The 144,179-nt window shown below is 35.2% G+C and overlaps 2 protein-coding genes across 3 annotated transcripts in view; one reads left to right on the top strand and one right to left on the bottom strand.

Moving 5' to 3' along the window:
* LOC145268105 (uncharacterized) overlaps window positions 1–28,840 on the bottom strand; it is a 79,963-nt gene extending 51,123 nt beyond the window's left edge. For both annotated transcript variants that reach the window (XM_080123351.1, XM_080123353.1), the window contains exons 1-4: window positions 28,384–28,840; window positions 14,121–14,285; window positions 9,879–10,127; window positions 3,814–4,064 (exon numbers count right to left, since the gene is read on the bottom strand). In XM_080123351.1, the coding sequence (XP_079979477.1) occupies window positions 3,814–4,064; window positions 9,879–10,127; window positions 14,121–14,285; window positions 28,384–28,691 (973 nt within the window). In that variant the 5' untranslated portion in view covers window positions 28,692–28,840. The remainder of the gene's footprint in view (window positions 1–3,813; window positions 4,065–9,878; window positions 10,128–14,120; window positions 14,286–28,383) is intronic.
* A 31,701-nt stretch (window positions 28,841–60,541) lies between these two features.
* Window positions 60,542–133,539, top strand: LOC145268089 (zinc finger MYND domain-containing protein 15-like). Its single transcript, XM_080123350.1, has 11 exons — window positions 60,542–60,679; window positions 64,052–64,184; window positions 71,462–71,657; window positions 73,830–73,982; window positions 88,967–89,136; window positions 92,086–92,208; window positions 111,244–111,453; window positions 114,746–114,822; window positions 118,768–118,936; window positions 125,968–126,026; window positions 130,532–133,539. Exons 2-11 carry the CDS (start codon window positions 64,070–64,072, stop codon window positions 130,781–130,783), a joined length of 1,524 nt encoding a protein of 507 aa, XP_079979476.1. The 5' UTR covers window positions 60,542–60,679; window positions 64,052–64,069; the 3' UTR covers window positions 130,784–133,539.
* The last annotated feature ends 10,640 nt before the right edge of the window (window positions 133,540–144,179 follow it).

Here is a 144,179-nt window from a genome sequence, read left to right as displayed (position 1 = left end):
ATGTCTTCGACATATCAAGCATAATGGCTCTACTCTTTTCTGAATTGTCCACAGGGAAATCATCCATAAATTTATCATGGTAATAACAATATGCAGAAAATAAATTTTAGTTTAAAGCGACAAAAACTTTTCATTAACTTGATACATTTGTGTGAATATGAGAAAAAGTAATAAGATAAAGAATATTTTGGTACCAAATATTTTCGCCAAAAGCAATAAAAGAAACGACCAGAAAGGGAGATAACTCATCAAATTATTGATAATCAAACGATCTAACATTGTAAAATATAGGAACATCTACATCAACGATTAATTATTAGGGATTTGTATTAATATTTGCGGCAATAGTGTGAAAATACAGAGAAATAAGTATTGACGGTTAGCATGTGAACGCTGCAAGGAAACAGTGGTATGCGAACCTAGAACCATTTAGATATATGAAGCGAGAGCGATTATGCAAACCTAAACACAGCTTGGAGTTTGAAATAGCAGAATAAAATAGACAGATTTTTTGTTAAAAAAACTTTCGTTTTTCTGTTGTTTGTTGTTGTTGTTTTGTTTTGTTTTACCGTGTTTTTAAGTGTTTTTGTTTGGTTGTTTGTTTGTTTGTTTGTTTGTTTGTTTGACGCCACATCGTTCAAGTGTGTTGTTGGCGAAAAAAAAATAAGAAAGAAGGCCGCTGCTGATGCTTATGAAAAGAGCGAACGCCTTCGTCATTAGTGAAGAGAACAAAATAATCCGGCTCAAGTGAGTGTTCTTTCAAATCCAGAGACAATTTATGTGATTGAAATAGGAATTAATCTCCTAAATACATTTTCCAATCGTAAATTATACAAAATATCTTTTAAGTGATTAATGAGGTAAATAGGATGCGGCGATCAACAGAGTGCGAACGGTTAACCCTTTCGGGTAGTCGCCTAGCTTAGGAATGATAACTTCTGACGTGGCTTGAGATGATGGAGTAAGTCAGTATGAAATGAACGCCGCAAGTGGGGCATATTTGAGATGCCTTTGAACAACGTGAAGCTCTTGTGCTACCTTCTTTTTGCAAAAAAATCTTCTTGTTATACAGAAAATACCCGACAGAACAAACTCACCGGCGACAAGCGACTTCCGGTTTGGAAAATCCTCGGAGTGTAAACGGTGTTACTTAACTTGAAACCCCCGCTATAATAATGTTCCTATACTTAATCTATTACGATCTTTTCATTTTGTCTAATTTATTCATCTGTGAAAAATTCATTTTTATGTAAGCATTTGTTCATTTTCTTTTCTAGTTAATGACTTTATTTTAATTTATTATATTAAAATACTAGCAGGGAGATCCGACGTTGTCCGGGATTGAATGAGGATCAACAAATGTTCCACCCACCACCATCTTTTAATTGTCATCGAAATCGGTGAAATCGCCCATTTTTTAATTAAATCGATTGATTACCTGCTGTAGTTAGGGCCCCTTCCTCGCAGTGAGGAAGCTTCCAATGCTTCCTTAAAATTAGTGGGTCAGATTGCTGAAACAATATTTCACTTGGTACTTGTTTCACTAAGAGAAAAATTCTTATGGAATATTGAGATAACCTGCCCCACAAAGTGACTTTGTCCATAACACATTGTAGTCTACATTGCACTGTAGAGAATCAATTGTTGATTTTATAAAATTATCTATAAATAATGACTTCACCTAAAGTTTTAAATACAAAAGTGAAGTATCATGGTTCAGTTGTGTTCCAAACAAAAACATTCATTTCGAACGCGCCCCTGTCTCATTCAAGAACCAATTGTGGATTTTATGGAATTTTTACATAATCACTTGAATTAAAGTTAAACGTACAAAAGTCAAGTATCGTGGTTCAATTTTGCTCTAAAAAGAAACATTCATTTGGAATGCGCCCCTGTCTTATAAAAGAATCTACAGTTTATTTTATAATCTGGGCTTTTCTGCTTGTGTAGTGATAAAACTTCTCAAATGCATTTGTGATGTTAAGTTGTATAAAAATATTAACTTTGGTCAAAATCGGACGTCTTTCTTTAATGGGATATTTTTCGATTTTATCGATTTTCGATACTTATCGGACACATTCCAATATAAAACCTACGTGAGAACACTACCAAACACATCAAATACTATCATGTGAATTTTTTTAAAAAATCAGCCTAGTCGTTTCCGAGTCCTTAGAGACTAAAGTCTCTCTCGCACGCACGCACGCACGCACGCACACACACACACACACATACAAAATCCTTTTATATAATAGTAGAATAGAAGTAAATAGATAGATAGATAGATAGATAGATAGATAGATAGATAGATAGATAGATGGATATTACTTTCAGTATTAATTTACTTCTGCAAATATGTTTTCTATAAGTAAACATGTTTATTTAAAAAAATAAATAAATAAAAAGGAAACATATGTAGATAAACATATTTATCTAAAAGAAAAACAGTTTACGGATATTCTCTTATTTTGACCTACATTTTCGTTGAGGTCTATAGATTAAGTAATATCGTTTATTTCCGAGGAGTTTCAAAACCGGAAGTCGCTTGTATCGGTAACTATGCTAGATCATCAACTCATCTTCTTCCATCTTTTCAGTGTACTCTCGATTAATAAACAGATGCATCATCTTTGCGGTTGGCATGCCGACGTTTAATTTCAGATGGGGGTTGTTCATCATCGGGTTAGATCTCTACAAGACATGTGATCATCAAGACGACGAAGGAGAGCAAGTATGGTTTTAAATTATAATTATTTTAACTGCTGGTTGCTTAGTTACCAAGAATGTAGGTATCGAATCCCCCTCTGGACTCGTTATAGTTCGATTGGTTTAATTTTTTTTTTTTTTTTTTTTTTTTTTACGGCATACCAGCCATTTCCGGGTTATTTAATTTAGGATAAAAGCGGTGTTATGCTTCAAATTCTTTATATCTTCAAATATTTATTTATAGTGTTTGGTTTGGTTGTTTTGTAGAGTAAAATTGTTGTTTTTCTTTTTGACTTTGCAAAAAGACAGAAAAAACACAATCACATCAATGTTTGGAGCATTTAAGGTCAGGAAACCGCTGGAGAAATGATTGGATCGCTCCATCGCTCAAGTAGGTATCTCACTGCTGATGCAATCTTCTATCTGCATTAGAGCCAGTCATACCCTAAAATGGAGTACAGTTGCCACATCTGGGCAGGAGCTGCTCGACGCGCCCTATCCAGCCTTGATAAAGTTCAAAACCGGCTTTGAAATCTAGTAGATAATGCATTTTTCTCTTCCCCAACATGATAGCCTTCAAGTCCAATGTAAACAAGTTCTTGTTGAGTCGTCCTCATAAATAATCAAATTATACCCAACTTACACCATTAATGATTACTACACTACCATTTACATTCATTAACTCTTATCCTTGAGTGGCTTTGGGCCTTGATAAGTAGTGACTCCCAAGTAAAAAAAAAAAAAATTTTTCAGACAACTTAATCTGGTAGCACTATTTCGTTATTATAAAGTGTAGAACCTTGGTATACAGCATTAATCTGTTCTGGGGTTGGGATCGTAAGGTGAAATCGCCATATGGCAGAGCCTAAGAAAATGTTTTATAGTACATATTAAAAATTTGTAACGAAATACAGTACAGTATATAATACACATGTATATAATTAAATAACATTATAAATAACACTGTAAGGCAGGACAAATACCATAATCAAGGGCCGGAAAACCATTGCATTCCACAGCGTAACCTAAAATAAATGTATACTAGGGCCACCGTATTCCGGGGTTCTACTGTATAATATAATTTACACTTCAAAAACAACAACTTACCCCTGTAAAATCCTTTCTTCCAAGCGAGGGCATACTGAGAGTAACTCAATGTGACCGGAATTTTAGGCCGACGATACTTCCACGAAGGTTTTGTGATGTAATTTCGAGGAACGAACAGATTCTTGAAATGCTGAAAGTCCAAAATTTCCGTTCCATTTATTCTTCCTTTATTCAATAAAAACTTCAGCCATTTGGCCATATCGATCGCGTTACTGAAAATTGAACTAGAACCTCCAATTTGGGCCCATTTCCTTTTAAAAGAAAGAAATAATAAAATAAATAAAATAAATTAGAATGTGTTATATTATAGTGTACCAAAAAAGGCACCAAAACGGTGTATGTCGTATAATCGTCTAAATGTTGATGTGTGTACTTGGGACGAAGGGTTTATCCTGATGTGTATACGTTTCACTAAATGTCTGTCGTTGCTTCTTCACTATTTGAACCCTAGAATTGTTGCGTTGTAGTCTATGTTATCTATATATCTATAAAAGTGAACGTGTCTGTCTGTCTGTCTGTGTGTCTGTGTGTCTGTGTACATTTCCCTACGCAATAACTCTGTCAATTTTTAGTCTATAGACTCGAAATTTGAAATACCGGGTAATGAGATTTGGGAAAATCGATGTGACGGGTATCAGCCAGAAATTTGGCTGTTAAGGGGTCAAATTTCAACGATTTGACCTTTAAGAACTCTACCAAACTCCTCCGACAATTTTGGGTCTAGACACTTGAAATTTTAGATATAGGTTCCTTGAACATGGATCTAACTTAATAAAGTGATTTGAGCCCGAAACAATAAATTTTAAGGGGTCATAATAGGAGTCAAAGTTTTAAAAAATTAACCATTTTTTTGTTTTTTTTGCTTTTTTTGCACAGCATACACCTCCAAACACCCGAGCAAGGGGTCAAAGTTCAACGATTTGACCTTTGAGAATTCTACCAAACTCCTCCGCCAATTGTGGGTCTAAACACTTGGAATTTTAGATATAGGTTCCTTGGACATGGATATAACTTAATAACTTGATTTGAGTCCGAAACAATAAATGTTAAGGGGACATAATAGGGGTCAAAGTTTAAAAAAATTGACCACTTTTTCTTTTTCTTTTTTTTTTCTCAACATACACCTCCAAACACCCGGGCAACGCCGGGCTGAAATGCTAGTATTTATATATAATTGTTCATATGCAGAGGGGGGAGATACCTGTATTTTGGACATCTTGTTCTTGGAGGGGAGGCTGGAACCTGTTCGGAAGAATATTCATTCACTCCCAAGAACACTGGTTGGTTTTATATAGTTTTTATTCACTTTCCAGGTGTCGATCGCAGAAGAATGGGAAGTGAATATCTTTGCCTGCGTGATTAATTCTAAGTCGCCATTCTGAAACATGTCAGCCCTCTCCCCAGCCGAAAGGGGGGACGACTTGTTAAACCACCCTCTCTGCTCAACGTCCAAACTCCAACTCTCAATGATCTCCAGCTAACCTGATCTACATAACATACACGTAGATCCGATCAGCTGACCAGACCTTCCGGTAAACGTGTCTATGATGTGATTTTACCATATTTTGACAGATTTTATAAATATTCTTCACATTTATCTCCTATCCATTTCTCCAGTTAGATAGATAGATCGACACTTTCTTGTGTTCGACCTTCTACATAACAAATGTTCGTATTACTTAAATTTTTTAGACTACTGTTCTCATATTGAGTGTCACTTTCACAACGTTTTGGTTGGTGTAAACTTCGACCTTCTTCAGGTGTATATTGTCAAATTTGGGATCTTCCTGTTAAACTCGGAAATCTGCAAGGAATTTCGAATGAAACCCTTCATTTAATCCATGGGGGTAGTATGCTCTCGTTCCATCAGTCATGACTGGATAGAAATCTTAAGTTTTTTTTTAGTTTTTTTTTTATACAAAGGAGTCACCACTTAGCAAGGCATGGAAGCCACTCAAGGATAAGGGTTAATGAGGATACAGTGGTCAAGGGGAATATGTCGTAGTAATCGTTAATAGTTGAAATGTGGTAAATTGAATTACATAAGGGGATGGCTCATCAAGAATTTGTTCACATTAGACTTGAAGGCTACCATATTGTAGTCAGTTGGAAAGCAGCATGATATGGAATGGAGTTCCACAGGCGTGCAGTTCTAAGAAAGAAGCTTTGTTCATGGAATCTGCGTTTAGGTTTAGGCAAGGATAAAGAGTGGGGGAAATTATTGATAGTGGTTTCAGCTAGATAGCACTTGCCATGAAAATAATGATAAAACAAAGACAGGCTCGCAACATCTCTTCTTTGGGAAAGAGGTTGCAGAGAAGAGAAAAGGGCATCTCCCACTAAGCTACAAAGCCTATTTTGAATTGTCAAGGCAGGATAAGCTGCACCTAGCAGCTCCTGCCCAAATGTGGCAGCAGTACTGCATCCCTCGATATATTTGGCTCCTATATAAGTAGAGAATTGCATCAGCAGTGAGATATCTACTGAAGCAGTAGAACGATCCCACCATTTTTCTAGCAAACTTGGCAGTGAATTTGATGTACGTGTTCCATCTCAGATTAGGAGTAAAGGTCAGATCTAGAAGCTTGTCGAAACATGGAGCCTCCCCAAGATGAGAGCCATTCATTTCGATTGATGCCAGACGGGAATCAGAGCATTGATGATATAAAGATAGAAGCTTGGTTTTAGATGCATTAAAAGTAACCATCCACCTCTTTCCCCATTGCTCTACGTGATCAAGGTCAGAGGAGAGAGAATCAGAAAGAACTTGGTCGTTTATAGCCTTTGGAGTGTTGTCATAGATGGTAGTGTTGTCAGCATAAATGCCGACGAATGATCTTAGGGTGTGATTTGGGAGGTTATTTATGTAGATCAGGAAAAGAGTTGAGCCCAGGATCGACCCCTGAGGGACTCCAGCATTAATACTGTCGACTTCTGATATCTGCCCATCAACCACTACTCTTATGAACCTATCAAAGAGAAATGATTTAATAATTGAAAAGACATTTCCAGCTATAACGTAGCTGGAAATTTTGTGGAGTAGACTTTTTTGCCATACCCTATCAAAGGCTTTTGATATGTCAAGGGCCTACATTAAGAGATTCACTAATCCTATGATCTATAACTGTTAGCATATCTGCTGTAGATCTAGCAGAACAGAAATCATATTGTATGTCACTGAGGAGGTTATTTTTGCTGAGGTCATTGAATACGTCTCTATTTAACAGATTCCAGCAACTTACTCATGACTAGGGCCATGACAATAAAGTATTCTTTTCATTGTTTTGACTCTCGATACAAACACAGTTAATCGACCGAGAATCACATCACTCTATATAAAAGCATATAATATATCAACAGATACACGCTCGAGAGTCAAAACAATGGAAAGAATATGCTGTTGTTATAGCCCTATTTATCAATCTGTTTATTTTTTATTGATGTAAATCATGACACCCCGGAGACTGATTCGCCTGTATTGAGACGGGGATGACCGATCACATGAATTTTTAAATACGGGACATACTGATGAGGTTTTCTAGGGTGTTGGGAAATAATTCTCCATAAAATGATGCTTAAATAGCTTTGTAAGTATGGGAGCTAGTTCAGGTTGAAGCATTTTCAACACTATAATAGAAATGCCGTCAGGGCTAGTTACTTTACTGGAATCAAGGTTTTTGATTAGCTTGGCAACATCACACACAGATATTTGTATGTCGCATAGCATGTTTTCAGACACAGGAGGAAATATGGGGGGTTGACAGCCCTGATCGCATAGGGTAAAATTAGCTGCAAAGTTTTTTGGCAAAGAGTTTGGCTTTGTCTGATGCAGACGAGATTACCTCAGGTCTATTAATGATGATTGGGATAGAACATACATTTTTATTCAGGGCCCTATTTCTTATTTGCCAAAATTGGTAGGAACCAAGCTGCTGCTCAGCTACTTTGACTTTGAACTTGACGACCATAGCATGCAACCCTCTTGGGTTTTTATTACTCTTTTACAGTGGTTGCTGGCAGTCTAGCAGGTGGCTTTAGTCTCAGTATACCTATTACATCGGAAGCAATGGAAATAGTGATTTCTGTGTGCAATGGAAGCAGCATATTCTGGAGAAAACCATGGCTGACTGTTAGGTTTTTGCTGGAATTTTTTGGAGGGTATGAAGCGGTCTATACCTACAATTAACCATTCCGTCGAGTCTGAGTGTTATTTCCACAGCGTTTTAGTGAATGTAACCTCGTAAGTAATTCGCAATTGTATTTTGAGTGCCGCCCGCACTGAGAATTAAACTTTCAACCTCAAGAAGTTTAACTTTTACAACTTTATCCACTGTGTCACGGATCCTTGTGAACAATTCTAATATGAATTTCTGGAGCTTCAAACCTATTTTGTTTCAAGATGAACAATTTCACTACTTATCATTATATATCACTAGTTATTGCCGCGCGCACGCGCGTATATATATATGTCACGCATGCCTTCCCCGTTTGGGGATATGGAGGGCGCACACGTGACAAGGGTAAAAAAAAAAAAAAAGAAAGGGGATATGAAAACAAAAAAGAAAAAATAAAGGAGAGAGGGATTCTTTTAAAAGGGTTTTCTTTTATAAAATATTTATTTCATGCCGACAAGTTCCGCGAAGAGACATGACTCGTGAGGAGGTCCCATTGGATACAGTTTCTTCTCAATATAAAGAGGTTGAAACAAGTAACACGAATCGATTCTTATGAGACAAACGATGGTCAATTCAACGAATGCGAGAGATAACGAAGCGAACACAATTCAAACAATTTAAAATAAATTTATTTACAGATTAGGGAAAGAAAACTCTAACGAAAAGAAAACATTCAAAATGTCGGAGTTTGGGATATTATGAACTGAGCGGAAGTCCTGAAATGAAATAAGAGGTTAATAGTGTAACTGGAAATTATGCGATAACACAGAAGACTTGGTTTTCATTCTTTTATTGAGAGATGAGAATATTTCAATCAGCAACTCACAGTTCTTTTGTTCTTTTTTTTTTCTTTTTTTTTCGATATATCTTATCCATAACATATTCAGTCTGAGTCTTCAGTCTTTTAGAAAGAGACTAGAAAGTTCAAACAATAAATTCACAATTTTCGTTGGTCTTTTTTTTCCTTTTTATCACAAAGTATCTTTCGTTATTTGTTTTTAGTTTCTAACATGTTTTTTCCGCCTCCGTTTCTATGCGTGGAGGCGTGTCCTGCTTGTGCCGAAGCGGCGAAGAGATGATAAATCGTTTCTACTAGAAGTGAGGGAAGGAAGAGGTTTTTGCTCCCTCTTGCCCTGTCCTTTTTTTCTGTCTCAATCTAAAAAAAGATTTTTTTTTTAAATCTTTATTCCTTTTCTATGACTGATGAAATACTTCTAATAGCTGAACCCTTGGCTTTCGAGATCATGTCGCAGTGTAGTATCTGTTCTGATGCTACACTTCACTTCTTCTGGCCAGGGTCAGTGAAGGAGAAATCCTTCATGACTGAGGTAATTTCCACTTTTGTTCACATCCAGGGTGCCCTTCTTTGGGGAGCTGGATTTTCCCCTATCAAAACCGATCCTGTGTTCAACTCTGCCTTCACAGGGAGGAAAGTAAATAGGAAATAGATATGGTTGCACGCTGTCGTCTCTACAGACTCACTTTAGTGGCAGGATTTAAAAAAAGAATGAATTTATGGACTCTTGCTCAGTTTAAACAAATATTAATATTTATTCTATTGCTAACAAATAAGGAGAAAATGTATAATGTCGAGGTGATCGTCTGTAACAATATATATATATATATATATATATATATATATATATATATATATATATATATATATATGACATAGTAAACATTTTAATTTTTATTAAACCTTTTTAATTTAACTTAAAAAAAACGGCAGGAACTTAGCTGTGAATCCAATAGTAAGATGCATGTATATATATATGTGTGTGTGTGTGTGTGTGTGTGTGTGTGTGTGTGTGTGTGTGTGTGTGTGTGTGTGTGTGTGTGTGTGTGTGTGTGACATAGCAAACAATCGATAAGATGCAGTAACGAACTTACTTGATGAAATCCATTGAAATTTTTCTGTAATTGAAATGTGGCTTTGCCAAATTCTTGGTGGTCAAGTTGTCCGCTGTGATAAATTTGGTGTCCTTCATTCCGATTGGCTGCAATAAAAATTCCCTTACTGTATCCTCCCAGGAAACATTCCGCAATACTTCAATGATGTGAGCAATCAAGCCATACAGTTGATTGTTGTAAATGTATCCAGTCCGAAAATCCTTACTCGGAATAAAGTGTTTTAAAAACCTGTTTATAAATGAAAAATACACCATTTAAAGCAACGTCAAATACAATATCCAACTGAATAAGTGTTATGGCTTGCAATAAGCCACAAAGAAAACAGAACAACGGAATAGAGTTTAAACAATGTATTACTGGAACAACAATGTACAAAGGTTACACCTGAAAAGAGTAGTAAACGTCACCGAGAAGGCGAGGGTCGCTCTGGTTTTTAATCCACACCTGGGATCAAAAGGTCTATGGTTTATATAATGGATAGAAGACAAGTATTTATCAAAACTACACTTTTTTTTGTCCATTAAAATTGGGCAAAAGTTATAGGCCGTTGACTTAGAATAAGTGATTCATGCCAAGCTAGCAGTTCAGCCTGGCTGTGCTCGGGCCCTATGTACTGTTCATAACTTTATGTGCATATGTATATATATATATTAAAAAGCGCTCTCTTTCTACAGTTGAGAACAGTTAAAAGGAATTTAATTTCAGAGGTTGTTTTGCGAGACACAAGCAAATGATTTCTGTAAAGAACAGAAAGTGCCGTCTGAACTTCGTCAGATTCAATGAAGATCATGACTCTTCATATTGGTCGAACGTGATTTTTAGCAATGAAAGCAAGTTCAATAGGCAAGGCAGTGGTGGTAGGAAGTATTAACATCGAAAGAAGGACAAATAATTTCATTCTAGGTGCACAATTTCAATGCTGCAAGGCGAACGAGGTTCAATTTTGGTGTGTGGCTTTATTAGTGCCCATGACCCAGGGCATATAGTTCGCTTGCAAGATCGAATTAATTCGACCAAGAGCATTAATATGTTTACTGAGCATTTTCTACCCTACTTTGGCTGCAATTTGGATGATAATCCCATCTTCATGCAGGATAATGCTCTCATTCACACAGCTAGCATTGTTAAGAGGTTCCTTGAAGAACATGATATTCCATGTTTGGATTAGTCTGCACAATGTCCAGATTTCAATCCTATCAAAAATATATGGTATTACATTAAGCAACAGCTACGCAATGATAAAATTTCAAATCTGGAATAAATTTGGACAAAAATTATAGAGAAGTGGAATATTCTTTCACTGGAGTATTGCCACAAACTAATTCAAGGAATTCCCAAAAGATTGCAGACTATCAAATTGCAGAAAGTCTATACTACTAAATATTAACTAGTTCATTATGTTGCTGTTGCATTTGTGTTCTAACATTACATTTAAATAACAATTTTTCATTATGTGGAGTTTCTTTTTGCCTTCTCGATTTGAAGTTAATTATTAAATTGACGTGAACACTAAAATACTTCAATTAAGTCAAATATGAACAGGTAAAATTATAGGGGAATAAAAGGCGAATCAAATGAGGTATAGGTTGTTTAAACAGTTATATTCAATTTAGCTTAAATTTACGGTTTATGAAAAAGCAGACACCCCTTTCCCCTTCCCCACAATAGAACACTAAGCACCTGAAGTGAATTTGGTAAATGAATAGATCGCTGTTCTAAACACACACACACACACACACACACACACACACACATACATACAAAAAAATCATTTTAACAGATTTTTCTTGAGTGATACAAAAAACTAATCATGACTATGAGCACTATAACATTCGATTCAAATATAAAGGAACCTCCATTTGCTCAGAACATTGACTACCTGGAAACCATTCATAAGTGTGCAATCAAGCAAATACTCTCCATCAGACGCTGCCATAATCTGGATGCTTTGTTTTCCTGGTTTGGATTCATTAAAGCTTTAATGCATAACAACTGACTTGGTAAATTATTAACCATCTCGCCAACGGCAACAACAACTCTGAGCATATTTTTTAGACAAGGTATGAAGCTGTGACCCACTCACGTATGGTAGTCGGATTTAACAGTAATAATATTATAATAGAGTTGAGTTACAGTTTTTATTATGTGAACGATCCCGGGTAATTCCCTATTGCCTTGCTGACTCCATTTGTTTGGTTAATGACTCAAACCAAAACACGGAAAAATAACTTCAGTTGAGCAGATTTGAAATTGATAATAATATTTTGATACTAATATTGTTTCACTAATTAAACTATGTAATTCGAGAGAATGGTAGTGAGTTTTGGGTTCACTGAAAGCTGAGGTGACCTTTGAGGTTACGGACCAGAATTGGCTTGGCGTGAGAACTTGTTGTTAGGAAATTGCATGATTATGTAATGTGGCAGTGACCAATCGATGAATTATTATGTACTGATTACTGATCGGTGTGAGAAAAACATCCTGGTTTGCCAGACCCACACTGGTACCCGATGCAAAAAGACTGAGACAAGCAAATTTTGGCAGGGTCTGAACTATCTCCCAGCTGCTAACACCTCCTCCCCTCATGCCGCCCACTAATCCCCACTTTCACTAACTATCAGGTGACGGGAACACTAAGAGAGAGAGAGAGAGAGAGAGAGAGAGAGAGAGAGAGAGAGAGAGACAGAAGCAAATCGTTTGTAGCAGATAGATCTTTTTTTTAACTAATTGTTACATTCAATTGTAAATATTTGCGTTGTTGAAGTTAATATCACTGCATAATACCAAAACATTGTCGTTAGAAGTTTTATTTGATAATATAAAAATGTAAAAACAAGACCTGACGACTGGAGTTTTTATTTATTGTCTACAGGATTTATAACTTCACTATCAAGCTGAACCGTCCGCTGGGGTTATTTTCTTTCAGGAGACAGCGAGCAGAAAGGGTACTTATCCTAGCTCCGAGAACAGGCTGTGACCCACAGATCTAAACAGCTATTTTCTTGGAGACTTTCAAGTGTTTTCTTTTTTTTTTTTACTTGCGAACCACATGGGGAAAAGGAATAACCAGAATTGTATAGACAATCAAGCCAAGCTGCTGAACTTTCTTGGGTGTTCCAAAATTGAAACCATCATTTAGAACTACACTTACATATTGGTGAACCCTCCTTGGAGACTTTGTCGGGTTACATTTGGGTTCTGTTTTGACCAGGATTCGACCCCGGCAACACTTCATCAGTGACAATGCCACATAATGTAAGAAGCTAACAAGAACAAAAGATGATTATCGAAAAGATAGGAAATGTTTATTGACCTTAATCTTAAAAAGACCAAGGTGGTGGGAGGAAAACAGTCAGTAGAAAGAGAAAGCCTGCAGTTCTTGAAAAGGAGCTACTGGAATATGAAAACTGTGTTCAATTAAGTATCAAAACTGAAGCTTGAAGCAGACCATTAAACCTGAGTGGATGGTATTATGATTCACGAACATATATTATCCTAGTAGTCTCCTCCACCTTCCAAAGAAAAGTGTGAGGTAATGCCTGAGGAGATAGTTCCAAAACAGACGCTACACTACTCCCCATCAATAAAGAAAGGAAATGGTAATTACTAGGAGGACGGTATCATTATCACAGAGCAGATGCTGTACTACATCTCCCACTAAAAGAAGGTAACGCCTGGGAAGATAATATTATAATAACAAAACAGACATTAATCTAACACCTTTTCACACACACATAGAAACGAGAAGGTAATTCCTGAGAGTATGGTATCATTACGAAGGAAAATCGGGCTAAGATCACAGTGTAATATCTGTTTTGATACTAAGGCAATTTTTATTTCTGTCTACTTCCAGAGTGCCCCTTTTTAGGGGGCTGGTTTTACTCCACATTATAAATGACCTTGTGTCACATTTTGCTCTCGTGGAGAAGCAAATAAATAGTAATATATTATCATACAGTCTTCTATCCAAAGGAGAACATGGGATTATGATTCCATTACAACTGAACAGATACTTCATTGCCCCCACCCCCTGCATTCAGCATTGAAAGATTGTAAATTAGTGTGAAATAGTATAATGAACTGAAATGGTCATTTAAAAAATAGAGCATTAATAGAAGTGATGGTTTAATTTCAGATTTAGGTAGACAGATACTAAATCTTCATTAATAATACATGAAAATGAAGGATCGTAAAGAAAATAATCAAAGAGATCGGACGCACCTGCTTAGCGTTTCTCTCGTATAGTTGGTATTAAAACGAATGAACCTGTGGTCTCGAATACCGACTCGATGGGCGAGTAAGTCTTCCAGCGTCACATACTTAGTGATTTGCTCGGTGTAAAAGGTTATATTTATGATGTCTTTCACTGGGGTGTCCAGCTGGACGCTGTGAACAAATACAAAAGCATTAATAAAAAAAAAAAAAGAAGGAGAAAAATGAAATAAAAAACATTTTTACAGTAACAAATACGAAGATTCTAGAAAATATGTGATCCGTTGAGTCACTCACTAAGCTAAACTGTTTGAATCAGGAAAAAGTGAGTTCGTAAAACCCGTTAAACATGAAAAATAAAAAGTCCAATATTAGTCTCTTTCTGTTACGGAAGCATGCACACAAAACTTACTGAACAACTTAAAACAAATTTCCTAATGAATCTCAATAAGGACCGTCCACCTAACTTACTAAAAAATGCTAATTTTATTTTGGTGTCATAACCCCCCCCCCCCGCCCTTTTTGATGTTTGCTCCCAAGTTCCTGATGTTCTGTTTAGTCAATATGGCTACCATCGTGATTGCTATCAACGATTCACCAATGAATCTTAATTGATTGTGCACAAAGGAAATCTCTGCAGAGCCATGCATTTCTCGACAACCTCACTGTCCTTCTGATGAGAGCGAAAATATCATCTTTAAGCCAGACCGCATTTGTTTGCAACAAAACAGGTCGAAAAAAGGTGAAGAAACAAAATGTATGGACATATGAAGCTATTAGTAAGTTTGAGTGCGGTGGTGGTGGTGGTGGTGGTGGTGGTGGTGAAAACGTTTTGGCTGCTGCTGAAGCAAAGAAAGACTTTGATCTTCTATGGAGAATAAAAGGTTACGACCTCTATCACAGGACTTGTTAATCTTACATCCAAAACCCAGGGTCCTAGCGCAGCAGTGACGACTTAGCTATGGATCGTTAAGTCCAGATGGAGATGGCACATGCTGATCTATTTTCACGGGTCTGCTGTGTTGTCAGTACGCAGGTACTACAAGAGAATGCTGTCGTAAAACATGAATACCTTATGGAAATTTATGTTGATAGCCTATGCCATACAGATTTTTCAAATCACTTTTATAGAGGAGAAAACTTTAAATCCAAGCTAATCAAACACTATGGATACTGCTTAGCCTTCACACCTTTCAATAATGTACAAGGACATTTTGGCTCTTATCTTGTGTACAGCAAGAACATCGAGACAGGGGATGCTGTAAAATTGACAATACGAAGGAAATAGTTGCACAAATGCGAGCTTCTATATTCCAAACTTTTGAAAATGCTGAAGAGCTCCCTTGGCGTCCAACTGCAAGATTTCTTGAGGGTCTTGAGATTGTAATCCCCCATGATGTCCAGAAGTTTCTCTGTGTGCTTCTGACTGGATAGGACAGTGAAAGTAGTTCTGCTAGGATGTTCAGACTTGTCCAATCTTTTGGACAAGACCTTTGTCGGGCAGCAATGAATCGACAATGGAAGTTGCCGAAGCACATCTTATTGTGCATGTTACTTCGTCACATATTCAAGAGTGCAAAGCTAACCACATTGATCAACAGATTTAGTCAATATGAAAGCTATAGTTTTTCCCTTGAATTGGAAATAGCCCTTGCAAATGCAGTGCAAAACTCATCTGAACTAGTGCCTCCACAAATTGTGAGAAATCCAAACCAACCCTCGACATTTCATTCTAACTTTGACAAAGAATCAGAACATTGTAAGTGGTTCAATGCATACATGTTATGGCATCATGTTGCAGGAGATTGGTCCACTCACAGAAGGACAGAATGACAATGGAGTTGACATGGACAAGTCTGGACATCCTAGCAGAACTACTTGCACTGTCCTTTCCAGTCAGAAGCACACAGAGAAAATTCTGGACATCAGGGAGGATTACAATCTCTTATTAGCAATATAAGATTAAATGACACCCTAATATGCAAATACAGTGTGACCCCCCCCCCTCAAAAAAAAAAAGCTAAATGGAGGCCATCTAGAACATATGCTGTAGAACGGAGAAAAAAAGGTCAAAGACCCTAGTGTTTTGATGTGATGTTTTGAATATAATAAACTAGTTATGACCAAAGTTTCATTTCATTTCAAAACACTGAGAAACGGGGCCTAATTAGAGTTGGGGTCCGTTATTTTTTTCGTCACCTGTACAAGTGCATGAAATAAGCTTTTATTTGATATATAATAGGTCATTCCAGGGTCAGTTAAAATGAGTATAGATAGTAAGGCAAAGGGACAACATTTCATTGATCTTTTTCAAGCGTCGAAGGCAATTTTGACGGTAGGGTAGATTACATGCTAAAAACTAACAATTTTTGAATGTTAACATATTTTTTCTTAATCTAGACGTCCCAAGCTTTCCAACGATACCACTTATGATGGGTTGGGTCGGGGGGGGGGATGGGCACGGTCGACCCCGCTGGCCCATGGACTATTATAAAGAGACGAAAAACTTAACACATGAACTCAAAGTTTTTGTTTTGTTTTGTTTCCATATCTTGTCATGTCGTTCGGTGTATGTTTCTTTGCCGTTATTCGTTTCAGTTTTCGAGATAACTCTTTCGCGATGTTAATTGGCATATTTTTTCGCTCTAGGAAAACAGGTAGCTAAGCTTTATATGGGCCGATATATACGATAAAATCCATTGAAAGCGGGTCGGTGGTTCTATGAGAAAATAAAGCTGTGTTATTTTTCTTCGTTCCTACGCCTGAAGACAAGTCGTGGCTGTTTGAGATCTGCTGAGAAATGAGACTGACTGAATCCTACTAGAAATGGGGAAAGGAAGGGAGTTTCGCCTCCGGCTTTTTTTCTCTGTTTCGCATTTCAATCTAAAAATAGATTTGATGAAATTTTTCTTCCCTTTTTCGTAGCTGATGAAATTCTTCCGATAGCTGAATCCTTGACTTTCGAGACAGGATCACAGTGTAGTACCTGTTCAGATGCTACACTTTGCTTTTTCTATCCTCGGTCAGTGGAGGAGCAATTTCCACTTTTGTTCACATCCACTGTGCCCTTCTCTGGGGAGCTGGATATCCCCGCGTTAAAACCGATCTTGTGTCCAACTCTGCCCTCGTGGGGACACAAATACATAGGAAATAGATATGGTTGCATGCTCTCGTCTCTTCAGACCGACCTTAGTAGCAGGATTAGAAAAGAATGAGTGGACCGTTGCTCAGTTCAAACAAATACTAATATTTATTCGATTGCTGACACAATTACGGAAAAAATATGTCATATCGAGGTGGCCATCTGTGACACTTTTCATGCCTTTGTTACGCTTGGGAAAGCGAATATCACTTGTAATACTAAAGAATGAACATTATTAAACTTTATAAACTCGGCTTGTGCTTTATTTTTTGTTTGTTTGTTTTTTGTTTTGTTTTATTTTGTTTTTTTGTTGTTTTTTTTCTGTTTTTTTTTTTTTTTTGCAGCAGCAGCACCAACAACAATAACTTTGGACCAGCACAACAAGTGGAGATCATGACTAGTGCAGTGAACACATAAGGGTATATTCATATCATTATATTTTTTTATATTATAACGATTATATATCCGTCTTCATTATAATTAAACTTTGGTTTTAATAGAAGGTCCATTTAACCACGACCACAGAGATATAAAAGGCCTCTTAACTGAAACATTCCTGCAGGCAATGTAGGTAAGATTTGTCAAACTATCACTGTCGATACTATATGAGGGCATGTTTAAAAAGATTTAAAACATGTAAAAAAAAGAAAATAAGAGGAACCCAATTCGATTAATAATGAAACTGAACTTTATTCAATATAAAATATAAATATTATTTTTGTAAGATCACGTAATGTTAAAGCAATATACAATCTAATACTGAGAAAACTGAATTATGAATTTAGGGAACAAACAATTAAAGAAACATTGAACACAAATAGTTTTTGGCCTTTGGAACAAGATCACAGTGTAGTATCTGTTTTGATGCTACACTTCACCTTTTCTGCCCTTGGTTGGTGGAGAAGAAATATTTCATGACTGAGAATATTTTTGTTCTTATCCAGAGTGCTCCTTATAGGGAAGCTGGATCCCCCCCCCCCAAGATTATATGTTGAAATATTTAAATAACTATTACTTTAAATACAGAAATTATATTTAAAGTTTTGGTTTTCTGTTCTTTTATGTCCATTTTGTCCCATGTTTTTCATCAAAATGTGAAGCATATTTTCATCAGTTACATGGTTAGGAATCCTATACTTCACTATAGTCTTCATTTTCATATCAGTGGAGAATACATGAATACGGAAATGAAGTTCACATCACTACTAAAAGACAATCATACCATAATGTGAACATTGGTTAAAAGCTAAGAAAATATATAAACATCTACGATATTAAATCAGGGTGGTGGTAAATTTGGGAAGGGACATTATCATTTATTATTATTTCACTCATTAAGAGTTGTCTCACAGGCCATCATCAGTGATCGCTCACTGGCAGTAACGTGGTGCTCCCTGGAGACCGAGTGACAACAAGTCTCCCCATATTTCCAGTGTTTTCCGCCTCTTGACCACTTGTGCAGATGATTGCATGTTATTGCAACAGTCGTTATCATTAATTTCTTGTTGGCATCGGTCATTGGTGTTTCCTGGGGTTTGGGTGACAGAATGCCTCCCCAAGGTACCAGATTTGAACTGCACACTTCTAGTGGAGATTTGGTTAGTACTCTCCCACCTCGGTCTTTCCATCCTCCCTGACCCTTCACAACTAGTTGGTGTGGCGCCAGTCGATGTCATCTACACCATTTTTTAATTATTATTATGATAATAATAAGGGTGCTTGTGCAGTGTACGCACGTGTATTTTAAATATTATTTTCAAGTTAAATTAAATTTTGGGTTTGTATTACTATGCACATTGATTCGAAAAAGTTGTCAAAAAGCAAATATATAACAAATAAATGTTATCAAAGGCAACAAAGGCAAGATAAGTTACTTTTCTACTTAACTGGATATGTTTTTAGTGTTTTTACTTAATGTAACATGTTTATTATTTTGTATAGTTTTTAGAATCTATGTATAGTAAAACAAACCCTAAAAAAGATACCATAAAAATTTAAGGGTTTGTGTTATGAAATAATGTTAGAAACATACTCAATATATGTCAGCCTGTGTCACGGTAACATATATTGAGTGAGTTTCTAACAGTATTTTGTATAGTTTTTTAGTTTGAACTTATTTTCCCAAACTTAACGTATTCAACAGCGAGCTCGCTGACATTTGTCTTTTTCAATATATCGATAAATACTGATTTTCGAACCGAATAAACATTTTACATTAAATAAAAACACTAAAAACTTATCCAGTTAGGTAGAAAAGTAATTTATCTTGCCTTTGATAACATTTATTTGTTATATATTTGTTTTTTGACAACTTTTTCGAATCTATGTGTATAGTAAAACAACCCCCTTTTTTTTTCATTAAATTATTAGGTGAAAGTGTAGAATAGTTAGAAAGACCCCCCCCCCCGTTAAAAATCGCTTTCTAAATAATATTTCAGCACGGTGCAAACAACATCTATTTATAAGATAAAACAAGAAAATATGTTAACTAAAATTTAATGTACTCTTTATTTTTAGTTCATATCAAAACTTTAATTAAAACTGATTAGTTAATGAATTTTGAATTAATTTGTGTTGTTCGTATATCTCGGGAAAGAATAAACAATTTCCTATTTCATTTCTCGTCTCAGTAATGTAAATAATTTACAGTTAAAATGTTATAAAAAACGAAAACTTGAAGTTTTAAATATATTTCAAAGAAATAAATTACACCTGGTGTGAAAATATAGAATTCAGCGATCGTAAAAAAAGAAACTGCCGTGAAAAATGCTAACTTTAAAACATTTGGAAATGCTCAGTGAAAAGTTTTATTTATTATTAAAAGAACGGACTGAAAAATATTATATAAAAATTGTTTGTTTTGCAGTAAAATAAATAAATAAATAAATAAAATGAAAATATTCGACTTTCTCCGATAGAAATAAAAGTTCAAAAACGAGTTCACTTACTGTATTTTGTTAGATTAAAATTATCCTAATGTGCAATTATAATAATTATCCAAATGGAGAATTGTTTTTTCTCTTTAGAAGAACATACATGGACGTTGGGTACCACAGTCATATTTTTTATGTCTATTAGCGTGACCACGTAGTTGAACACAGGAAACTTTATGTACTCTTTACCTACAAGTCAATTTGGCATTGACGTCACGCTGTCATGTTCACTGGCCTTTTTCTCTCGCTCGGTAGCCGTGATTTAACTCCATATTTGAAATAAGTAGACAGCAACAAACAACATTGAAGGTTAACAGAAAATAGCTTTTTATTTTGGCAGAGTTGAAAATGAATTAAAAACAATTAAGAATCACTTCTTTACAAAACGCAGCACTATGCAACCTTATAGATATCATATCACGGCGAGTTGAAAGATCAAACAACAGAACTTTCGATTCGTATGCTTTCTAAGCATACTGGAAAAGCCGCTGACAGCAGTCTAACAAATTGTATTTTTACGCAAAGACATCTGATTCGTCTATGCATCAATTACTCAGTAGTACCTGTCTATTTACATTGAGACAAAATAGTGCATCAAAATAAAAGGAGAGGCAGAAATACCTCCCATATTTTAAACTTTCAACGATATGCTACTAATGAACCTATGCAAGTGTCAATTATATTTTAATTTAGATAATAACTTGCTATTTATTTCAGGTATCTCATCAATCAGTGTGGTTTGGATTGGTTCACATAGTGCTTTTACTGTAGAAATGTTTTTTAAGAATGCTGAATCTGTAACTGCAACGCAGAGAGCTTTTCGTGTTCATTAGAAATTAGGACAACATGCTGTTCCAGATAGATGTGGCAGCAGTACTCCATCCTTGGATGTACATGGCTGTTATATAGATAGAGAATTGCATCAGCAGTGAGATATCTACTGGATCGATAGAAGGATCCCACCATTTTTCCAGCAGCCTTGGCAACGGATTTAATGTATGTGTTCCATTTCAGATCAGGAGTAAAAGTCAAGCCCAGAAACTTGTCAAAACATCAGGCCTCCCCAAGACGAGAGCCATTCATTTCAATTGATGCCAGATGGGGATCAGAGCGTTGACTATATAAAGATAAAATCTTGGTTTTTGATGCATTAAAACTAACAAGCCACCTCTTTCTCCATTGTACCACATGTTCAAGATCAGAGGAGAGAGAATCGGAGAGAACTTGGTCATTTACGATCTTAGATGTGCTACCATAGATAGTAGTGTTATCAGCATAAATGTCTATAAATGATGTAAGGATGTGATTTAGAAGATCATTAATGTAGATCAGGAAGAGAGTTGGACCCAGGATAGACCCCTGAGGCACTCCAGCATTAATACTGATTCTGATTTTTGCTAATCAACTACTACTCTTATGAACCTATCAGAGAGAAATGATTTAATAATTGAGAAGACATTTCCAGCTATACTGTAGCTGGACATCTTGTGTAGTAAACATTTATGCCATACTCTATCAAAGGCCTTTGAATTATCAAGAGTAATTGTCCTAGAAAGGTAGCCTCCGCCAAGAGATTCGCTAATCCTATGAGATATAACTGTAAGCACATCTGCTGTAGATCTAGCAGAACAGAAACCATATTGCGTGTCACTAAGAAGGTTATTTTTGCTGAGATGGTTGATTACTTCTCTATTTAACGCAGATTTCAGCAACTTACTCATGACACACAGGAGACTTATTGGCCTGTACTGAGAGGGGGATGAGCGATCACCTGAATTCTTAAATACAGGGCATACTAATGAGATTTTCCAGGGTGATGGGAAGCTATTCTCCTTAAGACAATGTTCAAACAGTTTTGTAGGTATGGCGCTAGTTCTGGTTGAAGTTTTTTGAGTACTATAATTGGAATACCGTCAGAGCCAGTTGCTTTACTGGAATCAAGGTTTTTTGTATTAGCTTGGCAACATCATGTACAGATATTTGTATATCACATAGCATGTTTTCTGATACAGGAGGAAATATTGGAGGTTGGTGGCCTTCGTCGCACAGGGTAGAATTAGCTGCAAAGTTCTTAGCAAAGAGTTTGGCTTTGTCTGATGCTGACGAGATTCCCTCAGGTCTGTTGATGATAGTTGGGATAGAGCACACGCTTCTGCTCAGGATTCTGTTTGCTATTTGCCAAAAGTGGTGAGAACCAAGCCACTGTTAAGCTACTTGACGGAATGAGTATACAGCTCTCTTGCGTTCTTTATTATTTTTTTTAAATAGTTGCTGGCAGTCCTGAAAGCAGCTTTAGTCTCAGTACACATATATATATATATATATATATATATATATATATATATATATATATATATATATATATATATATATATGGTTAACTTTATTGTCAAAATTGTGACTGTAGAACTCGGGCACCCTGTCTGCTAAAAAATAAATACCTAACCAAAAGCATCATTTATCAGGCCACAATAGTTGCAAAAGAAAACCTGAATAACAGCAAAATATTATGTACGAATAGATTTTAAAAGCAGATATTACAACAACAGAGTACATTCAAAAAAAAAATGCTGAATAAAAAGAGCAAGAGTTAAATAGCAAACATATGCATACACAAAATAAACATAACCTTAAGGTAACAACACAAAAAATACATAAATAATAATATTAAAAACAATAACAAAAAATTATAATTATAATGATAATAATAATAACTAATAAATAAACAAATATAAAATAAAATGTAAGCGAAAAACATTCAAATTAAAACTAGATTAATTCCAAACACAAAGAAAAGGGAAACCCACCCCTGTCAAAACCGAACAAAGAAAAAGGTGAATTTGAGTTCAAATGAACCTCTGCCTGATAAGCACATGCCCATTGGCTACAATAAATAGGTGTGAGATTAACAAAGAATCTAATTGGCTGACTAGCAAAGAATACATAAAATCACGAAGTAACATTGATTTTATGCAGTAGCTTGACGAATCCTCACTAGGATGAATTGCAGAAAATTCTGTGCAGTTTAATTGCTATATATATATTTTCAAAACTTACTACCCAACTGTACTTATGTATTGAGCGCTGTCGAAGTAAATATTGAAAATAGATACATAAAATGTTATATAAATACATAAAATAATAATAATCTATCTACTATTATATAAAAGTCACTTTGTGTGTTTGAGTTGCTTCCTCATAGATTCCGAAACGGGTGAGCCTATCTTTTGCAAATTTCACACAAAGGTAGTTTATATGTCTGGCAGTGTTCTCAAATATGTTTTGTACAGAAATTCATCTGATAAGTATCGAAAATGGAAAAAAATCCGATCTTAAAAATAGTCTTTCTTTCTTAAAGATAAAAAAGAAGAATTTTTATAGGGAAATATTTTACGTTACACCTACCAAGGGAATAATAAAATTTTAGCAAATCATTTATTCGTAAAAAAAAAAAAAAAAAAAAAAAAAAAAAAAAACAGATTTATTATAACCTAGAGATAGATTAGCTGTAGAACATTCGACTACATATCGAATGATCCCTTGTTGAAACCCGGGTTTACCTCACCATTTTATCTTAATTTTTTTTTCTAATTAATGAGTTCAAGTTCCGATAAAAGAAGGGGTACCATTTAAAATCGCTGCAAATCATTTCTTCATTTGCATATTTTAAAACTAAACATTAATCAGAAGTGACTTTTTCATCATCATGCTCAAATATCAGCTGACGTGATATTGTAAACAAACATAGACAGAATTTGACACCCTAACAATTACACCAAATTGGCTTGTGCTTAATATTATGTATACACTCATTTATTTACAAAATCTATGCCTAGAAAATCAATCACTCTACAAACTATTCATATACAACACGTACACTTGCAGTATTAGTAGATATTTGAAGATATGAAGAACTTAAAGCTTACAAACTTTTATCAAAATATCTGGGCTCAGTATTAAAATAATCCGATTAAGAAGAAATTTAAATTCCGGGAATTTGGATTAACTGGTGACTAATAATTATGGATCATATTCAGTGCAAAACTAATGTATTTGAATTTTTTTTTAATGGAAGATTATGCTTATATTGTGCCCCCCCCCCCAAAAAAAAAACCTTTTTAAATCCCCCCCGCCCAAATAAAATCACCCTGAAATTTTTTAGAGTATTTATCAATTGATATCTAATAACTTTATTAATTTAGATAGTTTCCCTTTTCCTTCCATATATGGTCAATCATATCCAGCTTATGGTTTTCTAATGTTTTTTTAATCTTACGTTTCATAGGTGATACGTTTTGGCTTTGTATATTATTCTATCTATCTATCTATCTATCTATCTATCTACTATAAAAAGAACTCTGTGTGTGTGTGTGTGTGTGTGTGTGTGTGTGTGTGTGTGTGTGTGTGTGTGTGTGTGTGTGTGTGTGTGTGTGTGTGAATTAGCTCCATATGAACTCGAAAATGGCTGGGCCGATTTTTATGAAATTTCACACAAAGTACTTTATGTGCCTGGCAGTGTTCTTAGATGAGTTTTGTATTAGAATGTATTCAGTAAGTATAGATAATCGATAATTGAAAAAAAAAATCTGATGAAAGAAGGAACAGGCGATTTTGATTAAAGTTAACACCTTACACAGCCTAACATTACAAGGGAAATTGAGAAGTTTTATTACTACAGAAGCCGGAAGGCCCAACATATAAAATCAAGAGCACAATTGAAGCATAATACTTGGATTTTGTATTTTAAACTTTAATTCAAGCAATTATGTATAAAAAAATAATTTTATAAAATTAACAGTAGGTATTGTGGACTAAGTCACTGTGTAGAGGAATATGAAGCTTCTTCCTGGTGCACCACAATGGGTCCCCAACTAGAGCAGGCAATCAATCAATTTGATTGAAAAATGGTTGATTGTATCGATTTCAATAACAATAAAAATATGGGAGCATGAACCATTCGTTGATCATCATTTAATCCTGGGCAACGTCTGGTCTGCCTGCTAGTATATATATATATTGTAATATATAGTAAACTAGTCTGGGTGCCCAGCGTTGTCCGGGTGTTTAGAGGTGTGTGTTGAGCAAAAAAAAAAAAAAAAAAGAAAGAAAAGTGGTAGGAGGCAGGCAGGCTCGAACCCGTACCGCGAAGGAGGAAAAGAACGTGACGTCTTTGCTGTTCCGTCCATCGCCAAACCTGAAGTAGGTAGTCAATCGAAAAGAGGGGATGACTTTCGAAAATATCGGGAAAAACAAAGAAAAATGACCAGTTGAGGGTGAAGGAATGAATGTTTTTAGCAGATTTATTTTTATATTTGTTGTCCGAAGGGTCGAGCTTCAAAACGATACCAATCTTGTGAAAACCCGTTGTCTCTATCAAAAGTTTTAAGCAGACATACATACATACATACGTGATAATTGCAACGTCTTGTCAGATGAGTGCCACTCCCTTAGGCACTTAAAGTCCATGAACCCAAAAATGACTTCCATCGCCACAGGACCATTTTTATAGACAAATGCCTGAGGGTGTATCCATACACAGATGATGTTACAGAGTCTTAGCTTTGTACGACTGCTAAGTTTTTCTCTCGATTCAAAATGTTGAGATCCAGCAACAAGCAAGAGCAAGATAGCCAGCAACAAGTTAACCTGCAGACCAGCTTAATGCGGGTACTGGTCTCCCGCTTTATGGTATTTTAAATCAGAGATTTGCTTCTCCTAGAAAGGTTGCCTTCACCACAGCTGACCGGAGCCCTCTCTACCCTAACACACACATACATACACACAAACACACACGGTGCTAGTTGGCCGTTGACCCCGAAAAAGGGTTCATTCACCCTTTGAAAGGTCTTGTTCTTAATCCTTCAGGGAGACTAGCTACCCTCCTCACCAAACAAGTCTGGTGGGAGAACTAGTTTAGTCGCTGGTGACCCGACCATGAGGCAGGTAGTACTGGGTTACATGGTACCAGTAGCATATGACATGACCTGACTACATACATACATACATACATACATACAGGTGAGATTTATAGAATAGATAAGTAATGTCTAATGATAAGAATAGGTTTAAGGCTCCTAAACTTCACACCTATGGTTTAATGGATATAAGTATATAGTCAGTTCAAAGTGACAGTCTGCTGGAGGTCGAAGGTTCAATCCTCAACACGGATAAGACTAAGAATACAATTACAAACTACTTAAGACTTTTACTCAGTCATGATTAATGAAACGAGAACAAGCTGGGTTAAATAAAGTGTTTTAAAATTCTGTGCAGATTCCCGAGTTTAACAAGATTTCACAAAAGTCGAGGGTATCTAAATTTTCACAAAGGGTTTCTACCATCTTTTTTTTTTTTTTTTTAATCCCTTTTTGTATAAAACTAAATTGAGCAGGATAAATAACATAGCCCATATTTGGACAAATTACGCTTAGTAGCTGTGTTCCAAAGTTCATAATGATCGGTTAATCCATTTAGGATTGAATCCCGTGCATGAAAGAGCATACACAGAGAGAAAGAATTAAAAATGAAGCCATGTGTTCATATAAAAAAAAAAAAGAAAAAAGATTTTCCGAAAGATATGCTCCTTATTTGTTTTGCCATTCACGCAACATTGGACACAGAGAAAATGGAGGGAAGGGGATTTGCTATAAAATGAGAAAAATAAAAGCGCTGTGAATTCGTGATATTGATTGATTACTTGATTAATAAAACACAAACACAAACATGGGAAGGAATTTACTGTTCAATATCCACCCCCTCATGTGTGTTTTGATTATATCAGCTGTTAACTAGTATGCATAAGTTAAAGCTAACTTAATGTTGTTAATGATGCCAATGTTAATAATAAGGCAGTAAGCGCTTATAGGATCCAAAAGTACTGGACAAAATTGATATCTTAATTTAATGAAATTCAAGCCACAGAACATAGAAATACTTAAAAAAAAAAAAAAAAGAGAGGGTACATAGAAGACGTTGTAGTGGGGATCAAGAGCTGATACAAGTTAATTTCCTATAACTAGCTTATTTAATGCATTTTTAAAAAAAAATAATTTTAAATAAAAAAAATGTAGAAGAGAACCCATATCGACACTAATGTCTCGGATTGTAATTTACTGAACAAATCGGAATTGGGCGAAGCAGTTTACGATTTGAAAATGGAAAGAATGGAAGAAAAAAAAAGTAGACAATATTACTAAAACATACAAATGCAAAACCAGATTAGATTAGACTACAGTTAGATTTAGATTAGGGTTAAAAAAAAAAAAAAAAAAAAAACAATTTCAAGGAAGCCACAAAGAAACACTTCCTGGCTGAGAAGCAGAGAAGGTAATGAAATAATTTCTTACCTCGACGCCACTCATATTAACACATTGACCCACGACTATAGATAAGGAAGGTTCTATGTGCTAAAAAGAGAATCGCTCCACCCTGATCAGAAGAGGATTATTATGGCTGCCCAAGATAAGTAAATAAATGGTACTTGTACAGTTTAATCAAGACATTAAAAAAATGAAAAAATCGAAAAAAATGTTATATTGTACATATCCGTTTTGGACTGAAATTTCCAAAGAAAAATTTCACTTAAGTTGATCGAGTAGTTTTCTTTTTTTTCTTTTTTTACGGCGGAAAAACACGTTTTTATGACAGCGCAATGAAGGTAGACATCTTTGAATTTTTTGAACACGCTATGGGGAAATAACTCGGTTTAAAGAGCCGACACTCTCTCCCCATCTTTAATACTAGCTTTTCTTCTTAAAAATGGAAATATGACTACCTTTTGCTCGGTATCATAACAGATTGTTTTTTCGCTGTAAAAGAAAAAAACTACTTGATGAAATTAAGTGAAATTTTTTTTTTCAGAACTTCATTCCATAACGGATACGTACAATATAACCTTTTTTCGATATTTTCATTTTTTTAATGTCTTGATTAAACTGTACAAGTACCAAATAAATAAACAAAACATCTATCCCTCATTTGAATTCATCTCATAATGTCCTTCATCGTTCATTTGACAATCCATCCATCTCATTAACCATTTTCTTGGAGTGGATTTTAGCTTTGATAAGTGTTTACTAATTCGTGAATTATTGTTTAAAAATAAGGCAAAACAGCATTACACACTTTTGAATTTAATATGGAGCACAAGAGAGAAACAGTTAAGGAAAAAGAAAAAAATGCCATCTTTTAGACTTACTCGTTTCTTTCAGCGATTGTTTTCACCAAAGCCATTGCTGTGAAAGCTTTCGTCAAAGACGCCATTGCAAATAACGTGTGCTTATCTGCCTTTTCGTTAGTTTCGCTATCTTTAAGGCCAAATCCTTCGGCCATACGAACTTTACCATTTTTTACGATGGTCACGCTTGCACCAGGTGTGTTCTTGCAGCTTAGAAGAGTTCTGATAAATTTCCGGATTTTCTTGTTAGAGACTTTACGCGTTGAAATCTGACGAATCTGTTCTGTCAAAAAGAACACCAAAAATAACCACAAGATTTGGTGACGCATTTTTTTTTTTTTTTTAATGGAACTATTTTAATTTGTGTTTTGTTTATCTATTTACTTATTTATCTATGTTTGAATGACAGTATGGAATAAAAAAAAAACATATTATATATAGGAAAAAAATTGAATAAAAACGAGAGATAAACCGGTTTCTTGCAGACCAACGAATGTTTTCAGTAAAAAAAAATGTGTATCTAAGTATCGGCATAAAATATGTGTAAAAGAAAAAAATTGTGTGTATTTGAGAGTGTGTTAATAATGTATATATGTATTTTTTTTATCGTACTTCTATGTATATGTATGCGTATGCGTCGTGCCTCTGTAACTGGCATATGAAAAAATACGATGAGCACGTCTGCCTTCACGCGTGCCGAAGAGGTATTGAAAGTACAATACTTTTTGCCAATGCTTTAAGTTCAATAAATAAAATGGCGTCAAAGGCAACAGCTGCCATTAAAATGAACACTTTGCGATTTGAGGAAGGCTGTTTCAAAGATTATATGTGACTAATCAACATATAAAGAAAAAGTTCAAAGAATATAACCCCATATATCGATTGAAAAATATATGATTAAAAAATCTATAATCAAACAGGGTAAGTTGAACAGCGGTCATGTCACAAGTGATAAAAACGACCTGCTGTGTGTCATCGGCGATATGATAGAAAACGCGTAACGACAATGTGATAGTGCAACATAAAAAAATATTAAATTCTTACTAAGGTTAATATAATAGACCGAGAGCTGTAACATTTGCAGTTTTTAATGGAAGTCAGTTGTTTTTTTTTTTGTTTGTTTGTTTTTTTTTGTTGTTTTTTTTTAATAAAAATTGCTCCAGACAATGTACAAAGCCATTTGATGTAAGGAGCTAAAACAATATTATTTAAAGTTCAAAAACTAGTCAGAGATAAGTGTTTGGTATATGGATTCCCATCTAGAAAACAGCAATTCTCTTACCTTTGCCAGAAACATCGCCGCTGAAATGTGAGCAGTAACGAACTCATAATAGTACGGTTAAAATATCTTTTCAGTTGCTCACACTTCAATCTCATCGAATCGAGAAAATTTCATCCTGAAAAGCACTTCGTACCTATCAAATTTATTTCAGAATGTGAGTCTTAAAGACGGGTTTAGATCTCAGAGGAATACTAAATGTGTATAGGATAGATAGATGTGTGGAGAAAAGCAGACTTTGATGGTATGGTCACGTTGACAGAATGGATGAGAGTTTTTGGGGTTAGTAGCTCTAGAACAAATAAGGTGACAAGGTAAGTTGACAGGGGGGGGGTAGGAAAAGATGGAAAAAGAATGAGAGAAAGAAGGATAAATAAAAACCTGGGTAGAGATAGGTTAGTTTGGGAGTCGACTTCTAAAAGTCAGTTAACGCATGTCAGCATTAAACCGAATGTTAAACTGATGAAGTCGATGTTCTTGTTAATAATGATGGTGGTGGTGGTGGTGGTGGTGGTGGTGGTGGTGATGTGTGTGTGTGTTTTAGTTATGTAATAAGTAGGACTATGACAACAGAATATTCTTTTCATTGTTTTGAATCTCGAGTGTGTATCCGTTGATATCTTATATGCTTTTATATAGAGTGATGTGGTTCTCGGATGATTAAGTGTGTCTGACTGTGTCGAATATATACTCGAGAGTCAAAACAATGATAAAAATATGCTGTTGTCATAGCCTCAGTAATAACTGATAACTATGTGAATATACTGCAAAAAATCCAAATAGAATTTTATTGGAAACTATTTTTTTCCATTAATAATTATTTTTAATAAAAACAGTAGTTCATACTGTTTTTATTTCTTAAGAAAAATTTGTTAGTTTTATATATTTTGTTAAAAACATTAATTCATGCCATGATCTGGAGCCTTTTCATCCTTTCATAATGACAATTTTAGATTAAAAAAAAAAATACACCTGTTGTTAAAAGCGATGATATTTGTTGATGTAAAAATGTTTCGTCTAATTTGCTGAAAACCGCATCATTCATAACAATTTGTTAATAATGGTAAAATCTATCAATTAGCACATTGCGGTTCGTGTTATTTGGTAAGCATGACACATAAAAACATCAAACTAATCTTATAGGAATTAATCTTATCTATCTTTAAAAGTGAGAATATGCGTGTGAGGATACTTCTCAACCTATATATTCAACGAATTTTTGATCTACAGACTTGAAAATTGGTATATAGAGTATTTAGACACGGGGAAAACTTTTTAATTGGAAAAAGCATTGCTAAGGGGTAAAAATTGAAAAATTGGTACTTGGCAATCATCAGATTTTTATGTTTGTCAACTGTTTCACGATTGCGTATACGCAAATCATTCATATTATGTTAAGAATACGTAAATTTGAAAACACTTTTTAAAGACTGTATCAAGCTGGCCTTATAGCGTATTTGACTTACTGTCTTTAGGTTTTGATTACGATCTCAACTCGAGTATTTTTTTAATTTTTTTTATTTTTTTATTTTTTTATTTTTTTTATTTTTTTTTTTACTTACAAGAAGTGAACTGTTTAGAAAAAAACATATTCCCATGCACATGTCTCGGTTTCTTTCCGTTTTATTTTTTTTTACTTCATTTTTTTTCTTAAAGGAATTTAACGTTACGTTTAATACCGGGCAACGCCAGGTACACCTTTTCATCCCCTATAATACTATTTATTAAAAAAGGGTCGTCAATGAATGGAAAACAAGGCCCTTCTGTAAAAAAAAAACAAATGATACATAAAAGGTTAATGTAGTACAATGAAAGAAATTGATTTTTTTTACCTGCATTTGAAACGTTGCGTGTTAATTGAAAGTCGAAAACAAGATATACGTATATAAATACGTTTGGAAGGCAAAGAACAAGAAAAAAAAACGGCTAAGAATTTAAAAAAAAAAAAAAAGTGCATCGTTCTTGGCCTTCCAAATGCATTTATATTCGTATTTCTTGTTTTAAAGTATGTTTTAAGCATTGTTTAATGTTTTAAATAAAGGAAATTTATAGAAATTAATACAATTTCGATTTGTAACGGATAGACATAAAATGGAGCAAACTAAGACATAAAACAGTAGGTGTTCTGCTTTTTAAGTCATACGAGGGTAGTTCCAAAAGTAAAGCCTCCTATTTTTTAACTCAAAAGTTGAGGAACTACCAAGACAGGAGTTGTACCATTAAAATGAACTATCCTTACTTTCCATCTCTGTACTGCTCTAACCAAGTCTGCCGACCTATTCCACAAATTCCAAAACCTCAACATGAAATATCTCCAGAATAAAAACTCGATTAAACCTAGAACCCCATCTTCTAACGTAGACCCGTACTACCAGGTCTCCTTCTCCAACATCAGGGGTCTATGTTCCAACCTTCCAGAGGTTGAAACCCAATTACAGGAGACGAAACCGAACATATTATTTCTAAGTGAAACTGGAATAGGGCCGACCACTTCTCTCGATGAGTTCATAATTAACGGATACTCAAATTTAACATCTAAATCTGACCCCCAAGATCGCCATGGGCATGGAATATGTGCCTACATTAAGGATGGCTTCCCGTGTGGCAGGGATATCTCTAGAGAAGATCCTAATTTACCCTATATGTGCTTCAGGGTTGCACTTACTAACACCACTGCATTTATATTTGCCCTCTATCGGCCCCACAACAGCGGAATTACTATCTTTAAGAGCATATCTGAGAAAATAGACCACATACTGTCTACACATCCCTCGGCTAACATCCACATCTGTGGTGACTTCAACGTCCATAACGTGGAATGGCTGACCCATTCAAATAGGACAGACGATGAGGGGAGGTTTTGTCATGATTTTGCCATTGCTTATGACCTCACTCAGATTGTTCACGAACCCACCCGTGTGCCCAATACACCCGGTCAATATGCAAGCCTCCTAGACCTTTTTCTCTCAACTTCCCCTGAGCTATGTTCATGTTCTGTTCATTCTCCTCTAGGATCCTCCGACCACTCCGTCGTATCAGTTAAGATAAAAACGAAATGTAAGAAGTCCCCAGACGTACCCCTCCACCATACTGTATACCGATACTCTATGGCTGACTGGGATAGCTTCCGTACATTCATATCTGATTTACCTCTGCACTCCATGTTTAAAAAGGAAGTGTCCTCTATAGTATCAGATCTGACCGAATGGTTAATTGTAGGCATAGACCAATTCATACCATCTAAAAAATTCCAACAAAAACCTAACAGCCAGCCATGGTTCTCTCCAGAATGTGCTGCTGCTATCGCGCACAGAAATCACTTTTTCCATAGCTATCAACGTAATAGATGCACTGAGACTAAAGCTGCTTTCAGGACTGCCAGCAACCACTGTAAAAGAGTAATAAAATATGCAAGAGAGCTATATGCCCAGTCTGTTAAATCCAAGGTAGCTGATCAGCGGCTTGGTTCCCACCAGTTTTGGACAATAACAAATAGGATCCTGAACAGAAGTGTGCGTTCTATCCCAACCATTATCAATGGACCAGAGGTCATTTCGTCAGCGTCAGACAAGGCCAAACTATTTGCAAAGAACTTTGCAGCTAATTCTACCCTATGCGACGAAGACCATCAACTCCCCATATTTCCTCCTATAACACAGAACAAGCTAGATAACATACAAATATCCGTGCATGAGGTTGCCAAGCTAATCAAGAACCTAGATTCCAGTAAAGCAACTGGCCCTGACGGCATCTCAATTATAGTGTCAAAAAAGCTTCAACCAGAACTTGCTCCCATACTTACGAAACTATTTAAGCGCTGCCTTAAAGAGAAGTGCTTTCCGACTCCCTGGAAGACCTCATCAGTTTGCCCTGTATTTAAGAATTCAGGTGATAAGTCATCTCCCTCTCAGTACAGACCAATAAGTCTCCTGTGTGTTATGATTAAGTTGCTGGAATCTATATTAAATAGAGAAATAGTCAACCACCTCAGCAGGAATAACCTTCTTAGTGACACACAATATGGTTTCAACATCTACCGCGGATGTGCTGACGGTTATATCCCACAGGATTAGTGAATCTCTTGACAAAGGCTTCCTTTCTAGGGCAATTGCTCTTGACATATCAAAGGCTTTCAACAAGGGTCTACTTCACAAGATTTCCAGCTACGGTATAACTGGAAATGTTTTCTCAATCATTAAATCATTTCTCTTCGATAGGCTCATAAGAGTAGTGGTCGATGGACAAACATCGGAGGACTGCAATATAAATGCTGGAGTCCCTCAGGGGTCAATCCTGGGCCCAACTCTCTTCCTGATCTACATCAATGACCTCCCTAAACACATGCGTAAATCATTCGTTGACATCTATGCTGATAACACGACCATCTAGGGCAATACATCAAAGGCTGTAAATGACAAAGTTCTCTCTGATTCTCTCTCCTCTGATCTCAAGCGCGTGGTTCAGTGGGGGAAGATGTGGCTGGTTACCTTTAATGCATCCAAAACCAAACTCCTGTCCTTACATCATCAACGCTCTGATCCCTATCTGGCATCAATTGTGATGGATGGCTCTCGTCTGGGTGAGGCCCCGTGTTTTGACAAGCTTCTGGGTTTGACCTTTACTCCTGATCTGAAATGGAACACGTACATCAAGTCTGTTGCCAAGGTCGCTGGAAAGATGGTGGGATCCTTCTACCGCTCCAGAAGATATCTCACTACTGATGCAATTTTCTATCTATATAAAAGCCAAGTACGTCCAAGGATGGAATACTGTTGCCATACCTGGGCAGGAGCTGCTAAATACAGCCTATCCTGCCTTGACAGAGTACAAAATAGACTTCGTGGCTTAGTGGGGGATGCCCTTTTCTCTACCCTGCAACCTCTCTCCCACAAAAGAGACGTCGCGAGCCTATCCTTTTTTATCGTTATTTCCATGGCAGGTGCTCGTCTGAACTCCAATCTCTGGTCCCCCCTCGCCAATCTTTCACGAAAAACACCCGTTTAGCTGAATCCACTGTGAAAAGTTTCCCCCACTCTATATCTGTGCCTAAATCAAAACGCGGATTCCATGAACAAAGCTTCTTTCTTAGAACTGCACGCCTGTGGAACTCTGTTCCGTCTGCCTGCTTCCAACCGGACTACAACTTGGATGTCTTCAAGTCCGACGTTATCAAATTCCTAATGAACCGCCCCCTTAAGTAAACACTTCATAAAATCTCCACACTAACGTAATGTACTTGCAATAACCCTTATCCCGGTGTGGCTTCCGGGCCTTGATAAGTGGTGATCACTGTGTAAAAAAAAAAAAAAAATGAAATCATCAGTAGGTTCTTGCATATGGCAGGAGCACATTCGAAATGAATGCTTCTGTTTAGAGCACAACTGAAGCATGATACTTGACTTTTACATTTTATACTTTAATTCCAATCGTTATATATAAAAAATAATTTATACATTCAAGAGTATGTTCTCTACAGTGCAATGTGGACTAAATCACTCCAGGGAGACATGTGAAGCTTCCTCCTAGTGCACCGCGATGTGTCCCCAACTAGAGCAGGCAATTACACGATTTTATTGAAAAATTGGCGATTTCACCGATTTTGGTGACAATAAAAATATGGGAGTGCGAAACATTCGCTGACCATCATTCAATCCCTGGCGACGTCGGGTCTCTTTGCTAGTAAGGATGATAAAACAAAAATTCTCATCTAGATACTGACTGAACTAGCCATTTCTATAGCGTTATATAAAGAAAAGTGTTGTGAAATGAAAGATTAATACTGGTAATGTTTTCTCTTCATTATTATTAGAGAGTAAATAATACAAACTATTTCTTACTCTTATGTTAATTAAGCATATTGAATAGTCAATATCATTATAGCTTTGTAAAGGTTTTATCCCCCTACGTAGGTCTTGTACTTCTTTTAGTACTTGTCCTATCACATCAGGCTGTCTAAAGGTTCCGGCTTTCTGATCGAAAATGCACCAAATGTCCTTTTTCTTTTCTTTTTTGCTTACCTTAGTAAAACGCAATCATGTTCTGTAAAGCCCAAAGCAAACACAATTTTCGCCTACAAATCAACCAAACCAAACACTATGAATAAATATTTGAAGATATAAAAACCCTGAAGACAAAAAAAAATACCAAAATGATTAGAAGCAGCATTAAATAACCCAAAAATGGTTGATATGTCATAAAACCAACAGGTTCCTTCAGTCTTTGACAGACTATGGATACCCACGAAGGAGTGCCTCTATGTGGAATTTTTGTGGCAGGGAGTGCGCAATCTCCAACCACACCTCTCCTTAGTCGACATTGTTAAATACCAGTGGCAAGTGAAGTGTATGTACAGGACGACTGGAAACAAATGCCAAGATAAGCGGAGAGCATATACAGTGCCTAGAATTCTCAAATGGTCACCCATCTGGTACTAACCAGGCTTAACGTTGCTTAACTTCGGTGATCTGACGAGAACTGGTGTATCAACACGATTATGCCGTAAAACCAAACAACCAAACTAAACACCATAAATAAATATTTAAAGATATCAGTTGTCAAGGCTTCTGGGAAAATGGTGGGATTGTTCTACTGTTCCAGTAGATATCTCACTGCTGATGCAATTCTCTACCTATATAAGAACCAAGTGTGTCCAAGGATGGAGTACTGTTACCACATCTGAGCAGAAGCTGCTAGAAGCAGCTTATCTTGCACTGACAGAGTTCAAAATAGACTTTGTATATATGAGCCGTCCCCTTAAGTAATCCAATTTACCAATTTTCAACTACTAACAATTACTACGATATTGTCCCATTGGCACTATCGTACACTCATTAACCCTTATCCTCGAGTGGCCTTCTGGCATTAAATAACCCGAAAAGGTTGATGTGCCGTAAAAGAAAACAACTAAACTTGTGCTTGTTTCATTTTTGGGATTATTTTGCTTTCCTTTATTCTTTACATTTTTAAAATCTTTTTATATATTCTTTGATATTTTCGTGAATACTTTCCTGCTCTTCCCCTACTACATCCAATTATCTCTCTTTTCCTTGCCCCCCTCTCTCTCTCTCTCTCTCTCTCTCTCTCTCTCTCTCTCTCTCTCTCTCTTTCTGTTGCGACGCAAAATTTGTTTTTAACGCCCCTCCCCTTCTTATGCCTCATCGCCTAGTCAAAATTTTCAGCGCTTCTACACTATTGGAACGGAATTTCGGAAATCGTAAAACTGAATTTCACATGAAAACAATGGCATCTATGTATTCCTCGTATTTTTAAGATGATTATATCAAAAAATTATGAAAATCGATTAGGTAGAAAATTATTTATTAAAGAAAATAAAAAATAGAATTTGATGAAAACGATCGTAAGACACAGGAGAGTTCAAAAGGGAGGTAATTTTCTGTTTCGAGTTAAACAAGATGGCGGCAAATTTTCACCTGTTAACACGATTAAAGTTGTTATGTTTAATAATGCAGTAATATTCAGGTCATTTCGAATGCGTAATTTAGTAGCTACCATTGTAATTTATTAGAATTGACAAAAAAAAAACTCAATTGAAACAATTTTTTTTCTGAAAACTCTATTTATCGACTACAAAATCTCGTCCCAATTCTTTAGAAACGCCAAATTTCGTTTTCTTTTTTTCTTTATTATTAAAAAGATAAATAAATTTATATCAAAATTACCAAAATATTAATGGTTACCTATTTTTACGAACTTTATGAGTGAAATGTCTATTGATTAAAAAATTCTGGTTTTAAGTAGCGAGAGCAAGCTGACACAACCAATTATTCATATTAATTTGCCAAGAGCATTTCTCAGATGTTTCGTGGGGATTTCTATCTCCAGAAGAAAGTTCAATTCCCCCTTTAGACAAAATAGAAATCACATTTGACAATAAGCGCTGAACGTTGAATTGAAAGCGACACCTTTGAAGTCTTCAGTTGTGTGAACTTATCTAATTTGAAACTGTTCTGGTAACAGTTGCGTATGCTTGGCTCTCACCAGCTGCCAAATCTTTTCACTTTGGGCCAAGATCAAACCCACACCCAATCCTTTCTTTTCTGAGAAACTTCACATATCCCCCCTACCTGAGTTTCTTTGATCTTATCTACAGTCATGACCAAAAGTTTGAGACTATGGTAATTTTCAGTAATTTTTTTTTTTTTTTTTTTTTTTTTTTTTTTTTTTTTTAATTATTATTATTATTATTATTATTATTATTATTATTATTATTATTATTATTGTTGTTGTTGTTGTTGTTGTTGTTGTTGTTGTTCCTCCTCCTCCTCCTCCTCCTCCTCCTCCTCCCATCTGGTTACATGTTTTTGCTAGTATATATAGAAAAACTTATAAAAGAATTAAATGATACTGTAGATTTAGCTTTTGAAGGTGGAAAAGGTATATATATAAACTTTTCAAACTCTAAAACTTTCTGGTGTAAAAATAAAAATATCAAAACGAGTGTTTCTAAAGGTATTTTAAAAATACTTGTAAGTCATCTTCTTAATGAACGCTATTTTCAAATAGGAAATAAAATATTACTCCAAACGATAGGTATCCCAATGGGATTGGATCCTGCACCATTTTGGGCAAATTTGTATTTACATAAACTCGAGTATATATATATATGTCATCACTATTAAAAACTGATATATCTAAAACATATAACTTTCATGGGTGTAGGAGATTTATAGATGACCTTATATGTATAAACGATAATGATGAATTCGAAAAAAATAAACATCTTATATATCCAAACGAATTAAAATTGAATTGTGAACATAGAGGACAACAGGCTACATTTCTGGATTTAGATATAAAAATTGAGGATGGGATTTTTCTTTATAAACTATTTGATAAAAGAAACGCTTTCCCCTTTAAAATAGTACGTATGCTGCATAAAGATAGCACCTGCCCTGTTTTTATGTTTTATGGAACCATTATGTCAGAGTTTTTGAGAATAGCTCAGGTTGCTTTAAAATTAACAGATTTTATACCACCAGTTTCTAGCTTAGTAATAAGGATGATAAAACAAGGTGGGGATAAAAATAAAATATTTAAACAGTTAAATAAAGCATTTGTCCGTTATCCTGATGCTTTTGAATCGTTTAAGATTATATTATAATATGATTATATTAATAAAGGAAATCCAAAACTATATTAGCAATGTATAAAATGTATTTATAATTACATATAATAAATTTATATATATAAAAATAAAAATTAAAAGTTATATCTCATAGGATTAGCGAATCTCTTGACGGAGGCAACTTTTGTAGGGCAATTGGTCTTGACACATCAAAAGCTTTTGATAGGGTATGGCATAAAGGTTTACTTCACAAGATCTTCAGCTATGTCTTCTCAATTATTAAATCATTTCTCTCTGATAGGTTCATAAGAGTAGTAGTTGATTAGCAAAAATCAGAAGCTCACAGTATCAATGCTGGAGTCCCTTTGGGGTCCATCCTGGGCCCAACTCTATTCCTGATCTACATTAATGATCTTCCAAATCACATCCTTACATCATTTGTAGACATTTATGCTGATGACACTACCATCTATGGTAGTACATCTAAGACCGAAAATGACCAAGTTCTCTCTGATTCTCTCTCCTCTGATCTTGAGCATGTAGTACAATGGGAAAAGGAGTGGCTGGTTACTTTTAATGCATCTAAAACCAAGCTTCTATCTTTACATCATCAACGTTCTGATCTCCATCTGGCATCAATTGAAATGAATGGCTCTCGTCTTGGGGAACCCTCATGTTTTGACAAGCTTCTGGGCTTGACCTTTACTCCTGATCTTAAATGGAACACATACATCAAATTTGTTGCCAAAGCCACTGGAAAAATGTAGGGATCCTTCTATCGATCCAGTAGATATCTCACTGCTGATGCAATTCTCTATATGAGCCAGGTACATCCAAGGATGGAGTACTGTTGCCACATCTGGACAGGAGCTGCTAGAAAGGACTTGTCCTGCCTTGATGGAGTTCAAAATAGACTTTGTAGCCTCGTAGGATATGTCCTTTTCTCTTCCCTGCAACTTCTGATGTTGCAAGTTTATCTCTGCTTTATCATTATTTTCATGGCAAGTGCTCGACTGAACTTCAATCTATGGTCCCCCCTCGCCAAACTTTCACAAGAAACACTCGTCTAGCTGAAAACACTATCAATAATTCCCCCCACTCTTTATCTGTGCCTAAACCTAAACGTAGATTCCATGAACAAAGCTTCTTTCTTAGAACTGCACGCCTGTGGAATTGTCTTCCGTTTTCCTGCTTTCCAGCTGACTACAATATGGTTGTCTTCAAGTCCAACATAAACAAGTTCTTAATGAGCCATTCCACTTAAGTTAACAAATGTACCGAATTTCCATTACTAATGATTACTATATTGTCCAATTGACTACTTTACACTCTTAACCCTTATCTCCAAGTGGTCTCTGGGCCTTGATAAGTGGTTATGTCTATGTAAAAAAAAATGCGACATCCTTCAAGCATGGATAATAGAATGCAATGAAGACTTCAACTGATGGACAATACATAACTGAGATTAAAATACAAAGAGGTATCTTCCAAGGTGATTCCCTATCATCATTACTGTTCATCATAGCGATGATGCCCCTTAACAATATACTAAGAAAGTGCCAAGCTGAATACAAGTTCACTAATGCAGATGAAAGAATGAACCATCTAATGTACACAAAAAATCTGAAACTATTTGAGAAAAACAAGAAAGAAACTAGAGGCACTAATAAACACAATCAGAACCTTCAGCCACGATATCCAAATGGAATGCAGTATGGAAAAATGCGCATAAGTGTTATTAGACGGGGAAAACTGAAGACAGTAGAAGGTATGGAACTACCTAACCAAACAGAGGTGAGGACACTAATGGGAGTTCTCGAAGCAGACGACACCACTAAATCAACAGAAATGAAAGAGAAAATTAGAAAGGAATATCTCAGAAAATAAGAAAACTCCTAAAAATTGTTTTCCTGTATTTTATTATCATTCTTATTACTATCATCATCATCATTATTATTATTTATATTATTATTATTATTATTATTATTATTATTATTATTATTATTAGTGTAATTATTATTATTATTATTATTATTATTATTAGTGTAATTATTATTATTATTATTATTATTATTATTATTATTATTATTATTATTATTATTATTATTATTATGAAAGATCATGGCAATGGCTTAGAGCTGGGTATCTGGCTAAGAGTACTGAAGCTTTTGTTTTTGCAGCACAAGAGCAGGCATTAGGAACACGATTTTCAAAAAAGTGGTTCTAGGAGAGGAAATTGCTGCAGAATGCCGGATTTGTGGTAAGACCTCAGAATCAATTGCAGCAGAGTGCAGTGGACTGGCCCAGAGAGAGTACCACAAAAGACACGATCGCGTGGGACTCCAGATATATTGGGAGGTGTGTAAGAGGGTTGGGGTGAAGTGTACTAGAAAATGGTTTGAGGAGGTTCCTGATGAAGTGAGAACAAGTGAGGATGGCAAAGTAGAGGTATGGTGGGACAAAAGTGTCATAACGACCAAGCAATTTGAACATAATCGTCCGGATTTGGTCGTCATTGACAAGGTCTCAAAAAACTGGCAGATTGTAGACTTCTCAGTACCCTGGGACAGGAATATGAGAGAGAAGGAGAATGAGAAGTGGAGCAATTATGCTCCATTGGCCTTGGAGATAAGGCGTATACACAGGGTTAAAACACAAATAATCCCGGTCGTAGTTGGTACACTAGGAGTAGTATCAAGTCGTCGAGAAAGACAATTGAAAAAACTACAAATCCCCAATGTTTTAGGCAGCCTTCAAACCTTTGCAATTATAGGTACCACCAACATCCTTAGGAAAACCCTTGATCTTTGAAGCTCCTGGTTTGAAGCCGGGATTAAGGGAAATCCTCTGGAAATGAATCCTATCCCTTTCCAGAGAGACGTTCATAAGCGAAATCAGAATTATTATTATCATTATTATTATTATTATTATTAGTGTAATTATTATTATTATTATTATTAGTAGTAGTAGTAGTAGTAGTAGTAGTAGTAGTAGCAGTGTGTTATTGGCTCACAAGGAGCTTTCACACAGGTTATCAAAGATCTCTCCTTGAACCAACCTGTAGCGTTCCAGGGAAGCTGAGTGACAACAAGTCGCCTCAAATATCCAGTACTCTTCACCGCTTTCAATAAGTTGCAAATGAATTTGTATTGTCGCAACGGCCGCTTACCATTAATTCCTCGCTTGTAGCGGCCATTGGTCTCCACTGGTATTTGAGTGGCAATAAGCCTCCCCAGGTTCCCTTCGCACTTGTCCAGTGGAAGTCTAGTCAGTGCTCTCTCCTCGATCTTTCCATCCTCCTTGACCCTTCTCAAATATTTGATATCACTCTTGGGGCAGGGGGGTGGGGTTCGATGATAAGGAAATGAGGAGGGAGAATAGAATAGCGGACTTATAGATATGCAGCTTCAATGTTCTTGTTTCCATGTATTCTTCATCTTTTGCCTCTGCAGAAGCTTGTACGGCTCATGTGTATTAGTCTTCACATTCAAAGGTTTTCCTTAATATTTCAGCTGTTTTCATTATTGTTATTTGTTGTATCTTTCCTGCCATTCCTCTGATTCCAATTTCTTCCATTTTTTTTACAAAGCTTTTCGGAATTGTTCCTACTTCTCCGTCTATTATAAGTATTATCCTGATTTTCTTCATCATCCATATCCTTTTCAGCTCTCTGGCTAACTCTGTGTATTTGCTCCGTTACTTCTTTTCTATGATATTCACCCTATGGTCTGCTGGAACAGCAAAATACGATTTGGCAGGACTTTTCTTTCTTGTTAATTACATCCGGTCTTCTTGCTTGGATGAGTTATTATTATTATTAGTGTTGTTAGCATTCTTTTTTCTTCCAAGTTTTAAATTTAGATCGATTGTTCCTCTCTAGAATCAGTGTTAAGATTAATTAAGAGCCTCCATTCATTTTCCTCCCTACAAGGACAGAGTTGGACACAAGTCAGTTTTTAATGTAGGAAAAATCCAGCTCCCTCCAGAAGGGATACTCTAAATTGGGACAAAAATAAAAATTGCGTCAGTCTGGAAGGATTTCTTATTTACTGACCAAGAACAAAACAAATGGATTATAGTAGCAGAGCAGTAATGCTGTAGATGAAAAATCTTAGCTAAATCCTGCCCCTAAACAAAACTGAGATTCTACTTTTTTTTTTAGACTATTATATTTTTTTAGGTGATTATGTGTGAACATCTTGAAAAATTGTCAGGAAGAAAAAAAAACCAAAAATTTAATTATTTTAGAATTTTGAGTAGGGGACAACTTCACATGTAAATTAAATGTAAAATGAGTTCCTATCTCTGGACCATTCTAGCGTTTTAGTAAAGTTAATAAAATGAATTTGCTATGGGAGATAATTTTTTAGGGGAGTGAAAGGCCTAACTCTTATGCAATGCATGTGATTTTATAACCTTTCTAGGTAAATTTAGGATTAATGGTAAAAAATTTGTTAAAAATTTAATGAACATCCCTAAAAAATTTAGAATGAATCATGTTTAACCTAATTGTTTGTCTTAGAAAAAAGTTTGCAATGAGAAAAACTCGAAATATCGGAAATTTTCTATACAAACGAACTTAGATCGATGCCATTTAATGAACTCTTTCGATGGGAGGTCTATAGTTCTGTAGGTGATTACTTTTATGCAGCAGCTGTGTTCTTTTAGGCACTTTTCTTATTGGAATTGGCAACCGATAATTATATGAGAATCAAGAATTTAGAGCATAGTGGATAATTGTATCAGAATCGGGGAAAGTATTGGAATCATCTCCTCATTAGTCGATACCAGCTGTATATGTTAGACTATATATACTACCTGTATATCCATTTATTTCTGGGGCATCACGCTTGCTCCATGACTTGGTCATTTGCATACATCAAGATGCCACTGCTGCTACAAATGGATCAATGACTTTGTTACAGTACCAGCTTGACTTTTTAGTGGCATGGCGAAGTACTGCATTCAAGGAAGGACTGCACGCATGCATGCATGCGTGTGTGTGTGTGTGTGTGTGTGTGTGTGTGTGTGTGTGTGTGTGTTTTCTGCTATTGGATATCAGACACTGATGATCACACTGAAAATGATGAGAAAGCCTGGCTATACTGAAGGATATCACTGGGAACTGACAAGGCAAAAAGGGCTGAGAGAGCATGTATGACATCACCAGAAAACAAGAAATGCTGGGAAACACATATCTAAGGAAATGGCAGAAACACTAGAGGATGACCTCCAATCCGTAGTAGAATGGGGACATAAATGGATGGTCACATTCAATGCTGCCAAGACTAAACTTATTTCCTTCAATAATTACAAGAAACCTTCTCTACCACCAATAGCAATAGCCAAAGAGTCTTTATCTGAAAGTACTTCTTTTAAAATCCTCGGCCTAATGTTCACAGGAACATGAGTTGGAACAATTACTGAGAGCATTGCCAGGACCGCCATGAAGAAGGTAGGTTCTCTCTACTGTGCTAGAAAGCTACTAATGCCCGAAAGTATCCTATACCTCTATAAGGCCATCATTCGCCCATATATGGAGCATTGTTGTCATATTTGGGCTGGTGCATCTGCTACTAGTCTCTCCTTCCTAGACAAGGTTCAAAAGAAAGTCGCCAACCTGATAGGTCCTGAACTGTCATCTAAGCTTCAGCCTCTGTCCCATTGACGAAATGTCGCATCCCTCTGCCTGTCCTACAAGTATTTTAATGGTGAATGCTCCAATGAACTACAAGCACTTGTACCCCCTCAACGTAAATACCCCCAACAAACCCGACAAGCAGCAAAATTCAACCCCTACACAGTAGAGATCCCTAGATGTAACAGAGCTTTCTACTTCAGTAATTTCTTCGCCAGAACTGCTAGACTTTGGAATTCCCTTCTGGGTTCATGTTTTCCCAACTGTACTGACATGCAGAAGTTCAAGTGTAACGTGAACCGACATCTTGCTGCTCAACTCTCTACATAGTATCCCTGAAGCTTAGGTCCCTGATAGTCGCCCCCTACATCCAAGTGGCAATGTGCCTTGTTTGGGGTGAAAATGTGATAAAAAAAATAGCAGGAATTACTTCACTGGTGATTAGATAAAAGGGATGACATCATACTGAGATCTAACAAGGTGTCAAAAGCTGTTTTGGCTGGCGGACAACACTGGATGCAGGGAAGACAGAATGTTGCAATATGCAAGAGGGAATCAACAGGTGCAGGATCTGTAGGACAACGTCAGTAGATGCAAAAGATACAGGCGAGTGTGTTCAAGAATAGAAGATGCAGGGGCAAGAATAAGCTACAGATGATGGTCCACGGATCAGCTGAGAGCTGCTGTAGTTCCTATGACGATAATGATGATAATGACAGTCATGATAATGACAGTGATGACGCCAGACTATGGGTTGTCATCATTGTTGTGATGAAGAAAGGGTGCTGCAATGTCTGGCAAAAAATTGTGGAAACAGCTTCAGTCAGCAGAAACAGCGCTGGGCATCAAAGATTGGGGCAATAGCCCTGAATAAGTGGATTATTTTTAATAACATATGTGGGGGTGAGTATACATGGCCTCTCTTTTCTACTTCTGTTATAGATGCTTCTTTTCATCTTGCCTGCAGTTGCTATAGAAATAAGTTTGTTTTAATGAAAAAAAAGGACACAAGGAGAAATTTGCTGAGTTTTCTTCAAGGTTTTATTTGGAGAGAATGAACTTAATGTCAAAAGAGATTAATGTAATCTTAGCTAATTATTTACTCCTTAACTTCCTAACTTTACCGAAATGAGTGATTGACATGGGCAGACATTGAAGTAACATTCGCCTTAGATTACAAGATTTCTACATTATTGGTGATGTCTCATTCACATAACTTCCACGAAGAAACTGATTAGAAAAGCCAAGCTTCTACCAGCTCAAAAAACCGTGACACCATTCGTCATCATTTGACTGTTTTGTCTACCGTTTGATCTGCTGCCTTCTGTCTCAAGTTTACCCCATCTGTCTCTGGGAATGATTCTGTTTGCAGATTAAATTTATCATGACATGCACTACATGTGACCCTTGTCAAAATTCACACTAGCTAACTTAATCACCATTGATATAGGATCCCTGATGTGTAACATAAGCAACTAAATCAATCTATTATATACTTTATTGCTTTGATGTGTTGTGATTGGTTGGATCAAGTGACGATATGTGCAGAAAATAAGAAACTGTGTTGTATTCTGTCACATATGTTAAATTGTTCACGAGTTTAATATCCGGCTTTTGTCAAGTCGTAAATGAGATTTGCACAACAATGGCTAAGGGTTCAAAGATCAAACATCTTATTTGTTAGGAGTGTCGAGTCATAAACAGAGGTCGGCAGGACAAGTACATTTCAGGATCTGATGAAGGATGACAAGCTGGATGTGACATTGTTTTTGTCGATTCACAACATGGCCGACTACTTTTTCTTTTACTCTTGTTCACCCCAAACAAGGCATATTACCACTTGGATGTAAAAGTCTACTATTTGGGATCATGTTTACATAGAACTATTTAAGGAGTACTGTTGCCACATCTGGGCATGAGCTCAACAGTACCTCCTATCCTGCCTTGACAGAGTTCAAAACCAGCTTCGAAAGCTATTAGGTGATGCCTTTTCCCTTCTCTACAACCTCTTTCCCACAAAAGAGATGTTGCAAGCCTGTCTCTGTTCTATCATTATTTTCATGTCAAGTGCTCGTCTGAGCTCCAATCTATGGTTTCCCTTTGCCAAACTTTCACAAAAAACACTCAACTATTTACAAACACTATCAACACTTTCACCCACTTCCTATCTGTGCTTAAATCTAAATGCAAATTTCATGAACAAAGCTTCTTTCCTAGAACTGCCCGCCTATGAAACTCTGTTCTGCTGACCTACTTTCTAGCTGATGACAACATGGTCATCTTCAAGTCCAATGTAAACAAGTTCTTGTTGAGTTGTCTCTTTAAATAATCAAGTTATACCTAATTTCCACCACTAATGATCACTACGCTGTTTTCCAGGTTACCACTGTACACTGATTAACCCTTTTCCTTGAATGGCTTTTGGGCCTTGATAAGTGATGGAGCCCTTGTAAAAAGAAATAAAAGTAAAAAAAAAGATGGGCGAGATGTTGGTTCACATTGCATTTAAACTTCTGCATGTCAGTACATTCAGCAAAGTAGGACGCAAATTCCAAAGTCTATTAGTCCGAGGATAGAAGCTATTAGAGTAGAAAATTTTTCGGCATTTAAGAACCCCTACTATTAAGGGGTGGGATTTTGTTGCAAAACGGGTTTGTTAGAAATTTGTACCTCGGGGAGAGAGTATAAGTTCGATGAGTTAATCAAAGCACATTCCGTTAAAATACTTGTAAAACAGTCACAGGGAGGCAATATAGTGGCGATGGGACAGGGGTTGGATCTTAGTTGATAGTGCGGGACCTCTAAGATTGGAGACTCTTTTTTGAATCCCTTTCAAGAGAGAAAGACTAGTGGTGGATGTAGCAACAATTCTCGATGCATGGGCGAATGGTGGCTTTGCAGAGATACAAGATACTTTCAGGCAGGAGTAATACGCATGATAGAGGGAACCAACGTTACAGGGAACTATGCAAGGATATGAACGAGAGGTTGGTTTACATTACATTTAAACTTTTGCATATCAGTACAGTCATGGAAGCAGGTAACAGGGAGGGAATACCAAAGTATAGCGGTCCTAGGAAAAACAAAACTATTAGAGTAGAAAGCTTTCCTACATCTAAGGACCTCTACAATGGAAAGGTGAGATTTTGTTGTTAAATGGGTTTGTTGGGGCTATGCACGTGGAGGGGTTCAAGTACGGTGAGTTTATCAGACCATATGGCATTAAAATAAAGTTTATCAGACCATATGGCATTAAAATAAAGTTTATCAGACCATATGGCATTAAAATAAAGTTTATCAGACCATATGGCATTAAAATAAAGTTTATCAGACCATATGCCATTAAAATAAAGTTTATCAGACCATATGCCATTAAAATACTTGTAAAACAGGCACATGGATTCAACATTGCGGCAATAAGACAGGGTTTGGAACTTAATTGACAGTGCAGGACCTATTAGATGGGAGACTCTTTTTAGGACCCTGTCCAAGAGGGAGAGACTAGTGATGGATGCAGCAGCTAGATGTAGCACCAATATCCCATGTATGTCGAATGGTGGCTTTGTAGAGATACAGAATACTTCCAGGTATGAGTAATTTTCTGGCACGGTAGAGGGAATCCATCTTCTTAATAAATTAATAGTACCAACACAATGAAGAAGGAGAATGAGCCCGAGTTTCTGTCCATATAGTTGGGTTAGATGTGCCCCAAATTATGTCTATTCATAAAAGTGGACATCCAGGAGTATTGGCACACCACTTACTTTGGCAGAAAAGTTTTCTAAAATAACTAGCAGGAATTAAAAACTAACTGTAGCATGATATGCAAATGAGATATCTAAATAAATAGAGCAAACTTTGGTTATTGAGTACCATTGTAATTACAAGACTTGATACACGATTTGCACATCACAACTTTAGCATCGGCGATAGGAAGTATGAATACACTTGACAATGCAGATTATGTAGAAATATGCATAAGCTGCTTTGAGTTGTTGGCCAGAGTAAAGAAACTAAAAAGATAAATGCAACAAAGGAGAACAAAATGAAATTTTTAAATGTTCCTCATAACAGTGTGCAAAGAAATCCAGAAAGTTTCAATGATGACATATTAATAAGAGCTAACCTTCAATGAAACTGGCGAAATAATTGAAAGGAATATTAGACCAAAGAAAAGGTTAGGAATCAATGAAAATATTAAGTTTCTGGACAGTACTTCAATGACTCTATTGTACAATTCATACACGAATTGTGAATTTGAAAAACTTGGTGCTGGTGAAATGACCTAGGAAGATTAATTAAACATTTTAAACATAAGATATTGGAAACGTTTCAAAGTGTTGATCTAATGCTAGAAACAGTATAGAATTCGTGTAGCAATTGTAATTAATAAACAAATACAACCAACAATCGAAAGAAAGGAAGCATGTTGAATAAATAGGCACAAAATCTCATGCAAATTTTGTGGCAAACGGCATGTCAAGGAAAAAAAAATGTCCAGCTTTTGGTAAAACTTGCTTGATTTGTCAAAGAAAAAAAAATCATGTCCCAAGCGTGTGCAGATATAAAAGAAGAGTTGATGAAATTGAAGACACACAAAATGATAGCGGAAAGGCAGATATTTTTACACTAAAGATTAAAGAACAAAATAAATGAAAAACTAATAAATACTTGGCGAAAATTGATGTAAAGTCGGCCTACAATCAAATCAAAATAGATGACGAATTTAAAGAAATTATGACACTAAACACCTTTGTAGTATAATTGAGATGGTCTCATTTGTGATTAGAAATTATAACTGCCAGCTGTATTTTTCAAAGAGTCACCAAGAAAGTCTTGTTAGGAAAAGTGGACAACATGATGATATATCACGATAATACACAAGGGGCGTGCAATAAGTAATGCCCCTGACCCACTTCCCATAGGAGTAGAGCAACAAAACTTGGCACAGTTATTAGTTTTTCTCTACATAGGAACCACCCAGAGTTATGCATTTCTCCCATCGTTTGATGCAGCTCTGGAGACCGTTTTTATAGAATACCCCAGGTTGGTCCTCCAACCATGACGTGACTTCAGAAATCAAGGCTGCATCATCTGGGAAAAACTTTCCTTTCAGAAACAACTTCATGGCTGGGAAGAGGTGAAAGTCAGAGGATGCAAGATCAGGAGAGTAGGGAGGATGAGGCAGGATTTCATAACCACATGCACGTGCTTCTGATCTGGCGACATGCAAGTTGTGGACCGGAGTGTTGTCCTGCAGGAGGAGGGTACCTTTGTTGATCTTGCCCCGCCTCTTGATTTTGATAGTTTCCCTTAATTTCCTCAACAGTGAAGCATAATAGGCTCCTGTAATTGTGGTACCCTTTGCAAGGAAATCTGTCATCACTACTCCGTCCTGATCCCAGAAGACTGTGAGCATGACCTTGCCAGCAGAGGGCTGCACCCTTGCCTTCTTTGGAGGTGGTGAGTCCAAGTGCTTCCACTGCATTGAGTGGGCTTTGGTCTCTGGATCATAGTGATGGGCCCAGGTTTCATCCTGTGTAATCAGTCTTTTGAAAAACTTTGACTCATCTTTGTAGAGAATAGGAACGACCATTAAGACGGGACACACAAAAGAGTGACACCGTCGTCTGATTAGTAGTATATATAGAGCACGCACGCACGCACCGGGAAAAGAACGACGACTACGACAATAGTCGACTCGGAAACCTTACATGGCGCTACGAACAGGATTTATTTTTCAACATAATTTCTTTTGCACGATTTTTGGAGTATAATGGCGTCAGGACAACACGAGGACGGGCAATACATGCAGTTGATTCAACAAATAATAAATCTGCAAAGAGAAAATAATGAGCTTCGCGGAGGGAGTGCCTCGAGTCGGTCTAACACCAAGAAACCAGACCGGTCACGTATCGAACATGGATTCACCGACGCGGACTGGGTGCTTTTCATCGACTCGTGAGCCCGATACAAACAAATGTGCGGCCTTACCGACCCCGTGGAAATCCGCAATGAACTAAGGACAGCCTGCTCAAATGAGGTAAATAAATTTTTATTTGACTTAGTTGGGCCTGAAACCCTCAATTCTGTCACAGAGGAACAACTCTTAAGGCATATACAGTTCATTGCGGTGAAAGGTCTACACCCGGAGGTGCATAGACATAAATTTCATAACATCAGACAACAGACGGGGGAGGGACCCGCACAGTTCTTGGCAAAGCTTCGGTCCCAGGCACGGTTTTGCAATTTCACGGTTCTGTGCCCCAACGAGAACTGCCGGCAAGCCGTAAACTATTCGGAGGACATGGTAGCTGGCCAACTCGTAGCCGGTCTGGCAAATGCGGAGTACCAGTGTAAATTGCTGGCCGAAGCAAATATTCTAACCACTGTGGAGCAGAAGCTTCACAGGCTGGTTAGTTTAGAAACTACAGAGACGTCTGCTCCTCAGTTGCAACGAGGCTCAGAGGGACACTCGACTTTTGGTCTACTAACAACCGAGAAAAAACCATATCGGAAGGAGCAGCCGCTCAAAACCCCTCAGAATAGTCCTTGTGAAGGGTGTGGGAGGACCTCACACCCCAGTGGGTTAAAATGGCGGAAGAACTGCCCGGCGAGGGGGCTAAAATGTTTTAATTGTGGCGTCACAGGCCACTTACAAAGAGTGTGCCGGAAACAGGAGAGGTCGACGGCGGAGTCAACAAACGATGCCACACGTCAATCGAATATTTTCGGCAGCAGAATGGAGGGGGCATCGGCATGTTACAATCAAAAAGGTAGAATAGCAGCAGTGCCACACCTTGCATGGAGCAGTGGTGGGTTCAGGAGAAGTCCCCCTGAGCCACCACCCTCATTAATGGTCGATGTGTCCCTGATACCAGAGTCCCAGGCTAAATTCGGGTGCGCTTTGGATAAGGGAGTAAGCCGTCGAAAACACCGCATCCAGGCCATTGCAGATACCGGTACCCAGACGTGTTCGAGTGGCCCAGAAATATTGAAAATATTAGGGTGCACCAGCAGGATCCTGATACCTACCACCCACAGGATACGGGGAATCACAGACGAACCCCTAGATATCAAGGGGGTGGTCCTGACTCAGATTAAGGAAACGCGACAAGTGGTCTACGTTTCAGAAAACACGTCAGGATTCTACTTGTCACAATCGGCCCTCAAAGACCTAGGAGTAATCAATCGCGACTTCCCGCATCGAGTATCAAAGGCCGATTTATCGGCTTCAGAAAGTGGGACAGCACCGTGTGGATGTCTGAAAAGAGAATCCGTCCCAGACAAGCCAGCGAGGATCCCGTTTACCCCCACTGGAGATAATAGGGAACGGTTAGAGAAGTGGTTACGTGAACACTTCCAGTCCAAGTCCAGCGCATTCAACACCTGCCCCCATCAACCGTTACAAGTCATGGTAGGGAGATCGCTGGATATAACTTTTACCCCGGGGGCGAAACCATCAGCCATACACACACCCATTCCAGTCCCTCATCACTGGAAGAAAAGGGTAAAGGATGATTTGGATCGAGATGTTGCGTTGGGTATTATTGAACCGGTACCAGTAGGCACACCTACGATCTGGTGTTCGAGAATGGTAGTCGCTCCAAAGAAAGACAGGTCACCAAGAAGGACGGTAGACCTACAAAAATTGAATGCAGCAACGATGAGAGAGACTCATCACACACCGTCCCCTTTTAATCAGGTGTCCGTGGTGCCTGCCCAAACCAAAAAGACTGTCTTGGACGCATGGAATGGGTACCATAGTCTGCCACTCTCCCCAAAAGCCCGGGACGCGACCACGTTCATAACGGAATGGGGTCGTTATCGGTATCTCAGGGCTCCCCAGGGTTTTCACGCATCCGGGGACGGGTACACGTGCCGGTTCGATGACATCACAGTTGACATGCCTTGAAAGACTCGGTGTATAGACGACACACTCCTATGGGACAGGTCCTTAGAATTGGCTTTCTGGCATACTGTGGACTATATTACCCATTGTGGTAAAAGTGAGATAGTCTTTAACCCTGACAAATTTTAATTTGCTGACGATGAATCTGAATTTGCCGGCTTTGTGATAACCTCGGACGGCGTGAAGCCAACCAAAAAAATGACGGAGGCTATTCTCAATTTCCCGACCCCAACGAGCATCACTGGTATCAGGTCCTGGTTTGGTTTAGTTAACCAGGTGTCGTATACATTTGCACAGGCCGATATAATGGCCCCTTTTCGAGAGTTGCTGCGGACAAAGAACTGTAAATTTTACTGGGATGACACATTGAATAGACTTTTCGAAGAGTCGAAGAGGAATATCGTTCAGAAAATCGAAGAAGGGGTGAAAACCTTCGATATGAACAGAGCGACCTGCCTTTCAACCGACTTCAGTAAGGTTGGCATTGGGTATTTTCTGTTCCAGAAGCATTGCCAATGCCAAACGGAATTAGGTCCCAACTGTGGTAAGGACCACTGGAAGATGATTTTGGCCGGGTCTCGCTTCACGAAAGATGCAGAATCTCGTTATTCCCCTATAGAGAGGGAGGCTCTAGCGCTGATTTATGGCTTGGAGTCTTGTAGGATGTTCAGCCTGGGATCCCCAGACCTATTGGTCACCGTGGACCACCAGCCCCTAGTGAAAATTTTCTCGGATCAGATCTTGGAGAATATAAAAAATCCCCGCCTGTTCTCATTCAAGGAGCGGTCGTTGATGTACAGGTTCCAGATTAGGCGTGTTCCTGGGAAACTCAACGCAGCATCGGACTGCACATCCCGATACCCGGCGCCGTCAAGACACAGCAGACTAAAGGGCACTGACACTTCCCAGCAAATCGAGGGGAGTATACAAGCATCCATCATAGCTGCATACGCACATGACCCCAAGTTCCGAGCGATCACCTGGGATAGGATAGTCGCAGCTGCAGCCACCGATGAGGAGTGCCGAACGTTGGCGTCATACATTCAAGATGGGTTCCCAAGGTCACGCCACGAACTACCACCAGAAATCCGGCAATTCTGGCCGATGGCAGACCAACTATATTGTCTGGAAGGGGTACCCATAAAAGGGGACAAAATTTTGATACCAAAACGGCTTAGAGCCGAGGTGTTAGAGGCATTACACTCCACCCATCAAGGGGCGAATGGTATGTTGGCTAACGCCAGACAACGGTTATTTTGGCCTGGTTTAGACGCCAGACTCCGACAAACAAGGGCGCAATGTCGGAGTTGCAATTCGATCGCCCCATCCCAGCCTAGGGAACCACTAATGCCACCCATAAACCCGGAATTCCCATTTCAAAAGACAGTCACTGACTTGCTAGATATGCACGGGAAAAGTTACATGGTATACGCGGACCGATATACCGGTTGGATTGAGGTCGCACCACTACCATCAGGAAGGGCTGCAGTGGTGTGTAACGCCCTGAGGGTTTGGTTTTGCACGTATGGTGCGCCGGAGGAAATATCATCCGATGGAGGGCCACCATTCGATTCACTAGAATACAAATCGTTCCTAGAAGACTGGGGCGTAAAAAGGCGCATATCATCTGCACATTACCCCCAGAGTAATGGCCGAGCTGAACTGGCCGTAAAAACAGCCAAAAGAATGCTGATGGACTGCGTTGATGGCTACGGACACCTACATCATGATCGGGCAGCACGGGCGATGATGACTCATAGGAATATGCCCAGTCAGGACCTTGGATTGTCGCCGGCGGAAATACTATATGGTCAAACAGTAAGGGGCCATCTCCCCGCACTTCGCAAAAAATACTGCATCCACAAGCGTTGGACAGAGACCAGAGATTTGAGAGAGAGGGCGATGGCGAAAAGGCACGTACTTAACAAAGAACAGTACGACATACACAGCCGCCCCCTCCAACAGCTCCGAGTCGGCGAGTCTGTGCAGGTGCAGAATCAGGAGGGACCAAATCCACGACGATGGGCGAAAACTGGGAGAGTTGTCGAGACAATGGGTAACAGGCAGTACAGGATACGGTTGGATGGTAGCGACAGGATCACATTACGCAATCGCCGTTTCCTCAGGAAAATCAAACCGGTCATGGATACGCCGGAGTATCCACCCACTCAACAACCCCATCAACCACCTCCCCAAACACCAAGAAGGGAGGACAGCAAACCACCGTGCAACATGCATGAGATGATGGAGGTGGAAGAAGCTGATTGTGACACATCAGAAACAGATATGGAGGTGGACCAAGATCCGATCAACCACAAGCCAATGCAGACGAGTCCGGTCCCACGACGCAGCATGAGGGTAACACGAGCACCAAGGCCACTTTCCCCTCAAATGCAAGGACCAACTCACTACTACACGGAATTCTCCAGTCACATGACCACAAAACGACGGTAGTGTGGTCACATGGTGGGGGGAGGGCATGTAGAGAATAGGAACGACCATTAAGACGGGACACACAAAAGAGTGACACCGTCGTCTGATTAGTAGTATATATAGAGCACGCACGCACGCACCGGGAAAAGAACGACGACTACGACAATAGTCGACTCGGAAACCTTACAATCTTCTTGGCACATCTCCAAATTCATCCTCGAGCACTCAACGCATTCTCGCTTCTGGAATGGTGCGAGCAACCTGGGAATCCATCTAGCAGACACCTTATGCATATGCAAATGGTCATGAATGATAGTTTCCACAGACCCTGTACTAATCTTGACATCTTGGACTGTTTGGCGAATAGTAATGCACCGATCTTCCAAAATGGCAGCCTCAACTTGACGGACAGATGCCTCATCAATGGCAGAAGGGGGGCGACCAGGTCTGGGAGCTGTTTCCACAGACTTCCGGCTATGTTTGAATTCACGATGCCAGCATTTTACAAGGTCATATGATGGGGCATTATCACCATAAGTTTATTTCATTTCATCAAAAGTTTCCTGTGGTGTGCGTCCTTTCAAATACAAAAACCGAAACACTGCTCAACATTCAACAGACTCCATTTCACACCTGACTCAGTTCAAACACCTGTAAAACAGAAACCACAATTAGTTCAGAGCTGTAATTTGCCACATAACCCGTAGAGATATAAATCATTGCACATGCAAACTTTTAGCTAGATCAGACAACTGGAAGTGGGTCAGGGGCATTACTTATTGCACGCCCCTTGTATGCCTGAATGCTTCTACTAGAGATGAATTAAGAACTAAAACAGAACTTATGAAGATTAAAACAGGTAGGAATGATAGTAAATAGATGTAGATTAGACTGAAAAATATCTTATCTAGGATATCAAATATCAAGATTACCAAATATCTAGAATATCAAATATCTAGGTTATCAAATATCTAGAATATCAAATATCTAGAATATCAAATATCTAGGATATCAAATATCTAGAGAAATGAATGTGTCCTGATGAAAAGGTAACAAAATTGTGAAAATGAAAAAAACCTACGAACAAGAAAAAATTAGAATCTTTTCTGAGATTTATTAATTTCTACAATGGGTATCTTTCTAGATATAGTAGACTGACTTAACTATTTGCTGTAATGGGTTTTAAAAAAGCGTAGAATTTACATTGATGCAGAAGCAAAATAAGGTTTTCAGAGAATTAAAAAAAAGCCTTGACAAGGCAAAAGGTAATAAAAATTTTCGACTCTAAGAAAGAGATTAATTTAACAACAGATGCAAGCAAACACATAAGAGCAGGTGTTGCATTTGAAGACATCTAATGATGTACTTGTCAGAAAGCTTTCATCGGCAGATTGCAGTTATTCTAACATAGAAAAGGAAGCATTAGCCATAGTTTGGAGTATGAAGAGGGCACATAATTTTTTTGTTAGGCAAAACGTTCCTCTTAAAATCAAGTTACAAGCCATTGGAAGTTTTATTCAATCTGAAGAAGGAGTTACTCAGAGTAAACTCATCAAGGATTTTAAGGTAGTACATTAAGATCATAGCCTTTGATTTTGAAATCATTGTATGTTAAGGTAAACATCATCCCGCATGTAAATAAATTAACCAGGTTAAGAATGGAGAAAAACATGACAATTTGGAGGAATAAAAGTATGCAGATGTACAATCTCGCAAAACACTCAGCAGTGAAACCCAAAGCGGAATACTAGCACATCTAAGAAAAAAATGTGTGGAGTAACTGTACTGTAATAGAGAAACCTTTAAAGATAATGTTTTACCCCTAATAAAATACATTTGATGATGAAACACAGCGTGAAATGAGCAACAAAATTTCTTTTCAACAATAACAATGAAAACGGGAATTTATTTCACAGCAGGAAGTTGAAGGTAGGACTGTGGTAAGAGAAAGAAGGAATAGGAAGTTTTTTTGGTTTTGGGTCAGTCGGTATATTCCCTGTGACGTCCCAGTTGAAAGCAGCTGTCTCCAGATGGAGACCGTCGATGCTAGGTAGAGGTGTTGCTTGGCTGGAGGTCAGGTCCTGACTGATGACCAACTGTAGTTCCAAAAAGTAGTTCTTTAGGGGACTGATGTATTAATGTGCCTTGTTAGCTTATTGGCCAGTGTGTGGCTGAACAGCTCAGAGAGGAAGGGCATTGATTCCCAAGAGAAAATATGTCTTTGTGACTGTTGCAGACCTTTTAAGGAAGCCTAACCTGTTTACAATAAAGTACAGCATTATGTATGATGCAGATGCAAGAGTGCCACCTGGAATTTTAAGAAAGGACATAACTAAAGACATACCCAATGATATTCATTGCAGAGTTTTTTATTGGAACCATAAGTAATTTGTATATTTATTTATTTATTTATTTGCAGACTGTTATCCTCATCTTTATGCTGACTATGTTTGTTTTTTGACCACGTTTTCGGTTTGTTGTTTATAGTAAAAAATGGCCAGAATTTAATTTTAAATACTTTGAACTTTATAACAAAAGTAGAGAATATTAATATGACTAATTTTTAAAAAAATGTTTTATTTTAAAATCATGAACAGTAGGCACGAATGAAAAAAAAAAAAAACGAACAAAAAAAAAAAAAAACAAGTTGCCGGTTTTTTTTTTTTAAGCAAATTAAAATCTATTAAAATCCATTATTTTTTAGCAACTTCTTTCCGGAAGATAAAATTTTAAATTTTATCATATGGAAAGCAAAATAATAATGAATCTTTTTCTACTATTTTTAATAGACTTTTAAATTTTAAACCCCCCCCCTCCTCTAAAAAAAAAAAACACCATTCACCGCCATTATTGTCTCAAAGGATAACACATTTATATATTTTTTAAAAATGTTTTGGAGTCAATTTTTTTTTTTTTGTGTATATCTAAATAAGATTTAGGATGATGTGCTATAAGAATATGCAAAAATATTATACATAAGTACCTGAATTTCAAATAATTTCATCTTTTATCTCACTTTTAATTTCGTGTGGCGAAATTAAAAACTAAAAAATTTAATGATAGTTTAAAAGAAACTATGGTAGCTTTTACATGAATAAATAAAGTCATTTAGTCCTATAAATTTCTTTGTATTTTAATGCTTGTTTTGACAATTAAGTGAAGGATCAACTTTATTACGGTTTAATTCTTTTTTCATAAGTGATCCATATTTGTTGTCTACATAACCCCCAAAATTAAGCAACGATGAGGCTAACCAGTACCAGATGGGTGACCATTTTGGGAATGCTTTTTGCTGTATGTGTTGGAGACAAATCTTGCATCTAGTATCACGCTTGGTCATCTTGACTCTGTCTTGTCATCTGTTTCTTGATGCAAGTCCCCCACGCTTTAAACTAAATCAAGCATAAGTCATAGCAAAAAGGAAAAGGATGCAGGGTTGAAGTTCTTGGTGGCCAGCCTTGTAAATACAAACAATTATTTGTAGGCCTTTATAGTCTATCATAGGTGAGGAAATATCACATAACAACAAACTACCAAAAGAAATTATTGTATTTGTTTTTTTGCAAAAGACACATATATTTATCGATTTTTTTCTTTTGGTATCGATTCTTCAAAGTATTTCCTATTTAATGGCATATTGGCAATATTGAGCTTACAAAAAGAAAATTATTAATTTATTTTTGTAAAGATTTAAAAGTAGCGTTTTTCGTAAAAATAATGAAAAAAAAAATATATATTCTTTTATTTATTTATTTTTTTAATTTTTTTTTTTTGCTAATCCGGAAGAAAAATTATTATTAACATATTCAACGAATTTCACACTTCAAAACGCAATGGATGAAAAATGAAACACATTCAAAATTCGGATTTTCAACCTTAAAATCTGATACGTGCACAGTTGTTTATCTTTATATCTATAAACCTCACCCTACCTACAATACAATATATTTTAGGTTGAATCCAAGTTTAGCGTTACAAATTCCAGAGAATTTTTTGAGGATCGGCACTATTTCCAAACGAATTATTTTGTGCTAAACAGTATTTTTTGTTTAAAAAAAAAAAACATTGTAAGCATAGAACGAAATATCGGAGCCGGTGATTTTGTTTAATTTATCGACATCATGTAAACTGAAAATAAAAATGTCCACTTGTCGTCTTCATAAAGTCCTTCTTTAATCTGATTGGTCGATTTTTTTCTTCGAGAGTAACCTGCCCTTTCTTTTTTGGAGAGCGGAGGGGGGGATCTCTTTATTTGAAATATAATTAACAAATGAAAATTCACCACCACCCCCACTCCTTGAAGGAAAAAACCCAAATCTTGTTTAATCATTTTTTTGTTTGTTTAATAATATTTTAAATAAAGGGAAAATCCCCCCATCTCCAAAAAAGAAAGGGCAGGTTACTCTCGAAGAAAAAAATCGACCAATCAGATTAAAGAATGACTTTATGAAGAAGACAAGCGGACATTTTTATTTTCAATTTACATGATGTCGATAAAGTAAACAAAATCACCAGCTTCGATATTTTGTTCTATGCTTACAATGGTTATTTTTTTAAACAAAAAATACTGTTTAGTGCAAAATAATTCGTTTGGCAATAGTGCCGATCCTCAAAGAATTCTCTGGAATTTGTAACGCTAAACTTGGATTCAACCATATTTTGTTCAGTTTCGGCTGAATATTTTAAGCATATTTGTAACCACAAATAAAGACGGGGGCTGTAGGCATATATATATATATATATATATATATATATATATATATATATATATATATATATATATATATACGAGCAAACAGTTAATAAAACATGTTAAAAAACACTTTGAAATGAGTTAAAAACATATTTAATCTGAAAAGGAAACTTATCTAGTGTTTCCTTTTCAGATTAAATATGTTTTAACTCATTTCAAAGTGTTTTTTAACATGTTTTATTAACTGTTTGCTCGTATTATAAGCTCTATCTCCTATTTGGTTTTATCGAGCTTTTACATCTGGCTGAGATAACTTTATAAATATTAATTCTTTAATATTTATAACATACTTTAATTTTACCATCTTGGATCATATTGGTAAATTTAATTGTAATATTTTATTTTATATATATATATATATATATATATATATTTATATATATATATATATATATATATATATATATATATATATATATATATATAATAAAAATTACAATAAGTTTACCAAGATAATCAAAATGGTAAACTTAAAATATATAATAAATATTAAAGGGTTAATATTTACAAGTAAAATAAACTCAGCCAGATGTAAAAGCTCAATAAAACCGAAAAGGAAATAGAGCTTATAATATGAACAAATGATTAATAAAACATGTTAAAAGACATCTTGAAAAAAAGTTAAAAACATATTTAATTTTAAAAAAGGAAGCACAAGATAAGTGGATAGTCCTTAATCCGCGGAGTTTCGAAGAAATACTCTCCTTCTCATCAGAGGGCAGGAATTAGCAAAATGCAGGATCGGATTTTGCATATAAAAGTATTTAATGAAACTACAAGTAAGTCACAGATCTTACTTGGTTAAAAAAAGGGTGAGGTAAGGGGAACATATATATATATATATATATATATATATATATATATATATATATACGACTTATGAAAAAAAGTACACCATTATAAAGTTCATTCTTCACTTAATAATTGGTGAAAATTTTGTATTGATTGGCTAATTACTTGATTTTTGGTAGATTTTTCAAAATACTTACTCCCTCCTTCCGTTTTGGCCGTGCCTAAAGAACAGTAATGAAAAAAAAAAAAAATAAGCAAAACAACAAAAATACCATTAGAGTAATCTCCCTTGAATAAGAAATTATCTCCCTTGTAATACATTCTTCGTGAAGAAGACGATCCCGTTGTTGTCTTTATTTTTTAACATTGTTAAATCTATATTTAAATATATATATTACATATGAAAGAAAGGCAAAACTAAAAAGGTAGACATTTTTTTGTTTTCATTAATAACGAAATATTTATATATTTGATAGTTTTCGTACTTGTTGTGCCTAAATCCACCCCATTTTTTACTTTGTAGTTAACGTGTCTTTATTCATTTGTAAACATTTCTTCGTCATTTGATTCTGCGGTGTTTATTCAGCACTTTATCACGGCAATTAAAAGTAAAGAAAATACAGAAAAGTTTACATAATGTACGCACTCATTACAGAATGACGATATCATATTCCCAAAATCACGTAGTTTGATCAAGTAGGGTGTGTTTTTTTTTTTTTTTTATTATTCAAGAAAATCAAATTTTATGACTAAGCGAGTCGTAGTGTTTTCGTCGGCCGATAGAAGCCGATGAAATAAGAGGGAGACAACTCAAATCGAAGTGTCGAGGTCAAAATCAGCCTTATATTCAATACATTTTAGGGTGCTTATGCATTTTTTGTACCGCGATATTTTTAAATAGTTTTTCCAGGTTAAATTCAAGTTTCACGATATCTTTTTTTAATTAAATTGTTAGGTGGGAGCACCCTGCCCTCCCATATTAAGAATAGCTTTCAAAATAATAACGTTATTACTTCAGCAGTCAGCACGGTACCAAAATTGCACAAGTACCCATTTTAGTAGTAAAATTGCTAAAAATCGTATTTTAAAACAAACTACTTCAACTTCACTGAATTTTTAGAATATGGCATCTTCTTTCACTTTCTGTGATTATCGCATACATCATACAGGCTTTTCTGTATTTTCTTTACTTTTAATTGCTGCCATAAGTGCCAATTTGAATAAGCACCGATTCTTCTATGGATTCCATAGCTGCCCGAATGCTTTCGAAGTATTTGTGCATTTTAGGCTTGAAGACTTTCTTGTTTGTTTACTTTCAGTTTTAAAGAATTCCAAAAGGGAGACAATTCAAAAAGTTTTGTCTAACTTATTGCCTAAAAACAAAACAAACACATAACAAACACGCCTTCCGGACAAGATTAAAGTGTAGTATCTGTTCTTTAGATGCTGCATTGCTGCAATTCAATTTCTTGTTCTCTGTCAATGGAGGAGAAATCCTTCACAACTGAGACAATTTTTATTTTTGTTCCTTTTCTCCACGTTAAAAAATGACCCTGGTGTCTAACGCTGACCCGTGGGGAGGCATTGTAAATAGGAACACACACACACACACACACAAAAGGCGTTACGGAAGCATGGGCGACCCATCGGCGTCAGTTGAAAATCGCTTACTGATGTAAAATTGTTGCGGGTATTTGTGGTGTGGAAGACTAAATGAAGACTTGCCATTAAAAAAAATATTTTTAGGAGTATTCGGGTTTGTTTAGAATGAATATCACATTTAAAATTTTCGCCGGCTATTAGTTGTGATGATAGTTAAGACATATATTTTCAGATGTATTCCACATAAATTCACTGGTCGCCATTTTGAATATTGTTGTTTAATATTTACTAGTCAAGGTCTCTAAATGCTGGTTTCTTCACTCGGACAGCTAAACATTGGAATTCCCTCCATGCTACCTTCTTCCCTGATTGCACTGATATGCAAAAGTTTAAATGTAACATAAACCAACATCTTGCTCATCTCCTTAAACATGGTTCCAAATAGTAGCCCCTTACATCTAAGTGGCGATATGCCTTGTTTCGTATGAACGTGAATAAAAAAAATTAAAGACTTCAATTTCAAATAAAAATTACACAAAAATTATATTTTATCAATAGAATTCAAATTTTCTTTTGAATAAAATAGTTGTTTTTTGTTTGTTTTTTTGGTCTTCGGGCCGGGATCAAAGTGTAGTATCTGTTCTGCATATGCTGCACACAAGTTAATTGGTCCTTGGTCAATGTAGGGGGAAACCCTTCATACTGAGACAATTACTATTTTTTTGGATACTGCCAGAGTTCCCCCTTTTTACCCTTGTTTTAGGGGAGCTAGTTTAACCCCACATTAAAAATGACCTTGTGTCTAATTTGCTTTCGTGGGGAAGCAAATAAATACATAAATAAAAAATAATTGTTTCTTGTTTTTTTAATAATTACACTTTTATTTTTTATTTCATTTACGTTTCATAAAACTTGAACTCACACGGCCATTTTGTTTCCAGACCGCCGTGTGTTAACATTACCATATAAAATATTTTTAGAGTTTTTTTTTTAAATTGTCACTTTCATCGATGTTTGTAAGAATATATGCAGATTGTCATAAGAAACAGCCTGTCCCCTTATTATACAACACTGATTTCATAAAACAATTCTTTTCATGTTTGCAGACGTTCTTGAAATCCTTGACAATAACTGTGTCTGCCACATCGTGCATTGCCGATGAGCTGACTGTGTCCCAACACTTCAATCTTAAGTCTCTGATATCTGTCTTGTTGCATCTATGTTTTTAATGGTTTGAACTTCCAGCTCTATACCTGAAAGGAGAGTTAATTTACAATGTAATCCCCTTTACCCTATTATCTTAATGGCGCAAACATGTTAGTGGACAGCTGAGGACCTGGACAGCAACCATTAAGAAGGACGTGATTGAACTCGCAGGCCAAAGATGTGGTTTGCCTTCAACAGTGAAATTCTGATTGGCTAACCATTTCATGCAACCTTGCTTAGGATCGGCATGCATGGGTTGCTATGATTTGAGATATAGTACAGATCATAGATAAAACAGATTCAACCTGATCAGATGTAGTACAGATTATAGATAAAACCAATTCAACCTGACCAGATGTAGTACAGATCAGATAAAACCGGTTCAATCTGACCAGATGTAGTACAGAATAGATAAAATCGGTTCAACCTGATCAAATGTTGTACAGATCAAAGATAAAACTAGTTCAACTTCACCAGATGTAGTACAGGTCATAGATAAAATCAGTTCAAAATGACCAGGGTAAATACTATTGGAACAACATTTTTGTAGATAGTTGGAGGAGCGGACATGATTACAATAACTATAATTTATTATGTTTCTGAATTTTTGAAATGAGGATGGATAATTTGGATTTCTTATCTTGAATCTTATTCTCACAACGTTTCAGCTAATGTAACCTCCAACCTTCAGTGTATCTTTTCCAATTCAGGAATCTATCTGTCAAACTCAGGAACACTACCTCCACAGATTAAATAAAGAGTTCCATTCAAAATTCCATCCAGATACACAAGTTTGAAAAGATACGCTTGAAAAAGGTCGAAGGTTACATCGTCTGAAATGTTGTGAGAATAGCAGTCCAGGTGAGAACTGTAGTCTGAATAATCCAAATTACAATTATTTATTTGATAGAATGTTTGCTGTGCTTGTTTTAATATCTTACTGACCATTTATGTTTTTTTTTTCTTATTTGTTAATTTCTGTTTTCCAGTCAAAGAGATTTCTACCAATGATGATGTCTTTGGAGAAAGGAGAAATGGATGCAACATCCAAAGAAAACATTTGCCATTTACCAATGCAAGATGTGGTATGGATTATAGGAATTGAGGAGTTTGTAGACAATGGTAATATGTACTTTTATTACTATTTATAATGTATTTAACACATATATCTCCAATTTTCTTTCTTTTTAATATATGAAGTTATCCTATTATATTTTGTCGGTTGAACCTAAATAGCAATACATCTGAAATATTGATATTTGATTCTTTTTCTCCTTATGGTTTGGTTTTTTACACTAAAACTGTTATTCAGTTCAGTTTCTTTCCAAAAATAATTATTTCAGCAAGGAAAATTATTACGATGAAGATAACTTGAAATAATTATCTGTAAGGTTCAAAATCTAAGAAAAAAGCATCTTTATTTTAGCTTAAAGGTAAAAAATATTGTTATCCATCTTAAATTTTAAGCTTTCTGTTTGTGACTTTTCTTTTTATAAGGAAGTCACTATTTATCAAGGCACAAAGGTTGTTCGAGGATAATGGTTAATGCATGGTAGGTGGTTGGTGAGACCAGACCGTGATAATCAGTAAGGGTGGAAATTGGGTAGAATTTGATTATTTTGTAGTTTACATTGGACTTATAAGCATATATGTTGTAGTCATATTGAGTTTAACAGGCAGGCAGTTCTAGCAAAGAAACTTTGTTCATGGAACTTATGTATAGTTTTAGGCACAAGTAGAGAGTAGGGGAAATTGTTAACAGTGGTTGTAGACAGATGAGTGTTTGTTGTGAATGTTTTGTAGAGGACTTTAGTATTTTTTTAAATTATAAATTTAAGCCAAAATGACATTAATTTAATGAATCATGAACTATGCCGGATACAGGGATATGAGTTTTCCATATTATCTATAACAGTTGATTTCGGCTTAAATCGTTAGATCCTCCTATAGATGCGAGTTCTCTGTTTTTATTTTTTTATAAAATAAAAATAGTAATAAAATATATAAAAATGATATATATATCTATGAATATAAAAGTGAAAATGTGTGTGTGTATGTATGTATGTATGTACACTTTTTATGTATCTCCGCAAAAGGCTTTTTTCCGAGGGCTGCTCGCTCGGCTCCCTCATTCTTAAAACTTTTTATATCACGTCTAAATCGTAATATTTACGAGTTAACAATGGGGATCGCCTGTCTATTTAATTTGCCTAACTTTGAAACGTTAAATATTCCACATTTTTGGATTGCCGCGTGTTGCTTTCGTTTTTTGGTATAAAACAAGCAAAACTCGATTCAAATATCCAGCTTCTGTAGGGGACTAGGATATATAAATACCCCAATCCCGTTACAAAATAATAATGAAACGAATGGGAATTGAAGGAAACAAAGACACAATTAATGGATAAGATAAATGTCGTTTATTTGCTGTTAAAAGAAATGAACATTTTAGTTATAACATGTCCGCGCGTGGGAAGAGAAATAAATGTTGTAGGAAAATTGAGAATGGTAGTCCAGCGTGTAGACAAAGGAGAGGATATCAGAGTTGTCATCAGTTAGTAGTCGGCGACGCGAAGGTGTTCTTAGTGGCCAGTAGTAGGTGGAAAGAGAAAGGGTAAGAATGTATACATACAGTCATTAGCTCGTGCCCCATACATAGTGGGAAGTGGGCATGAGGTGCGCGCGCCGAAACGGCGCGCAGCTTGTTCGCCCAACCTCTCTAGTTGAGAGTTGGTTCCAAAGAGAAAGAAACAGCTTATCACCTTGTTTTTATACTCGTTTCCAGAGTGTATTTTGCGCATGTGTATTTCCTTAGAAAGCGGAAGTGACGTCGTCCATGTGCGTGATCGTGTTCGCGTGTGTGAGTACATGTGTGTACGTAAGTGTGTGTGTGTATATATACGTGAATTTGAGTGTATGTACGCGAACGTGAATAAGTGTACATGTGTGGACGTGGGCGCGTATGTTTGTGTGCGCGTATGTATATGACAGCTTGAAATATGAATGTGTGTTTTGTGTGAGACTTGAAAAAGGCTCGTACAAATACTCCCCTTCCTAGGAAAAAAAAAATACATGCAGTGTATATATTTATGTATATATATATATATTTTTTTTTTTGTGAGTAATGTTTTCGGCAGTTGATTTTTTTGTTCTGTTTTTTTTTTTTTTTTTTTTTTTTGCTGTTGGTGTGGTTGTTTGAAAAAAACGTCACAAAGGAACGGAATGTCAAAAACGGAGTTTGTTCGTAAAAAAAAAGTATTTACTTACGCGTGGAAAATGCGTTTACTCTTTTTTTTTGGCTGACATTTGTTGGTTTGGTTTCTGTTGTGTGTTGACATGTGCAAAGAGTTGCTTGGACAGAGAAGTGAATTGTTCCGTTTGGAAGGAAAATTTTTTTTTTTTGTGTTGACGGTGTCGTGTGTGTGTCCAGTTGACGGTAGCTTCGCATGGTTCTGCGGTAATGTGTGCATCGTTTGGACGGGCGCTAGTCGCGTGTTTGTTCTTGTTGAACGGGGTCTGGTTACTGTTGTCTTCGCAAGTGCGTCTGCGGTAATGTGTGTACATTGTCTGTACGGGCGTTTGTTGTGTAGTCGTTCGTGGTTGCCGGCTGTCAACGAAACTTCCAAGTTTTGAGTTTATCCGCGTGCGTCGTGCATCTCAACTCGTATTGTTGATTCAACTTCTTCCTATGTGTTGATAGGGATGTCCTGTTTCTTTGTTGTTGCGTCTGCTTGTGCGGGAGGGAATTGCATAGGCCTATGTGATTTTGCTCCTCGCGTTTGTTGCAGGGTAATGTCAGGAAACTGTGAAAATGTTTGTCAAGCTCGAATTTGTTTTTAAATTCGATATGAAAGTCGACAACTCCGTGTTCGTTTTTTTTCTTTTTTTTTTTTTTTACAGAGTCTGACGAGGGTTCGTCATTGTAGTTGGTAGTAGCTATTCCTGTGGGTAGTGGTTTGGTTCGCTTGGTTTTTTTTGTTGAGAAGTTCGTTTTTTTCTTTATCAAATAAAACGCGCGTCTCGCTCAAAACAATTAATCTCAAAACGGTAGGGTCGCCATGCTTGTTCGTTCCAAGTCAGTCGGGCGCCAGTTTGTTGTGGACTTGTGGCATAGGAGGAAATGCGTGCTCCTCTCGCGTTCCGAGGGAAAATGAATTGTCTCGAGGAAGAAACGAACGACATGTTAAATTGAATTAAACGAACAGGAATGTCTTTGGTGAAAGAAACAAGTAAAAGAAAGGGTACCACACGTGGTTAGTTTTGCGTGCGTCTTTCGCTGTAAGCTGGTGAGAAAGAAAGTTTATAGCTTGGCGTGCGTCTCTCGTTAAGTGGTGAAGAGGAAAAGTTTATACCTTGGCGTGCGTCTCTCGTTAAGTGGTGAAGAGGGAAAGTTTATCTTTGTAGAGAAAGAGTCTGTGTGTGTATGAGTGCTTCATTCAACCTCATCCATTTCATTACAATCACGTCGGGGTCACCAAATTTGTAGGGGACTAGGATATATAAATACCCCAATCCCGTTACAAAATAATAATGAAACGAATGGGAATTGAAGGAAACAAAGACACAATTAATGGATAAGATAAATGTCGTTTATTTGCTGTTAAAAGAAATGAACATTTTAGTTATAACATGTCCGCGCGTGGGAAGAGAAATAAATGTTGTAGGAAAATTGAGAATGGTAGTCCAGCGTGTAGACAAAGGAGAGGATATCAGAGTTGTCATCAGTTAGTAGTCGGCGACGCGAAGGTGTTCTTAGTGGCCAGTAGTAGGTGGAAAGAGAAAGGGTGAGAATGTATACATACAGTCATTAGCTCGTGCCCCATACATAGTGGGAAGTGGGCATGAGGTGCGCGCACCGAAACGGCGCGCAGCTTGTTCGCCCAACCTCTCTAGTTGAGAGTTGGTTCCAAAGAGAAAGAAACAGCTTATCACCTTGTTTTTATACTCGTTTCCAGAGTGTATTTTGCGCATGTGTATTTCCTTAGAAAGCGGAAGTGACGTCGTCCATGTGCGTGATCGTGTTCGCGTGTGTGAGTACATGTGTGTACGTAAGTGTGTGTGTGTATATATACGTGAATTTGAGTGTATGTACGCGAACGTGAATAAGTGTACATGTGTGGACGTGGGCGCGTATGTTTGTGTGCGCGTATGTATATGACAGCTTGAAATATGAATGTGTGTTTTGTGTGAGACTTGAAAAAGGCTCGTACACTTCCTGGCCCACGGCAAGTGGTCTCCAGAAACAGATGTAACATTTGGTCAATGTTGGCTTTTCACCGTCATATCAGACAGTTGCTTTGATTTCAAGACACTCCCCTAATAAACAGGGGAGCTGCTTTTCATTCTCCAAAGTTCGGTAAAAGCTGTCCCGCACAAAATCTTAACTGCTGAACAGCTATTGCTAATATCATGTTTCAAGGTAAATCATGTGACTTAACTTCCTCTCACCTGTCAATTTCATTTCACTTTATAAACCTTAACTTAACATGCTTATTAATTCCTCTCCCCTCGTGGCCAAGATGGTTAGGTGTCTGGCTTTTTTTGCCCTTTCGTTTCCACCTTAGTGTCAAGGCTTTGGGGTTCAAGCCTACCTTACTACTAAAACTTTTTTTTTTTTACACCTCCAAGCACCCAGCCATGTTTTGATCTACCCTCCCCTCAACAACACACCTCCAAACACCTGGGCAACGCCGGGTACCCCCCCGCTAGTATATATATATATAAGTGCCTGCTCATTGACTGATTTAGGAAGGGTGCGATGGAAGCTAGAATGATGATTGGCTAACTAAAAACTCAATAGAAGGTGCGTGTATAAAAGTATGAGACAACCACAAAATCCTCGCATACGCATGGATGAAACACGGAAGATTCTGGGTAGCTTAATTGCCATATATATTTTAGAACTTTATATATATATATATATATATAGAGAGATATATATATATATAGATATATATATCTATATATATATATATAAAAGCGAAAATGTATGTATGTATGTATGTGTGTTCGCTTTTTCTGTATGTCTACAAAAGGCTTTTTTCAGAGAAGCGGTCGGTCGGTTCACAACTTTTTAAAACTTTTTATATCACATATAAATCGTAATATCTCACAGTTAACAACGAAGCTCGCCTGTCTATTTAATTTGCTCGATTTCGGGAAGATAAATATTCAACATTTGTCGCTCGCCGCATGTGGGTTAGTCTTTTTCCTATAACATCTTGGGAAAATAAAAATAAAAAAAAGTGTTCAGCAGTAAATGCTATCCCACAGTCAAACTTGACCTCATTAACTCATTAAAACGGGCACCTGCCAAATCCAAGTAATTAAATAAATTCAAACGTGTTTCCGTTAGCATCTCACGGTGGGGCAATGGTTAATGTCGCACTTTTTTTTTTTTCACACTTTAATTTACAACTTTGCCTCAACGGTTCGGGTTCGATCCTCATACTTACTTTTTTTTTTTTAACCCCCCCCCCCCGGAGTTTCCACACACACCTCCAAACACCCGGGCAACGCCGGGTACCCGTCGCTAGTATATTATAAAAACCTTTTTTTAATAAAGCACTTTTGAAGAAACCAGAAGGTTGCATGCATAGCAATGGAGAAGGTGAAACTGCTTGCCTGGCAATTCACCTCCAACTCCACCTTAGAGCCAACAAACAACTCCCTCCCAAATTTCTCTATGCGGACTGAAGCCACATTAGATGTAAAAATCACCTCTTCTCATGTCCGTTATATCATAAAAAAACTTGGACACCTCAAAAGAGTGTGAGCCTGATCTCATCCCTGCTATACTAATTAAGAAATGTTCAATCGAGCAAGCCCCCATACTTTCCAAGCTCTACAATAAATTCCTAGCTGAATCTTGCTTTCCTAATAGCTGGAAGATGGCCTCTGTGGTAGCAGTGTACAATAATTCTGGTGAAAGAACAGACCCTCTCAATTATCGCTACATTAGTCTCTTCCCCCTCTTCGCTAAAATCTTTGAAACTTCAATTAATCAAGCACTAGTTCACCACCTCACAAAAGCAAATCTTCTCTCTGACAAACAGTATGGATTCAGGCAATGTCATTTTACTGCAGATATTTTAACAGTCATCTCTGAGCGCATTTACCATGTACTGGATAAGGCAGGCAAAGTTAGTGCTGTAGCCCTTGATATATCCAAAGCCTTTGACAAAGTCTGGCACAAAGGACTGCTAATGAAAATTAAATCATACAGGATAACTGGACTTACACTAAATAGAATTAGATCTTTCTTGAACAATAGAAGCATACAGGTTGTCATTGACGGACATACAACCGAGCAGCATAACATTAATGCAGGAGTGCCTCAGGAATCGATCCTTGGACCATTATTATTCCTGATATTCATAAACGACTTCCCGGATAATATTGTGTCCGAGATGGATATATTTGCTGATGATACAATGCTCTATAATATGCATAAGGGAAGAACAGATGTACATAAATCTAAGACAATGGCAGAATTGTTAGAAATGACCCCAGAATATGGTGGAATGGGGCCGCAAATGGATGGTAACATTTAATGCTAGTAAAACTAAGCTGCTCTCCTTTAACAATTACAAGACACCTCTCCAACCCCCTGTATCCATGACACCCTACCTGAGAATTCTACTTTCAAACTCCTCAGCCTAACATTTGCGAGCAGTATGAACTGGAACAAATATATAGAGGGCATTGCAAAGGCTGCTGTAAAGAAGGTGGGTTCCCTCTATCGAGCTAGAAGACTACTCACACCTGAGAGTATCCTGAACCTTTACAAGGCCACCATTTGCCCATGCATGGAGTATTGTTGCCACATCTGGGCTGGGGCATCTGCCACTAGTCTCTCCCTCTTAGGGTCCAAATCTGTCAATCTAATCGGTCCAACTTTATCAACTAAGCTCCATCGCTGCAATGTTGCATCACTGTGCCTGTTTTACAAATATTTTAATGGAATGTGTTCTGATGAACTTGTTACACTTGTACCCCCTCGACGTAAATATCCCCAACAAACTCACTTAGCAATTAGATCTCACCCCTTCACTGTTGATGTCCCTAAATGCCAGTAAGCTTTCTATTCTAAGAGTTTCTTCCCTCGAACAGCTAGACTTTGGAATTCGCTTCCTGCTACCTACTTCTCTGACTATACTGATATGCAGAAGTTTAAATGTAGCATAAACAAATATCTTGTTAATCTTTCCTAGATATGGCCCCAAATAGTAGCCCCTTACATCCAAGTGGCGATATGCTTTGTAAGGGGTGAACATGAGTTTAAAAAAAAAAAAAAAAAAAAAAGAACAAACATTTAATAATGTCTCATAACCATTTTGTTTTGATTTTTTGCAAAATAAACATTACAACTTATTTTGAATGTTTCTATTTTCTTACAGAGCTTGAAATGAATTCTTCGCTTCTGACACTCAGAGATGATCGAGGTGTTCAACTTGGCGGGGTTGTGATCAGTCCTCCCACTTCATTCAAATCTTCCCAAATTTACGAACTTGTTTGGGAATCGATACGAAGGCCATCAAAAGGCAAAAGTAGACGACCTCGTTGCTTGACTTTTACCAGTCAGAATTTATTTGAGTAAGTAATTGAGATTTTAAAAGTATTTCATGGAATATGTGAAGTTATCTTGTGAGATTTCAAAAGTTAGACCAACATAGCATTTAAGCTGATGCATAAAGCTTTGATTCTGCCAATGTTCATTTTTCTTTGTTAGTGTACCATGTTATTCGCACTTTAATAACATACTTCACTCATGATTAATACCACCAGAAAAATGAAGAGAAAAACAAAGTCTTATTTGAAAAAGGTGTATACCACTGAAAGTCTCAGAAAAAAATTTTTTAAATGATTATATTCATTTTATAAAAAACTTATATAATATTATTTGGTGTGCTAAAACTTTTCAAATAATCTCATGAAATAATGTTTTATACAATCTAAAAATTATGGGGTCCAACCTAGAAAACTAATAATATGGAAATATCTTTTCAATTATGACTGAAAAATTAAAATAAACAAAGGGAATAACTCATATTTATGATTGAAGAATATAAAAAGTTGGTTGTTTCCCTTACAACTAAAATTTTATTTATTTTTCTGTATAAATTTAATCATTGTACAAACAAATAAAAATTAAAAGGCATTATATATATATATATATATATATATATATATATATATATATATATATATATATATATAATAGTAAGTCATAAAATATATATGGCACTTAAGCTACACAGAATATTCCACGTTTCATCCACGCTAGGATTCATGAATCCTAGCGTGGATGAAACGCAGAATATTCTGTGTAGTATAGTATATATAGTGCCATATATATTTTATAACTTACGACCTAGCTCTACCTACATATTGAGCATTGTTGAAGTAAAAACTTAAAGTTTACGCATGAATTTATACTTCTGTATATTAATTTATGTGATTAAATTAAGTAATCATATATATATATATATATATATGTATATATATATATATATATGTATATATATATATATATAGGTTGATTCCTAAAGCCTATGTGACTAAAACAGATGAGCACTTACTGGATTCAAAGTGCCCATGATTTCTTGCTTGTAAAGCAGTCATTTGCACAGGATCAACGCTATGCGTTTTTGTAGGTATAAGTAATTTGCCTGGACAATGAAAGGCAGATGAAAAATCAAGGTAGAACAAACAGGAAAGAGATTCATTCAGTTGGGAAAGCATTTTGATAATTTCGTTGATGTTGTTCTTGTGTCGTCTGAACACTGACACTGATGTGATGTGTTAATCTCATATCAAGTCTTGGAATTACAGCGGTACAAAAATCATGTCACCAATAGGATTTATGAACACACTGGACAATCCAGACTATATAGACACAGAGATAAGATGCTTTGGGGTAAAGAAACTAAAAAGATTAATGAAACAAAGCGGAGTAAAATTAAATTACTGACATGTTCCTCGCAATGATAACATATCCAAGAAATTTATAAGAAACTGACCAAGAAGAACATGAAACCAAACAAAAGATGGAGAAAAGCGAGGAGTACATAACATGTAAAAAAAAAAGTGGTTCCTTCAGTCTTTGACAGACTATGGATACCCACGAAAAGGTGCCTGCGCATGAAATTTTTGTGGCAGAATGTGCACAATCTCCAACTACACCTCTCCTGAGTCGACATCGTTAAATACCAATGGCAAGTGAAGTGTATCTTCAGAACGACTGGAAACAAATACTGAGATAAGCGGAGAGCACATACAGCGCCTAGAATTTCCAAATGGTCACCCATCTGGTACTAGCCAGGCTCAACGTTGCTTAACTTCAACGATCTGACAAGAACCAGTGTGTCAATGCGACTATGCCATACATAACAGATCTAGAGGATTCATATTTAATCCAATTTCCATTAAAAAAAGGACAGAAAAGCAAATGCGAAAGTGGAACAGACCTTCCAGAATATTCAGAAAGGGTACGAGATCAAATAGGGGTGTCAAACCATGCAAGTTCATAGAGGTGTAACACAGTATGCAAATGAGATACCTAAGTAAATAAAGCAGACCTTGGGTGTTGTGGTACTACTGTAATTGAGAGACTTGATACAAGATTACATTAAAAGTAATTTGTGCTCATGCAAAAGAAAGCAATCATAATTTACAATCGAAAAAATCTGAATATTGATTTCTCCCTTTTGTGCATGTGTTGATTACTTTGCATCATTTTTTTTCTTTTCATTTCTTTTAATGTAGATGCGTCAAGTCCAACATTGAGCAGTTTTCAAGTATGAAGATTACAGTTTTTTATGGAGAGAAACTCACAGATTTTGAAGACATGAAACACTTGTTAACATATCAATGTAATTCGTGCAGTGTACGCGGTACTTGGGATTGCTTCAGCCTTTGGTCAGTGATGTTTTCTCTTTTGTTTTTCATAAGATTAATCCACGATTTAAATGTTACAATCTTTTTTTTTTAAAAAGGAGTCACCACTTATTAAGGCCTGGGGGCCATTCGAGGATAAGGGTTAATGAGTATACAGTGGTCAAAGGGAAAATATCATCAGTAGTGGAAATTTGGTGAATTGGATTACTTGATGGCTCATCAAGAATTTGTTCACGTTGGACTTGAAGATAACCATATTGTAGTCAGTTAAAAAGCAGGAAAATGGAACAGGGTTCCACAAGCATGCAGTTCTAGGAAAGAAGCTTTGTTCATGGAATCTACATTTAGGTTTAGGCACAGATAAAGAGTGGGGGAAATTATTGATAGTAGTTTCAGCTAGACGTGTGTTTTTCGTGAAAGTCAGGACAGGGGGACCATAGATTAGAGCTCAGACGAACACTTGCCATTGAAATAAAGATAAAGCAGAGACAGGTTCACAACATTATTATTTATTATTGATTTATTATTAGGTTAATCTATTATTAATTGATTTATTATTAAGTTGGTTTATTATTAATTTGATTTATTATTAATTAATTTATTTTTAATTTACTATTAATTGATTTTTTATTATGTTTATTTATTATTAATTGATTTATTATTAATTGATTTATTATTAATTGATTTATTATCAATTGATTAATTATTAATTGATTTCTTATTACTTGATTTATTATTAATTAATTTATTTTTAGTTGATTTATTATTAATTGATTTATTATTAATTTAATTATTATTAATTGATTTATTACTACCTCTGGTTGGAAATAGTTGGTGCAGAATTAAAACTGTCTGCATTTTAGGTTTTGTCACGCACCATTTCAATGTTTTAGGAGGTAACTGGTAGTACTTTTAGAGCGTGCTTGATTAAAAAAGAACAGTTTTCGTTCTAAAAGTCATTTAGAGTTTAATCTATGCACATTACTTTGTTGACTGTTATATAATCTATTTTTAAAAATACCAGCAGTGGCTATATAAATATGGTAAATGTAGTTGATGCCAATGTGGAAGGTAAAAACAGAAGTGATAAGAGAGAATTGACAAATTCAAGATGAACAGCAGTTCTGCAAGTGTTGCTACAAAAGTCTAAAGGGTGCATCCTAGAACGAGGTGCAATCAAAGATGTTGCCACAAAATTCGGTATAGGAAGAAATACTGTAGGCAGAATTCGGTCACGAGCACTAGACAGTTCGTCCGATATATCGGTGCCAATGGATTCTTTGAGCCGTAAGTTTCTCTGTGGCTGAAAAAAGAAGGAATATAGTTCATAGTTGGCAAAAATAAACACCATTCCCTTGAGAAAAAGAACCACTCAAGCATGTGGAATACCTAAGACAACATTGATTGCAAGGATGAAAGATGGCGAAATTCGGACTCATTCAAATGCTGTAAAACCACTTCTCACTATAGAAAACATGAAATGTCGCGTTGATTTTTGCCATTCGCAATTGTATTTAAATCAAGGGACTTTTAGAGAAATGTTTGATGTCATACATATTGATGAGAAATGGTTTTACATGACGCAAAATGCAAGGAAAATTTATTTAGGCAAAGACGAACATGACCCTTTAAGAACCACTAAAAGCAAGCGTTTCATTACAAAGGTAATGTTTCTTGCTGCCGTGGCTTGACTCTGTTGGGATCCACATCGCAAATGTTACTTTGACGGGAAGATTGGAATTTGGCCATTTGTCAAACAAGAGGTGGCTAAACGTAACAGCAGAAATAGGCCTGCTGGAACAATAGTAACTAAAGTCATGGATACAATAACGAAAATTCAGATTCATGAATTCCTTTTTGAAAAGGGCCTTGTTTCAACACGGAACAAATGGCCAAGTGGATCCGTTGTACAACAAATCATAATTCAACAAGACAATGCTAAGCCACACATACATCCAACGGACCCGGTGTTCAAACAAGAATTGGAGAGATTAAGGCTGAACATTGAACTGGTTAACCAGCCTACAAACAGTCCGGATCTGAATGTGCTTGACCTAGGTTACTTCAATACAATCCAATCTATTCAACACCAAAAGGCTCCAAAGAATATTGATGAATTAATTGAAGCAGTTGAAACCAGCTTTCAAGAATTAGAAAAATCAAAGTTGAACAACATTTTCCTGACATTGCAGGAGACAATGGAACAAATAATTTTGGCTGATGGTGGCAACAATTACAGGCTTCAGCATATGTCAAAAGCACAGCTAGAAAGAAAAGGAAAACTTCCCACTTCAATTTTGATATCAGAAGAATTGAAAAGTAAATTAACACAATTGAATAAATAGTTAGATGTTTTAGCTTTTTGCATTATTTTTTTGTATATTTATTTAATCATACATTGTAAGAATGTACGTACAATCAATTGTCAATTTAATTAAGTATAATTATTTGGTTAACCTGTATTTCCTCTCAAAAGTACTGCCTTATAAAACTTGAAACTTGTATGCACCAACTATTTCCGACCAGAGGTAGTATTAATTGACTTATTATTAATTGACTTATTATTAATGGATTTATTATTAATTGATTTATTATTAGGTTGATTTAGTATTAATTGATTTATTATTAGGTTGATTAATTATTAATTGATTTATTATTAGGTTGATTTATTATTCGGTTTATTTATTATTAATTGATTTATTATTAGGTTGATTTATTATTAATTGATTTATTATTAATTGATTTATTGATTGGTTGAAGAAAAATTTAATCCACCATGTTATGATGATCTGAAAAGATTTCCAAATTGCTCAGTACAATTGAATTGTATTATTTACAAAGCACTTTTTTTATTTCTCATCCTAAGTCTAACATTAATTCTGTTATGATGGTGATCTATCCTATTTCATGAATATATCGACTCTTCTAGACATTATGTATAAAGGAACTGTGAACATGAAAGTGAGACTAATCTTAACTCTCGACATAAGAGGATTTGTTTGTGTCTGGTGTGCAGAGCAATAATTGATCCGAAGAAAGAAATACCGCCATTATGGTGAGTTGATCCTATGGGAAATGTGAGTTCGTAGCTGCGAGGATCGTCAAGAGCTGAACTTTGCCGTATGCAAATTGGTTGGTGATCGCTGGCATAAAGGTGATGGCAGGAAACCACTTTGGAGATGATGTGTAATGAATTACCAGGCAAGGTTGTTATTGAGTGTGATGATCAGTGGAGTTTTAAGGCGATTGTTTCTGTAACGATCTAATGAATTTGTAAGGAGTGGGTTTTTCTTCTTCGTCTTTCTTTACGGAAGCCTAGACTTTGAGGTGTTGATGTCTTCACCGGTAACTGTGTCTTTCTTACTGAGAACTGAGACTTTTGGTATCTAACATAAAGTGATTCCATCGAAATATTCAGCAATCAATGTGTTGAAACTAAATTGTTTTGAGCATCCTGTCTTGGAGCTTAGGAGTCTCTCTCTTCCAGAGGTAGGCGAATCGGTTCCCTTACTATTGTTTGTTCCTGATTTTACATACAGGAACCTACTACAAAGTGCTAGCAATCTTTCTGTCATATACTATTCAGTACTTCTGTCAATACTGTTACCTTATTTATTTTTAACCTTTCAAAGTGACAACAAATTCTAATTTTAACTTTTCATTTTACTTACTTTAAAATTCTGATATGATTCATATTCTATTTAAAAGAATAGAACATTGACGGGAATTGATTTATTTCAGTTAAGTATGTTGAGATATGTTTTTTTTGCCTGCTGATTTCTTTTTAGCATAACTGAAAATAACAAGTCTCTTTATTTCTACATCCTTATCAAAGTAAAGAGACATATTTTTTTATCATCATGAATTTCTAAAAGCCTTTGTTTTATTGACATTCAGTGATATGCATGGGACAATTTGATGATCGTCTCATCAGTAGGAAGTGCAATCCTAAATAGACTTCACATTAAGCAGAACTTAACCACGTCCTCTAAGTTTTTATTGCTGGGATTATCACAAAGATTATGTCTATCAAAACAATCCCAACATTCTTCCTGAACTGAAAATGGCCATCATAAATAAAACCAGGTCAGTGTTGAGAGAAGAGTGTGCCCAAGTTATTGACAATTTTGCACATAGTATCCAGGTGTGCTTATCACCTTGAGCGACAATACATGCACAGATCACTGAAGTTAAGCAATGATGAGTCTGGCTTGTACTAGATGAGTAAATATTTGGTACTACCAAGATGCTGTATGTAGGTGGAAGGTCAGGTCAGTCTGCCTGCTTTTCGATGTGTGTAGTGATAGCGTGCGCACAAATTAACAGCCACATAAAAAGATTATGAAGTTTACTGAACTCCATCATCTCGGCTGTGGTCACAAAATAACAATATTATACGTTAAGGTGCTTTGTGTTAGTGTACATATGTAAATTTACACATGTATACATATATATACATACATATATGGATATATGTGTATATATGTACATGTATACACACGTATATATCTATATATATATATACTAGCATTTCAACCTGGTGTTGCCCGGGTGTTTGGAGGTGTATGTTGAGCAAAAAAAAAAAAAGTGGTCAATTTTTTTTAATTGGACACCTATTATGACTCCTTAACATTTATTGTTTTGGGCTCAAATTAAGTTATTAAGTTAGATCCATGTCCAAGGAACATCTATCTAAAATTTCAAGTGTTTAGACCCAAAATTGGCGAAGGAGTTTGGTAGAGTTCTCAAAGATCAAATCGTCAAACTTTGACCCCTTAACAGCCAAATTTCTGGCCAAAACCGGATTACAAAGATTTTCCCAAATCTCAGTACCCTGTATATCGAATTTCTAGTCTGTAGACTTAAAATTGACAGAGTTATTGCAGAGGGAAATGTACACACACACACACACACACACACAGACAATTTTATAACGGCGAAATACAGACCAAAAAGCATAATGAATTTAAAAAATAAAAAATGAAAATAAAGGTTAGCTAAGCAGGTTTCGTTCCTCACTTATCAAAGCTAAATCGAGGAAAATACGATTTAAAACAAACAAAAAAAGTCATGAATATGGCGGGTGTAGAAAAAAAACAAAAAAACAGAAATAAACATGTGAAAAATTACATAGAGAATAAATTAAGTCCTAAAAGATTTTCTTTTTGTTTGCAAAGAGAAAGTCTCAAAGACTTAATAAAAAGAGTCTCTAAAATTTTCAAGTGATAGGGAGAGTGTGACTTACTAAGGATCGTAAACATGTCAGCACTGAAATTCGTGGCCCACGCATGGTTATTTATAAGATGGTCGCAAATCGCAGAACCATACGTATTACTCAGAACATCCGAGGGTGAAAAATTTGCATAACGAATCTTTGAAGGCACATGCTGTTTCAAACGAAAATATAATCTTTGCGATGTTCGCCCAACATATATATATATATATATATATATATATATATATATATGCATTTTTATATTTTTATTTGTTTATTAGTAGGTAAGTAAACAGTTAAATTTGGTTGCTACAAACAGCCATCTTACGCTAAAGAAAAAAGTTTTGAGCTCCTTAAAAAAGAAGGATAAACAATGGAGAAATCGTATTTCGACCTTTTTGTAAAATCAGTCAAGCATTACCACAACCTTTATCAACAGCTGGAATTATAGACAATTTAAATTTGAAGTTATTGAATTAGGGCGTATTTCACCAGAACAGTAGAGTGTGTTAGTGGGTGGGGGTGTTCAGTTCCCACAAAAACTTTTACAATAAAGCCCTTAAAGACAGTGTTTATAAAAATACACAACTGGAATATATTGAACCAAATACCCTCCAGCAGATAAAGTAAGATAATCTGATTCATGCCAGTTTTTAATATAATGCTTAAAACTATGAAATAAATTTTTAAACCTTATCAAAAGGCATTTTCCCCCCGAAAACATTCTGCATAAAATCTTTCATAAAAATACTATCAAATTTAGATATAGTTGTACTGATAATTTAGGAAAAATAATTAAAAAAACATAACAAAATATTAAATGGTATAAATAGAAATACACCTCTTTCCAGCGTGCTGTATACTGATACTCTATGGCTGACTGGGATAGCTTCCGTACATTCATATCTGATCTACCTCTCCATTCCATGTTTAAAAAGATGTGTCCTCTATAGTATCAGACCTGACCGAATGGTTAATTGTAGGTATAGACCGATTCATACCATCTAAAAAATTCCAACGAAAACCTAACAACCAGCCATGGTTTTTCCCTGAATATGCTGCTGCCATCGCGCACAGAAATCACCTTTTCCATAGCTACCAACGTAATAGATGTACTGAAACTAAAGACTGAGACTGACACTAATAAAAAATGCAAGAGAGCTATATGCTCAGTCCGTTAAATTCAAAGTAACTGAGCAGCAGCTTGGTTCCCACCAGTTTTGGCAAATAGCAAATAGGATCCTGAACAGAAGCGTGCGTTCTATCCCAACCATTATCAATGGACCAGAGATCATCTCTTCAGCATCAGACAAGCCCAAACTATTTGCCAAGAACTTTGCAGCTAATTCTGCCCTATGTGACAAAGGCCATCAACTACCCGTATTTCCTCCTATAACACACAACACACTAAGTAACATACAAATATCTGCGTGAGGTCGCCAAGCTAATCAAGAACCTTGATTCCAGTAAAGCAACTGGCCCTGACGGTATTCCAATTATAGTGTTAAAAAAGCTTCAACCAGAACTTGCTCCCATACTTACAAAACTGTTTAAGCATTGCCTTAAGGAGAAGTGCTTTCCAACAACCTGGAAAACCTCATCAGCATGCCCTGTATTTAAGAATTCAGGTGATAAGTCATCCCCTCTCAGTACAGACCAATAAGTCTCCTGTGTGTCATGAGTAAGTTGCTGGAATCCATATTAAATAGAGAAGTAGTCAACCACGTCAGCAGAAATAACCTTCTTAGTGACATGCAATATGGTTTATGTTCTGCAAGATCTATAGCAGATGTGCTAACGGTTATATCTCATAGGATTAGCGAAATTTCTAGGGCAATTGCTCTTGACATATCAAAAGCCTTTGATAAGGTATGGCATAAAGGCCTACTTCACAAGATTTCCAGCTACGGTATAACTGGAAATGTTTTCTCAATCATTAAATCATTTCTCTCTGATAGGCTCATAAGAGTAGTGGTTGATTGGCAGAAATAAGAGGCCCACAGTATTAATGCTGGAGTCCCTCAAGGGTCCATCCTAGGCCCAACTCTATTCCTGATCTACATCAATGATCTCCCAAAACACATACTTAAATCATTCGTTGACATCTATGCTGATGACATGACCATCTATGGCAACATATCAAAGGCCGTAAATGACAATGTTCTTTCTGATCTTGAGCACATGGTACAATGGGGTAAGAGGTGGCTGGTTACCTTTATTACATCTAACACCAAGCTCCTATCTTTACATCATAAACGCTCTGATCCCCATCTGGCATCAATTGAAAAGGATGGCTCTCATCTAGAGGAGGCCCCATATTTTGATAAGCTTCTGGGTTTGACCTTTACTCCTGATCTGAAATGGAACGCATACATCAAGTCTGTGGCCAAGGTCTCTGGAAAAATGGTGAGATCCTTCTACCGCTCCAGAAGATATCTCACTAATGATACAATTCTCTATCTATATAAAAGCCAAGTACATCCAAGGATGGAGTACTATTGCCACATCCGGGCAGGATCTGCTAAAAACAGCCTATCCTGCCTTGACAGAGTACAAAATAGACTTTGTGGCTTAGTGGGGGATGCCCTTTTCTCTTCACGGCAACCTCTCTCCCACAGAAGAGACGTTGCAAGCCTATCTTTGTTTTATTGTTATTTCCATGGCAGTTGCTCGTCTGAGCTCCAATCTCTGCCCCCCCACCAACCTTTTTCGAAAAACACCCGTCTAGCTGAAACTACTGTCAATAATTTTCCCCACTTTTTATCTATGCCTAAATCAAAACATAGATTCCATGAACAAAGCTTCTTTTTTAGAACTGCACGCCTATGGAACTCTCTACCACTTGCCTGTTTCCCTTTTGACTTCAATATGGATGTCTTCAAGTCCAACATAAACAAAGTCCTGATGAACTGCCCCCTTAAGTAATGACACTTTATCAAATCTACGATAATAACTATTACTACGATACTATCCCATTAATTACTGTACACACAATAACCCCTATCTCCGAATGGCTTCTGGGTCTTGATAAGTTGTGACCTCCATGTAAAAAAAAAAAAAACTAAATCATGCAATTGTAGGAAAAACTTTTAATGCCATCTTAAATGAAAACTACCTAATAACCTCAGTTGTTTACAAAGCTACCATCTCTACTAAAGAAAACCCAGATAATAAAAGATATTATAATTGGCATGGCAAGTAACACATTCAAGGAAATATATACAGGACACAAATGCTTTTTTGAAAATCCAAACTATACAGATAGAACATCACTATCTAAATACTTTAATGAATTAATTGAACAGGGATCTTTACAAATTGCAAATGGGAATATCCTTAAGAGAGCAAACACCTGTTTGTTTATAAATTCACCTTGCTACCTATGCCTTAATGAGAAACTATATATTACAATATTTAGGGAGAGAGATAAGCTCCTAAATAAAAAGCATGAAAACTCTATCAATTGTAAACACTATTAGAAACATCTCCTTAGTAACATAAATTTAATATGAAGATTCAGAAACTACTTAAATACATATATATATATATAATGTATAACCTAACATGGCGTGTGCATACTCTCAATTTTTATGCATTGTAAAACATTATGCTCCCTATAGTTGCATGACACTTATTTTTCGTCTACCTATATATTTCGCTCCATTCATGATTCACCTATACTAAGTATCTACCCCTCTATACACACTTATATAACCATAAATAAGAATATATTATATTTCATAGACTCCATATTTGTTATGTATATGTATCCTACGAATCTATTTCATATGTTATATCTGTGTATCCTGAGATATTACGAGCTGGGAAGTATGCAAAAATTCCTTGCGGAATCTAACCAACGTGGGAAGCCTGATGGAAAAATCGTTTCGTGGACATACACAAATGCTCATGCCCATTTTGCCCTTTACATAATAGACTAGCAGGGGTGCCTGGCATTGCCCAAGTGTTTTGAAGGCGTAAAAGAAAAAAAAAAGTTTTGGTAGGAAAGTAGGCTCGAATCCAAAGCTTGGACGCGAAGGTGGAAAGGAAAGGAAAAAAAAGCTGGCACCTTACTCACTGGGCCACAACGGGAGAGGAATGAAAAGCGTTTTAATTTAATAATAAAAAACTTAATTGACAGGTGTGTGAACTTAATGAGGTCAAACATCACGCCATTTGGAGAAACTTAACTTTGGCTGTAAGCCAGTCTCTGCGTTTCCCACAAGATGTTGGTCCAAATGAATAGCAATTGTCTGATATAAGGGGTTTCCCCTGCATTGATCAAACCTCATTGCTTTTCTGGACGTCTCTGTCACGAGTGCCAGGGAGCTGTGTTTTTATTTATTTGCTTCCCCACTGAGCAAATTAGGCAGGAGGCCGTTTTTAATGTGGAGATAGGGGGAAGGGGGGATCCAGCTCCCGAGAGGAGGGAAGTGGAAGCTGGATTAGAAACTGTTGGTATGAAGGGTTGCCCCTTCAGTGACCAAGGTCAGATATGTGGGGTTACCCCCACATATGGTCATTGCTAGTCATAGCTGGTCTATGCTAGTCATAGCTTTGCAGCATCTGCCGGAACAGATACTACACTTTGATCTTGTCGCCCGGGCCCCGAAGGGCGCTGTGCCAGGGAGCTGTGTTTATGCTACGGATTCAGTTTCAATTTTATACTGAAAAGCCAAACAAACACACATAAACCAAGAAATATCGCGAAAATAGCGTATAAAAGTCGCCCGAATTAAAGATACACGCAAGCTCATTTCGTAAATCGTAGATATTATAATCTAGGTACCATATAGAAGGTTTTAAGAAACAGTACCTGCTCCGAGCGCCCCCCTGAAAAAGCTTTTGCCGGACACCTACAAAAAATGCATGCACACACAAATACATACACATTTTTGCTTTTATGTTATAGTTGGCATAAATCTCTAACTCTTGAATTTTCAAATCCATGACCTAAACACAAAACTCACCCACCCACCCCCAACCCTCTAATTTATATGAAAAACCCAAGAATATTATAAATATTAAGTTAAATAATAGTTATCTATTCTCCCTATGCTTTAATCTAATATGTACCAAATAGCGAACATTATAATTAAGAAATTACTTATTTTGAAGGATGGTTTACACCGGTTATAATATATGCACGTTACTAATTCTGCTAAAGTAATATAATTTTAATCACTATTAACTAAACTAAACCCAGGTAAAACTAAAACCTTATATAACACATATAATAATGTGATAATATTGTTAATTGCTTTAATAATTTTGATAATGATAGGAATAATAAAATGTGTAAACATACGCATTTATATATTCGTATCCACGTGTGTGCGTTTGCATGTACCTCAATTAAATTTTAAAATTCTCATAAAATCTCTATAACGATCTTTGATCCTAAATTTAAATATAATCCATTAATTAATTTTATAAATTTAATATTTTTAAATTATTTACTTACAAATGGCAATCAACAATTCCCCCACTATCCAACAATCATGAGGTTATTTGCATGGCAACTGAGAAGACTAATATGCTTGTCACTCGGTTTGTCACCAATTCCACATTGGACCTGGCTAACCACTCCGTCCCTGACTTTCCTTTGCAGACAAACGCCACACTATAGGATCTGAAAATCACCCCTTCTCAGGTGTATGATATCATAAAAAACCTTGGCACCTCAAAAGCATGTGGACTCGATCTTATCTCGGTTGTGCTATTAAAAAATGCTCTGCCAAGTTTGCTCCAGTTTTCTCCAAACTTTACAACAAATGCCTTAACGAATCTTGCTTTCCTGACTGCTGGAAAACTGCTTCTGTTTTCAAGAATTCTGGCAAAAAACCTGACCCATTAAATCATCACCCCATTAGCCTCCTCTCGCTTTTTGCCAAAATATTTGAGTCCTTAATTAATCAAGCTCTAGTCCATCATCTTACAGCTACCAAACTTCTGACTGACCAACAATATGGATTTAGGCAAATCCGTTCTACAGCAGATATCCTAACTGTAATCTCTGAACATATATACCATACACTGGACAAAGCAGGGGAGGGTAGAGCGATAGCCCTAGATATATCTTAGGCTTTTGACAAGGTATGGCATGATGGTCTTCTCAGGAAAATCAGATCATATGGTATCACTGGATGAATACTTAACATAATTAAATCCTTCCTAAGTAAGGAAGAATCCAGGTTGACCTTGACGGTTGTACATCAAAACAATATGATATAAATGTGGGAGTACTTCAGGGGTCTATCCTTGGACCTTTATTATTCCTAATATTCATAAATGACCTCCCTGATAAAATTGTTTCTGAGATGGGTATATTTGCTGATGACACTACGCTGTACAACAGGGACGAGGAGAAAACAAATGAATACATATCTGAGGAAATGGCAGAAGCACTAGAGGATGACCTCCAATCTGTAGTGGAATGGAAACATACAGGGATGGTCACATTCAATGCTGCCAAGACTAAGCTTGTTTCCTTCAATAATTACGAGATACCTTCTCTACCACCAATAGTAATTGCTAAAGAAAAATTACCTGAAAGTACTTCTTTAAACTCCTTGGTCTAACGTTTACAGAGAACATGAGTTGGAACAGATACATTGAGTGCTTTGCCAAGGCTACTGCGAGGAAGGTGGCTCTCTCTACCATGCTAGAAAGCTACTTACACCTATATATATATATGTAAGGATTAATGTGAATTCATGAAAGCAAATAAATTCAGCGATTGCGTGAGTTTAATTGACTTACTGGTAAATAATTTTTTCTAATGATAGATTTTTTTAAAATTTATTTTTTCTTTTGATATATAATTTTAAATGTTTAAAAAAAACTTCCAAGACTATATATATATATATATATATATATATATATATATATATATATATATATATATATAGAGAGAGAGAGAGAGAGAGAGAGAGAGAATTTTTTTAAAAGCCAAAAACAATGCGGAGAAAAACCGGAATCATGAAAGTAAAGAATTGAAAAACAAACAAATGTAGACAGGTATGCTTGAGTAGAGGAGTGCCTAGCCATTTATTCGTCTATCATTCTTCACCTCAATGTTACATACACCGGACATACCAGCAACTTGGTTATAAATAATTATACATTGAGGTGAAGAATGATAGACGAATAAATGGCTAGGCACTCCTCTACTCAAGCATACCTGTCTACATTTGTTTGTTTTTCAATTCTTTACTTTCATGATTCCGGTCTTTCTCCGCATTGTTTTTGGCTTTTAAAAGAATTCTATATATTTCTTTACCAACAATGTTTCAAGCAAACTACTATCTACTCTTATATACACACTAGCAAAAGTACCCGTCGTTAACTGGGTTCAAAAACAGCCTATAGAAAATGGGCTCTGATTTATGAAAGTATGATAGGTTATGAAAAGGAAGGGTTGTAAAGAGATAGCTTCGAATTTGGAGGTATCAAAACCAAAGCAAAATATGATGAAAGTAAAAATAAAATAGATAAACCCCATAATTTATTATACCATACCTGTTAACACTGAAACACTTATCACAATATTCTGTGGATCTATATTAAAAAACCTTGTTAAACTTTGCGACATATTTCCATTCTATGGAGGTCAGGCGCGAACGAACACCCTATATTTTATTAAACCATATTTCTTCAAACTGAAACATAATTATCAAAGTATACTTACGCAGATAGATATGAAAAGTCTTTATTAAAGTTTGTGCCTATTTCCATTCTATGGAGGCCAGGCGCGAACGTAGACCCCACAATTTTATTATATCATCCCTATTTAAGTTAAAACATACTTATCAAAGTATTATTATGTACATCTATATCAAAAACACTTGCAAAAGTTTTTTTTTAATTTTTATTTCATACTTTGCGAACCAGGCGCATACACAGACCCCACAATTTTAATGAATCATCATTATGCCAGATCAAACATACCCATTCCTATGTCTCGATACATCTTTTATCATTATATGTGATTAGTTTTCTATAATAGTCAACCATACAGGAGCCTATTTGTGACCAGACACACACAGATGTTCAGCTTTATATTATATATATATATATTTCCTTGGATTTTACTTGTGCTAATTGAAATTCAATTAACTTTCTTGAAGTTATATATTTGGATTTTACCGTCACTGGATTATTTATCTTCCACCAAACTATCCATTCATGTGTAATCACCTTTTTCTGTACCATATTCCCTCTGCTTCACTTATTTTGTTATCAAGTAAGATTTTTGACTTACTTGTTGTTTCATCAAATACTTTTGCATGTAAAATCCGATCCTGCATTTTGCTAATTCCTACCCTCTGATGAGAAGGAAAGTATTTCTTCGAAACTCCGCGGATTAAGGACTATCCACGTATCTAGTGTTTCCTTTTCAGATTGAATATGTTTTTAACTCATTTCAAAGTGTTTTTTAACATGTTTTATTAACTGTTTGCTCGTATATATATATATATATATATATATATATATATATATATATATATATACAAGTTAGAAAAACATTTCATCCAAGGCATGAAAATTGTTAAACAAAATGTTTTTACTGTAGGCTTTAAAAATAAAGGTACAAGATTCAATTTGAAATTTATTTATCTTCAAAAATTACCTTGGATTTATTTTATGTAATGTACATTCCGTTGCACTTTTAAACAAAAAAAATCATTATAAATTTTATATCTATATCATTAATTGCTAGATGAAAGATAATGTTTTTAAATTGCAACAAAATGTACATTACATAAAATAAATCCAAGGTAATTTTTGGATTCAATTTAAATTAAATTTTTATACCTTACTTTGTAAAATTTATAAAAGTGCACTTTGAAGATAAATAAATTTCAAATTGAATCTTGTACCTTTATTTTTAAAGCCTATAGTAAAAACATTTTGTTTAACAATTTTCATGCCTTGGATGAAATGCTTTTCTAATTTGTATCTTATCTTTCTAAGATTATATTTTAAAACTTTCCTTCTCTCTATTTCAGCTTGTATTTCTCCTCACACCACAACTCATTTTTGCAACCGCCTCTTTGTATTATTACAGATCTGAATATTTTCTGTTTCAGTTTGTATTTCTCCTCACACCACAACTCATTTTTTGCAACCCCCTCTTTGTAATACAGGTCTGAATAATGAGAAAATCTGAATTTTTTTTAACAAAAACTTTAAAATAACTTTTTCAGATTAAATTTTTTTAAACTTCTTTCTGAATAGAAACTCTTTAAAATTTAATAAAGAACATATTTCATATAGGTTTCATTAACAAATATTCAGTACATAACGAGAAAAATAGAGATGAAAATTTCAATAGGACTGTATAACTGGTTACAGTCAATAGTAGTCCTTGCCAGCGAAAGTCTTTGTTATTGTTATTCTATTATTATTTAAAAAATTTTGTGTCCTGCTCTTTCGCGCGAGGACTTATATATATATATATATATATATATATATATATATATATATATAGCGGAATATCAGATCTGTTCTGTTTTCCAGTGATGGTGTATGCACACATTAACAGCTATATGAAAAGATGATGGAGTTGAGTTTATCGAACTCCATCTCAGCTCTGATGAATGAAAGAGTGACAATAAACTAAAGACTGTTGTACATTCGTGAGTGAAAATTGGTGGACAAGCCATGCATTGACTGAAGTTTATTTGCATCAAATATAGTTGGATTGTAAAAAGAATTGTGAAATCTATTAATTATTCTGTGGGTGCTTTTTCTTTTTATTATTTTTTCTGTTGTTGTTTTTTAACAGTCCTTTATGTAAAGCAGTCAGGTACTGCAGTAAAGAATGCTGTGAGGCTGATTGGAATGGTTTGTCTTTTGGAAGAATTTGTGAATCCCATCAAGTTTGGTGCCCGAAAATCATGATTTATATGGAAGCAGTAGATACATTAAGAAATCTTCCATTTTCATTTATTGAAGGTAAACAATATCTTCTGCAAATTTTTATTTATATGAAACTAAAAGTGTATTTTTTTTTAAATGGTTGGAAAGACCAGACGAGTGTGAAATGGTTTTTAATAAATATTACTATTTATTAAAAATAAAATTGAATTTTTTTTCCTTTCAAATTTTTGAATAGTAAAATATTTATCTTTAGAAAATTGGACGGTTGTTCTTTTGTTTTGATTTTTTGCTTTTCTTCGATTTTATTTTTAATAAATAGCAATATTTATTATTTTAATTATTTAGTTAGAAAGACCAGATGAGTGTGAAATTGTTTTTAATAAATATTGCTATTTATTAAAATTAAAATTGAATTGTTTTTCCTTTCAAATTTTTTAATAATAAAATATTAATTTTTCAATTTTGATAAATAACAATCTTTCTAACCATTAAATCTTAAATTATTATCGAGGGTTGTAAACAGTGAATTCCTTTTTATTACGTACACATTCGACAGATGCCAAAAAGTTGTAATCGGACATACAATCACCATTTTGACTTAACTCCAAACATCTCAAGTCATGCCAGGGATTACCACCACCATGGCATATAAGAGGAAGAAAAAGAAAAAAAAATTCAATTTATTTTTAATAAATAGCAATATTTATTAAAAACAATTTCACACTCATCAGGCCTTCTTAACCATTAAATCTTGAATTATTATTGAATGTTTCAAACAATGAATTCTTTTCTTTTAATATTCTGATGAACTATCTGTAATGAATAAAGTGTAATACCTGTTCTGATGTTTCACTATTTTGTCCTCAGTCAGTGAAGGAGAACTCGTAATAGACTGAGGCAATTTTATATTTTTGTTTCAATCTAGAGTGCCCCACATTAAAAACTGACCTCGTGTATAACTTTACCCTTGTGGGGAGACAAGTAAATAGATACTATCTATAATTAATTAGTTCCCATTGCAAGTGCAAGGTTAGAATCAAGGTATTTTTTTTTATGGGGGGAAAATCCATCTCCTCTGAAAGGAGCATTCTGGATTGGATCAAAAATTAAAATTGTGTCAGTCTAGAAGGATACTTCTTCACTGACCAAGAGCAGAAGTGTAGTATTAAACAGATACTACACTTCACTCCTAGTCAACATGGATGAAGTCTAGAACTTAGCACATTTACTGACGTTATTGGCAAGTAAGGATTAAGATGAAGACGCCACTGGGTTCCCATACGGATCCTTGCTGTTCATCCCAACACTTATATCTCTGGTATTATAGCAGCCATTTTTTTTCTCTCAATTTCACTGTCACCAGTTACTGAGGAATGCAATCCTGAAAAGATAACAAAATACTGAGGTCTTATGTACAACATGAACAGAAACTGAAATCTCAGGAAGATCTCTATATTTCTAGTAATTTTTGAAATATAGAAATCTTAGGAAGATCTCTATATTTCTAGTAATTTTTGCTGCAACTGGATTCGTGAAAATGAATTTCAAAACTACATGGCAAATATACGTGATGAACAAGTGCAAGAGAGATTCAAACAATTGCACTTAAAGGATGGTTAGAATCTTAAGAAGATCTCTCGGTTAGAATATATAAGATAGTGGGTGAATGTCTGGAATACGATAGGATGCCCCATCCCCAGCTTGACCAAACTGATAGGAAAATTGAAAAAAATATTCATTCTGATGATGAAGTCCAAGGGGGGAAAACTCTGGGATCTGCAAACCTTAAGTTATTGAGCTTAATAGTATTTTTATACAAAACAAAAAAACAAAACCAAATCTACACATAATATTCAAATATGTTTTACTCGTTGGAGTACCCATCCTAGGATGAATTCATGATACTGAGGCACAGGGGGTGGGGTTATTTAATAATTGGAAGAATTCAAATATACTTCAAAACAATCAAAAATATACTATTGTGAAAATTTGGATTATTTGGACTGCTGTTCTCACCTTGATAGTTATTTTCACAATGTTTCGATCGATGTAACCTCCGACTTTCTTTAAGTGTATCTTTTCTGACTTAGAAATTATTTTATTAAACTCTGGAATCTGCACATGAATCTTCAGCCTCCAGAAGAGTGTCACTTACAACTGAATTTTATCAAATACTTTATCCACTATACCATGAGTGTTGCAAATGTTGATAGAAAAGATTTCTGAGTTTGACAAGCTACACCTGAAGGAGATTGGAGGTTACATCAGCCAAAATGTTGTGAAAATAATTCGCAAGATGAGAACAGCAGGTGGAGTAATCGAAATAATATTTTAATTGAATTATCAATCCTCATCTCCAAAATTGAGGAACATTGTGAAAAATGTGTGAAAAATAGAGCTTTGTATGATTCGGATGCCTCTTGTCAAAGTAGATTTTTCTCATTCTATCAACATGACTGGATAGAAGTAATTATATATTATTCGTATTTATATTTACTTTTTTATTTTTTCTTATTTAGGCTTAAATTTTCATTATATTGCATCTTACACATGTTTCGTTGAATATATATATATATTGACATATTTTTACAATAATCTTGGGGGAGTCTGTGTTCATGAGATATGCTTGTATAAATTGTAAAACAAAAAAAATTTGATTATGTTTTTCTTTTTAATTAAGAAAATCAAATTTTATGACAGGCCAAGATGTTATGCTTTGATCCGCCATGTTTAATTTATAAAGAGAAGACAACACAATTCGAACTATCGAGATCAAAATCAACCTGGTAATGACTACAATTTCCTATTAAAATTGCTAAAAAATATTTTCTATATAAAAAAAACTACTTGATCAATTTACATGATTTTTGGAATGTGATAGCTTTGTTCCATGATGGCTACGTTCATCATAAAGATTTTTCTGCAATTTAGTTCTTTAAAATAAGCACCGTAAAAAATTTCATCAAATCAAACTTTAACTAAATCACAAACATTGTCTTGATTTTTAAAAACATTTCTTTCCAGAAACTTCTTCCATTGATTTCACTGTTGCCAGATATAAAGACTTCTTGATCCAACATGGCGTATATAATTTTGGAGCTTGGCGCTATGAACATTGCTCTGGAGTCAACATAATTCTAGAATTTGGTAAGAAACTATTGAAATTATTCTTTATTTTCTAAATGCAGGTGGCAGAATAATAGAAAAATAAAGTACAGTGGAACCTGTAGATACAAAATTAGTTGGTTTCAGCTTGGTTTTCATATCATGAAACTTTCATATCCTGAAAGGTGTTTTACATATAGCGGAACCTGTAGAAATTCCACAGGGAACTCATTCATATGTAATATATTGATGTTGGCAATCTTTAGATGCTCAGTGTAAATGGAGACGTTCTCAAATTATTGTAGCTTTTTTGTTAAAACTGCAAAAGTATCTATCTAAGCAAACAAGAACACCTGGCAAAGCCTGGTCATAAAGTACACTTAAATATGATATTTTAATTCTTGCAGATTTTGTATATATTATTATAGAGTTAATGTTCTCTCGATTTTTATGTATTATAAAGTTGCAATTTCAAAAGTAAAAAAAAATATCCATATGACTTGAGTGCATTAGCTTGAATCGAAACCAAAATAAAAACTTGTGAAAAAAAAATATACATATATATATATATATATATATATATATAACTACTTAATTTACTCACATAAAATTAATATACGAAAGTGTAGATTTATGCGTAATCTTTAAGTATTTACTTCAAAAGTTCTCAATACGTAGGTAGAGCTAGTTAGTAATTTATAAAATATATATGGCGATTAAGCTACACTGAATATTCGGCGTTTCATCCACTCTAGGACTCTTCAGGCTTATGCGCGAATTCTGTGGTTGTTTATCGTTTTTATATGCTCCACTTATATATGCTAGAAGAGGAGCATATAAAAACGATAAACAACCACAGAATTCGCGCATAAGCCTGAAGAGTCCTAGAGTGGATGAAACACGGAATATTCAGTGTAGCTTAATCGCCATATATATTTTATGAATTACTAACTAGCTCTACCTACGTATTGAGCACTTTTGAAGTAAATACTTAAAGATTACGCATAAATCTATACTTTCTTATATTAATTTTATGTGAGTAAATTAAGTAGTTATATATATATATATATATATAACTTGAGTTCCTTCAGCTATAATCGAAATCAAAACCAAAACTTATGAAGAATTCTTGGTAAAATTATTTATGACAAGAAATGGAAGTACATAATAATTAAACGACCCAGATGTAAACGTGATACAGAAAATAACACACGTTATCATATTAAGATATAAATTGTCTAAACCATTTTAAGCGCTATGAAAAGACTCATTAAATTTTATAATATGAATGAAACCAGAATGTAACCTAACTATTAATACCTTCACTTGCTATTTATTTTATACTTTTCTTTGATATCCAAATATAATAAAAACGACTGAGAGATATAACTTAATTTTTAATCATTACTCGTAAAGTTACGACCTCGATCAAATCTATGGACATTCAGATGCGTGGAAGGAAAAGTATTCAGAATGAAATAGATTATTTACTTTCTTACAGCTAATTTGTGATTTCTAAGAAAAATAATGACAAATTCCTTCACCTGTTACAAAAGTTTCAGAGGGTGTATGATAAAAATTAAAACAAAAAATCTTTCTTTCAATATACGTTCTTCAAATGTGGTAAGAATTGTACATTAATTTTTCAATTTTTAAAATAATTTTAATTTGGGGGGGGGGATAGAAAAAATAAATTCAAACCCAAGCAAAGAATTAATTTATTCATTGCGGACTATTATCCTCATCTTTTTTTTTTTAGTTATTGTTTCACGATATTTCAGCCAACTATTCCTCTGCCCTTTGTCAGGTGGGGTCCTGGATATGACCTTAAACTATATCCGATGGTGAGGCCCCAGCTTGCAGGCTTTGGGGGGTGTGGAGCCACCCCTTGATTGCCATTGCTCCCAAATCCATTCTGACCCGGATTGGTAGTACCTGTTAGGGTCCCAATTATGGGTTAAATAGAAACCGAGTTGAAAAAAAAATATATATATATATTCTATTAAAAAATTTTTCTTCAAAATCACTGGATTCGGCATTAAATAACCTGAAAAAGGTTGATATGCTGTAAAACAAAAACTACTAACTAATAAAAATTTGTCAGGTGGTAATTGCAATGGGATAGGAACTCTGAATCTCCTAACTGTATCAGAAATTACTGTCTTCCATAGTTGTTGTCATCTCACCACAGTTTGGCCAAGTAAGCCTCTGGCTGATTTTGGGTTGGATTGAAACCGCTATCTTCAGACAATGTTCACCTGGAACTGTAGATAATAGGCCGCATAAATAAATTAATAAATAATACTCATCTCAACAATGAATTCCAATTAATTAAATAATATGGGCAAAAAATGTTTCCCAAGTAAAAATCAATACAAATATTTCCAGAAAATTGCAAAAAAGAAATTTTAATTGAATAAAACCCGGATTTTAAAAGATTTTTTGAAGAATTAGGTGTTTCAAAAAAATAGTCTTTCTGCCATTTGTATCTTCCGAATCCTGAAAATTTTTATGTATACAGGAATAAAAAAATTTTCACATCACATTTCCGAAGCTGAAAATTTTATAAATAGAGTCTTTCATATCTAGAAGTTCCACTGTATGATATATTCGGTTTGTTGTGAGTACATACGCGATACAGATTTTTCTTTATTTTTGTTCTTTAATATAGGAGGAATTCTAGACAAGAACCATAACAAAGAAAATTTCATTTAAAACTCCAGCGTGACTGACCAAACAATGCGATTCCAAACTCTGGCTGACTAACGATTATACTCTTTTAAAATTGTGTGACAAAAATGCTATTGCAAAATTCAGCATGACAGATTGACAATGCTTAAAGGTACCCAGAATTTTTTAAGACGGTATCATTGAAAATGACAATTTTGCAGTAAAATAATCGTAAACTTATTCAAATCTAAATAATTTTTTAAGAGATCATTTTTATTAAAGTCACTTTTAATGTGATCAAATCAAAGAAAAAGTCACTTTTAGTTTGATCAAATCAAAGAAAAAATCACATTTGTGTGTTATCAAATCAAAGAAAAAGTCACTTTTAGTGTGATCAAATAAAAAAAAGGCACTTTTAATGTGATCAAATCAAAGAAAAAGTCACTTTTGTGTGTATCAAATCAAAGAAAAAGTCACTTTTAGTGTGATCAAATAAAAAAAGGCACTTTTAATGTGATCAAATCAAAGAAAAAGTCACTTTTAGTTTGATCAAATCGAAGAAAAAGTCACATTTGTGTGTTATCAAATCAAAGAAAAAGTCACTTTTAGTGTGATCAAATAAAAAAAGGGCACTTTTAATGTGATCAAATCAAAGAAAAAGTCACTTTTAGTTTGATCAAATCGAAGAAAAAGTCACATTTGTGTGTTATCAAATCAAAGAAAAAGTCACTTTTAGTGTAATCAAATAAAAAAGGCACTTTTAATGTGATCAAATCAAAGAAAAAGTCACTTTTAATGTGATCAAATCAAAGAAAAAGTCACATTTGTGTTATCAAATCAAAGAAAAAGTCACTTTTAGTGTGATCAAATAAAAAAGTCACTTTTAATGTGATCAAATCAAAGAAAAAGTCACTTTTAGTTTGATCAAATCAAAGAAAAAGTCACATTTGTGTGTTATCAAATCAAAGAAAAAGTAACTTTTAGTGTAATCAAATAAAAAAGTCACTTTTAATGTGATCAAATCAAAGAAAAAGTCACTTTTAATGTGATCAAATCAAAGAAAAAGTCACATTTGTGTGTTATCAAATCAAAAAGTCACTTTTAATGTGATCAAATCAAAGAAAAAGTCACTTTTAGTGTGATCAAATCAACGAAAAAGTTAAATTCACACTAAAATATTAAATAGTATTTTTTGCTTTGTCTGTTCGTACGAGTCGCAGATATGTCCTTGACAATCGATCAGATAGTGGCCTTGTTCTCTGTCAGGCTGGTTTTGTTCACTATCATGAGGTGCACCCTCCCAGGCATTACTTTCTCTCTGAAAAGGGGTTACTTTATTGCTAATTACTTGAGGTGCCCCATTAACCACTTAAAAATAATTTTCTTTATAAAAAATAAAACGATTTGATCAATTTACATGATTTTTTGATGTGCAATATTTTCTTTCCGTCACGGATATGTACATCATACAGACTTTTTTTTTTTTTTCTTTAAGGTTTATGGATTAGCATCTCTTTATTTTTACATGAGAAAACATTTGCAAATAAAAATGTATTTTTAAAAAGTGACATCAACTTTTAAATTATCTGAACAAGGATCTGGTCAGTCATAACAGCAATAATGTCTGCGTTTAAGTGGTTGACTATGTCCTGATTGTAGCAAGAACAAAAAAGTGTTTGTTCAAAAATTTTCTAGCTTAAACTAGGATGTTGCTTTTGCTATGTCTGCTTAAACTTTGTTTATATAATTACCTTTTTTTTCTATTATCATTATTATTACTCACTAGGAGTTTTCACACAAACCATCATCAAAGATTTCTCTTTGAGAACAACCTGTGTTGTTCCCTGGAGTCTGAGTGACAACAAGTTTCCTCCCCGCCCAGATTTCCAGTACTCTCCACCTCTTTCAATAACCTTTGCAAATTAATTTGCATTACTGCAACAGCCGTTTACCTTTGATTTCTCGTTAGCAGCGATCATTAATTTAGGTGGCAATAAGCCTCTCCAATGTCCCAGTCCTCTTTGCACTCATCCAGTGACGGTGTGAATAGTCTTTTCACTCCTTGGTCTATCTATCCTCCTTGACTCTCCATGACTATTTGGTGCGGTGCCAGTTTATGCTGACATCTTTTTTTTTGGGGGGGGGGAGTATCTTAACTTACAATTATATAGTTTTAGTTTTCTTGATTCCATGTGGTGTTTCTTTGTGTTCCACTTTTGTAGCAGTATCTATATGTTCGTGCTAGTGCCTGTAGCTCGGGTGTCTTAGTCTTCTGCATTCAAGTTTTTTCCTTAATATTTCAACTGTTTTCATTGTCATAAAACCACACACATAAAAATGTAAATCTGTCACCCCCCCCCAAAAAAAAAAATCACTACATTTATTTCCCATAGTAAATAAAAATGATTAACTGCCTTAAAATGCTAGAAAGGATTATTTTAGATTAAATTTGTATACAAAATTGATCTTTCACTCTAAATTCCAAAATAATTGGGTTTTTTTTCCTTCTTTCTATATGTTTTTGGGGGGGTGTTCATATGTAATCACCTAAAAAAAGTAAAATCTCATTTTTTTTTTTTTTGTAGGAGGGGAGTGAATTTAACCAAAGGTGTTAATCTACAATCATTTCTTGTGATTAATGTTAATTAAGTACTTAAACACTAATACTTTTGACATTATAATAAAGATTGGAAATTTAATTTTCACATGTTGAAGTTCGCTAAGTTACTATACCATTAGTTCTGTTCGAATTTTAACTTTGTAAAATTTAATAGTAAATGGTTATGTCTAATGGAATGAAATAATGTATATATATAAAATATTGTTATCCACAGACACATGTTTAATTTTTTTTTTAAACTCACACATCACCACCAACTATGAAAAGCCAATGCCGTTATCAATGCAGCCAACTTTCTAAACAAATTTATTAATCATTTTCATTTATTTGTTTATGATATCAGTAACTTTAGAGGATTCAATTCTTTTGACTGAAGGATCTTATTTATTAGCTTAAATAGAAATCGTCACTTTCTACATCATATTTGGCCACATTTATCTTTATTAAAAATTTAATTGTTGAAATCCCTTAAAACTTGATATGGTGTACTGCCTGCTATGTACTGTGGCACTGATTGAGATTAGTAGTTGTACCAAAAATGCACAAAGCCTTCAACACTATAAACAAATCATGTGTGGATTTCCAAACAACAGCTGTTGCAGTGGAGCTCATACGTCGAAATCAACAGGTGTATTCATCATATATATATTTCGACATATTTACCTTTATTAAATTTTATTATACGGGGAAAAAGACTACACTTTCGAAAACCCTTAGACCATGATAGTATGCAAATGTAATCTCTCTTTTTTTTAACTCAAAAAAAACATCATCTGTTTCAAATGCCCATTGGATACAACAAAGGGAATTAACTCTGTATTGATGATTACAGTTCCCCCCCCCCCGCCATTTTTAAGTTGCTGTCTATATGAAAAAATTCTAACACGGTCAAAGTATTTCTGCAATTAAATTTGATTGTTCTGTAATGATCCACCAAAAGAAATGACAAACCAAAATCAAATATCGATTTTGTAGGCAGAAAGCTATTAATGACAAAAATTGAAAAGGCGACTAAATTTACTTTACATGTCTATATTGTACTTTTCTTCTTTTTCTCGGAAACTACTGGTCAGATCTGGGTTAAATTTTGTATGGACATTTGTTATAATGCGGTGCAGCAAACTAAGTATTGTGGTATCTATTTGATGCATACTGACTGGGATAGCTTCCGTACATTTATATCTGATCTATCTCTGCATTCCATGTTTAACAATGATTTTTTTTTTTTTTTTTTTTACACAGTGATCACCACTTATCAAGGCCCGGAAGCCACTCAGGGATAAGGGTTATTGCAAGTACATTACGTTAGTGTGGAGATTTGATGAAGTGTTTACTTAAGGGGGCGGTTCATTAGGAATTTATTAACATTGGACTTGAAGACATCCAAGTTGTAGTCCGGTGGGAAGCAGGCAGACGGAACAGAGTTCCACAGGCGTGCAGTTCTAAGAAAGAAGCTTTGTTCATGGAATCCGTGTTTTGATTTAGGCACAGATATAGAGTGGGGGGAAATTTTTGACAGTGGATTCAGCTAGACGGGTGTTTTTTGTGAAAGATTGGTGAGGGGGGACCAGAGATTGGAGTTCAGACGAGCACCTGCCATGGAAATAACGATAAAACAAGGATAGGCTCGCAACGTCTCTTCTGTGGGAGAGAGGTTGCAGGGTAGAGAAAAGGGCATCCCCCACTAAGCCACAAAGTCTATTTTGTACTCTGTCAAGGCAGGATAGGCTGTTTTTAGCACTCCTGCCCGGATATGGCAGCAGTATTTCTTCCTTGGATGTACTTGGCTTTTATATAGATAGAGAATTGCATCAGTAGTGAGATATCTTCTGGAGTGGTAGAAGGATCCCACCATCTTTCCAGTGACCTTGGCAACAGACTTGATGTATGTGTTCCATTTCAGATCAAGAGTAAAGGTCAAGCCCAGAAGCTTGTCAAAACACGGGGCCTCACCCAGATGAGAGCCATCCATCACAATTGATGCCAGATGGGGATCTACGCGTTGATGATGTAAAAATAGGAGTTTGGTTTTGGATGCATTAAAGGTAACCAGCCACATCTTCCCCCACTGAACCACGCGCTCGAGATCAGAGGAGAGAGAATCAGAGAGAACTTTATCATTTACAGCCTTTGATGTGTTGCTGTAGATAGTCGTGTCATCAGCATAGATGTCAACGAATGATTTAAGTATGTGTTTAGGGAGGTCATTGATGTAGATCAGGAAGAGAGTTGGGCCCAGGATTGACCCCTGAGGGACTCCAGCATTTATATTGCAGGCCTCTGATTGTTGTCCATTTACCACTACTCTTATGAGCCTATCGGAGAGAAATGATTTAATGATTGAGAAAACATTTCCAGTTATACCGTAGCTGGAAATCTTGTGAAGTAGACCCTTATGCCATACCTTGTCGAAGGCCTTTGATATGTCAAGAGCAATTGCCCTGGAAAGGAAGCCTTTGTCAAGAGATTCACTAATCCTGTGGGATATAACCGTCAGCACATCTGCGGTAGATCTTGCAGAGTGGAAACCATATTGTGTGTCACTAAGAAGGTTATTCTTGCTGAGGTGGTTGACTATTTCTCTATTTAATATGGATTCCAGCAACTTACTCATAACACACAGGAGACTTATTGGTCTGTACTGAGAGGGAGATAACTTTTCACCTGAATTCTTAAATACAGGGCAAACTGATGAGGTCTTCCAGGGAATCGGAAAGCACTTCTCCTTAAGGCAGCGCTTAAATAGTTTCGTAAGTATGGGAGCAAGTTCTGGTTGAAGCTTTTTTAACACTATAATTGGGATGCCATCAGGGCCAGTTGCTTTACTAGAATCTAGGTTCTTGGTGACTTCAACGTCCATAACGTGGAATGGCTGACCCATTCAAATAAGACAGATGATGAGGGGAGGTTTTGTCATGATTTTACCATTGCTTATGACCTCACTCAGATTGTTCGCGAACCCACCCATGTGCCTGATACACCCGGTCAATATGCAAGCCTCCTAGACCTTTTTCTCTCAACTTCCCCTGAGCTATGTTCATGTTCCGTTCATTCTCCTTTAGGATCCTCCGACCACTCCGTCGTATCAGTTAAGATAAAAACGAAATGTAAGAAGCCCCCAGATGTACCCCTCCACCGTACTGTATACCGATACTCTATGGCTGACTGGGATAGCTTCCGTACATTCATATCTGATTTACCTCTGCACTCCATGTTTAAAAAGGAAGTGTCGTCTATAGTATCAGATCTGACCGAATGGTTAATTGTAGGCATAGACCGATTCATACCATCTAAAAAATTCCAACAAAAACCTAACAGCCAGCCATGGTTCTCCTCAGAATGTGCTGCTGCTATCGCGCACAGAAATCACTTTTTCCACAGCTACCAACGTAATAGATGCACTGAGACTAAAGCTGCTTTCAGGAACGCCAGCAACCACTGTAAAAGAGTAATAAAAAATGCAAGAGAGCTATATGCCCAGTCTGTTAAATCCAAGGTAGCTGATCAGCGGCTTGGTTCCCACCAGTTTTGGCAAATAACAAATAGGATCCTGAACAGAAGTGTGCGTTCTATCCCAACCATTATCAACGGACCAGATGTCATCTCCTCAGCTTCAGACAAGGCCAAACTATTTGCCAAGAACTTTGCAGCAAATTCTACCCTATGTGACAAAGGCCATCAACTCCCCATATTTCCTCCTATAACACAGAACATACTAGGTAACATACAAATATCTGTGCATGAGGTCGCCAAGCTAATTAAGAACCTTGATTCCAGTAAAGCAACTGACCCTGACGGCATCCCAATTATAGTGTAAAAAAAGCTTCAACCTGAACTTGCTCCCATACTTACAAAACTGTTTAAATGTTGCCTTAAGGAGAAGTGCTTTCCAACAACCTGGAAAACCTCATCAGTATGCCCTGTATTTAAGAATTCAGGTGATAAGTCATCTCCCTCTCAGTACAGACCAATAAGTCTCATGAGTAAGTTGCTGGAATCCATATTAAATAGAGAAATAATCAACCACCTCAGCAGAAATGACCTTCTTAGTGACACACAATATGGTTTACGTTCTGCAAGATCTACCGCAGATGTGCTAATGGTTACATCTCATAGGATTAGTGAATCTCTTGACAAAGGCTTCCTTTCCAGGGCAATTGCTCTTGACATATCAAAGGCCTTTGACAAGATATGGCATTAAAGCCTACTTTACAAGATCTCCAGCTATGGTATAACTGGAAATATTCTCTCTATAATTAAATCATTTCTCTCTGATAGGCTCATAAGAGTAGTGGTTGATGGACAAAAATCAGAGGCCTGCAGTATTAATGCTGGAGTCCCTCAAGGGTCCATCCTAGGCCCAACTCTCTTCTTGATCTGCATCAATGATTTCCCTAAACACATACTTAAATCATTCGTTGACATCTATGCTGATGACACGACTATCTACAGCAACACATCAAAGGCTGTAAATGACAAAGCTCTCTCTGATTCTCTCTCCTCTGATCTCGAACGAGTGGTTTAGTGGGGGAAGACGTGGCTGGTTACCTTTAATGCATCTAAAACCAAACTCCTATTTTTACATCATCAACGCTCAGATCCCCATCTGGCATCAATTGAAATGGTGGCTATCGTCTAGGAGAAGCCCCATGTTTTGACAAGCTTCTGGGCTTGACCTTCACTCCTGATCTGAAATGGAACACGTACATCAAGTCTGTTGCCAAGGTCACTGGAAAGATGGTGGGATCCTTCTACCACTCCAGAAGATATCTCACTACTGATGCAATTCTCTATCTATATAAAAGCCAAGTACATCCAAGGAAGAAATACTGCTGCCATATCCAGGCAGGAGCTGCTAAAAACAGCCTATCCTGCCTTGACAGAGTACAAAATAGACTTTGTGGCTTAGTGGAGGATGCCCTTTTCTCTTCCCTGCAACTTCTCTCCCACAGAAGAGACGTTGCAAGCCTATCTTTGTTTTATTGTTATTTCCATGGCAGGTGCTCGTCTGAACTCCAATCTCTGGTCCCCCCCCCCTCGCCAATCTTTTACAAAATACACCCGTCTAGCTGAATCCACTGTCAAAAACTTTCCCCACTCTTTATCTATGCCTAAATCAAAACGCGGATTCCATGAACAAAGCTTCTTTCTTAGAACTGCACGCTTGTGGAACTCTTTTCCGTCTGCCTGCTTCCCTCCTGACTACAACTTGGATGTCTTCAAGTCCAACGTAAACAAATTCCGGATGAATTGCCCCCTTAAGTAGACACTTTAAATATCCACACTAACGTACTGTACTTACAATAATCCTTATCCCCGAGTGGCTTCCGGGCCTTGATATGTGGTGACCACCTTGTAAAAAAAAAAAAAAAATTAGTGGCCAATAGAGATTAGTCACCACAATACTACAAACTGAGTGAATATTTGGCTGTTCTCTCTTTTTAACTCACAAAAACATCATCTGTTTCAAATGGTCTTTCCCTACAAAGGGAAGTAATTCTGTATTGATGAATACAATTTTATGCCCTTTATATGAAAATAATTCTGATACAGTCAAATTATTTTCTGCAAGAATAAATTTAAATTGCATTTTATTGTTCTTTAATGATCCACAAAAAGAAATGATAAGTCAGAATCAAATATCGATTTTGTAGGAAGAAAACTATCGATGACAAAAATTGTGAAAGAGATTGACTTGAATTTATTATATATTATTTTTTTATTTGTTTATTTTCAATTTATGCATTTTTTCCAGATTTCAAAGATCATTGACATATTCTTATAAGGATTCACGAAATACATTATATTATGAAAAAAAATGCATAAATTGAAAAAAAAAAAAGCTAATGGGGGAGGGGGGCTGTCGATGACAGAAGTAAAGAAAGAGACAGACTTTACTTTCTATATTAGACTAGCAGGGTGATCCAACATTGCCCGGGATTGAATGATGATCAACAAATGTTTCATGTTCCCATGTTTTTATTTTCATCGAAATCTGTGAGATTGCTCATTTTTCAATCAAATCAATTAATTGCCTGCTCTTCACATGCCTTCCTATGGTGACTTAGTCCACAATACATTGTAGTTTACATTGCACTGTAGAGAACCTACTGTTGATTTTATAAAATTATTTTTATATATATATAATTGCTTGAATTAAAGTTTAAAATGAAAAAGCCAAGTATCATGGTCCAATTGTGCTTTAAACTGAAACATTCATTTCAAACCCACCTCTATCATATCTAAGAACCTACTATTGATTTTATATGTAGGGCCTTTCTGCTTATGTGGTAATAAAACTTCTCAAATGCATTTGTGATGTTAGGCTGTATAAAGAGTTAACTTTAATCTAAATCGTCTGTTCCTTATTTCATCAGATTTTTTTCAATTATCGACATTGATACTTATCGAGGACATTCCAATACAAAACTTATCTAAGAACACTGTCAGATACATTAAGTACATTTATGTGAAATTTCATAAAAATCGGCCCAGTCGCTTCAGAGTCCATAGGAAACGAACTCACACACATACATATACATAAATACACACACAAAGTTCCCTTTATATAATAGTAGAGTAGATAGATCAATATATAATAACTAGCAAAGATACCCGTGCTTCGCACGGAGCTTTGTTGCGCACTCGGGTACCAAAATCTGTGGGCACCTTTCCAGTAAGTTGATGTTGTAAGAGCAACGATTGCATAAGGTGATTAACATTTTAACTACCTCTTGTAGTGACTGAAATTCAATCAGGAACTTCACAAAACATTTTCATCAAAAAGGAAGGTTACTTGATGTTACATAGTAAATTTTTCATTGAAGTCATTTTCAACTCTTGCTTAAATTTTATCTTGCACATTCAATACTAAAAACTTACCACAATCAGATCATGTCAGTTTTTCCTCATATCCATTTCTCGAACTTTTCACTAAAGAGCCTCAGGGTAAACTACATTTCTGCTGCTTTGATTTGGAGCCAGAATGTAGAGTTTTTCTGAACTTCCTGTCCGGCTGATGGAGACGTAGAACATACCGTGACTGAAGCAGTCTGATGTCAAGTCTACGCCAATGGTGTTAAATGTCTGACCTTGACTTTTGTTTATGCTCATTGCAAAACACACCTTCACAGGAAATTGGAGTCTCCGGAATTTAAATGGAAGTACTGAGTCCGATGGAACTAAGGGGATCCTTGGCAGTAGAACGGTTTCGCCTTTGTAGGGACCACAGGAAATGGTGGCCTCAAGTACATTGGTGTGCAATCTGGTGATAACACATCTGGTTCCGTTTGTTGTTTTTGGCGGTTCCAAGGATCGAAGAATCATGATTGGCGATCCAATTTTGAGATTTAAAATGTGTGGAGGCATTCCAGATATCTCGAAAGAGTTTAAAAACTCCACAGGGTAGTGAACAGCTTCATATTCATTAGTAGCCGAATCAACTGACTTGTATTGCTTTGTGTCTCCTGGAAATTCATCCATTATTGAATTGTTCAAATGATTCACATTGCTGTTTAATGGCGAAATAATAGCCCTCTCAGCAAGCCAATCCGGTGATTTTCCATTGTTTTGCAGGTCTGGGTACACTTTGTCTTTCAGTTGCTTCTGATTACCGACACATTTACCAAGCGCAGTTGGAATCTTAATTGTGTCAGGTGAAGAAGTGATAGGAAACTGACCATTACCGATTTGGAGAAGCAATTTTGAGAAGTCTGCTGCAGCTGTGTTATCAGAGATATAGGCTCTCATATTAGTAGTCAGTCTCTTCACTATAACGTGCCTCCAGAGATAGGATTGTTTCAAACTTGCATTGACAATGTTAGCCCTTGTGCCATTTTTAACCACTGGGAGGATTTGACGGAAATCACCGCAAAATAAGGTTGGAATGCCACCCATGGGATTCTTGTTTCCTGTGATGTCTTGCAGTGTTCGGTCAATTGCTTCATAAGCACTCTTGTGCGTCATTGGGGCTTCGTCTACAATGATTGCAGAGGTGTCTCTAATTACATTTGCCAAGGCTGAGTTACCAGTAATTTTGCAAACTGGCTGATCCATTCGATGAGTATCCAAGGGTACTTTAAAAGTGCTGTGAAGAGTGCGGCCACCTTGTAGTAGAGTAGCAGCAATGCCACTGAATGCTGTTGCAAGCACAATCTTTCTCATGGATCTAATCTTTGCAAGGATCAAATTGATTACAAAAGTCTTGCCCGTACCACCTGGAGCATCAAGAAACATCATGTTTTTGTTCATTTCACCTTGTGCTTCCAACATTGCCATGAATGAATTGTAAACTTCTCTTTGAGAATCGGTCAGTTTTTCTTGCATATTTTCTGCTTGTAGGGAAGTTCTTCAAGATTATAAGTAACTTCACGTTGATACTCTCTCGCGAGTCTTTCATCTCTCCCTTGCATTGGTGCAGGTAATCCATAGCTTGCCAATGGTTGACCGCACATAAGGAGAACTTTTTCTTCAATTAGACAAAGAGTTTTATTGTAGATGTCCTCATTAAAATCTGCTTCTGGATTGTTAACTTCTTGCCTGTATCTGTGAAGAATGTCTTCAGATATTACATCACGAAAAGCCATCCAGATCTCAAGAGGATTTCTTGGCTCACAGGCTGTTAAAATTATCACAAATAGGCTTCGCAAATTTGAAGGTGATTGAGTGGCACTTGCCTCTCCTACTGCTTGATGCAAGTGATGGTCATTTTCTAGAAGGCCTCGAGCAAGGCACGCTGCTCTGTATGTTTCAAACACCTGACCATTGTATGCTCGCAAATTTTGAAATGAAGTTGGACCAGCAACCTCATTGAGCAACAGGCGTAAGAAATAACACTCCCCTGCTTTTGGACTAATCGTGTAGATTCTCCCAATGCATGGTGCCTTCCATACATCATCATTTTCAGTACGTTCAACTTGTACCCCACGCATTCTTCTCATCCATTTCTTTGTCGATTTGTTCCAAGTGTAAAACTCAGGGACTTCTACGTATTTGAGACCCCTTGCAAAGTCATCCTCATGGCAGAGTTGAAAAAATGCTGTCAAAGTTGTGGCAGGCGGTGGACCTTGGGCTCGTTCCAGAGCAGTATCAGCTGAGAACATGACACGCTGCCCATTTTCAAGATGAACAGAAAGTTGTACAATTGGGGGGAAATGTTCATGGATGGGATGTTCCAATATCCTCCAGGCTGCCTCTGAACTGCCGACATACCTTGCATTCTGGAACTGCTGGATCTCATCCACAATGTGACTTTGTACTTGGCCTTGTTGGTTAGCTGCTCCATCAGTTCTTTGTAGTTCAAACACTGCTTGATCACATCCTTTATTCACGTATTTGAGGACATACTTGATGCTTTGGATCGAGCTGCAAATTTCTACGTTAATGTGAGCGTTGAACTGCTGAAGGAGGACCTTGTTGTACGGAACAATCCACTGGTTTGTTATTTCTTGATTAACATACCGACCATTTCTCTTCATCCTTATTGTACCAGTCTGGCCTCCATCTTCTGGTTTTCTTCGCCTGTACTTGGGGTAAGAGTCTTGGCCTTGCTTGGTACACTGAAGAAATTCTTTTGGGTATTTTTTGGAACATTTGTTGTCAATCATACATGGACAATTTGGATTAAATGGTCCACAAGGTCCATGCACCATATGTGCCATCACTTTAGCATGAAGATCAGGATCTTCCTCTTTGTCAGGGATCTCTGCAGATATGCAGAGATCCATTTTTTCTGGTAGAAGTTTGTCCTCTGGGGCCTGCCAGGTGAGGATGTGTGCATGCGGCAGTCCTCTTTTTTGATATTCAATACTGTACAGGAAAGCCCTCAACCTGCCAAATCCTCCCTTTTTAATAAATTCAAGTAACTTTTTTAGCTTCTGCCTGAAAACCCTGGCAACAATATCTGGACGATCCTGAGGGTCTTGCCCTTGAAGACAATTTTCTGTAATTTCTGTCCACTTTGGATTTGTTGTGAACGTGATGAAGAGGTCGGCTCGGCCCATTCGCCGAACATATGCCATGGCATCACTTTGACGCTCAAACATGTATCGAGGGCCTCCTGTATAAGTTGCCGGAAGTACAACTCGTTGACCAAACTGTTCTGGATTCCCATCCTCCCTAAGAATTGAATCTCTCAAGTTGCTATAATTGTCAGCTCTCAGGGTCTGTTGCTCACGCCTCAGGAACTGTAAACGTTCTGTTTCAATCTTGCAGTACACATCCACCAGCCATTGTTGAAATAGCCTTCGGTACCAGAGAAAATAGTTTCCAGGCCGAGTCATTAAATGGTACGAATAAAATTGCTGTTGGGTAACTTTTCGCCCATTGGATGCCTTCATGTAGATGTTGTAAGATGGAGAACCATAGGGGTACATTAACGGGTACATTAAAGTATCGTAGAGGGGATGTAGTTCGGAGATCCATTTTAATGTATCATTTCTAAAACGCAAGACAATATCCCGGTTAGCTGTTGGTTCATTTTCCATTAATATTCCAATCTCATACGTTGTTGTTGGAGCATTGAATCGCCGTGGATGCTCTTCTTGCGGCCTTCGGTCTTCCCTTATGACAACTTTATGTTCTACCAAGTGTTCTTCTTCAATCCTCTCCTTTGTTGTTTTCAGCTGACAAATAAAGCTGTTGTTCTCATGTAAAAATTCAGTCAGACTTTGGAGAATGTCTCTATTGAGTCTACTGTCACGTCCCCGATTATGTAGTTCCTCTTCCAGACTATCCAAGAAGTAGACTTGAATAAACTTTGCTGTTTCATCTTCAGGTGGTAAAAGACTCCCAATCTGGTGGCAAACCTGGCCTCGAATTCTAAAAGAAGGATTCCACACATGTACTGCCGCAATTTTGTGACCAAATGATGTCATTGCAAAACAATTGTTATAACTGCGTAGATTTTGCAGAAAATCTTTAGAGATGAGACCATTGCCGGAGAGCAAATCTTGAAGCAACTGAGGCAGTGGTGGAAAGCTATCAAGCACAACTTTGCCAGAAGAACAACAACAACCAGGGGTTTCTCCTTTAAATTTTACAGCTGAGCAATGTTGACATACTTTGTCCATTTTTCCTATATCAGCTGTAGTGAGAGAGTCATTTTTGTTGTAGAGCAATCCTTTTCTATTGCAGTGTTCTATTTCATGGTGTCTCAAAGCAGTCATTCGTTGTCTAGCTGCCTCGTTTTCTGTCAATTGCTGGGGCAAAGTCATACTCTCTCTCCATGCAGCCTCTCGTTGTTGCCCTTGGTATAGGCGAAAGCTTCGTTGGGTTTCCGATTCATTCTGATGTCGTTGAGCCACTCTCAACTGACCTTGTGTACGTCTACTTACCTCATATAATTCATTCGATCGTAATATTGCTTCTCTTTCCAGTGCATATCTTTGCCTTTCTTGAATTTCATCTTGTGATGAATTTAACCGCCTTACAGCATGTCTAGTTCTGTCAGCTTCACGTTGGGTTTCTCTTTCCAAATCTGACAGTCTTGCTCTCCTTTCTCTTTGACGTATCCTGTTAAGTTCTAGACGTCTTTCTCTATCTGAATTGTTTTCATTGGAGCGAATTGCAGCAACTCTTAGTCTATTAGCTTCCAATCTTTCCATTCTTTCTTCCTCACTTTCGTTTCTACTTCGTTTGGGTGGCATAATTTCGGTTTTAAACGGAATTGTTTAACGATATTAATGATTGTAAATTAATTAAGCGTAAAGGAAATGTATACTAACTGAAATGGACGAACTATAAATAATATTTCTGAATAGTACAATTATAAACAATTATATTGTACCTATTTACTATGCCTCCCCACGGGACAGAGTTAGACACCAGGGTCGTTTTTTAACGTGGAGAAAAGGTACAAAAATAAAAATTGTCTCAGTCGTGAAGGATTTCTCCTCCACCGAAAGAGAACAAGAAAATGAAGTGCAGCATCTGAAGAACAGATACTACACTTTGATCTTGACCAAAAGGAATGAATAAAAGCGACCTACGTGTGACTCATTACTTCCGGGTGTAAATGTCACAGTCTAAAAGTAATAATTAAAAAGAAAAGTAAATGTAAAATAAATGTAATACCAACTTAGGTTAACTAAGTAAACAGTACAATTAAAACAGTTCTATTAAAACAAATAATTACTAAGATCTAGGTAATTGTTAGTCTCATTGTTATGGTTTTAAAGAAAAAAATGTGTAAAAAAAAGTTCTGCTTTTGTGAGTACGTGTATTTCTTTTAAATTACATAACCTTTTTATTTTATTATTTATATCTCTTTTAAATTTATATATTTTGTTAGTAAACTGGAAGAAATTCAGTTGAATAAAACCTTGTTCGTGTTCTTTACGTTAAACTCATATTTTTATAAAAGGTTCATCCGGTTTAAAGAAAGCGCTAAGTTTAAATAAGACTGGAAATAACTAATTCAATATATAAATAGAAAAATGAAATAAATATAAGCTTTAAGTCTTAAGATAGTAATAATCAAAATGTAATAAATTATTTGTAGTTCAAATCTATGATAAACAGGCTTTCGAAATAGGCTCGACCAGAAAGATTAAATTGGAACGAAATTATAATCTCCGTGCCATTTTCAAAACAACCCCACAAAAGTAACGATATCCTGCAGTTGGTTAAATGACAATGGTTGTAAGAAAAATGTAAAAGAAAATGCGCTTATCTGTTTATTTTGACCTGTTTTATTTAATTAAAAAAAAATTGGCTATAACTGGAAGAGAGCGTTATGTTTTGGGGGTTGTTTAAAAAATAGAATGGAAATAAAGTTAGTTCCGTTTTAATTGTGTTTAATTGCGGCAAGCGCTAACAAAATCGAAAAATCACTGTTTACATTCGAAATGTTAACTTTTATAGGTTTACAGGTTTGCTGACAAGGCTGGGGGTGTTTAATACAATTATTTTACTAAATTGATTTTTTTCATTTAAAAATAAAATTATTTCTTTTTTAATAAAGTTTTATTTTAAAATATTTGTTTTTGTTTATTTATATAAAATTACGATAGTTGAATTGTATTCTTTCAATTATATTGGCAAGTAAAATATAAAAGATTAAAACGGAACGAAATTGAAATTTCCATTACATTTTCAATACAATCCCAAAACATAAAGCTTTCCTCGCCAATGAATTGTTTTGATAATATACGTAAAGTGAAATAAATCGAATATAAAATTAAATGAAAATATATTAAATAATTAAATGTTAAATAGATTTTGTAAATAGTACAGTTGAAATGATTAGAATATTTCCAATATGTAATAAGGTCGAGGTAATTAGTTAAAGAGATTTAATATAATGTGATATGCAAATGAGCATAAGTCATTCGATATGGGGGTTGTTTGTAGAATAGTATATAAAGAAATTAGGCAAAGATTCTTATGTCTCCTATAACAGAAACATCCTAAAATGGGTTCTAATGTTTCTCTACCAGGAGAGATCTACCCTCTTACCTCCTTTATATTTCGTTGATGATGGAGAGCTGTACACACAGACAGAAACACACGAACCCTATTACTTTATAAAAATATAGATGTTGGTATACTCACACTAATCATAGCTTAGTAAATATTAGATGTGCATCTGTGATTGTAAATTTTTTTATCATTTTGCTGAATACTGATGTGTCTGCTTAGGATTCTTTTTCTTTTTTGCATGTAAAATGGATGTTGTTTGTTTGTTTGTTGTTGTTGTTGTTGTTGTTGTAGTAGTAGTAGTAGTAACGTCCGTTGATTTTTATTGTTTTTTGGTTTTCATCTTGTTTTGTTTTTTGTTTTTTTGCTAGGTGACTTGGCCATGTTGGATTTCCCCTTGATATTGAATGAAGAGAAACAACTTTTGTCAAGTGAATCAATGGCTGCACCTGTCCAGCAACTGACCAATTGGGAAGAATATTATAAATGGAGGGGATTCAGTCTAAGCTGCCCATTAGCTATCCTCTTGACTTATCCTTTAACTCTCTATTACATCATCACTTCATGTTTCAGCGTCCATTGTAAGTAAAAATAAAAAGATGGATTACTTAATGCATGTCTTTTTCTTTTCACGCCTCTGAAACAGTGTATTAATATTCTTGTGGAAGGAAAAACAAAAAGACCAAAGATGGCGACCGTGGTCTTTTAATGCCCACGGCCTCACACAGTTCTTGAAAAATCACGTCTCACACATGATTTTGAGGTGTGCCCGGGCATCATAAAAGCAGGTTGCTGGGGGAAGTGGGCAGAAGCGTTCAGACCTGTCAGACTTTTCCGAACTTATTTACATTGGGCTTGAAGGCAACGATATTGTAATCAGTCAAGAAGCAAGCCAGCAGAACAGTGTTCCATAGGCAGGCAGTTCTAAGAGAGAAGCGTCATGTGCAAGCAACTCTATAAGTCACTCAGTCAGTCGGTCAGTCCATAACACATGTACTTTTTATTTCTTTTTATGTTTATTATACTACTATTTATTGGTTTTCGGAGTTCCTGAATACGAAAATAATGTTTCAAATTCCCTAAATCAAATAACTTTTGTGATATAAAGTGGGGGATCACTTTTCTGTATTAATTTAATGTAAAATGATCACCCACTTTACAACCAGTCAGTCTCAATACCATTCAAGTCATTCTCCAGATCATTCAAGTTGTTTTTGAAGGATTCCAGTTATTTTTCTAAGCATTCAAATCATTCTTAAGTTCATTCAATTCATCCTTAAGTTCATTAAAGTCATTCTAAGTCATTTACTTTTTATTTATTTAAGTCATTTCAGCCCATTTTTCGGTTATTTTAGTTTATCTTTAAGAATTTCATGTCAATCCTACATTCACGCATTCATTCATTACACAAGAGCACGCGACTAATGGCTATCGGCCTTGTTTTCATATAAAATGGGCATTCAACTGATGATGATGATAATGGTGGTTTGTTTGTTTGTTCAGCATCATTCATGATGATGATGATTATTTTTGTTGGCATTTGTTTCTCCAATATTATTCCATCAGGAATTCTTTCTAGAAGGATATCGGGTACTTATGATGAGAGGAATCACGTGAAGGTTGCCAACATCCATAAGTGAAAGTGTTTCTGTGGAATGAAGCGGGTTTCTTAACTTGGCACATCCAGGATGTCAGCACGCATCGTTAACCACTGAGCCACCATCATCTTCTTCTTCTTCTTCTTCTTCTTCTTCTTCTTCTTCTTCTTCTTCTTCTTGTTGAGCAGCAGCAGCAGCAGCATCATTCATTCATTTTCATATGAATCAGATGATTTTTGCTGGCATTTGTTTCTTCAATATCTCTCTACTTAAAATGGTTTCTAGAAAGACACTGGATTCTTATATATATAAAAATAAAATAATATATATATATTTTTTGCATTTTGTATTGTATTGTTTATTTACTTTTATTATTTTTTTGCAATTTTTTTATCAACAAAAGTTGTATCTTTTTTTTCAAGAAAAGATGAATCTTTTTTCTAACCGTAAAAGGTACAGTTTTTTTTTTACAAGAAAACTTACACCTTTTTTATTTTTTAAAGAAAATTGGCAGTAAACATTTTCTTTTTTTTGTTTTGTAAACAAAGATTAATTATTTTTATGAAAATCGTAAATTGTTAGGTGAAAGTACAGAAAAGATTTTTTTCAAAAAATTTACAAATTATTTTTTGGCAACAAATGCTAAAAAAATATACAGGGGAAAAAAATACTTCTCATCACTCAAAAAATAATTAAAAAAGCCAAGGATCCATGTCAAATTCTGAAAGAGTACCCTATGTCGTTAACCACTTAGTCACTGTCACCTCCCTCCACAGCAGTGGCAAGTGGTAGGAGGAGGTGAAAAATATGCAACAGCAGCAAGGTGTGGTTATATAACAATTTCCTATTTCTTCACACGTTCCCTTACATTATTATTGAACTCTGCAAGCTTTACTAGTTGGGCAAGGGCAGGCAAAGCAGTGCTGCATTGTATGGCCTTCATCTTTACATTTGCAGATAGTTGGCTTGGTTTTGTGTCTGCATCCAATTATAGCAGTTTTTGATCACCTCATTCCTGTTCTAATACATTTCTGGGTCTTCCGCTGACCCTACAGTGCTTTTGGACCAGATAAGAGGGCTTTAAAAGGGCAGATTTTCATGATGATAAGAGAAATAATTCTCTAGCTTTTCATGACTGTAGACTGGTTTCTTACTCAGATATTGTTAGCTGAGGAAGCTTCTCTCTCTTTTATAACAATTTGGTCCAATTGATGATTTAATGAACAAACAATCCTGTAATAAGTATATTAAATTTCAAAATTCTAATTTAAAAAAAAAAAATTTCTTAAAATTTAATTTTAGAAAAAAAAGATTAAAAAAAAAGAAAGAAAGTTAAAAGACTCCTGGGCAACACCGTGTTATGCAGCTAGTATCTCATATTAACTACAAAAGGATAAAAAAAATATGAAACAATTTCTCAATTGAAAAAATTCAAAAGATTGATAAAAAAAATGAAATCCAGGATATCATATGATTGCATAATTATTAGAGCTAGGACAACAGCATATTCTTTTCATTGTTTTGACTCTCGAGTATGTATCCATTGATATCTTATATGCTTTTATATAGAGTGATGTGATTCTTGGTTGATTAACTGTGTCAGATATATACTCGAGAGTCAAAACAATGAAAAGAATATGCTGTTGTCACAGCCCTACTATTTATCTTTTACTAAAGTACCCTACCTGCTTGATAATATAAAAAAACAAAAACAGTATGAATTCACTTGAATAATCAGTAAACTTCTCTCTACTAAGCCTCTCTCTAACTCTTTCTGACTTCACCTCTCCCTCTCTACCTCTGCGGCCTTCCCCCTCTCTCTCTCTTTGTCTCTGACTGTTGCTCTTTAGCTCTCTAATAACTAGTTCAATATAATAGAAAGAAAACGAAAGCAAAAATATGTTCACTAGCTATTTAACCTAGTTTCATTCTTGTTTTTGGAACAACTATCAGTAAGATTGAAAAGAAATAATTCTTGTCATCTTCTATGCACTAATCTGGTCCCAGTGATCCCAAAGGATGTTACAGTATTTTGCAGGTCGTATTGATTCAGATTGTGTAAGTTTTGTAAATGTATCTTGTGTAGTTCCTGACTTTTAGCCAGAGACATATAGACAGAATTACGACTTTACTGCATATAATAGATAATAATTCCAGTCGTGTAATTTATACTTTTTTCAAAACATATTGTTTTATCCTTTTATAATAAATTGTAATAAAAAGTGATATTTATTGTAATTCAAGCATTAACATTTTTCCTCCTTTTTTTTTTCAGATTGTAATTTTTCTCAAAATTTGATTATACATATTATCGGGGCAGAAAAAGAGGCTGATATGCTGGTATACTTTTTGGTATGGTACAACATTTTTTTCATTTTCACCTCTATAAATGATTTCTTATTTCATTTTTAAACTTAAAGGCATAAAAGAATTGTGGGATTTAATTATGTCCATATATATATATATATATATATATATATATATATATATATATAAGAAATAAAAATTACAATAAGTTTACCAAGGTAATCAAAATGGTAAACTTAAAATATATTATGAATATTAAAGAGTTAATATTTACAAGTGAAGTAATCTCAACCAGATGTAAAAGCTCAATAAAACCGAAAAGGAAATAGAGCTTATAATATCAACAAATGATTAATAAAACATGTTAAAAAACATCTTGAAAAAGAGTTAAAAACATATTTAATTTTAAAAAAGGAAGCACAAGATAAGTGGATAGTCACTATCCACTTATCTTGTGCTTCTTTTTTTTTAAATTAAATATGTTTTTAACTCTTTTTCAAGATGTTTTTTAACATGTTTTATTAATCATTTGTTCATATATATATATATATATATATATATATATATATATATATATATATATATATATATATTTTAATTTCAAGTTGATGTGAAGGAAGTAAATGATGCAATTGATATTGCATCATTAACTTGAAATCTAATTATTTGATAACAAGATTTGAAAAAATAAAATACTATTTTAATACTATTTAAAAATATTTTATATGCATGTAAAATGTGAAATTAAAGTTTTGTCCTTTTTTTTTTTTTTTTTTCGAGCAAAACAGAGTTGTTAGAATTCATCATTTGTTTTAATGTCTAGCCACGAATTAAAATTCCTCCCTCTCATACAGAGCACAAAAATATACTTATGGCAATTAAACTACATAGAAGCATTTATGTTTCATTCCCAGGATACATCATCAGACAAATTGCTCTGTTAAGCTCTTCTCAAATAGTTAACATTTTTTTAAATAAATACAGAAAATATATATGTATGATACGTTATATGACTGTACACTTCCCTCCTATAAAAAATTATGCTTCACCAGCGTTACGTATAAATTTTTTCTTCTTTTTTTGGTACTTCTGCATTTTTTTTTATTTTCATTTTTTTTTGGGGGGGGGTACTTCTGCATTTACTGATCTGCAGTTTCCACAATAGACCCAAGATAATCTCGTCAGCATCAGACAAAGCCAGACTCTTTGCCAAGAACTTTGCAGCTAATTCTACCCTATGTGATTAAGGCCGTCAAACCCTCTTATTTCTACCTGTATCAGAAAACATGCTATGCGACATACAAATATCTGTGCATGATGTTGCCAAGCTAATCTAAAATCTTGATTCCAGTAAAGCAACTGGCCCTGACAGCATTCCGATTATAATGCTGAAAAAGCTTCAACCAGAACTAGCTCCCACACTTACAAAGCTGGTTAAGCATTGTCTTAAGGAGAATTGCTTCTCAACACCCTGGAAAACCTCAGCAGTAAGCCCTGTATTTAAGAATTCTGGTGATCGGACTTGCTCTCAGTACAGATAAATTGGTCTCTTGTGCGTCATGAGTAAGTTGGAATCTGTGTTAAATAGAGAAGTAGTCAACCACCAAAGCAAAAATAATCTCCTTAGTGACATGCAATATGGTTTCCGTTCTGTTAGATCTACAGAAGATGTGTTGACGGTTATATCTCATAGAATTAGCAAATCTCTTGATGGAGACTTCCTGTCTAGGGCAATTGCTCTTGACATATCAAATGCCTTTGATAGGGTATGGCATAAAGGTCTACTTCATAAGATATTAAGTTATGGTATAGCTGGAAATGTTTTCTCAATTATTAAATTATTTCTGTCGGATAGATTCATAAGAGTAGTAGTTGATGGGCAGAAATGAGAAGCTTACAGTATTAATGCTGGAGTCCCTCAGGGGTCCAACCTGGGCCCAACTCCCTTCCTGATTTACATCAATGATCTTCCAAATAACATCCTAAGATCATTCGTAGACATTTATGCTGACGACACTACCATCTATGACAACACATTAAAGACCGTAAATGACAAAGTTTTCTCTGACTCTCTCTTCTCTCATCTTGAGCACATGGTACAATGGAGAAAGCAGTCGTTGGTTACTTTTAATGCATCTAAAACCGAGCTTCTATCTTTACATCATCACCGCTCTGATCCTCATCTGGCATCAATTAAAATGAATGCCTCTCATCTTAAGATAGCTGCATGTTTTGACAAGCTTCTGGGCTTGACCTTTACTCCTGATCTGAAATGGAACACATACATCAAATCCATTGCCAAGGCCACTGGTAAAATGGTAGGATTCTTCTACCGCTCCAGTAGATATCTCACTTCTGATGCAATACTCTACCTATATAAAAGCCAGGTACAGCCAATGATGGGGTAATGTTGCCACATCTGGGCAGGAGCTGCTAGAAGCAGCTTATCTTGCCTTGACAAAGTTCAAAATAGTCTTCGTAGCTTAGTAGGGGATGCCCTTTTCTCTTCCCTGTAACCTCTTTCCCACAGAAGAGACTTGTGAACCTTTCTCTGCTTTATCGTTATTTTCATGGCAAGTGCTCGTCTGAGCTTCAATCTATGGTCCCCCCCTCGTCAAACTTTCACGAAAAACACTTGTCTAGCCAAAACCACTATTAATAATTTCCCACACTCTTTATCTGTGCCTAAACCTAAACGTAGATTCCATGAACAAAGCTTCTGAGAACTGCATGCTTGTGGAACTCTCTTCCATTTGCCTGCTTTCCAGCTGACTACAATCTGATTGTCTTCAAGTCCAATGTAAACAAGTTCTTGATGAACCGTCCCCCTAAGTAATCCAATTTACAAAATTTCCACTACTTATTTATACGCATTAATCCTTATCCTTTAATGGCCTTCAGGCCTTAATAAGTGGTGCCTTCTTTGTAAAAAAAAAAAGTTTCTCGGGTGTGCTCGGCCACTGACGGGAACAACCGAAAGTGCTCAATTGCGAAACAAACTGCTATGAGAAAATTATAATGATAAACAAGAAAAACATGGAAATACAGTAAATAAAATTACAAACATGTATCTAACCCAACCCTAGCCCTAAACTGTTCGATTAAAATTAATTTTTTTATTTCTTCTAATTTATAAAAATGTACATTTGTCTTAGCTAAAAACGGTGCATTCGTAAAAATTTGAGGAATGTGTGGCCGACTGTTACCAGTTATTTCCTCAGCTGCTGAACAAGGTCCAAACAACTTCATGGAAATCGCAGGTCGGTAAATGCAGAAGCATCTTTTTTTTTTTTAAACTTTCCAGCTTAAAATATTTTCTTCCTTTCGCAATGTTATTTTATCTGACAAAATTTATTTGATGAGGATTGATAATTCGTATTATTTTGATTATTCAAACTTCTGTTCTCATTTGGACTGTTATTCACACAACTTTTCAGCTGTGTAGCCTTTGACTCTCTTCAGACGTATCGTGTTAAACTCAGGAATCTTTTTGTCGAACACGGAAAATATGCATGAAGGTTACATCGGCCGAAATGTTGTGCAAATAACACTCAAGATGAGAACATTAGTCCGAATAATACAGGAGGTTTCTTGTTCAAGATTTCCTGACCTATTGAAAAACAAAAATAAGAAATATTCCAAAAATCATGTAAAATGATTGAGTAGTTTTATTTTTATAAAGAAAATCTCTTTTAGGAAATTAATTAGAATTTGTAGGCATTGCAATAAAATTATGCAAGTTTGAATTATTGTTGAGTTTTTTCTTGTGATTATTTTCAAGATGGTGACAAGAGACAGTCACTCCTCTCTTACTCATAAAATTTCATTTTCTTAGTTAAAAATAAAACTAATTATTTTGCATGAGTTTTGGCATATATTTTCATTCTGTCGCAAGTAAATACATCATGCAGATTTTTCTTCATTTATTTGTATAAAGTAGTTAAGCAAATGGATTTAACGTATTTAATTTTCCTACAAATCGTTTTTCAGGAATTGTGCCATTTACTTCCTTCATATCAACTTGAAATCCATTTATTTGGTAACAAGATTTCTCGTAAAGCCGATGGATTAAAAAAATCGCAAGGCAATCTCAGCTTCTACTTACACAGGAAACTCTGGCATAAATTTAACTCTGCAGCTGATCCTCATTTAGCCATTGGTAAGTATTTATTTCTTATGCTTTTGACAGTTTAAGAAACTAAAACATTGTTGTTGTTGTTGTTGTTGTTAGTGGTGGTAGTGGTGGCGTTGCTGTTGTTGGTTGGTAGTGGTGGTGGTGTTGCTGTTCTTGGTTGTGGTGGTAGTGCTGGAGCAGCCGCCACCATGATGATTTTGTTGGCATTCGTTTCCCGATATCTCCTTCTTAAAAATTCTTTCTAAAAGGATATCAGGTACTTCCTATGTCAGAGACCATGTGAAGGTTTCCATCCATCCAGCGCGGCCGCAGCCGAGATTGAACTCACTACACAAGTTTGTAGTATAATTCAAATCTTGTCAGTAGCTGAATACTTGATGCTTCTATCGTGACGCCATCACTTGATGGGGTACCTACCACGGCTTAAAAGAGTCCCATCTACCCTCGAGAGAAAATAGACCACGCCAGTTTCTCAACCTGGTATTTTACCTTGCAGTTGCCAGCATTCCTAAATGAAAGTGTTTCTGTGAAACGACCTGAATTTGAACTTGGCACATCCAGGTTGTCAGTTCGTGTCATAAACCAGTGAGCCACCATCACTTCCTGCTGTTCTTGTTGAACTATTATCAGCCTCAGTCATATTGGTTTGGTCACACATTTTTAAGGGTTGCTTAATATTAAAGTCATACAAATTAATTCAAAATTATGCCAATTAATATCAACATCAACACATGCATTCTTTCAATATGACCATACTATCAAAGTCTCCTGTTTTGCACACATTTACACATACTGACCAGATTTAATCTTCCTCTGAAATCATTGGATCTAAGACTCACATTGCACATCCATCACATCGTTCTCATATCATATCTCTCCATGCAACACATGTCCTCAATTCTCATTAGTCAGATTTCACTTCCATACATCATCACACTTCATACACATGCCTGATAGACTGTTTTCTTGGTCAGCAGGTTAGTAATACATTATAAACTATACCAAATCAAGGTCTGAGACTAAGCTTAGGAGCCTTCCAAACTTCATCTAAACAATGTTTATACATAGAAGCGTTAGTTCTTGGAATTATCAAATATTTTTTTCTAAATATGAAATAATCTATGTTTTAAAATTATCATCTTCTACTTTTAACAATATCGTCTTCTAGTTTTAATAATATTGTCTTCTAGTTTTAACAATATCGTCTTCTAGTTTAAACAATATCGTCTTCTAGTTTTAACAATATCGTCTTCAAGTTTAAACAATATCGTCTTCTAGTTTTAACAATATCGTCTTCTAGTTTTAACAATATCGTCTTCTAGTTTTAACAATATCTTCTTCTAGTTTTAACAATATCATCTTCTAGTTTTAACAATATCATCTTCTAGTTTTAACAATATTATCTTCTAGTTTTAACAATATTATCTTCTAGTTTTAATAATATAATCTTCTAGTTTAAACAATATCATCTTCTAGTTTTAACAATATCATCTTCCAGTTTTAACAATATCATCTTCTAGTTTTAACAATATTATCTTCTAGTTTTAACAATATTGTCTTCTAGTTTTAACAATATTATCTTCTAGTTTTAACAATATTATCTTCTAGTTTTAACAATATTATCTTCTAGTTTTAACAATATCATCTTCTAGTTTTAACAATATTATGTTCTAGTTTTAACAATATCATCTTCTAGTTTTAACAATATCATCTTCTAGTTTTAACAATATTATGTTCTAGTTTTAACAATATTATCTTCTAGTTTTAACAATATAATCTTTTAGTTTTAACAATATAATCTTCTAGTTTTAACAATATTATGTTCTAGTTTTAACAATATTATCTTCTAGTTTTAATAGTATAATCTTCTAGTTTTAACAATATCATCTCCTAGTTTTAACAATATCATCTTCTAGTTTTAACAATATTATCTTCTACTTTTAACAAAATTATCTTCTAGTTTTAACAATATCATCTTCTAGTTTTAACAATATTATCTCCTAGTTTTAACAATATCATCTTCTAGTTTTTACAATATTATGTTCTAGTTTTAACAATATCGTCTTCTAGTTTTTACAATATCGTCTTCTAGTTTTAACAATATCGTCTTCTTGTTTTAACAATATCGTCTTCAAGTTTAAACAATATCATCTTCTAGTTTTAACAATATTATGTTCTAGTTTTAACAATATCATCTTCTAGTTTTAACAATATCATCTTCTAGTTTTAACAATACCGTCTTCTAGTTTTAACAATATCATCTTCTAGTTTTAACAATATTATCTTCTAGTTTTAACAATATTATCTTCTAGTTTTAACAATATCATCTTCTAGTTTAAACAATATCATCTTCTAGTTTTAACAATATCATCTTCCAGTTTTAACAATATTATCTTCTAGTTTTTACAATATCGTCTTCTAGTTTTAACAATATCATCTAGTTTTAACAATATAATCTTCTAGTTTTAACAATATCATCTAGTTTTATCAATATCATCTTCTAGTTTTGACAATATCGTTTTCTAGTTTTAACAATATCGTCTTCTAGTTTTAACAATATCATCTTCTAGTTTTAACAATATTATCTTCTAGTTTTAACAATATTATCTTCTAGTTTTAACAATATCATCTTCTAGTTTTAACAATATTATGTTCTAGTTTTAACAATATCATCTTCTAGTTTTAACAATATCATCTTCTAGTTTTAACAATATTATGTTCTAGTTTTAACAATATTATCTTCTAGTTTTAACAATATTATCTTCTAGTTTAAACAATATCATCTAGTTTTAACAATATTATCTTCTAGTTTTAACAATATCATCTTCTAGTTTTAACAATATCATCTAGTTTTATCAATATCATCTTCTAGTTTTAACAATATCGTCCTCTAGTTTTAACAATATCTTCTTCTAGTTTTAACAATATCATCTTCTAGTTTTAACAATATCATCTTTTAGTTTTAACAATATCATCTTCTAGTTTTAACAATATCGTCTTCTAGTTTTAACAATATCATCTTCTAGTTTTAACAATATTATCTTCTAGTTTTAACAATATCATATTCTAGTTTTAACAATATCGTCTTCTAGTTTTAACAATATCATCTTCTAGTTTTAACAATATCGTCTTCTAGTTTTAACAATATCATATTCTAGTTTTAACAATATCGTCTTCTAGTTTTAACAATATCATCTTCTAGTTTTAACAATATCATCTTCTAGTTTTAGCGATATCATCTAGTTTTAACAATATCATCTTCTAGTTTTAACAATATCATCTAGTTTTAACAATATCATCTTCTAGTTTTAACAATATTATCTTCTAGTTTTAACGATATCATCTAGTTTTAACAATATCATCTTCTAGTTTTAACAATATCATCTTCTAGTTTTAACAATATTATCTTCTAGTTTTAACAATATGATCTAGTTTTAACAATATCATCTTCTAGTTTTAACAATATCGTCTTCTAGTTGCTTAAGTTTTTTCCCTTGTTTTACTTTTTCGATAACTCTTATGTAAACACAATATTGGGTGTAAATGCTCCTTATGTATCTGTCTCCCTGCAAGGTCTAGTTATACAAAAGGTCTGTTTTTAATATAGGGAAAATTAATACCCACCCCTTACACTTCGCCCCCCCCCTTACCCCCAAAAAGGAGCTCTCAGGTTTGGGACAAAAAAAATCAAAATTGTGTTAGTTTAGAAGGATTTTTCCATCAGAGATGCTTTTGCTGTGCTATTTGATAAAAGTAAAAATGTGGTCAACCATAGTAGGGAGCAACCCAAACGTTCCGTTTGCTGCTACATTATTATTATACGGTGTCTAAAAAGTCACTGAAGGGTTTAAACTTAAAGAGATTGTTCATTTTTGATGATATCTTGATGATATATACGTAATTTTAACACAATCTGACTAAGACACTGGAAAAGTTTTTTTTCAAAAATTGCAAAATTTAAGCAATCTTTATACATGAAAAATAATTTCTTTTAAATGTTGCCCATTTTCAGCTTCGCATATTTATGCTCTTTCTATACTCTTTCCAAAACATTATTCATCTCTGGATGGCATTTTAATTTCCTTATTTCATTCCTGATGTTTTCCTTCAATTCTTGCAGGGTTTGGGGTTTGATGTTTCGAGGTCTCCAGCTCGTGGAACGAAATAAGGTAGTTAAATCGCAATCCAGAGATTCTGTAATATTTCATCAATAATGTTTTGGAAAGAGCATAAATATGCGAAGCTGAAAATGGGCGGCATTATTTTTCATGAATAAAGATAGTTTAAATTTTGCATTTCCCCCCACCCCCAATGTCTTTGTGAGATTGTGTTAAAATTACAGAAAAATATCATCAAAAATAAAGAATCTATTTAAGTTCCAAACCCCTCAGTGACTTTTTGGACATCCTGTACTTTCCCAAGATTACTTTACTTATTATTGATTCACATGTTATAATGTGTTAGGTAACAGGACATCAAGTATCATTTATTTTATTGTCTTTGGTATGACTCTTGAAAACGGTAATGTTCAAGCAGCTTGGTGACATTGTGTTCCACAGAAGAGTAGTTGTATAAATGATTCATTGTAATGTATAAGACGATCAATTGAACATAAGTTGCTATTTTCCCTATAGCTGGAGAATATTATGGCTTCATAACTTTTCCAACAGTATCAGTGTATGAAAATGACCACTATAGATCGATAAGCTTTAAAGTTTGCATACTTGATTCAATAAGCTATGATGGCTGTATTTTCTTGAAATCCAGTTGAACTCAGGTCTCTTGTTCCATTAATGAACACTTTTATCTTTATTCTAAATGGACCAATATTCTCTGATAAATTGATACGATTTCACAGATTATTAAATATAATTGCTATTTCTGTTTTGTTTTTTTTTCTCAAATTTGCAACAAAAAAAAAATGTGCTTTATTTTTTTTAAAATTTGGGAAGAGATCATGGCTTTTTCTAATTTTGACATTTTTATAAATTCTTCACCTTTTTAAATGTTACTAATCAAGATAGAACGTTAGGGTTTGTATGATTGGAAAGCATTCACTTTTAATTAGTTGCTTTAATGTTGTAAGAAGGAGACGTGACATAATTAAAAGATTAAAATCTGTCAATTTTTGTAGGTGAGGTATGTCTCCAACAGAAGCTATGAAATAGATTTGTTAAAGAAAAAAAAATTAAAAATATTGTTTTGGAAGCAAATTAAAACAAAATTAACAGCCATATATGTGTTGTATGTTGCAATGTCATCCTAAATTCAATGTTCTTGATATTCCTTTATTCCTTACTGTCTGTAAATAGATGAAAATCAATAAGATGACAAGAAATATAAAACATACTTACTTTGACACGAGAATGTCATGTTAGAAATGTGGAAGAAAGATTAATAAATACTTTTATTAATGTAAATTCTGTATGCGTGTATTTGTCTGTATTTGTGTGTGTGTGTTTTGTGTGTATTTTGTGTGTGTGTGTGTGTGTTTTGTGTGTGTGTATTTTGTGTGTGTGTTTTATTTTTGTGTGTGTGTATTTTTTGTGTGTGTGTATTTTGTGTGTGTGTGTATTTGTGTGTGTATTTTGTGTGTGTGTGTATTTTGTGTGTGTGTTTTATTTTTGTGTGTGTGTATTTTTTGTGTGTGTGTATTTTTTGTATGTGTGTATTTGTGTGTGTGTTTTGTGTGTGTGTATTTTTTGTGTGTGTGTATTTGTGTGTGTGTGTATTTTGTGCGTGTGTGTGTGTTTTTGTGTGTGTATATTTGTGTCTGTGTGTGTTTTTTTTCATGTGTGTGTAATGGTAAATTGTTACTCCTGCATTCCATCATTTTAAAAATATACCATAAAAAGGGCGACCTATATTTAAAGTTAAAATTTAATGTAGTATATAGACATTTTTTTTTTTTTTTACATAGACATCACCACTTATCAAGGCCAAGAGGGCACTCAAGGATAAGGGTTAAAGAGTGTACAGTAGACATTGGACAATATAGTAATCATTAGTAATGAAAATTTGGTAAATTTGATAACTTATATAGAACGGCTCATCAAGAACTTATTTACGTTAGACTTGAACAAAACCATATTGTAGTCAGCTGGAAAGCAGGAAAACGGAAAACAATTCCACAGGCGTGCAGTTCTAAGAAAGAAGCTTTGTTCATGGAATCTACGTTTAGGTTTAGGCACAGATAAAGAGTGGGGGGAATTATTGATAGTGTTTACAGCTAGACGAGTGTTTCTTGTGAAAATTTGGCGAGGGGGGGACCATAGATTGAAGCTGAGTTGAGCACCTTCCATGAAAATAACGATACATCAGAGACAAACTCGCAACATCTCTTCTGTGAGATAGAGGTTGCAAGGAAGAGAAAAGGACATCTCCTACGAGGCTATGAAGTCTATTTTGAATTCTATTAAGGCAGGACAAGTCCTTTCTAGCAGCTCCTGCCCAGATGTGGCAACAATATTCCATCCTTGGATGTACCTGGCTCTTATATAGATAGAGAATAGCATCAGCAGTGAGATATTTACCGGATCAAGAGAAAGATCCCACCATTTTTCCAGCGGCCTTGGCAACAGATTTGATGTACATGTTCCATTTAAGATCAGGAGTAAAGGTCAAGCCCAGAAGCTTATCAAAACTTGAGGCCTCCTGAAGACGAGAGCTATTTATTTCAATTGATGCCAGATGTGGATCAGAATGTTGATGAAATAAAGAGAGAAGCTTGGTTTTAGATGCATTAAAAGTAACCAGCCACTCCTTTCCCCATTGTACTATGTGCTCAAGATCAGAGGAGAGAGAATTGCAACCTTCTCCCTAAATTATTGTCTTTGGAGAAGCTCCCTTCTCTAAGAAATTTTGAAAATGAACAAAACAAACATATATTTTTTGTAAATATGCATCAGCAAGTGACTTAAGTGGCTGGTGAAATGGATTAGCAGATGAAGGTTTTTATTTCAAAGCTATAATGGTCATTGGAATAGGGTAGAAATTTTAAAAAAAAAAGTTTTTAGAAAATGCTTTTATCTTCTATTTACTTTCATTCTTTTCAGGTTTCAATGCTGGACTTGCTGCTTACAAATCGTGGACACAGACTTTAAAAAAATTAGAGGTTAGAATTTTTTTAAAAATTAACATATTTTTTGAATCTTGAAATTTATTGTGAACTTAACATATAGACAGTTTAACTTTATGCAGTTGCATTGCATCGCACATTCTTTGCCTTCTTCAGACATAGACAAATATTGGCAGTGGCATCTTGTCAGCATTTGTATTATATTAACACATCTCATAGTAGTAGCAATAGTTTTAAGTGTTGGTGGTATGTAGAGTTGATCTGTATCTCTTTCTTTGTAGCAGTCTTAGCAATTAACCATTGTTTAGTCCAAGTTTTTTGGGGGTTTTTTTTAGATATTTTTGCTGCATACATTAATATTATATAGTATTATATAGAAAGTTTCTCTAGACAATTGCATAGTACTAAACTCCTCATAATTACTTCCCTGCAGTGGAATAGAGCAAGAGTTCTGGAAACATATCTGGTTTATTTCAGATCAAAACCCTAAGAGAAAGTATATTTGTTACATTTTATTTAAGACTTCCTATTAACAAATCCTAACCTTAATTTCTACTGGAAATTTCCCATTTCAAATAATCTGATTTCAGTGTGGAAATTTGATCATTTTTACATAATCTACCACAATCCATAGTCCGTATTACTACCATAGAACCTAAATTCAATCGTCTTGGGCATAACCTTAAGACATCTTGTGGTACGGCTCCCTTTTGGAGGCTGTTTAGACTGTGGATTTGCTCTTTAGTTACAATTGCTCACATATCCACCAAACGTTGATGTTATTGCTTTGTTTCTTTTCCCTTTGCAAAACTCAATCATGTTCTGCAAAATCAAAAGCAAAAACAATGTTCTTGTACAAAACAACCAAACCAAACTCCATGAATAAATATTTTAAGATGTAATAAAAACTTGAAGCATAAAAACATTTTCCCAAATTACTATACTTAAACTATATCCGATGGTGAGGCCCCAGCTTGCAGGCTCTGGGGAGTGTGGAGCCACCCTTTAATTGCCATTGCTCCCAGGTCCACTCTGACCTGGAGTGGTAGTACCTGTTAGGGTCCCAACTATGTTAAATAGAAACTGACTTGCAAAAAACAAATATATTCTATTAAAAAAATTTCTTAAAAATCACTCGATTCGGCATTAAATAACCTGAAAAGGGTTGATATGCCGTAAAACAAAAACCAACCAACCAAATTACTATACTTGGCATTAAATGACTCCAAAATGGTTGATTATCTTTAAACTAAAAACAACCCACCAAAATCAGTAGAATCTGTTTTCTGTTCATGTTTACATTTCTAGGCATAACTTTCTTCAACATAGATTGACCGTTTTAAGTTTATCTTATACCTTATAATACATGTTATCAGTTTAATATCAACTTGAAAATGAGCAGAGGTCGAAGTGGAATCTTTAACACGTTTATTCAACAATTTACAGAGACAATGGTAACGTAGAAGCCGCTCGATACGTGATGATTAAAGTCTGTGATGAGAGGCACATTTTGTTTACCTCTCAAAATGTCGTGGCGGATGTGCTCTTCTCAAGGGCAATAACTTTCTCTTCTTCGGTCCAAGGGAAATAACTCTATTATTTTTTTAGGTTGTGCCTTACAGTTTAAATATTAGTCTACAAATTTTAAGTGAGAAGAACAAACCGACAGTAATCACGTCATTTCCCGACACATGTAATTTTCTCAGAAAGACGACATATAGTAACTCCAAAATTGTATCTTTTTTTACAAGATTATGACATCCTGAATATATTGGTGTTAAAATAAATTTCGCATTGCATATGAAATAGGAAAAAATTAATAAATTAATCGACATACTGACATAGATTCAGCATGACCACTAGTTGATATAATACACAGAACAAAGGATAGGTAAGATAGAAATAAAACCTTATATATTATATAAAAATAATTTATTTGACACAAAAGAATTATGTTGTGAAACAAATATTTTTATATTTTAATTATTTTAAATAAATTTATATAACTCATTAAAAGACTGTACTTCTTGGCAAGTAAGGAAGACCTCAGTGGTGAAAATCAGAATTCTGATATTCCCTTATTCTTGGAATACAATCATGGTAGAATATAATTGAATTGGAGGGAGTGATTATTATTTATTTTCAAAACTTTGTGTAGTATGCAGTATGAATCAACATAAGGACAAGCATGAAATAATGAGTCGTGCAATAAAAATAATTATGCCTGTTAAGGAAGTAATAGTGTTGTGGGGAGAGTGAGAAGAGTTAATAGATAGAGAGTGAAAATGTTTGCTACCTTCTTTATGGAGATAAGTATTTAGGCGAGGCAGTAGCATAATAATTTTAAAACAGGAGACGAAATGTAGGCATAATTTTGCAAAACAAATTTTAGGAAGTGTTCTAAATGGTGAGTATAAATGATTCGGTTATTTTCTTATTGACATTCTGGAGGGAAAAACTGAGATCATTTGATTAATGTAGTAAATAACTCGCTAAAAGATTTTACAACTTCTGAAGTCAATTGGGTCTTCCTGCTAGTTGCATGCAATAAATGAATGATGGAGATAATTTCATGTAAAGTTTCATCACCAACTCTTTAACAAAACCTTGGGTGCTAGTGCACTTACTGATCCGTGCTATTTTTTAAATCGTATTTCCAAGTTTAATTAAAGTTTTATGATATGTTTTTTTTATTCAGTGGTAAGGTTAAAGTACCGAATAGGTACAAAACACCCTCTCCTCCCCATGTTAAGAATGGCTTTTTAAATAATAACGTTATTATTTCAGTATGGATCAATAAGTGCATGAGTACCAAAACTTGAATTATGATTTGAAAACTGGTTGATATATTTTTCTATACTTTATGATAATGATACTGATGTGGTGTATGGGCATCATCAAGATAATCCTATGTAATCATTTTTCTCTTTAATTATTTTAATCAACTTTTAATCCATATATATGAGTAGATGGGCACCATACATATGTCGTTCCTCTTGCATAATGCTACCCAATCAAGTACAGTTGTCGCCATGTGTGTGTGTGTGCCTATGTGTGTGTGCTGTGATGTTGTGCTGAAAAAAAGTCTGTGGGTGTCCTTCTTACCTTACCACATTCGCTACCAGCTATAGCTCTATTAAATTTATTGTCATTGCCAAGCTATTTTTCTGCAATTTCCAAAGTCAACAAATAATGCATATGAATATAATATGGAATATTTATTAAATTTGTATTTATTTTTAAAGGAATTTCCATGAACCACTTTTACTAAAGGAATTGTAAGTTTTTATCAGTTTGTATATATTTTTTGTAATAAAAATTACTCAAATCAGCTTTTATTTATAATGAATCATTCAACTTATAACTTATATACGTATTCGCTAGAAAAAACATAATACATGGCAGGGGCCAAATACAAGATAACTTGTAAACATATTATTCAATATGTGTTATTTTGAGATGCCAGTTCAAGTTAAAGACAGTTATTGTTAGGGCTATGACAAGAGAATAATCTTATCATTGTTTTGATTCTCGAGTAGATATCCAACACAGTTAATCAATCGAGAACCACATCACTATCTAAAAACATATAAGATATTAACTGATATATACTCGAGAATCAAAATAATGAAAAGATTATTCTCTTGTCATAGCCATAGTTATCATACGCACCGAGGGCACATTGACTAATAGAAAAAGAATTTTGTTATTACAAGTTTACTCATTGCAGGCAAGGCTAAGCGAATGCCAGGGTACGAGAATACTTGTAGTTGGCAGCGAATGTGTTAATTATTATGCAATGATTTTGAATTACACATTCTTAAAAGGATTTACTCAACCATATGATCGGCCAGTTGCTGAAAGTTCAAAAGAAGTGGAAGAAAGAGAAAGCACATTACTTTATTATCTTAACATTTTATTAAACCATTTTCTTATGTATATTCTAAGTTCACTCACTTCTTCCAAATTTAAGAATTACATTTGCCTCTCTCTCTCTCTCTGTCTCATTATGTCTGATGCCGTATCTAACTAAATATTATAGACTTTCTTTTTTCCACAATTATAGCTTATTATAGGCTAGATCAACTGTTTAAAATCTGTTGATATTTTTTTCTATAGCACATCTGGATTAATTGCTTGCTGATATACTACCTCATAATATTTATGAGATATAGGACTTATATATAAAAAAAATTTCAATAAAACTCCTATATCAATAACTATTAACATTTATTCCTCGTTACAAGTGAAGAAAATAATTCATTCTTAGTCTAAAAACATTTTACTTGGAGAGAGGTTAATGTAAAATTATCGCAAAGGGACATAACTCTACTCTCCAAATCTCTTTAAAATCATTGATGCGAAGAGTTACTTCCCTTTTAATATGTTCTCTAGATGAAAATGTTTTATCTAACACCTTTCTTTTGAGTTGTGTGCTACTTGTGTTTGTTGACCTGTTTTGACCTGCAGTGTGTTTTGCATGATTTGCATCGAACATACTATAATAATTGTATAAAAATTCAATCATTTATACTTTTCAGGAGAAACAGATTCCTGCCTATTTCACAGACTTTTGCCATTATAGCCATGATTGGTCGGCTGAACATCTGCAGTTGTTACAACTGAAGGCAAGACTTGTCCAACCAGATGTCAATCCATTTCGAAGTCCAGTGAGAAAATTCTGTGATGAACACTGCATTCCATCATACAGCAATGCGTTCCTCTCTCATCTACAATACAGTCACAATGACGAACGCATGAGAACAGAGTTTGAATTCTCTTTTAAAATCTAGAGTTTACATTACAAGTCATCTTCACCGTTAAATGGACTTGAATCATTGACTGCAGAGAAACATACAAACTGAGCGCATGAAAAAGAGAAAGCTAATACAAAGTATTTTATTTGATCATCTGAACTGCTATACTTACGAGGTGCTTTCAATAAGTTTCCAGACTTTTTTTTGTATAGGCATTTAAAATTGTTGTAGACTCTTGACAATTTAGTAGGTTACTGTTATACATCTTATAAGATGACTGACCAAACAGCCACAGAAGGAATTGGAGTACACTCTACTATAGCCTGATAGTCACATCTGGTGAATTTGAAAAATGCAATCTGGACATGAGGACATTTTAGAAGAACATATATATATATATACAATAAAATTCTGTTTTAAACTTGGAAAAAATTCCACAGAAACATATAGAATGCTTCAGACTGCTTTTGGACCATCTTGCATAAATCAGTTTGAGTTGCATAAGCGATTCAAGGAAGGCAGGGAGTCTGTGAGGGATGATGAGAGATATGGGAGGAGTAATGAAGTCAGAACACCAGAGTTGATTGGCCAAATAAAGAATTTCATAGATAAGGATCATAGTGTGTCTATAGAGACAATAAGTGCACAGTTTGATGTCAGTGTAAGAACTGTACACAATTATTCATGAAGAACTGAATATTTGCATAAAGTTTGGCACAATGGTGCTCATAGAAGATCACGGAATATTTGACCAAGATGAGCATCAAGATACTGCATCATCCTCTCTTTAGTTAAGACCTTGCTCCCTGTGAGTTTTGATTGTTCCCTAAGCTCAAGGAAAACCTTAAAGGCTGTCATTATTAGACAACTGAGTAAATGAAAGAAGCTGTGATGAGGATCATCGACATATAAGAACTTACATGGGACCTTCCCGAAGTTGTTGGAATGGTATAAGAAATGCATTGCAGCCGGAGGAGATTACTTCAAAGGGGACTAGAGTTTCATCTGTGTACTATCAATAAAAGTGCCTATGCAAAAAAAGAGTCTGGAAACTTATTGAAAGTACCTCATACCTTTGACCAGCCCATTTTGGCATAATGGTAAGAGTGTTTGCTAATTGGCCAGAAGACCAGAGTTCAATCCTCAGCCGTGTCATACTAAAGAATAGTACTTGATGACCCTTACTAAACACTCAACATTATAAGGTGAGGATCAAGGGCAAGTGAAGTAATTCTGATAACGGAGTGGAACCTTTCTCTATATCTAACTAATAATAAGAGAGCATTTGGGTCGCCTTTGACTATGATCAACTATTTTACCATTTTTAACATCATCATGGTTATAGTCAGCTAACGTACTTCCTAACTTCTGGCGTAGCATTACTGGAAGCGATGACAAGGCAAATCAGTTCCTTCACTTTTATTGTTCTTCAGTATTTCTATTGTGAAGCGATTTATTGAAATAAAATATAAGAAAAGAAAATTATTGAAAAGTATAAATTAATAATTACAAAATTATAAAAAGATAAAAATAATACAATTAGTCTTTATTTGCACTTTTAATTACAGAATTTAAAAAAAAAAGTTTTTATTTTATTTGAAATTTTATAAGAAAGATGTTTATGAAATTATAAAATGAGTTTTTTTTTAATTTTAAAAATAAATTTTTTATTTGAATTTATATAATAAATATATGTTTATAAAAGTATAAAATAAAATTATTGAAATTAAAATAACAAAAAAAATTATTGAAATTAAAATAAAATTTTAAACATCATAAAAAAACGTATCCAATACATAACATTCTCAAAATAGTTTAAAAAGATTTTTTAAAATGTTTTCAATAATTCTTTAAAAAAGATAAAACTAATTTCAATAATTCTTGATTAAAATAAGACTGAAAAAAGCTTTTCAATAGTTATTAAAAATGAGATGTAGGCCTGAGAAAAAAAACAAAGGAACTGATTTACCTTGTCACCGCTTCCGGCAGTCCTACGCCGAAAGTTAGGAAGTACATTAGCTGACTATAACCTCATTATCTTGGTTGTGATTTTCCACATGAAAACGTGGTAAAACAATTGATTAGCAATCAGTTTTAAGTGGCAATCTTTTAGAGGTTGAAGATTCATTCCTTGGGAATGATATAATGATTACCATTTATACCCAATCATGGCTGATGAGACAAGAACATTCTAACCCTGTGGATTAAATAAACAGTTCTGTTTGAAATTCTGTATAGGTCATCGAGTTTGATATAAAGATCCCCAAATTGAAAAAATTAATTTGAATAAAGTCAAAGGTTACATCAGTCGGAACATTTTGAAAATAACCAAAGATGAGAACAGTAGTCGAAATAATACAAATTATTAATCAGCATCTCAAAAATTTCAAAACATGTTAACAAAATTTGCTCATAAATCATAAATTAGAAATAAAAATTGTTTATAAATGTGTAATGAACGCACAAAGAGGAATGGGCAACTTCATAGATTGGTGCATGTACAAAAGAGAAAATTAAACAATATAAGATTGGCCTTTAAAACAGGATATGAACATTCAGTTTACAGAGTGCACAAGCAAAATAATGAACGGATTTGAAGATCAAGTAATCATAATGAGTGCGCATAAAATGGGGGAAAAAAGAAAAAGATGAAAAGGTTAGAATCAGCCTCTTTTCTCAGCGGCCAACAAATGAAATGGACGTTGAAATCTGCATTTTCTCAGTTTTGTTTTAATTAAATGCAAACCAATGAAGATAAATTCAAGAACGTAATAAAAAATTTATTTTTGTAATTTTAAGTTTGAGTGATTCTTTCCCGTTACCCTATGGAGAGACAGTATTCACATAGATAAAAAATCAAATCAGGTAGCTATGAGGAAGAAAGACATACGTGTCATAAGAGTTTTCAAACAGCGGTTGACTATTGTTTCTAAGGTTTGATCCCAAACTGTTTATCATTGTAAAATATAGTTGCCGACCAGGTCATTATATAGCATCATAAACTCTCTCCAGAGTTGATTAATTTTCAAGAACTGAACCATAACTTTTTTTGTCTGCTTTAAATTTTGCGGCAGTTTAGAAGTAGACATCATTAAAACAATGTTATTTTTTTTTTGTCTGCTTTAAATTTTGCGCCACCACCACCCCCGCCAAATTTAAAGCAGACAAAGAAAAAATTAATATTATTTGTTTTAATAATGTCTACTTCTCAACCTTGTCATGGCTCTGTCGGTGGGGCATTAGAATACGCCGACTGCCCCCCTGCAGAGGGTAAAAGTCCCTCAATGGGGGTCCTGGATATGACCTTAAACTATATCCAGTGGTGAGGCCCCAGCTTGTGGGCTTTGGGGAGTGTGGAGCCACCCTTTAATTGCCATTGCTCCCAGGTCCCTTCTGACCCGAAGTGGTAGTACCCATTAGGGTCCCAACTATGGGTTAAATAGAAACCGACGTGAAAACAACAAATATATTCTATTAAAAAATTTTTCTTCAAAATCTTTGGATTCGGCATTAAATAACCTGAAAAGGGTTGATATGCCGTAAAATAAAAACAACCAACCAACCAAAAATCAACCTTGTCATCCTATTTGGATGAATTCATTCAGCAACAACATTACAACTATAATTGATAATATTTTATCACACGTTTCGCAATTCTACAAAATAATTTAAGTACATACTTTTTCATTTCAGCCGATGGTTATAAAAACGATTGTCAAAGTCATTGGTGTCATACCTCCATTAGTTCGTCTGATGGGGAAGGTCTCCTAGCGGCTTCGGCTGCAGGGAGACAGGGTAGTCGTACTCAAGGATCCGTTCTTGACACTCAGCCCGACAGGTGAGGGGCTGGGAACAAGCCCAGCACCTGTCGGACTGAGGTACACCGCTTGGGTACTACCTAGGAGGTCCACCCTCCCAGGTCTTGCCACCGGGCTTTCCGGTGGGGCAAGTTAATTGAGTGCCCCTTTTTTAGGGGAGCTTGTCTGTTCTGCACCTTCCGGCCTTGTGCCACATTTTGCTGCGATGCACAGCAAATAAATAACTACACCCATTAGAGTCAAAACATTTTACACACCCCCTTTTTTGATATAATGGAAAAATCCTTTCAGATTCAATTTTGGTTTGACTTGAGAAAAGGAAAGAAAAATAAATAAATAAACAAATAAAGGAACAAATAAAAATAAACCAATAAAATAAATTGTTTTTTTTGGGGGGGGGGGGAATTTGTCTTTATTCTCATTGGTCAAGAAGAATTAATATATTGGTATAATGTGTGCAAAAAGAAACCATCTTTTTTTTGTCGTAAATCACATGGAGTTTTTTTGGGGTTTTTTTTATGCACGTAAAAATAGACGCTTTTCAAATATATACGTACAAATACACAAATAGAATCCTATTCAAATACATATAAACATATATGCACAAAACTTCAAATATACATTTTCTTTTTTTTTTAATTTTTATTTTTAACAAAAACTGGAAACATTATGTTAGGTATTAGTTCGTTAATTTGGTTAGTAAGATAGAAATGCTCGCAGTTTAACGTTGTGCCCGGGACAATTTACAATTTTTTTTTGGGGGGGGGGGTGATTTCAATTGTTCATGCTTCTCTTTTTGGGTTTCTGAAAAGAAATTTATTCATAATTAGATTCCAAAACGTTCGGTTATAAAATGTTTTAATTTTATTCTTTTTATAGGTTTAGTGAAAATGTCGGCTATATTATTTTCAGAAGTCACATAAGTAAGAGAAATAGATTTTTTTTCCTTATTTCATCCCTTATGATATGATACCTGATATCAATATGCTTCGACCTTTGATGAATTATAGAATTAGTTGCTAATAAGACACTGCTCTGATTGTCACAATGAATTACTATTGGTTTTTTACTTAGATCAGGTTTTAAAATAGAATTTAGAAGGGTGTTCAGAAAAATTGCCTCCTGCGCGGAATGAGTAAGGACCACACATGCTGCTTCACAAGTAGAAAGGGCAACAATTTGTTGCTTTTTAGTTTTCCAAGAGATCATAGGTCCAGTCTTTCACAGTCTAAAACAATACCCCGTTATACTTTTTCTATCCTCAGAGTTACCCTAATCTGAATCTGAAAATCCTTCTAAATTTAGAGGATATGTAGACTTTTTAAATATTAAAGATTGTTCCTTGGTTCCTTTTAGATAACGAAGGATTTGTTTTGCATGATTAAGGTCCTTAATTTTCAGTCTCGATAAGTTTTGAGATAGCTTTGTTACAGTGTAACATATGTCAGGCCTAGTTGCAGACATCAAATAGATGAGGTTTCCAAACATTTCTCTATATAATCGATTATCTATGGATTTTGTTTCTATATTTTTATTTATTTCCATTTCAAAGGGAGTTTACGTGGTTTGCAATCTTGCATTCCGAACTTGAGCAGAATTTTTTCAATGTATCGTGATTGGTGCATAGTTATAGTTTCATTTTCACAGGTAAATTTTATACCGAGGAACCATGACAGTCGTTCAAGATCGGCCATTTTAAATTTTTTATTTAATTTATTTTTAACATCTTTTAAAGTGGAGCATTAGATTCCAATTGTGAGCATTTTGTCTTAGTCCATATAACAATTTATTCAGTTTCCACATGCAATTTTTATGTTTCATTTTAAATCCCTCTAGAGGGTAAATATAGATTTCACAGTCAATCGGAGCATTCAAATAAGCATTTTTTACATCCATTTGATGTATTTTTAAATTGTATTGACCAGCAAGTTGTAATAAAATTCTAATTGTTGTTAAATTTGTCCTTGGTGAAAATGTTGCAAAATATTCCACTCCAGAAATTTGTGAAAAACCCTTTGCAACAAATCTTGCTTTAAAAGTTTCACTGCCAGAAGCTGTGATTTTTTTTTTTTTGGAAAAACCCCAGTGTGAAGAAATTATATTTTTATCTGTTGGTTTTGCCACTATTTCGTATGTGTTGTTTTCAGATAAAGCTTTCAATTCGGATATCATAGCTTGTTTCCATTCTTGGTGATTTTCTGAATTAATCGCCTCATAACTTTCCGGTGCGCTTTTCAATGAGTAATAGTAATCCATTGTATGGTCATGTATCTTTTCTATTTGTAAGAAGTCTGCCCTTTTTCGCTCCCTTATTGGGTATCGACGTGTCTGGTTAATATTTTCGTTAGTAGTTCTACTGTAATTGTCGTCGTTATTAATATTTTCATTGTGATCGGTTAAGACGCTAGGTAATATATCATGTTTTTCATCCACTGGATCGCCATTTTTTAAATTTAATGTATCAGTGTATTTTACACATCTAACCCTTTTTATGGCATTTTGGGCTCGAAAGTAGATTAAATATGCTGGACTGTTTTTATCATAACCTACGGAAATACCTTTTTCGCTTTTATCGAATTGGATTAGCACTAGTTTTATTGAACTTTAAAACATGATAAAATACGGAAATAAAATGGTTTGGTGCTACAATTAGTATTTTTATGACGGCCGTAGACATACTGATTTTAGTATTGAACGATACAATTGAAGAAGCAGATGGTGTTACAATCACAATACAAATCAATTCAATTGCAATTATACAAATCAAAACAAAAAAAAATAAAGTACAGATGCAACACAACTTTTCCTGCAATTGATGGTCTGGCACATTTTTTAATGTTACACCATTTGGTGTAGATTAGCGAAAGTTAGGAAAGTGTCAAATTGAACATTATGTTTCTGAAATTTTGTTAGATTAAGACTCATGGCATAATGGATAAAGTACTAAACAAAATTCAGTTCTAAATGACACTTTTTCCGGGGGTTGAAGGTTCAATCCTCAGTGTGAATGATACAAAGAATGCAATTGTGAATTACTTAAGACTTCTCCTTGGTCATGGCTGACGGAACGAGAGCATATTACTCTCAAGAATTAAATAAAAGATTCTGTTTGAAATTCCATACAGATTCCAGAGATTGACACAAAGATTTCTTAGTTTGTCAAGATACACTTGCCGAACTAAGAAATCTTGGAGCTCAATTTCTATAAAAGGGGTTTGGTGCGACAGAAACTGGAGCTTGTTAAATATTGTGAGACCTATTAGATTAGAGGCTTTTTTTCTTTTTTTTTTTTTAACTTTTTCTAAAAGAAAAAGGTTAGTGGTTGGAGCACTAGCCCAAATGTGGCAACAATACTCCATGCATAGGTGAATTGTGAATTTGTAGATATATGATACTGGCATGAATTTTCTACCATGGTAGAGAGAGCCTATCTTCCTTGCAGTAGACTTCGCAGTGTCTTCAAATTTATGTTACTTGTGAATTTTAAGCTGTTTGAATGATGGATTTTCAGGTAAGTTGCCATCAACCATTGCAATTGTTTTTTTGTTTTTTTTTTTTATTACATTTTCACCCCAAACAAGGCACATTGCCACTTTGGTGTAGGGGGCTACTATCAGGGGCAACAACTACTGGGGCACTATGTAGGGATTTGGGCAGCAAGATGTCTGTTCACGTTGCACTTGAACTTCTGCACGTCAGTACAGTTGGGGAAGCAGGGACCTGGAATGGAATTCCAAAGTCTAGCGGTTCTGGGAAAGAAACTACTGGAGTAGAAAGATCTTTTACATCTAGGGATCTCTACTGTGTGGGGGTGGGATTTTGCAGCCTGTTGAGTCTGTTGAGGGTGTTCACGTCGTGGGGGCACAAGTGCTTGCAGTTCGTTAGAGCATTCACCATAAAAATACTTGGAGAGCAGGCAGAGGGATGCAACGTTTCGTCGCTGGGACAGAGGCTGAAGCTTAGCTGCCAGTTCAGGGCCTATCAGATTTGCGACTCTCTTTTGTACCTTGTCAAGGAGCGAGAGACTAGTAGCCGATGCACCAGCCCAAATATGACAGCAATACTCCATACATGGGTGAATGGTTGCCTTATAGAGGTACAGGATACTTTCGGGTGTTAGTAGTTTTCTAGCACGGTAGAGAGAGCCCACCTTCCTCACAGCAGCCCTGGCAATGCCCTCGATGTAATTGTTCCAACTCATGTTTCCTGTGAACGTTAGGTCAAGGAGCTTGAAAGACGTACTCTCAGATAAAGAGTCGTTGGCCATTGCTATTGGTGGTAGAGAAGGTTTCTTGTAATTATTGAATGAAACTAGTTTAGTCTTGGCGGCATTGAACGTGACCATCCATTTTTTCCCCCATGGTAAAAGAAAGGAGTTTTGTCTTAATAGCATTAAAAGTTAGCATTCTACAAAAGGGTTTGCTTGAAACATTATAAGAATAACATTCAAGAAAACAATACAAAATTATGGGAACTTAATAATCAGACTAATTTACTGAGTCGCCTATAACAGTCATAAAAACTGATATTTATTTCATTAAGGAGAGTTGTGAGTTGATTTGGTCATTTGAGGAACAATCAACTTCCTGGGCATATTAATTTCAACTGCTCTTTTAAAGACTGTTTCGGTTCCTTTGGGAATTAAAGACAGCTGCCAGAGAGTTTCCTGGAACCAACAAAAAAGGATATTTCTTCCTTCCTCTCTCCTGCATCCATCACCAATGCTGAGCAAAGCTGTTTTCACTAAAGATATATTCCCTCAAGAAAACTTTTGACAGCTAGACTATTTCACTGTATTATTGCTTCCTTACCTTTGGCACTCTCCTAACTTTCGCTAATCTACACCCAATAGTGAAGGTAACATAAATACCTTTCGTTGTTGTTAACAAAAGATCTTTATTTTCAGTTTGTTTGACGTCCATGTTGTTACAAAATAGGAGTTTGTCTTACAATCTATGCTAAGAGTTATTTTATTAAATGCGAGGTGCCTTAAATAAGTTTCCAGACTTTTTATACGGCCAATTAAAATTGTTGTAGATTCTTAAAAATTCAATATGTTATTGCGATACATTTTATGAAATGATTGGCCAATTTTTATGATTTCAGACTCAAATGTACAGCTACAGCAAGAATTGGAATACACCCTACTAAAGCCTGATCATCACAGCTGATGAATTTGAAAAATGGAATCTGGATGTGAGGACATTTTATAAGAACAATATTCAACATAATTCTGTTTTAAACTTTGAAAAAATGCTACAGAAACATATAGAATGCTTTAGACTGCTTTTGGACCATCTTGCATGATTCTAGCTTCAGTTTTTGAGTGGCATAAGAGATTCAAGGAATGCAAGGAGTTTGTGAGGGATGATGAGAAGTGTGGGAGGAGTAAGGAAGTCAGAACACCAGAGTTGATTGGCCAAATAAAGAAATTCATGGATAAAGCTGTAGTGTGCCTATGGAGGCAATAAGTGCACAGTTTGATGTCAGTGTGGGAACTGTAAACACACATTCATGAGGAACTGAAGATGCGGAAGATTTGCTCAAATGCACCAGTCCACAACTCCATCCTTGTCACAGACTATTTGACCAATATGGGTGGCAGACAGTTCCTCACCCTCCCTATAGTACAGGCCTTACTCCCTGTGATTTTTGGTTATTCCCTAAGCTCAAGGAAAACCTTAGAGGCTGTCATTATGAGACAATTAAGGAGGTGAAAGAGGCTATGACAAGAGTCATTGGCACACTTACACAAGAGTACTTCCATAGGGCTTTCCAGAAGTTTTTGGAATGGTGCAATAAGTGCATTGCAGCCCGGGGGGATTACTTCTAAGGGAACAGTTTCACGTTTGTACTATCAACAAAAAGTGCTCATACAGACAAAGTCTGGAAATTTATTGGAAGCACCCCATATCAGCAATAATAAATACATCGAAGTAAATAACAGCAAATGGTAAGAAATCCATAAACGCTTTCACTGATCATGATAGAAAATACCTGTGTTTGGCTAAATATAAGTAGCAATAATGAACTTCACTGAACAATCTACACAATACAAACCAAACTGGTTTTCTTTTATGCTACCCTAACACTAAACTAAGTTTTATTTTACGTTTGCAGGGAAAACATTAAATATGATTTCTGTGCTTCATTTTATTGCATGGGGAAAAAAATGTCATTTTCTTTTAGGAAATTCGTTTTTTGCAGATATATTTTTATAGTTAAATCATTCTTTTATATTCTAATGAGGCAACGTCGTAACACGGGTCATGCTAGTAATAGAATATAGCCTAGTATAAAGTAAGAGAAATAATAGTTATTTTATTAAATATCAGCAATAATAAATACAAGTAAATAACAATAAATGTGTAATAAATTCATAAACATTTCCACTAAATGTTAACAGGTATACCGAAAAAGAATATATTTAAATAGTGTATATCCAGAAAGAGCCTGGTGCTACCAGATCAGGCAGTCTGAAGATATTGGCTTCCGGAGACGAAATGCACCTAACATTGATGCTTTTTGTTTTTCTACTTCCTTTTGTAAAACTTTATTATGTTCTGCAAAACTAAAACCAAAAACAACAACCCACCTTTTTCCCCTTTTCCTTCTTCGCATTTCCCGTTTCTCTTCCTGACTGGTTCCTTAACTTGAAATGTAGAAAATATTAATAGTGTAACCCTTTTTCCTCTCCCATTGCAAAACTCATTTTCTGCAGGGAAGGGAACAAAAACGATAAGATCCAATATAAAAACAACAAAACACTGCAAACTAGCGATTGAAGATACAAAAAGAATAAAAAAACATTCTACAAAATAACTGGATTCGACATTAAATAATCCGAAAAGGGGTTGATATGTCGTAAAACAAAACGACCAAACGAAACCAGAAAGAGTATACCCAAAAAAGTGTATATGCAAAAATTGTACTGCTCATAAACAGCAACAGAAATAAAATTTCTGTTATTTTGAGATGCAGTTTTAAAACACAAATTAATCCAATTTAGGCATCATCATCATCATCATCATCTAAATAAATCTGTTTTATAAGCTGGCATGTGTTGGACTGTTTCTAAAATTTTAATTCCAAACTAACCTATTTCTGGCTAGATCTTAATATTAGTTTGTTGCATAAGTTCCCGTCGTTTTTTGTTTTTTTTTCGTTTTTTTTTTAAGAAAATCAAAGAATTTTAACAACAAAAGTAAGTTCGTGTGGGACCCAACCTCCAAGTTTTTCTGTGAATTCCATCGACTAAAGGTGACATGAAATTGTCGCAAAATCACATGTTGCAATATTTTTTACTATTAATGGGGTATGGTCCCTCACAGTTGGGAGATTCTATTTATAAACGATGCTGCTAGGAATTGACGAATCAAATTAATTCACGTTCTGCTACCAACCAATCAGAAACCAGAATTGCTCCATAAAAATTCAACCTTTTTTTAGCAACCTTGCATATGTTTTCTTCGTGTCAACACGGGAAGAATCTTTTGCTCTGTCACTACAAAAATTATAAAGTCAGGAACTTGTACAGAACAACTGTCTACTGAGAACTCGTCATCTTCAGGATTTGTATAGAACAACTAACCATTGGAAACTCTTCTAAAACCTATCGTGGCTTCCTGAAACAAACAAGGCTTACAACTCAAGATCACACTTCATCTTTGCACCCAATTCTCTACATATTTGATGGCCATCTTCCTTCAAAAAAACCCTGAGTTGGTCTTCCAGAACGAGGAGCATCACTGAGTTCAAAATTATTGTGTTTGAATCTGGTAAACTAATCTTGAACAGTTCTCTTAGCTATAGCGTTTTCTCCATATATCCTGGTCACTTTATTTGATTTTTGACCTTGATTAAAGGCAAAAAGAAAGTGTAGAAAATGTGATTTTTTATCTACTTGACAATACATTTGACGGTTTTGAAAAACTAGAAAAAATTATATGAGCAAAAAACGACAACCATTATCTTGTAGAACAGAATATGTGCTTTCTAATGATATATAACACTTTGCCAAATATCAAAACATGTTTTAGAATAAAAAATATTTATGAAACGGCAGGAAAATTTTTTATGAAACGGCAGGAATTAATATATAGCTCTTTCTCTCAAATCGCAACCATATCCCTTCCTTCAATGTTTTTCTTGGCATTTCTACTCCAACTAACCTTGCTACCTCACCTGTTCTACAGCTATTAATTCAAACAATCTCATCCACTCCTTCAACGTGACCAAACCAAAAAAGTCTCCTGTTCTGCACACACATTCCTATACTGTCTGGAGTTAATCTTTCTCTGAAATCACAAATCTAAGCCTGACTTTACGACTCACATAACACATCCATCGCATCATTATTGTATCTTTTGCTTAGCAGAGACATGTGGATGCTGTAGGTGACATGTTTTAGTGACACTTAACATAATTAGAGTCAGCGGAGAGATTTGCTCTTTATTAATCAAGAAAAATGTTTCAATATACAAAGTTAAAATAAAAACTATATTTTTTATTTAAAAGTGTCTACTACTACTACTGCTACTACTATTACTACTACTACTACTACTACTACTACATACCAACACAATTTTAAACAATAATAATCAGCTGATCTTCTGTTAGCGTAAAAACTATAAAACAATAAAAAAAGCATAAACCAACAAAATCAATGTGCTTTCCACACATCTGCACACACACACACACACACACACACACACACTGAATATACACAGAGCCACCATCGTCAGCATAGGTCAGTACATAATAAGTTCCTGTAACCCCAAGCTTATGAAAATTAAAGACCATTATCAGAATGGAGCAAGTAGTACAACATCTATAACACAACTTGCCACTCATTTTGGAAAAGATTGCCTTACAAATGATACTGAGAACCCAAACAAGCCTGCCACTGACATAGCCCAGAAAAGTCGGAAAAAATACACTAGCCAGTTCCATAGTGTTAAAACAGAAGAATGGACCAACCATAAACGGGCAAAATACCTACCGACTGAACTATCCCAAGAATATATTGATAGGGATGGTTCCCTGGACTGGCTCAAAAGAGGATCCCTCCATTATGACCAAGAGAGGTTGATATTGGCTGCACAAGACCAGGGCCTCATGACAAACGCCTTCAAAAAGATGTGTGGTCTAAGCAACAATAATAAATGCAGGTTCTGTAGCACTGAGGTTGAGAGTGTGGGCCACCTGATTTCTGGTTGCAAAGTCCTACTTGGAGACGGTTATTATACAGATCGCCATAATGGAGTTTGCAAATACCTTCACTGGAAGATATGTAAGAAACTCAACATTCAGTGTAGTAAAAACTCCTGGGAACATATACCTGAACGAACAGTTGGGAATGACAACTACACTATTCACTATGACTACATAATCCCTACTGCTACATATCTTGAAAACGCAGCTGTTAAACCAGATATAGTGATTTGGGACAGAGCAAACAAAAAAGCGACCGTAATAGAGGTCAGTGTACCCAATGATACAGGGCTTAACAGAGTTGAGAGGGAAAAGATAACAAAGTATCAAGGACTTATGTATGATATGAAACGAAATTGGAAATTAAAAGACGTTTCAATTATACCAGTCATCATAGGAGC

The sequence above is a fragment of the Euprymna scolopes genome, chromosome 4, assembly GCF_053919585.1.
Source record: "Euprymna scolopes isolate OS-2025 chromosome 4, ASM5391958v1, whole genome shotgun sequence".
Lineage (NCBI taxonomy): Eukaryota > Metazoa > Mollusca > Cephalopoda > Sepiida > Sepiolidae > Euprymna > Euprymna scolopes.
The sequence above is the reverse complement of the archived record's forward strand: the minus strand, read 5'-3'. Positions and strand labels throughout refer to the sequence as shown.

Bases quoted from the DNA above. Each gene is read 5' to 3' on its own strand.
- LOC145268089 (XM_080123350.1), top strand. From the start codon at position 64,070: ATGATGATGTCTTTGGAGAAAGGAGAAATGGATGCAACATCCAAAGAA. The intron at 111,454-114,745 runs GTAAGTAAAAAT...TTTTTTTTTCAG, and splicing joins TTCATGTTTCAGCGTCCATT to ATTGTAATTTTTCTCAAAAT. The intron at 126,027-130,531 runs GTTAGAATTTTT...TATACTTTTCAG, and splicing joins AGACTTTAAAAAAATTAGAG to GAGAAACAGATTCCTGCCTA.